Source organism: Camelus bactrianus, chromosome 31 (genome assembly GCF_048773025.1).
Source record: "Camelus bactrianus isolate YW-2024 breed Bactrian camel chromosome 31, ASM4877302v1, whole genome shotgun sequence".
NCBI classification, from domain to species: domain Eukaryota; kingdom Metazoa; phylum Chordata; class Mammalia; order Artiodactyla; family Camelidae; genus Camelus; species Camelus bactrianus.
Genome location: NC_133569.1, coordinates 18,033,248 through 18,165,803, shown reverse-complemented (window position 1 = coordinate 18,165,803; position 132,556 = coordinate 18,033,248). Strand labels below are relative to the sequence as shown.

At 48.1% G+C, this 132,556-nt stretch overlaps 2 protein-coding genes and 2 non-coding genes across 4 annotated transcripts; 1 reads left to right on the top strand and 3 right to left on the bottom strand.

Moving 5' to 3' along the window:
• Nucleotides 1-32,053: 32,053 nt before the first annotated feature.
• Nucleotides 32,054-39,043, bottom strand: PNMA2 (PNMA family member 2). Its single transcript, XM_074355568.1, has 3 exons — nt 38,906-39,043; nt 36,038-36,170; nt 32,054-35,737 (listed from the first exon to the last, which is right to left on the bottom strand). The coding sequence occupies exon 3, from the start codon at nt 35,262-35,264 to the stop codon at nt 34,170-34,172; it is 1,095 nt and encodes a 364-aa protein (XP_074211669.1). The 5' UTR covers nt 35,265-35,737; nt 36,038-36,170; nt 38,906-39,043; the 3' UTR covers nt 32,054-34,169.
• A 5,000-nt stretch (nt 39,044-44,043) lies between these two features.
• TRNAT-AGU (transfer RNA threonine (anticodon AGU)) lies at nt 44,044-44,116 on the bottom strand. Its single transcript has one exon. It is a non-coding gene; the product is annotated as a tRNA-Thr (tRNA).
• A 21,671-nt stretch (nt 44,117-65,787) lies between these two features.
• Nucleotides 65,788-130,173, top strand: DPYSL2 (dihydropyrimidinase like 2). Its single transcript, XM_010948445.3, has 14 exons — nt 65,788-66,108; nt 69,489-69,577; nt 71,316-71,500; nt 102,554-102,718; nt 104,935-104,996; nt 105,515-105,595; nt 106,100-106,168; nt 110,981-111,101; nt 118,613-118,769; nt 119,235-119,376; nt 120,365-120,535; nt 125,086-125,265; nt 126,105-126,270; nt 127,655-130,173. The coding sequence occupies exons 1-14, from the start codon at nt 66,070-66,072 to the stop codon at nt 127,744-127,746; spliced, it is 1,719 nt and encodes a 572-aa protein (XP_010946747.2). The 5' UTR covers nt 65,788-66,069; the 3' UTR covers nt 127,747-130,173.
• Nucleotides 88,049-88,121, bottom strand: TRNAA-CGC (transfer RNA alanine (anticodon CGC)). Its single transcript has one exon. It is a non-coding gene; the product is annotated as a tRNA-Ala (tRNA).
• Nucleotides 130,174-132,556: the final 2,383 nt, after the last annotated feature.

Below are 132,556 nucleotides of genomic sequence, written 5' to 3'. Positions count from 1 at the left end.
GGCTTTGTGCAATGTTGATCTCGCTGAGTCACTGAGGGTTTGAGAATGCCCTGGTAAGGCTTCCATGACTCAGTTTCTCCACCTGTATCTTGGAAGTCTGTTTAGCTTCCCGTAGGGCAGGTGCAGTCTTAAACAGCTCCTCCCACGCCAAGGCAGTGGTGGGTGGGACTGTCATTTTTGTGGGATGGGAGTGGGAGCACCTCCCAGTGAGATCAGCGCCCTGGCATGGCTGAGGCAACACGGAGGAGCCCGGCAGGGAGGGTGGCACCCCCAAAGGGAGGGGAGGAGGAAGGCTGCCCAGGTGTGGTGGCCTCGGCAGGGAAATATGTCATGACACTGGGGTTCCCCAGGATCAGGGCAGGCTCTGCGAATGCCCTGGATACTGGCCAGGGCAGGTGAAGATTCCCTTTGTGGAAGGCTCTGCTGGTGTCAGCTCTTAATGTCACTGAAACCCCCCAGTGAATGCTGAGCGCATGTAATGGCTTGTGAGGTCGCTCTGCATTCTGGCCAAGCTGTTGTCTCCCTGCTCCTTCATCCTTCTTAGCATTACATCCGCCCTCCTCTTCAGCAAGCTCGTTTATATCTTTATACCCTGCCCTCCACACCTAGAACATTCTCTCCCACTTCAGTCAGTCCTTCTCATCCTCAGTCCATCCTCCAGTTGAGGGTTTAGTGAGGTCCCTCCTCCATCTCCAGTCCTTTCCTGACAGCTCAGCCTTGTTCTGTGAACTCAAAAAGCGTTCAGAGTCCTTTCACGTTTATACATGATTGTGAGTGCCTGCCGCTGTTTTATGTTTATGAACCTGTACCCCTCATCTGGAGTGTGTGTGAGCTTCCTGGTGGCAGGGAAGCTGCCAGATAGATCTTCATTTATGTCCTTATGAAATGTCCCCATCAATCTTTGAGCACTTTCTTACTTAAGAACAGCATAAGAATATTCTAGGCACATCATATCCTCTCTGCCATTTGCCCCAGCAGCGCTGATTCTTTTTCAGCAGAGAATGGATTTAGAAACCAAGATGAAGCTGGTAGATGTGCTCGTTACAGCTGGGGTGTTGCCACTCCCACTCCTCAGTGGGCAGAGCCAGGAATACACATGAAAGCACATTCATATGTTTATGTCTGTACACGTATATTTATTTCTACATTGAAATGTACTGGTGGAAAAATTGAGTTCACACTGATACCTTCAATTCCAACCTGGCACTGAAGGATTCATTCTAGTTGCCTCCTTTTCTTTATTTGTGATTCTTTTCTCCAACAGGGAGATATACAGCTTGCCTTATCTGTAATATGGCTACTTACTGATCACCCCCTCTGTATGTAACCGACCTCCCACTGCCACCCATACCCCTCCCCTATATGGATGCCGTCCTCAGCCCCTTGAACTCCAGCACCCCATTCACACACACAGATGCCCTCCTCTGCCATCTCAGGGTCTGATACTCTGTGCTGCATACCCCCTCCTTCCTGCATGGACTCTGTCCTCAATATGCTTGGGTTTTGACACCCTGCACTGAGTCAGCCCCCGAACTGAGCAGCCCTCTACCCTCACACAGGCATCCTCTTCACCTGCTTGGGGTAAAGTGAGGGCCCCCACATCCCAATCTCTATTCTTCCCCCCAACCCCCATGCGGATACCAACTTTTCACCTAGTGGCTTTAGGACCAAGCTATTCAGGAAAGAAAGGGGAAGAGGAAGAGCCACATGTGAAATCTTAAGTCTCAGATTTCTCATCAGTGAAATGAGCATAATGATGGTTCCCACCTAATACCGTTCAGTTGTCGCGAGAGCTACGTGAGACACTCTGGCCTGGTCCATAGGGAGCAGTGTGTCAAGGAGTAATTACCTTACTACTATAAACTACCATTTGCATTTTTATTGCATCATTTGGCAGGAATATGTTAGAGACCTAGAGAAGAGAAGGGGCAGGAGGAGTGGGGTGAATGGCAGATGCATCCAGGTAGGACTGATAACCTCCTCGAGAGAATGAAGACACTCATTAGACCAACTAAGTTACAGTATGTAAGTAAGGAGAGAAAACTGGGCGGAAACATTCTAATAGGTTAAGAATGATTATCTTTCTTGATAGGGTTATCTGACTTAAAAAATGTTAATGGGTCTAACAAAATTTATTCAATAAATATTCCAACTGGAAAAAAGCGACTTTAAAAGGGCTCTACTTACTGTCAGCATAACTCATGGAAAACTGCTCTCAGCCTGCGTGGTTGGTTGGGACTTTTTTGCCTGCCTGATGGGTTCTGGAGCCACGAGTCCCTGGATTCAAACCCTGTCTCTGCCGTTTACCAGCTGGGTGACCATGGGCAGGTTAATGAACTTCTCTGTGCTTTGGTTTTTTGTTTTGTGGAGAGAGGAGTCTTACAGCACCTCATTCAAGGTTATTTGACAATTAAATGAGATACCTGGCCCAGGGTAAGCACATAAGAATGTTGGCTATTAATGTTATTATTATTTCATGGGAAGGAATGTAATAAGTGGCTTCTCAGATGTCTGCAGGGAAAAATTTCTTCTCCCAGGAGCCTCAGCTATGCCCCCGCCCCGAGTTTGTATCTTGTGACTGACCCAGAGACTTCCGGCAGCTGAGCCTTCCCTGGGGTGAAAAGCAGAGGCAAAGGTGACAAATTAGAGCAGGGCAGGTGTTTTCCTCACTTCCTGGTTGCAATCCAAAAAGATCAGTTTCTTAACTGACTCAGCATCCTGGCATTAAGACACCGTGACTGGCACCCACAAGACAATGACACAGCTCTGTCTGAGTGGATGTCCTGTTTGTTTTCTGGGTGGTTTGTTGTTGTTGTTGTTGTTGTTTTGTTTTCATTTTTCTGGTGGGAGGTAATTAGACATTTATTTATTTATTTATTGGAGGTACTGGGGATTGAACCCAGGGCCTTGTGCATGCTAAGCACGCACTGAGCTATACCCTCCCCACTTTCGTCGTCCAATTTGGGATTCACTCATTCATTCATTTGGCTGTCAATTTCATGGTATTTATCCAGTGCTTGCTCTGTGTCAGTCACTGTTGTAGGCAATGGTATACAACCATTAAAATGCAGTTAATTAAAAATATACTTAAAAATTAAAAATGCAGTTAATCAGGGACTCAGATATCTATACACCAATGTTGATAGCAGCATTATTTACAAAAGCCAAAAGGTGGAAGCAACTCAAGGGCTCCCTGATTGCTGGATGAGGGGATAAACAAAATGTGGTATATACACCCAAAAGAATATTCTTTAGCCTTAAAAAGGAGGGAGATGCTGGCACATGTTACGACATGGATGAACTTGAAGACATTCTACTGAATGAAATAAGCCAGTCACAAAAGAACAAATATTGTATGATTCATTTGATGTACGTAAAATAGTCAAGTCCTTAGAAACAGAAAGCAGAATGTTAGTTGCCAGGGGCCAGGAAGAGTGGGGAGAAATGTGGAGTTAGTGTTTGATGGGTATGGGGTTTCAGTCTGGGATAATGATAAAAGTTCTGGTGATGGCTGCACAACAGTGTGAATGTATTTAATGCCACTGAGCTAGACACTTAAAAACAGAATGGTAAATTTTACGTTGTGTATATTTTGCCACAATTTTTTAATGTGGAAAAAGCATAGATAACCCACTTTAGATAGTGGAATAAAGTACAGAAATTAAGTTCATGAAGATTTTTCTAACAGGTTTAGCTTTCACAGTTTGTCTTCTTTGAAAACTTCTTGGACACTTCATCAAACGAGATATATGGATACCAAATAAGCAGGTGAAAATATGGTCAATATCACTAGTCAATAGGAAAACACAACATAAAACCACAATCTGACACCATCACACACCTGTTACAATGGCTAAAATTAGACAGATTGACCATACCAAGCATTGACAAGAAGGTCGATCAAATGGAGAGCTCATACTCCACTGGTGAGAACGTAAAATGGTACAACCACTTTGGAAAACAGTTTGGCAGTTCGTTAAAAAAGTTAGGCGTGTGCTGCCGTATGACCCAGTCATTGCACTCCTACCTATTGACCCTGGAGAAACAAAAGCAAAGGCTCACACAAACAGGAAACAACACAAATGTCCATCAACAGAAAAATGGATAAACAGATTGTGTTACGTGCATACAGTGGAATATCACTCAAAAATAAAGAAAGATGTTACTATTGTTACTACATGGATGAATCTCAAAAATAATTCTGGGTAAAAAAAGCCAGGCAAAAGAGTATATACTGTAGGACTACCTTTATATAAAACTCTAGAAAATGCTAACTAATGTATGGTGACAGAGAGCCAGTCATGGTTGCTTGCAGATAAGACAAAAGTCAGGGAGGGCAGGGGGAAGAGGTGACTAGGGGACAACAAAGAAATTTGGGGCACTGATAGATAAATTTATTATCTTGATTGTGATGGTTCTTTCATGGGTGTATACATGTCAGAACTTATCAAATTGTATATTTAAATACGTACAGTTTCTTGTATGTCAATTGTACATTAATAAAGCTGTTAAAGCCAAAGTTTGTTTTTTTTTAAGTGTAACGCACACACAAAAATTGCAATTAATAAGGGCAGGAAGGTGAAAATCATGGGGTTCTATGGAGGCACAAGGTAGGGCTGTGTATGCAAGTGGTGGAGGTGAGGTGAGGCTTCACAGAGTGACCTGAAGACACATAAGTGTTGTCAGGCCAAGCATGGGACGGGCTACGGTGTTTCTCATTGAGGAAGAAATGGGTGTGAAGACTCAGTGGCTGGAGAGAGCCTGGCCTGGGTGGGATCTCAGGGTATAGGGGGCGCTAGAGAGACATGAGGCCAGAGAAAGGCATGGGACCAACTATGAGTGTTGACTTTATCCTGGAGTCAGTGGAGAATGGCTCGAGACAAGCAGGTGTTATCACCTGTGCGGTTTAGGAAGATGCTCTGGCTGCAACTTGGAAATGGGCTGGGGGGCAAGGAGAGTGCAGGCAGGAATCCAGATCTTAGGTAAGGAGGGGTGAGGGCATCTGACTGGTGGGGAATGACCCATGACAGCTGTTGGGATATGCAACTTCTTCATCCAACATCCTGGAGAGTTAGGAAATTTTTTCCCCAGCTCTACGGAAGAGGAGACAGAGACGGGAGCAGTTAAATAACTTGGTTATGGCCACACAGCGGGTGAGAGGGAGACCTGGGCTTTCCAGTCTGATGGGGTCTGAATTCAAAGTCCTTAATGCTCACAGGCTTCTCTCTAATTTAAACAAAAGGCACCTGAGACGACCCACCCTCTCCCACTGTTGATTTTCTCACCCTCACTGTAGTTTGTTCCATGAGTTCCTCCCTTTGGGAGGAGGCGGGGAGCCATGGGAGCACATAACAGAGGATGTGACATCATCTGGGCAGTCAGGAAAGGAAGGCTTCCTGGAGGAAGGGACATTTCAGTTGAGCCCTGGAGACTCTGAAGGAGGGGGAAGAGTGAGTAAAGGAGCAAGGTGGGAGAGTAGGGCATGAGAAGGAGAAGTTGTTCTAGAATGGAGAGGAGAGCATGTGTGACTGGCTGGGAATAAGCTACAGCGTGGCGTGCTTGAATAACTGAGCCTCAGAGTGGCGGAGCGATGGCGTGAGATGCAGAAACAGGCTCGCTTGACGCTGATTTTTTAGCTGTCTGGGTAGCAACTCAGAGAAGGGAGCCAATAGGAGGGAGACCAGTAAGGTGAACCCTGTTGATTTGATGGTGAGATCTTGCTCGCCAGGCATCAGCTTATTGTGGTTACCATGGAAACGTTAGACCGCAGACCCAGAAGCATCTAGTCAGCCCCTCTTATTAAAGATGATGAGACTCAGGACAAGATGGGGAAGAGGTTTGCTAGCTTTCCTACTGGCAGCATGGGAACTTTTATATTTATATTTATATATAATAGTGGTTTTTAATATATAGTGGTAAATATGTATAGTGGTTAAAAATACATCATATAAAGTGTGTCACTTTAAGCTGTGTTAAGTATATGGTTCAGTGGTGGTACATTCACAGTATTGTGCAGCCATCACCGTCACTGATCTCCAGAAATTTTTCAGCACCCCAGACTGAAACTCTGTACCCATTATTGTAACTCCCATTTTCCCTTTCCCCCAGCTCCTGGCAACTAGCCTTCTATTTCCTGTCTCTGAATTTGACAACTGTAGGTACCTCAGATCAGTGGAGTCATACAGTACTCGTCTTCTTGTGACTGGTTTGTGATTTTAGCATAATGTCTTCAAGGTTCATCCTGTTTTGTAGCACATGCCAGCATTTCCTTCCTTTTCAGGCTGGCGAGTGTTCCACTGTATGTATATACCACATTTTGTTTATCCATTTATCTGTTGATGGACATCCGGGTGGGATCCACCTTTTGGCTATTGTGAATAACGCTGCTGTGAACATGGATGTACTGGAAACCTCCTTTGAGGACACGGATTGTTGGTATTTAGTGTAGAAGACAGACTTTTGCTGATGAGTTATGAGTAAAAGAAAAGGAGAGTAGAGAGAAAAAAATAATGTTTTTCTTAAAAGTCATCCAGAAGCATCTTCCTAATACTTTGAGGACTCATGCTAGGCAGTACCCAGAGTGGTCAGATTCAGAGGCAGAAAGCAGAACGGGAGTTCCCTGGAGTGGGCGGGGGGAGTGAGAAAGGGGGAGTTGTGTAACGGGTGCAGAGTTTGAGATTTATAGCAAAAAAAATTCTGGAGACCTATGTCACAACAATGTGAATATATTTAACAGTACTGAACTGTACCTTTAAAAATGGTTAAGATGATGAATTTTATGTGCTTATCACCACAATTTAAAAGAAACAAACAAACAAACAAATGACTGATGGATCAATCGACTAAATGTATCCTCTGCACCCTGGCTTTCAAGGTCTTCCCACACCTTCTCTGTCTGCTTACCTAACCTGGACGTCCCCTGAGCATCCTTGCCTCTCTCTCTGGCATCCACTGCTGCCTCTGTCCTCTGGCTGGAGCACTGATTTTTCTCTCCTCCCTGCTCTGTTGAAATCCTTCCTGTGCTTAAAAGCCAGCTCCAGGGCTGCGCTGTGCACAGGAAGCCCTGCTGGTACTGTACCTACCGCCCTGGCTTCGAAGTGTTTGAGTCCCTTCCTTGCACTGCTCCCCTAACGGGGCTGAATTCCCGAGGATGGAGAAGATGTGTCTGTTCCCACTCTCAGCACAGTCAGGTCCAGCCAGCAGTCAGTGGTGGCTGGTGTGGGGGGACTCCTTTCTCCCCCGTGAGACCATTTCTGACTCTTTCCCTGCCTGTCCCGGCCTTGTGTGCAGACCTTACCCCCTTTCTGGTCCGTGAGTTCTCGAAGGGCAGAGCCTGGAGTTTATTCTTTGCATGGCCCACAGCACCTTGTCCGTGCTTGCTTGGAGGGGCTGCACGGGTGTTTGATGGTGAATGTTTGATGGTTCTAACAATGGGCGAGGACTCAGAGCCGCGGGCTCTGCTGCCTCTCTCCCTGCTGGGAAGCTGAGAAGGAAATGACCTAGCTCTTCTCTCTCCTGCCCTCTCTGAATGGTAGGCCGGTCATAGCTGGCCTGCTGCTTCAGCATTTCTTTGTGCTGGAGCAAGTGCAGCTGCCAAGACCGCAGAGGAAGGGGATGAGGGAGTTTCTCAGCCATCTCAGAGGACTGGACTTGCTGCCTCTAGTGCCACCAGCCAAGGGCCTTTTCATTAGAGCAGACATGCTGGCTCTGGGCTTGCTGGGCTTCCTGTCGCCGCTGGACTCTCTGTTTAGCGTCGCAGCTGGGTTTGGCTGAATTGGAGATCCCAGGGGACGTGGCTGGTCCACTCGGGTGGATTTGCACATTGGCATCTGGTACGTGTGCCCATCTGCAGGCCTGGCAGCTTCCCTGCACGCCTGCCTCCTCCTCGGAAGGCCATCAGCAGGGGAGCTGGATTGGTCAACTACCTAATGGAAACCAGGCTTTCGTGTCCACGGAGGTGCGGGCTGAGTTACGTCTGGGTTTTTCTGGAATAGTTGACATGGTGGTTATTTTATGCACTGGGGGTGGAGATGAAGTGCTAAATGTACATTTTGTATCTTTGTAAAAGTTTTCATGTAAATTCACTAATTGAAAAAATCCTTTGGATGGCTGTTTGCCCTTATTTTTGGGTTATGTGAGCCATGGGGGAACTGAGACGTAAGATGTTCCAGCTGGAACACAATTTCCTGTTTCTGAGCAACATCAAGAATTGACTTTATAACATGAGACATAAGACAGAAGGCTAGCGCTAGCCTGTTAGCGGGCAGCCTTTTGAAAGCATCCCTAAGGTGCTCTTTAGGGACTGTAGGTTCCCACATAACCGTTCCTTCTCTTCCAGTTTGCCAGCACCTTGATCTTGTTCCTGACTCCTGATCCTCAGTTCTCGTTTTGAGCTGAGAGTTTTGCATTAATCACACCTTTTTGCTTTCTGGGTTTTTCTGATGCTTTGACATCTGGGGCCTTGCTGATCCTGAACAGATTGGCTCTCCTAGGTCTAGGCAGTTCCTAGAGTTAGTAAGGCCCTGCCTGCAGGTGAACCAGTGCACTTTTCGTAAGCAATCCAACCAATCCAGGGCCCGCACCCCTAACTACCTCCTTTATCTGCAAGCGCACTCTGCCCTCGGTCCAGCCCAGGGTCAGGTACCAGACAACTGGGGACGATGCCTGTGCCCCAGAACCTGCTGAAATTATTCAGACTAGCCAATCCTAAGCCTGCTTCCCCTGCCTTGCTTTCTTGTAAAAATTTACAGTAAAGGCTCTTACCCAGCTTTCTGCTCCCTCCCTCCTCCTGACTGGCCTGCCGCTTCCCCAGTGGCCCTGCATGGCGTGCCCCATCCCCTATATATAGGGCTGTCTGAGTGTAAAAACTTCTTTCTTCATGACAGTTGTTTTTGTATCTGCATGTTTATTATACCTGATTAACATAATCTTGGGTTCAATTTACAACAACATGTGGTTTTTCTTTGGCTCAAATCTTGGTAATTCCTGGTGACACTCCAAATGGGACTTGGCTCCTTGCCCCTGGCCTTGATTCTTTAGCCTGAGAGTAAACCTGTCATCTGACTCTTCAGTTTCTCTGTTTTCATTTTTCTCTGGCTAATGTCAAGCCAGACACAACAAGCGACACTGAACTTATTCTTGGAGGAGAAGTTTAGCTTCACAGGGTAATTTGAGTTGCCGTAGAAAAGCTCCAAGCCCCCTAAACTGCACCCAGATGCCTAAAATTTTCCTATCACTAAAGCATCTCTTTTCCTGGAGCAGTATCTTCTGCTTTCTCCTCATCTTTTTGTTTTAAAATAACTTCCTAAATTGCTTTTCCCCTTAAAATAAAAAGAATAGTGATTGGATCAAAATGCATCTATTTCTTCTCCCATCCCAAATCCCATAAAATGACAGAAAATACGTCTTTACTATGGAGGACCTCCAAGCTCAAATTCATTAGTTTCCCTCTGTCCATTCTGAGAGCATGAAGGGGGATGATGTATATCCTGATTGGCACTAGACTTTGATAGAAAAAAAATGAATTTCAAGTTAAAGGATAGCAGTAAAAAAAAAATAGAATCATGTAATAGAATTTCCAAGTTATTAGAAGAAAAATGCAATCCAATAAAATGAAAGAAATAAAGATCAAGAAAGCATGGTAAGTATAAAGCATGAAAGATAATCAGGAACAACTTTAAGACCATCAACCACAATAAACGAAAGTGGATTTAAATATTCTATTAAAAGTATCTCAGATTGGGTTAAGGAAAAAAATAAAACCTCAAATCCAGAAATGTACGGTTTTATAGGAGACTTTTGTCAAACAAAATGTCTCAGTGTTAAAAGCAAAAAAAAGATGTTTTTAAAAAAAGACGTTTTTAAAAAAAGATGTTTTTTTAAAAAGATGTTTTCAGCAAATGTTAATCAAAAGACTGTATCAGACAAAAATAGAATTCAAAGTGAAAATTATTATAATAAAAGAGTTTTGTTTTTTATTATAAAAGCTGCAATTCACCAAGGAGCTATAATGGAGTTATAAATCTTTATGCACTTCTAATAATACATTTCAAAATATATTCAGCATAAACTGATAGAGGTATAAAGAGAAATTAATAAATCCATAATCATTCCTAGAGGGAGATTTAAACCTCTTTCAGATAATGACAAAAATTAAGTGAGGACACAGATTTTAAATAAATGAAGACATTTTACAAATAACTATACATAGAATTTTACACCCAACAAAGAGAAACTACATTATTTTTACACACTTAAGGTATGTGAATGAAAATCTCACACACAAAAAATCAAAAATATTTCAAAAATGCAGGATGATCACCACAAGAAAAATGATTGCAAAATAAAGTGAGAACAATGAAATCTTTTATATGGTAAAAAAGAAATTAAAGTGTCTGAAGTAACTAGTATATAAAATAACAAATGAATAAGATACGTAATGAGCAAAATCGCTCTTCTTACAATTAAAAAACACTGAAAAAATAAGTTATTTAGAAATACAGTCACCAAGATCATTTTTTATCAAAACCTGTGAATACATACAAAGCAGTAGTAAGTGAATGTAGAGACTCAAATGAATATGTTAGAAAATAATCAACAGAACAAAAATGAATTAAGAGTTTAATTGAAAAAGACTTATGTACAGCCCCCCAAAACTAAAAGAAAGGCTAATCCAAATAAAAGTTTCAAATATTGAAGAGACAAGACTATTATTTGCAGGTACTTTAATTAAGTGCTGTAAACATCCTAGAGAACCAGCCGAAATCCCACAATCCAATAAATAAGAATAAAACGATGTGATGTTTTTCTCCTTATTTGGATAAACTTTAGAATTTCCAGGGTTAGTAGGGATGTGGGAAATAGACACACAGTGCTGGTGGGGATGTAAAATTGCCCATTTTAAGGGCAATTCCGCAGAGTTTATCAGTTTCAAAGCACTTATCCGCTGACAGACAATCGCACCTGTAGCCATCCTAGAATGATATTTTCGCACATGCTTGGAGGAACTCATTCAAGGAGTTCGCTGCAGCATTTTTTGAAGTCAGGGGATGTTTAAGAGCAATCCTAATGTTTATCAACTTGAAACAAAAATTGTCGTTTATTTATACTATGGAATATATAAGACAATTTTAAATGGCATAAAATTACTGACGGAATGTCTAACACATACAATATTGTTATTTTAAAATACACACAAATGAAAAAAGTTGACAGACCTAAAAGCACCAGCTGTCAAACTGCTTCCTTGATGCCATCTCCTCTGATGGTTGGAGGAGTTAAACCCTCGCCTTTCTGGTTTCCACTGCATCTGTAAGTGGCCATGGGGTGTATCTGGCAAATGAAATCTATATGGAAGTCTCCTGGTAGGTTTCTAGAAATCTTTGCTTCTCTGATCAAAAAGTCTGACATGGCAGTCCTCTGCTCTTCTTCCTACCTTGAACACAGAGATGTAGCAGGTGCACTGCTGGAAAGATGCAGTCATCTTGCAGCCACGAGGTCACAAACATGAGTGAGAGCTTCAGAGAATCAAGACAGTGGTGCCACCTAATGTCACTGAGCTTCTGGGCTAACTCTAAGACCGACACGTGTCCAGAATTCTTGGATTGTTAGTCAAATAAAACCCCTATTTGAGTCACTTTTAGTAAAAAATTCTAGGTGAACACATTTCCAACTGCTACAACTGCATTTTGCATACGTATATCCAGAGAAGATGCAAAAAGAACATCCCAGGAGTCTCACCAAACTGTTTATGGTTACTTCTCCAGAATGGAATGAGATCGACTCTAAATACTTTTTTGTAGTGTTCGAAATGTTTTCAATAAGGAAGTATTTCTGTATCAATCATGTAATTACCAACTGAAAAAATACATAACAATAGAACCTTCCCAATAAAACCTTATGGGAGTACAGCCAAATATGAAAGGAAAAGATGTCACTCATGGTTTCATCATACAGAAATAAACATTGCTTATTTACTGTCTTTTTAAACTAATATGCTTTATATTTTAGAAGTATTGGATTTTCAGAAAAATTGAGCAGCTTGTACAGAAAGTTCCCATTTGCCACACCCCTCCCCTGCAGTTTCCTCTATTATTAAAATTTTGCATTCGTGTAACATTTATTATAATTTAGTGAAGCAACGTTGATAATACTGTTATTAACTAAAGTCCATAGTTTACATCACGTTTCACTCTGTGCGTTGTACAAAGAATCCTATGGGTTTGGACCAATATATATTGACATGTATCCACCACCACAGTGTCATACAGGTTAGTTTCACTGCCCTAAAAGTTCCCTGTGCTTCACCTTTCCATCACTCTTCTCTCTCCTCCCCCCACCCACCGCCACTCGCCCAGTCCCTAGCAACCACTGATCTTTTTCACTATCTTCATAGTTTTGCATTTTCTAGAATGCCATGTAATTGGAATCATATAGTCTGAAGGCTTTTCAGATTGGCTTCTTTCACTTAGTAATATGCATTTGAGTTTCCTTCAGGTCTTTTCATGACTTGATAGCGCATTTCTTTTTAGCACCAAATACTATTCCTTTGTCTGGATGTACTAGCTTATTTATCCATTTACCCACCAAAGGACATCTTGGTTGTTCCCAAGGTCTGGCAGTTCTGAATAAAGCTGCTCTAAATATCTGTGTGCATGTTTCTGTGTGCACATAGTTTTAAGCTCATTTGGGTATAAACACCAAGAAGCACAATTGCCGGATGGTAGGGTAAGGGTATGTTTAGTTTTGTAAGAAACTGCCAAACTGTCTTCCAAAGTGGCTGTACCATTTTGCATCCCCACCAGCGATGAGTGAGACTTCTCGTTGCTCTGTCAGCATTTGGTACTGTCCGATTTTTGGGTGTTAGCCATTCTAATAGGTGTGTGGTGGTATGCCATTGTAGTTTGCATCTGCAGCTGCCTAATGACATATGACGCTGTGCATCTGCTCACGTGCTTATTTACCATCTGTTGTCCTCTTTTCATAAAATGTGTAACCCAGGTGACTGCCAGGCTCTTCCCATCCCTCAAAGTCAGATAAGATTTATTAACCCCTTTATTCCAAGTGCTGTGGAATGACTAATCCCTCTTTGAGATAAACCTACTCTAGATTAGACTAGGAAAGACTTAGAGAAAGGGAGGAATTTGTAATGCTTACCACCCAATCCTGGCCCTCTTTCATCAGTGCCTGTCTCTGTGTCATACCCTTCTGCTTCCAGAATAGCTAAAACCCTGACAAGTTCCCTGAACCATAGTCCTCACTCCCCACTCTACTCATTGGCATGTGTAGTTTCCTCCAGCTGGAGTCCTATTTCTTTGCCTCGATTCCTAGGAATATCTACTCAGTATTCACAGGTCAGCTCAAGCATCACTTGGCAAAGAAGCTGACTCCCTGAGTGGGACAAACCTCCCTCTTACAGCACAGGCTCTCTCTCCTGTGGAACACCTGCGACAGGTGAAATTTTACACCATCTGTGTAACTTTCATGGTGCCCGTTTCACCATTAGACTGTGAACCCCATGAAGTTGGAGATTTTGCCTGCTGTTGTCCACCATTTTATGCCCTGTGCTTAACATACTGTCACCCTCATAGCAGGCACTCGAAAGATGTTTGTCGAATGACTGAGTGACTAAATAAATCACTTCCCTATGGGATTCTCGGTACAGGACTGACTGATCCTCCTGCCTGCCCTCTTCTGAGGCTGGCATGACAATGCAGGTTAAAAGTCACCCCCAAACGTGAGCGACTCTTTTAAACAGATGAATCTTATTAAACTCAGCTATGGAGAAGGGCTTTTGACTTTCTGGGAAAGGATCCAATATAATAAAATAATGTTCCTTTCTCCCAGCATACAGCTATGCCAGAAATATTTCACAGCGGCTCATATTTTACATCATCACCATTTCCATAGAGCTTGGGGGAAGCTCTCCGAGTTCCAGATGCTAAAATCCGGACACGTCTGTAAGATGTGCGTTTCCGTACCCTACGTTAGACTTGCGGGAAGGAGGTTTCTGAGGTGGGCTTGTCTGCCTCCTTTCCCGTGTGGATGAAGTGGCCTCTCTTTCTCTCAGGAACCCGCAGCCTGTCTTATCCAGGACAGGGTGTGTATTAAGAGAAAGTGTGCACCACAGCCTCCTGCTGAGTTACCTGCCCAAAGATTCTGGGGCAAATCAACTGAAGGGGACTTTGAGGAACCGAAGAACACGCTGGGTGCCCGCTCATTCCTGGCTCCCTTCTCTGAGAACCCCCCCTGCGGAAGGGGGAGGGCTGACCCTAGGCACCGCCTCTGGTCACAGCTGATGGACCGTAGGGGGCACCTGACTGAGGGTGAATGAGATGGATCTTTCTGGAACTGGGGGCTGGCACAGAGACTCTCTGGGGGTCCTACTGAGCATACAAGTAGGAAGGCCACGTGGAGTCACGGCTGATGTGACCATTTCTTCCACGAGCACAGAGAGGCAGGACAAGCTGATGGACAGAGAAGTCCATGGACTGAAGTGCGAGAGACCAGAGGCCATTTGTTCCAGTTCCTGGTTCCCCTCTCTGTGCTCTGCAAGGCACCCCTGCCTCCTGCCATAGATTCTGATTTACGCTTGAGCCTGTTCCGTACGAACAGATAGAGACGGGGTGGAGGAGGGGTAGGCTGGGAGACAGTTTAAAGGAAAAAGTGACAGTTGTCTTGCCAGAATGGACATCGGTGTGCAGGTGGAAAAGGAAGAGGGCTGGATGTTGGCTGAATGCCTATTCATACTCCTTCTTATGCAGCAGATCTTATAACCCTGATTTGACAGACAACGAAACAGAGGCTCGGAGAGGTCAGGAGAGGTCCCAAGGTCACACACCTAGTAGGTGGCACAGAAGCGGATAAGGGGCTGGCATTGGAAACAAAGCTGGCAACTCCAGGGGCTCCTGCCTAACAGACTGGCCCAAGGGCCAGAAGTGGCGGGGGTGGGGTGGGGGTGGCTGGCCTGGCCATCATCTCCCTGTCCAGGGAAGCAGCAGCATTTCCCCTTTGTCCTGGTTACACCCGATCACCATCCATCCCCGCCGCAGGATGCATCAAAAACATTGCCCTGTGCAAATTTCCTCCTCCGCCCCTCCGCCTTGTCTCGCTCCCTCCTCTGACGTGATGGTGCAATGAACGTTCTAGCCTACCAAGGCAGATGCCTGTTTGACCCATCACTCAGGTCAGAGGAGATCTGTGCTTCATGTCATTAAAGGGCTGGAACTTTTCCCATGGTGGGGAGGTCTGGGGAAGCGGCGGTAGAGGGGACAAGAGGAGGGAGGAGAATGGTGTGTGTTCTGGTTGTAGAGCAGCAGATCTTTTGGCTTTTCCCTTCTGATGACTTGTCTGCAGGTTTCTACCTCAGGCATTCCATTCTCCCAGGAACCAGGGCTGATTGTGCTGGAAGTTGCCCTTTTGCAAGCATAGCACAAGCATGGTTTCCATGGGAACACCTCAAAAGAAAGATGCCAGGATTCCAGGCTCTTTGTGGCCTTGGATAAACAATGGGCTGGATGCTTCTGAGAAGCCCAGAACCTTCCCTCGACCTTCTCCGATGCTATGTACAGCCCTTCCCTATGTACAGACAGAAAGCAAGTGAAATGAAAAATTGTCACTTCAGCCTTCAATTTGTTGAAAAAATAAACCTTGTGTTTATTTAATAAACCAAGTGTGTGGGGGTTTTAAAAACTCATATCTGTCCAACCCACTCAGAAGAATAAAGAATCCAAGGAGACAATTCTAACAAGGCACTGCTGAAGTTCCTGCGGGGGTTGGGGACTCCAGCATCTCCGTGGTACCTCGTGCATCTCCGTGGTACCTCGTGCATCTCCGTGGTACCTCGTCTGCTCAGTCACGGCCGGGTTAAGCAGGCCCTGCAGGGCTGCTCCCCAGGTAAGGACTCACTCACTCATTCATCCATTCATATATCCTGCCATTAGTTATGAAGCACCCACCCCATGCCAGGTACTGCACCAAACAGCTGGGGACACAAAGGACACTTAAGGAACTCACAGCTCAGGAAGACACATAGTGGGCAGATTGTAAATTCCAAGTGAGTCCAGATCGGAGGCTGGAGGAATTCAAACAGCTCCATACCCACGTGTTGTAAGTCAACCATTGAGATGTATTGCTAACGATCAGCCCTTTGCTTCCTGCCCTGGGGACGCTTGAGAACTTTGGTCCTAGAGTTAGAGGACCTTTGTCTTTCCAGACTGCCTTCTCAGGACTGGGAGCTGCCATCGGGCCCCTGTGGTCCCCAGGACCCACTGGAGCTGACTTCTCGGATGCTTCAGTATTGCAGGGAAAGACCGTGGGCTTGGAGGCAAGGATCTGGGGTCAAATTCTATCCCTGTCATTTACCAGCTGGGTGACCTCTGAATCTTGGTTTCCTCATTTTTTAAATGGACTAATCTCTAAATGGTTAGACTGAATGATAATCTCATGAGGTTAAATGAAATAATATCTGCGAAGATCCTGGCACCATGGTTGGCACAGGGCAAGAGTTAAATGAGGGTGAGTTCCTTCCTGTTCACTTCGTAGAGTTCCACATCTCCCCCCACTTCACTTACGGCCAGCTCTTTGCCTGGCCTGCCGCCTGGAACAGCTGTTATCTGGAACCCAGAATTACTTGTTAAATGGTACTTTCTTTTTTCCTGGACCCCCAAGCAGAACGGTAACCCCTGGCCCCTGGCTGGTCCCACGGGTAGATTGCTTTCCGCATCTTAGAGCTCACCCCTCCCCTATCCCCCTCTGCTCTGTTTTGCTTTAAGAGGATAGACAATGCACGGGGTTCCTATGAGGGAACTTAAAGTTACAAAGCATGTGGGGAAAAGCATGTTGAGTAGACAGGTCCCCCCACCTCCCAAGCAAAAGCAAGTTGAAGCTCCCCTCCATTGCAAGTTTAATTAGGCTGCTACTCTATTCTCTTTCAATTCCCTGGAGAGCCACACTGCTCCACCTCCCTCCGTATTGAGTCTTAGTCTGTTGGAAAGTCTTTGAGTCAATATTGATGAAGTTATTATTTTAAGAGAAAGCTAAGTCTGCGTTGAGCATCCTTTCTGGTCTCTGGGAGGGCATGGTGTTCGGAACGGGGCTGTCTGTCTGATGAGACAGCCCCGGCAGCCTCCTGGGAGGTGTGATGTGAGCTGCATCTTCTGCCCCCGAATCTCTCCCCTCACCAGCTGTCGTAGCGTCTGAAGTTCCAAAATTAGACAATTTCTTTTTTGCTCCCTTGATTAAAATGTCCTGGTTCCTGGCAAACGCAAGTAAATGAAGTTGTCATGGGATGGCCAGTAGGGCCAGCCTGGGGCCCCTGGGGACGTGTGGGAGCTGGGACAGGTTTGCCGACTTGTCCCTTTCCCTCGGTACCATTCTACTGACCTGAGACGGCCCGCTGAGGGTGTGGGCCTGAGGAACAGGCAGACGGGGGAGGAGGAGGTTGCAGATACGGGACAGAATTGTTTCTGATGCAGAAATTGTTTAAAGAGACTGTGACCATTTGGGGGCCGAGGCCAGGGGAGGGGGCCCTAAATCCATGGAGGTGGCTTATGAGTGTCTTGAGACCAGGAAGTCAGTGTGGGAAAAAATAAAATCAGTGTGAGAGCACTGGGCCAGGATGGAGGTGACAAACTCAGGTACCACACAGAGGGTCCTGCAGCCCAGGTGGGGCTGCGGGTGGGAGGCTGAGCAAAGCAGGAGGTTGGACGGGGAAGGGGAGAGACCACATTCGGTCTGGGGTTTGCAGCGAAGCTCTGTCTTGGGATTCGGGCTGCTGTGACCACTGCTGGGTGGGGTGGGCCTTGGATGGCTGGCCCCAATGGGCCCTGGGAGACAGCTCGGGGCTCTCTTGTGGGCCCCTGGGTGTGCTTGCCTTCATGGGTCCCTAAGGTAGAATAAAACAAACAAACAAACAAACAAACAAAACCATGGTTTTTGTCCCCAGATCCTGGCACAGAGCTTCAAAAATCCTCAGCCTTTCCAGATGACAGGAGCATCTTTTGTTTTTTATATGAGCCCCTCTTAATACTTGAGTTCATGTTAACAAGGGAACTCATGGCGGGGCCCCTAAACAGCTTCAGGATGGAGACTAGTGGCAGAAGAACCAACCACGTGATCAGAGGCGTGGTACTCTCACCCTGCACCCAGCCCCACCACCCACCTCCAGGGAAGGAAGAGGGGCTGGAGACTGAGCTGGACCTCATGGTCAATGATTTAATGAGCCAAGCCTAAGTACTGAAACCTTATCAAAAACTCCGGACAGTGATGCTCAGGGAGATTCCTGGTTGGCGAACATATCGATGGTCCAAGAGAGAGGCACATCCTGACCCCCCAGTGTGGACAGAAAGGTCTGCAACTCCATTCCCTAGACCTTGACCCAAGTGTTGCTTCTGGCTGGCACTTCCTGAGTTTTATCCTTTATAGTAAAATGGTAATTGTGTGTATAAAGCCTTCCTGAATTCTGTGAGTTGCTCTAATCAATTACCAAGGTGGGGAAGCGTTGTGGGAACCCTCAGATTTGCAGCTGGCCAGGTGGAGGCATGGGACGCTTGGGGACACCCAAGACTGTGGCTGGTGTCTGAAGGGAAGGCGGTCTTGTGGGACCGAGCCCTTACCTTGTGAGGTCTGTGCTAACTCCGGTCAGTGTCAGAACCGAACTGAACTGTAGGAAACCCAGTTGGTGTCAGGACATAGCCCTTTCCTCTGACAAAAAAAAAAAAAAAAAATGAAATTATGCCTTACAGCTGGGTTGGTATAAACGGGAACGGGGTCCAGGCTGGATTCACTATTATAAACGCATTATTGCTGGAGCCGTTTCTTCCCCCCATCTGATTCTAAAAGAAATTAACATGAAACCCCTCCCGTCGGCCCCAGGCACCGAGCCCAGTGTGCCTAATGGATAAAGGTGCTTCCTGGAGGAGCTGGGCTCCTGGAAGCGCAGGAGGGTGGGGCGTAGCGAGGTGCCCAGAGGGCCCAGAGAAGGAGGTGGGGAGGAAAGACGTCATTGTTCTGTGCCGAGGCCGCTTCCACATCCCCTGTATTCTTGTTACAGCCACCTGGACCCGTGCCCTGATCGTGGCAGCCTTTTTAGTGCTGGGGCATAAGTTTCAGACTGTTTGGCGCTGTCCTTCCTGGCACAGGAGGAGATGTCTTACCTACCAGGGGAGTGAAGCATTATCCTGGGTGAGCCTAAGAGCGAGGTATCCACAAGGATTTAGGAGGTTCCCACCTGGGGGAGGGGAGAGCTCAGTGGTGGAGCACAGGCTGAGCATGCACGAGGCCCTGGCTTCAACCCCCAGTACCCCCTCTAAAAAAAATCTAATTACTTCTCCCCCCCCAAAATTTAAAAAAAATAAAAGAAGCTCCTACCTTCCTCTTACAAATTCTACCTTCTTCCAAATACAACCATGTGACTTTATATTAAATGCAGGAGGCAAGTTGGAGGGGATGCCATCAAGATATGAATTAACTCACAGCCTGGAGTTTCTGGTCCCTATTTGTCCTGTGCTGTAACTGATATTCCACGTAGGTCAATGTTTGACATTTTGGTTTATAGATGCATCACTCCGACCTCTGCCTTCATCTTCACATGACATTCTCCCAGTGTGCGTGTGTGTGCCCACATTTCTCCCTTATCTAAGGACACCAGCCATGCTGGATAAGGGGCGGACCCAGCATGACCTCCCTTTAATTAATCACATCTCTGATGACCTTAGTTTTGAATAAGGTCTCTTCTTAAGGTACGGGGGCGGTTAGGACTTCAACAGATGAATTTGGAGGGGGGACACAATTCCACCCACAACACCCGCCTTCCCTCTCCCTTGTTCATGGCGGGCCCTGACTGCAGCAAGCGCGGACCCAGCAGCCAGGAGGAAAGGCGGGTGGGGGTTCTGGCTCATCCTGAGCTGAGCTGAGGATGACAGGGCAGAGAAACACATGCACGTCTCTGGTCGTTCACATGCATCCTTCCTCGAAGAGGCTTGGCAGGGATTGGCTTTGAGGGTCTGAGTTATTAGACCTCCTTCTAATTACCAGCTGTGTGTGTGATGTAATAATGTTGCACATTAGCAGTTCTCTTTGGGACTTGCCTAATCTCAGTGGTTTTAATTTTGTTATTTTTTGGATTTGTTTTAAATGTTCTTAAAGTACTTTGTTTAAAGAGTGTTTTTATTTATTATTTTTAAAAGTACCTTTCTTTCTTCCTCCCTCCCTTCCTCCCTCCCTTCCTTCCTTCTTTCCCTCCCTCCCTCCTTCCTTCCTTCCTTCCTTTCCCCTTAACAGAGGTACTGAGGATTGAACCTAGGACCTCATATATGCCAAGCATGCACTCTATTACTGAGCTACATCCTCCATCCACCTCAGCGGCTTTTTAGATTCAAAATTGCCTACGCCCTCATGAGGAAAGTCACTTCCTGTAATTCCACGTCCCCTTGCTCCCAAATTAGGGCAGGCTCTTAGTGACTAGCAACAGAAATAGTCTCTGGGTAATTTAAGAAGAAAAGGAATTGGGGAAGAGCTGTTGGGCAGGTCACTGGCTATCCAGGAAGGATGGAGGACCAGGCCAAGACTGTGCTTCCAGAAACAAATCACACCACAATCAGAAGGACCCAGCACATGCTACCAATGGGCTCAGGCCCCCACGAGGCACGTCCATCATGGACACTAGGCATTGCCTCCACTGCCTCTGGTCACTGTATTTAGAGGCCTTCCCCCCAGATCACAAGGATTCCCTGAGCCCCAGAAGACAAGCATCTCTGCACTAAAGCTTTCCAAAGCTGCCTTTAAGGCCAATATTCTCTGATTAGCTGTAGATTCCAATAGTCAGCTCATGGCCGGTGAAGTTTAGCTCTGCGGGGTCCTGAGGGATGCAGACACTGAGATGACTTAGGAGTGAAAAGGTTTATTAGGGGGTAACACCCGCGAAAGGAAAAGGCAGGCAGCGGGATGGGGCAGGGGAGGGGACTATCAGCCGCAGTGCAGAAGTGTCCCAGCCAGCCTGATGGGAACGCGGAGCAAATGCCTGCAGAGGAATGCTGGGTGGCACTGGCCAGACACTCAAGCTGCGTCATGCTCAGTCACTGTCCTGGCCGCCCCAGGAAGAGGGTGACTTCGACTCCAAAGCTGAGAGGGACTTAAAGGCATCTGTTGGTTAACCACGTGCCTAGTGGCTGGGCTGGCGTTTTGGTCCCAAGCAAAGGGGAACAGCCCTTCGAGGACATGGGTCGTGTGTACCCATGCAGTTCTTAAGAGCCTGCAGACATCCTAGACAGTACTGCACATGTAGACAGAGGCATCGTTACAGGGGCAGCCCGTGTCAACACCATTCATTGACTTCTGTCATTTCTCTTGTTCTATGCATCTTGGTTCCGCTTCCCCCAAGAGACTCCATGCAAAGCGGCAGACTGTGTCTGATTTCCTCAGCATCCCCGACAGACCCTCTCCCGAGGCTGACAGAGTAAAAGCCCTGGGAACACTTGCTGCTCCATCACAGGCGGTGTCTCACTGCTTCCTCATCTCGTCTCCAGCAGTCTCCGCCCCGTCCCTAAGCACTGCAGTTTGAAGGCTCCATTAGACCGGGCCTTACCTTCAGCCCCCGGCTCACTGTCAGGCTGAATTTTTGACAGACAAGTGCATTCCTGCCCATCCCCCTCTCCAATCATTCATTGTTCTTGTCGCAAACTAAAAAGAAAAGCAGGCGGTGCTCAGGAAAAGCTGTGGCCCCTCTCTTGACACCTCCCGCGCTGAAAAGCATTTGACAACCGGTTCCCATGGCAACCGGCTTTCTTTGAAACAATTTCTTCTTCGCTGTGCCAGACCCCCGCCTTTCTCTTCTTGGGGGTAATGGCCAGCATTGAAAATGAGATCAGACAAGACGAGGAGAGAAGACATCCCGGCGAATGGAAGCCGGCGGCGGGAGGGCTCCCGCAGCCCCGGAGGGCGGAACTCAGCGCCTGTCTCCTCAGGGCCACGCTGGTGCTCACCAAAGGGTTAAAAGACGCCAAGGATGAGGTCTGAAAAAAGCTGACAACGGGGCGCTATTTACAGCAGCAGCGTAGGGCTCTAATTTTGGAAAAGGGCCATGTTCGCACATTCTGTGCAACAGTGCCTGCCCCGGAAGCTGCTGGCTTCCTTTTTTAAAAAAAATATTTTTGTGCTTCTTTGGTGCTTTGACACAAGAGCAGTGCTTTCCCCTCAAAGGAGAGCTGCCCCTGCCCTCTGTCCCCGCTGTGCAAAGCCGTGAAACCCAGACCCTGACTTGTGTTATAGGTTGACATATGCCCCCTGGATTCCTGTGTTGGAGTCCTAACCTCCAGGACTCCAGACTGTGACTGTGTGTTTTGGAGACAGGGCCTTTACGGAGGTGACTGAGTTAAAATGAGACCGGTGGGATGGGCTCTAATCCAAGCTAACTGGTGCCCTTTCTTATAGAAGAGGAAATTTGGACACAAAAGAGGCATCGGAGATGCACCAGCATAGAGGGGAGGTCACGTGAGGACACGGGGAGAAGGCGGCCGTCTACAAGCCACGGAGAGAGGACTTGGTCTTGGACCTGCAGCCCCCAGTCTGTGTATGTTGTTGCAGCCCGCGTGCACAAAACTCGACTTCCTCTGGGCTGCAGGGTCTCCATTTGTCAGACTGGAGCTCGGGAAAGTCAGTCTAAAATGCTTTCTGTTCCCTCCAGGGAGGGACGGGCTCCACAAGAGGGCCAGCGAGCCCACTGCCCTCACCACGTGGCCTGTGAGCCCCTTGTGCCTTGATGTGCCTGAAGGCCACTTCTCTCACTGGACACGGCCTTCTGTGAAGTGACTGACGGCGGCCCAGCGTCCACCCTCTACAGCAAAGGAGGCCAAGACAGGCCTGAGTGATTCAGCGCGGGGAGGCTGAACGACATTAAGTGGACGTGTCCTTGCTTCTCCATCCATCCACCTTTATTGTGTTTTACTGTATATGAGAAGCTTTGAGGCTGGGATGCTGTTTTCTTCCATTTGTATCCTGGCCACTGGGACTGAGGCTGTGCTTAGAATGAAGGCACTTAATAAAACGTATTCTGTCCAAGAGGAGGAAGCTTCAGGATTTAAATCCAAAGAGAAAATTCCTGGCCTTTTGTTCCTTCCTTTTTTTTTTTTTTTTTTTTTTTTTGCAGAGGAAGAGACAAGGGCTTAGAGAAGTGAAGTGACACAGAAGCAGAACCAGGACCAAAACCAAGGTCTTCCAAATCCAAGTTCACGGGTCTTTCCTCTCTGCCGTTCAGTAAAGTTAATATACAGCCAACGGTGTGTACACCCATGTCAGGAGAACAAAGACAACACCTACATTGTCAGGTAAGCATATTCTCCTAGGGACAGCAACCAAGTGTGGATTTACTTATTATATCTTAAAGGATCTGCTGTTATCCTTTGCACTTACTGGTATTTGTCTCTTTCGTCTTTTCACACCCTTCATCAACATTCTCAGTGCCTCCCAATGTCACGGTCCCAAGCAAAGAGACTGCACATAGTAAGCACTCCATATATTATTTAAAAATTAAGTAATGAATAAATGAAAGCAGAATTAATTCTGAATTCCTCCCTCTGGCATTCAGAGCTCTCCATAACCTGGTACCCTAATTTCCAGACTTTGTAGACATAACCCTTCGCTCCAGCTGGCTGAGCTTCCTCTCTGCTCCCAGAAGACTGCCCTGTTTGTAACTCTGCTCTGGCTGTTCCCCCAGACTCAGATCGCCTTTCTCTCCCTTCTTGGTCCATCGTGAAGTAGCTCACATCTTCTGGTCTAATTGAAGCCACCCCTCCCTCTGGTCTGGTGCACAGATAAGAGCAATAAGGATTTGGAGTCTGGAAGAAGGGGATGAAGGAAAAAGGAATCTATGAAGCACAAGTTAGGGAGAAAACCTGGAGAGACAGAGGCAGAGGTGCTGTGTTTGGTCTTGCCACTCAAAGAAACTATGACCTTGGGCTGGTCACGAACCCTGCAGCTGAAGTTCCTTCATTTATACAATAGGGCTTTAGACGAGACAGTCTCTGAGACAATCCCAGCCTGAACACTGACTCACAGCAAACAGCTGCTGTCTTTCTTTGTAGAGCTCCCTACTCTTTCTCTCTCCTCCTCCCCAAGGCCATGTGTGCACAGAGTCCTACTCTCCAGAGACCTTGAGCATCCGTCACTCCCTCTTTCTATCGTCACCTTCTTCCTCTCGAATGGTTCTTTCCCACCAGCATTTAATGTGCTGAACGCCTTTTCTGTCTTCCAAACAAGGAGGATTTGTGTTTGACTGAAAGTCTGGGAGAAGGTGTCTGTGTGTCTTACAAAACAGCTGCCGTTTCCCTTCCATGCTCCAGCTCCCATGAGAGAATAGCCCTTGTACTTTACCCTAGCCGGACACATACTAGAAAGGGAATTCTGGGAACTATAGCTCAGCCTAGCCGAGTCGACACATCACAAAGGCGTCACATTCAGCATCCATTGAAAGAACTTGTCAGGGCATGGGCTAAATGAAGATCACTGAACCAAGAACAAAGGCAAGAGACAACCACTTGCATTTAGCAGAGACTCAAAGTCAGGCTGGGGAGTGGAGAAAGGGAAGGCTTAACGTGTGCTCTGTTTGGGGGCTTTTGGTGTAGGACGGCTACAGGTGGGCTAGCCAGAAGCAGTACGGGTAGCATGTTTGCTTTCTCTTTCTGTTCCTAAGTTGGCAGTGAGGGCAAAAATTAGGGAAGTTTTGGAAGTTACTGATCAAGTGTTGACTCTTTTGAGCTGGTTGCCATGGAAGTTGTGGGTCTATCTTTATATATAGTCTGGCCATTGTCAGTTTGTATATTCAAGTCTTTCAGTTTGTGTATTTCAAGTCTTTTATATTCAGTATATTAGAGGAAAGATTTGGGGACAGCTATTTAAAAAATTCCACTTACTACAAGTATCTACAAAAAACCTATCTACAGCTAACGTCAAATTTCATGGTAAAAGTTTGCATACTTTCCCCTTAAGAATAGGAATAAGACAGTGATGTTTGTTCTCAGTTTTATTCAACATGGTACTATGGGTCCTGACAAGTGCCATAAGGTGAGAAAAAGTAATGAATGATATCTAGATTGGAAAGGAAGAAGTCAAACTGTCTTTAATTTCGGACGACATAATCATTTACATAAAAAAAAATCCATGACATCAAAAAAAAGTTACTAGAACTGATAAGCAACTTTAGTAAGGTTACAGGACACATATCAATATGTAAAAATTAATTGTATTTCTGTATACTAGCAACAAACAAATGGAAAGACAAAATGACTTCCAATAGCATTAAAAATTAAATATTTAGGAATATATTTGACAAAATACATGTAAGACCCCAGTCCTTAAAACTACACCATTTTGCTATAAAATTAAACATGATAGAATAAATGGAGAGATGCTACGTTCATGGGTCAGAAAACTGACTTTTGTCAAGATGTCAGTTATCCCCAAACTGATCCATAGATTAAAGGCAATCCTAACAAAATTCCAGAAGGCTTTTCTGGTAGAGATTGAGAAGTTTGTTCTAAAATTTACACTGAAATGCAAAGAACTACAAATGGCTAAAACAAATCTGAGAAAGAAGAACAAAGTTGGAGGACTTACACTACCTCATGTCAAGACTTTTATATTGTTATAGTAAAGAAAGAGAGTCAGAACTGGCGTCCAGATAGACAAACAGATCAGTAGGACAGAATAGAGTCCAGAAACAGACACCCACATACATGGTCAACTGATTTTTGACAAAGATTCAAAAACGATTCAGTAGAGAAATGATAGTCTTTTCAACAAATGGTACTGGAACAGTTGGATATCCATATGCAAAAAAGAAAAAAAGAAGCAAAACCTGGAAGAACAAAGAGAATAAGCAGACAAATCCACAATTATAATTAGATATTGTCACACCCCTATCTCAGAAATTCACAAGACAAGTAGGCAGAAAATGAGCAAGGAAATAAAAAAAAAAATTGTACAACTTTTTAAACCAATTGGTTTAATCGAAACTTACAACCTACGACAGTAGAGTCCACTTATTCTCATGTGCAAGTTGAACATTCACCCAGAGAGATCATATGTTAGGTCACAAGTCTCTAACTTTGAAATCATACGGGGTGTATTTTCCTACCACAGAAGAATTAAGTTAGAAGTCAATAATGAAAAGATGGTAGAGAAACTCCAAATATTGGAAACTGGACAACTTGAATCGGAGAAGAAACCGTAAGAGAAATTAGGAAATATTTTGAAATGACTAAATAAAACTCATCAAAACTTGTGGAATGCAGGCAAAGCAGTTCACAAAGGAAATTTTATAGCTTTCAATGCTTATAGGCTGAGACTACAGGTTGTTCCCTGTACTCCTGAATGACTGACTGTAAATCAGAAGTTTCCGTGACCCCTGCTTTGGGTTCTATTAATTGGCCAGATTGGCTCACAGAATTCAGGAAACTTGTTTACACACTAGATTACTGGTTTATTACAAAGGAAATTAAAGGATGTGGATCAGTAGTCAGATGAAGAGATATGTGGGGCAAGATTCTGAACAAAGGAGCTTCTGTCCTCATGGAGTTTGGGGCCCTAGGGTCCAGCACGGTGGCACATTGAAGTGTTCTGGTTCCTGGGAGCTCTCCAACACCCCCCCTTTTTGGTTGTCTTATGGAGGCCTCATTACAAAGACATGATTGATTAAATAATTGACCATTGGTCACTGATTCAACCTCTCGGCCCTCTCCCCCTACCAGAAATTAAACAGTGCAACTGGAAGTTCTAACTCTCCATTCATAATTGGCCCCCCTGGACACCAGTGCCCCATCTTTAGGGGATTTCCAAAAGTCACTTCATTAACATAAACCCAGTTCTGGCGAAAAGGGGCTTGTTATGAATAATGAGACACCTATTTCAGCTTTATGGCTCTGAAGCCATTTCAGGAACTGAGGACCAGAGACTAAATATTATAACAAAAGGTGCTCCCATTGCTCTTTTCTTCCAGGAAATTTCAAGAATTTTGTAAACCAGGGACTGTAGCTGGAAGACCAAAATATATGTTTATTATAAATCACAATCTGTAACAACTTTGCCCCCCAAAAAACTAATTCGTGGCTTATGAAAATATCATAATAAAATATTTAAAATATTATAACAAAATTATGGGATGCCATTAAAGTGGTATTTAGACGTAAATTGCTATGCTTAAATATTTTTTTAAGTCATGAAACATAGAAAAGAGGGAACAATCCTCAAGAAGCTGGAAATGAAATGGTATATTAATTCTAAACATCATGAAAGGAAAGAAATAATAGAAGTAAGAATGGAAATTAATAAAATAATGATGGAGAGGGTGAACAAATCCAAAAGCTGATTCTTTTAAAAAAAAAATCAATAGAATAGCTAAACTGGGAATATTAATCTAGAAAGAAAGAGAAGAAACACACATAATAAACATCAGAAGTGAATAAGGAGCTTTAACTACAGAAGCATTCGTAACTTAGAACCTCTGAACAGAACACTGACAAGTTTATGCCTATACATGAAAAAAATCTTAGATAAAATGAAAAAAAGTTAGAAAATCCGAGCTGCTAAAATTAACTTCAGAAGATGATAGAAAACCCAAATATTTCGCTAACCATTAAATAAATCCAGTCAGTGGTGGAAATTTCTCCCCAGTTGTTCAGCCCCTCCCCACTGCCAACCACCTCCAAATATTTCTAGGTTCAGATGATGATTTAAAGGCAAATTTGTACTAAACCTTGGCTGAGCAGGGTTTATTTATCCAGCGGTTTAAAGACATCATTGCCCCTTTGGTCTCCGTATTTCCTCATGAGAAGTTAACAGCACAGTTAGCTCTCCAGATCCATGTGTTCTTCATCCACTGATCCAACCAAATGCAGATTGGAAATATTTGGAAAAAAATCCAGAGAGTTCCAGAAGCAAAACTATTTACATAGCATTTACATTATGTTAGGTATTACTGACAATCTAGAGATGATTTAAAGTATATGGGAAGCACGTAGATTATAGGCAATTACGATGCCATTTTATACAAGGGGCTTGAGCATCTGTGGATGGGTCCTGGAACCAATCTCCCTACGATACCGAGGGGAGACTGGAATTCCTTCTCTCTGTGAAATATGCCATTTTCTTCTGGCTGCTTTCAAGATTTTCTTGGTTTACAGCAGTTATCTTTGTTTACAGCAGTTTGACTATGATGTGATTTTATGTGATTTTCTTCATACTTGTTCTGTCTGGGGTTGTCTGTTCCCTTGCTTATGTTTTGTTTCACTCCTTGTCTATTTCCAGGTTTTAATTTCCATTGCTCTAGCCTTTGTTTCTGACATAGGTTGGGAGCGTCAGGAGATGCAGTGGGGGTAGGAGGCACGTATGGCCCCCTTGGACTCTCTCCTTATTCCTCAGTATGTATCCCATCCCTGTGCCCTGAGGACGTTGTCTACTTAGAAGCGATGGCTCAGTTCAGGTTAACCTGCCCCTTCTTGGGAAACACCACGGCCCGACTGGTACCAGAGGAAGTAATGTGCCCAGGCCTTACCCTTTGTAGTACAACTTTGATGGATTCCTAAACCAAAACTATTCTTGTTTTGGGCAGAATACATTTCAGAGCCATGCCACGAATGCTCTGAAGCATCAAAGAACTGTCAGCCAGGCCCTAGTCAAGGAGAAATAGCTCCCATGTAGTTCAGTGCTGATAAAATCTGGCGGTCCCTGGGAGGAATATGACCTAAGGAGTCCATGGCTTTGCCAAGTTGCCCCCTTAGTCATGAACTCAAAGCCCTGAATATGGTCCGGGGAACCTCTGCAGCCTGGGTCCTCACCCCACGTTGCCATTTGTAGGCCATAGACCCATTCCAATGATGGGGCTTGGAGTCCAGAGGATTACGTCCTTAGTATTACACCCATAAATCACAGCAAAATTGGAAACAGCCCTGGCAATTCTGGATTGGTTGGTAGATGTTTATCCCAAGATGGCGACACACCCAGCCCTAGCCATGTAGAGTTGCTTTAGGCTTACATAGAGGCTTTTTCTTTAGAAACTTTAAAATGTTCACTAGCCACTATTTGGAATAGCAGGGTTGCCAAGCTCAGTAAGTGTCCTCAGAGGCTGACTTCTTGCATGGAATGTTACCAGGGAATGAAATAGGACAGCCAGTCAGCAGCCAACCCGGCTTCCATTGTCTTATGTATCTTCACTCGTAATAAAAACTCACTCTCATAGGAGGAAATCCTGCCATGTGTGACAATATGGATGCACCATGAGGACATAATGCTAAATGAAATAAGCCAGACATAGAAAAGCAAATATGGTATGATCTTACTTATATGTGGAATCTTAAAAAGTCAGACTCACAGAAGGGCAGAGCAGCATGGTGGTTATAGGGGCTGGGATGTGGAGGAAGCGGGAACCTGTTGCTCGAAGGGCACGAACGTTCACCTACGCAGGAAGAATAAGTTCTGGAGATGTAAAGTACAGCATGATGACTGTGGTTAACAATGCTGTATTGTGCACTTGAAATTTACCAAGACAATAGATCTTAAGTATTCTCAGCACATACACAATGGTTACTAGGTGAAGTGATGGATGTGTTAATTAGCTTGATTGTGGAGATCGATTCACAATGTACACTTACATCAAAGTATCACACAGTACTCCTTAAATACACAATTTTTATTTGTCATCAGACCTCAATACTTAGAAAAGATAAAGTTTACTTTTGTGACAACTGCTTGTTATTTCAAGAAAGTGTCATTTTAGTGATGGAGTTTGCTGGCAAAGTTGTTATGCCGAGAAGCCAGGAAAGGTCCTCAGTGGGGCTGCCTTTAGGTGGTGGAGAGCAGGCAAGTCTGGGACAGGATGGCGTTGGGGTGAGTTTTTCCCCTGCCTTCCCTGGGGACTTCCTGCAGTGGCTCCTAGCTTGAGCACCACCACATAGTCTGGGTAACTCCTCCCTTTGGGAACTTTTCCCTTCAAGGGTGGGTTGCGGGGTGGGCAGAATGGGAAAAAGTCTCAGCTGCTGCTTAAAACAGCCCAGACAATTAATGGGCCACTCCAGCTGGTGGCCTGAAACAGAGACTGAAATCCTACACTCTTTTTTTTTTTAATGATAGAATTGATTTTGGCACACATTTCTGGAGTTACAGTAGTGTTTAAGAAAATGTCCATTTGGGATGTCAAGGACCACTTAGGCATGGCAGAGAGTTGCATGATGCAGGTTTGGAGCAGGGACAACTCCAGAGCTTGCTACGGCAGGGAGGCTAGCTTCTGAGAAATCCATCTCTGGACACCATCTTCCACCCAAAGAGAGTTTCTGGACGAGTGTTACATCTTCCCTGGGCAAACTCAAGGAATTCCTGGTCCACCCAGCCAGGCAGGGGATAGGAGAGATGTCTGCCCTGATCCTGGACCTTTTGACCATCCAAAGATCACGCTGGTGGTCAAAACAACAACAAGAACAAAACAAACCCCAAGTGAGTTTGACAATCCTTGTCCCAGAGCGTCTTACTTCACTTCTGAGTTTCATCGCAGGCTCCACTCCTTCAAAACGCCAGCTTCAAAACCTTTTGCTTTCCCAGCCTTGCTTGTAGGCCTTCCTTGGACACAGCTTGTATTCATTTTCTTTTTCTTCCTACTTTTTGGTCCTTGGATAACACCCAGCCAGATTCAGTCCTAAATGTGCCCCAGCCCTTCCCTGCCATGTTCCCTTCTTTGCCAATGCTCTGTCCAGGCTTGCCAGGACTGGTCTGCAGAGCGTGGTGGGGCATAGTGGGTAAGCACGTGCCAGGAAGGAGGAAATGTGTTTGCAAATGGGGAGGTGGTGATGGCGAGCGAAAGAAACACTGCCACCACGCGCCAACCTCTCCTGAGGTGGGGAGACTGAGTGGCTTCCTCCAGGGGACTGGTGGGCAACAGACCAGCAGGAGGACCAGAGTTCAATTAAGGAATATGGTGATGGGGTATCCTGCAGGGGCTCTGATGGTACCGGCTAGTTTGTCTAGGACATGGTGGGATATTCAGTAGGTCTGTTGGAGGGTCTTAAAGTTCAGCATTGGGGAGGAAACACAGTGTAGTGTGGACGTGAGAGTAAAGATGGAACAGATGATCAGAGGGTCTTGTGTTTAGAAGGCATAGTAGAAGACAACAGGACTGACTGGTACAGGAGGAGATGTCAGGTGACACCTATGACCTGAAGATGCTGGTGGCCCCTGGTGAAAAGTTAACCTCAGCAGCCAGCTATGCAATCTTGGAGGCCTCGGTCTCCAAGGGTCTGGACTGGAGACATATTTAAGTACAAGGTGAGACCAATCTCCCAGAAGGTTTTGCTCAAGTGATTGGTTTTTTTTTTTCCCCTTTGTTTTACTAGGGGGAGGTAATTAGGTTTATTTATTTATTTCTATTTGGAGGAGGGACTGGGGATTGAACCCAGGACCTTGGGCATGCTAAGCATGCGCTCTACCACTTGAGCTATACCCTCCCCACTGCTCAAGTGACTGGGAGAGTGTTGGGCATCCCTCAGGACACTCATAATGGGTCAATCTGCACGGTGTGCAGTCCCTGAGGAACGCTCCCCCACTGGGCAGGAAGGAGGAAGAGAAGAAATTCCAAGACGGCCAAAGGCAAGAGAAATTGTGTCTCCTCTATACATCTATATAGTGAAAAATGACTTCGTCCAAGACACGCAGTGTTTTACCTCTGTGCCTTTTCACCCTTGGCGGAATGAAGGCTAGTGAGTGTATCTGTGCAAATTCTTGCCCAAGCAAATGAGTTGGAGGTCTCCGAGGGAATGGGCCTCCATCTGTCATTTCTGGCATTTTAAAAGGGGAATCCACTACGGGTGGGCTGAGCGCCCTCTCATCCTCGGAGACGAAGCCAAGTGTTTCCGTTCCAGCATTTTGCTCCCAGATCTTCTCTGGAAGAGTTTGAGACCCTTTTTAGCTTGACTTTCTAATCCTATCTGTCCATTTTTTTTTTTTAGGAATGAAATGCCTTCTTCAAGCAATAGTTAATACAGAACCACAATACACGAAGCAGAAAAAACTCAGACTCTTAACAGCCAATAAACGTGTTTATTTTATAACTTCACATTTATAACGCTTCACTTTGTTTACTGTGGATACTGGAGAACAGTGAGGCCATGTTCATGGATACAAAAAACACATGAAATCAGGGTGTTATCACTTTGGTTAACAGTATTGAAAAGTATAACTTAGAAAGATAAATGATCACAGAGCGTACCAATTTTTTAAAAGCTTTTCTTACAATCTCAGGATATTCTTCAGTTAAAATTATCCACGATCAGAAAGAATAATTTCTTATAATCACTAACACTAGTCAACAACTGCTGGAAAATTTATCACAAAGTTAACAGACAAAAAGCACTGAAACTCACCACAAGCGCTAAAACAGGTTCCAATGAGATGCCACAACTTGAATGATAGGTTACATATGTACTTGTGACTGCAGGACTGTTAGAACAACGAAGAGAGTGTGCATTGACCAGACAATAAGCACCGTGAAAAATAATAAAAAAAGAGCCCCTCAATGTATTGAGGCTTTTCCATGTCCCAGGCATCATGCCAAGTGCTTACAAGGCTTTATGTCCTTGGAGCCTACCAACAACCCTATTCTATCCTCCCATTTTGAGGAGAAAACTAAAGTTTAGAGGAGTTAAGCCACTTGTTTATTGTATATTCAGAGCTACCACGATGCTGGACATCAATTGTGTTGGCGCCTTGCAATGGAACGATGCTCATTTATGCTCGAAGCATCCTTTACGTCACAAGAAATGCACGGGCTTGATTTAAACACCTGTGAGGTACTATGGCTTCCTTAATCTATGAAGAATTAAAAAGAGTTTGGATATGTGCTCAGATATCACAAGAGAACCTTTCTTCCAAGGTCTGCACAAAATGAGTCAGTCTGGAAAGAAAAGCCAGCCGGCCGGTAAATGCCAATGTGTTAAACTTTGGATATCAACGTTCCCGTGTCTACCTGTTATTTATTAGAGATTTAAAGAGTTTAAAATACATTTTAAAGATGGAACTGCTAAAAAATCCTTGCAGAACTGCAAAGCACAATTTGAAAATGGCTATCAGGGTGGAGAGAGGATTAGCAAGAGTCAGAGAGGACTGGACTTCTGTCCGGCCTCTGCCACCTGCTAGCATTTTGATGTTGAGCAGACCAGTAACCCTGAACCTGTTTCTTCCTCTTTCCAAATGAGCCCCATTACTGCACACGGGGGATGTCCACATGACATGAGATGGGCCTGAAACACCGTGCACAGAGCAGGCCCTCAGTAACGGCCAGCTCTTTCCTGCTCCCCTGCCCTTGGTTGCCACTAAAAATCCTTCTCTCTAACCAGACTGAATCCAAACACGGATCCCCTGCGCATCCCCACTCTCCAGCGGGCCCTCCGGTGATGTCTACCTTTGCTGAGGATGCCTCTCCCACGGGACTTCTGTGTCCTCGGGGGCCTAACACAGCGCCTGGAACCGGCTATCCAACACCCAGCAGAGAAGCAATAAGTGCTTCCCAAGTAAGGAAAGAGAGAAACCTGCGATGCAGATGTTAGTACTCATCTGCCATCAGCACTTCTCTTGGCACCGCGAACTCTTTTACGCGGAAGGCTATTTCGCTTTCACGTGCGGAGGCCGCCGCCTCCTTCCTGAGCCTCTGCGGTTCCCCCAGAGCCCGGCCAGGCGCATAAGTTTATCACCCTTAGCTCTTTTGAACACTGTCTCACGCTGCTCCGACCTAGGAGAGAACCTGCTGATTTGACAAAGGACAACAATTGCCAAGTCAAAGAGCTTGGGTTTTTAAATAGATGGCCAAAGTGATAATTTTCTCACATTTATTTCTTTCTTCTGTGGGATGGGTAACTTGGCTCTATTGGGGGGTATTTAGAGGAAACCTGGTCCAGATTTCTTTAGGTTTATTCTCTCGTATTTGGAATTCAATCTTTTGTTTACTAATAATCTATGTAGGGTCCAAGAAACGCTCTGACATTTTCTTTTTTCTTTTTTTTTTTCTTAAAAGAATCAAGACCTGGCTGGAATGCCTTGCTTTCAACTGTGTACGTTAGAGAAAAAAAGACCGCAAGGTCTTAGCCAGGTAAAGTGATGTCCCCCCGTCCGGGACCATGGGTCCCCTTTGGAGTTGGGTTTTAGTCATCTGCTTCGTGATCCCAGTGTCCATAGCCGTCCCCATCCTCCGGCTCCTCAACATTCTCGTTTTCGAAAGAGGCCTCCTCCTCCTCCTCTTGGCGGATGACCTTCATGAGCTCCAGGAAGCTGGGGGGTGGGCCCTGATCCTTCAGCGCCCTCAGCCTGCACCAGAGGATTTCGCTAAGGCTCGCCCCAGCCATGACCTGCTCCAAGCGGACCTGGTCGGCGATGCTCCGCGGGATGGCCCGCTTCTCCACCGCCCTGCGCAGCAGGGTTTCCAGCCGCAACACGTAGGCGGAGACCTTCTCTCCTTCCTCCTGATAGGCCTTCAAGTATTTCACCTGTGAGGTCCTGCGGCTCTCCAGGCTCCCGAACACTTGCTTAAATGCCTCCAGACACGCTTCCGCACTTATGGACGGATTGTCTGCCTGGACTATGTGCATGAGGTCCAGGGCCGGGCCGCGAAGGCTTTCCATCAACCATCGTTTCTTTTCTGCCTCTGCTACCGGCCACTCTGTGACTATCTCAGTGGCCTGTTCCAACCAGATTTCAAAGGGCTCTTCCTCGGGGGCGGGCGCGGCGCTCCCTGAGAACACTCTCAGCTTCCGGTATCTCATTGGGAGCAGCGGCTGAGGGGCGTGGGCGAGTGCCTGTCCCAACAAATGGGCCAGGAACCCCGGTGACGCGCAGGGTGCCGTGGCTGGAGACACGCCCTCGTGCCCAAGCGCTCGGAACATTCCCGAGATTGTCTGCCCCTCTTTTTCTAGAAAGAGGTTCAGCCTTTGAAGAAATTCAATGTCCTGGTTAGGGGTCTTAAAGATCACTTTCCAGATACCCCCCTTTCCCTGAACCTCGCTGGGGATCGCGGAGACATCAGTGTCCTCCAGAAGCTCTAATAACACAGCATTGGCATTCTCCTGCTTCCTGAATATTTTGCCAAGCAGTCGATACCTGCCCAGAGACTTTAAAGCCTCCTGGAGAGTCTTTTGAATCTCGGTCTCATCACAGTCCACTGGTATCCCCATAACCATCAGTGACTTCTGATCATCCACACTCACGATCCTACACCAGTCCTCCAACAGTGCCAGCGCCATTGTCCCAAATATTAACTCGATCTGACTCTACGGGTACCGATTAGTTTGTGGGGCAGAAAGACACTGCCTTAGAACTGAGACTATCCTGGATGAGCTTCTAAACGTTATAACACACCAATGACTGGGTCCTGGGTCAGGTCGCTCCAATAGCAGCTGTCTCAAAATCTTCTGGACCAATCACCCTCACTGCCCGGCCGCAAGGATTCGACACTTTGTGTTAGGTGTCCAGACCTGACCCCAGTTCTGACAGCACCACTGTCTGTGGTTCTGCAGCCTCAAAGCTGCGGTTTCTCTCCCGCAGCCTCGTAGTGGTGCTGCCCACCCCCGCTCCCCGCCAAATGCACGTAGGACAGCTGCTTTCACCGCCCTCCGGGTCTCTGTCACCTCACCTCTCTTTAGACGGTGGGGAGACACCTCCACTCTGGCACCCGGAACTCCTGGAGGGCAATCTCCCAGCAGAGTGGCTTGGACTCCTGAGGAAACAAAGGTCAGTTTTACCACACTGCCCTCTCCTTCCCAGGAAGCACCTCGACCTGGTTAGGGGGTGGGAGGAGGGGCAGACCAAGGATTCTGCCTCACGGAGGATTTGCGTCTGGTCCACTCTGTCAGGTCTCTTCTCTGCTTATAGTGCCTTTCTTGTTCTCTTGGGGACCTCCTGCAATCTGGCTTCCCCATCATCTGCTCATCAGGCATACCAGTTAATGGAGCCCCCGTTGGTGGACAGAGCTTTCCCTTGTGAAGAATGAAATCAGGAGCCGTGGCTAGATAGATACCTGTTTACACGTTCCAGAATGTTCCATGACAGTCCAGCAGCTTATATATTCAGCTTCTAGCACAGGCAGATGTCACCCAACTCCACCCAAGTGTGTGTCCGGGTGTCTCTTAGCTCCAGCCAAGCCAAGCTGCCTGTATAAATATAATAATAGTATATTTTTACGGCTTGATAGTAACCAATGTGAAGACTGTTGATGCACTTGTTCAAAAACATGGCAGTCCATCACAATTTAATTAAATCTACTAAACAATATTAAGTGGCTTCCTCTCTTTGATTATAAAATCCAGTTAGAAATCACTCAAACATTTAAAACCAACTTAATATAGGTTTAACAATATAATTTTTATAATGTACTTTAATATAGGTACAACAATTTAATAGAAGTTTAACAAATTAAACAAAAAAATTGCAGAGCCAGATAAACAAATCTTGTAATTATGAATGAATTCTCTTTTGCAGTGCCTGGTCAGGCTTTAAAAATGCACAACTAGGAATGTCTTTTGCTATTAAGTTAGTGACATGATACTTTCTTCATAGCAGTTGAACTTGAATGGGTCATTTGAGGACAGAGGAAAAGAGAGGAGAGCTGGTGGAGACCAGGTAACATAAAAAGGGAAGAGCGCCTGTCTATCTCCCCGTTGTTGTCATGGAGAGTGTGTTAAGGGGCTGTGACCATTCTCCCCCAGGCCTGAAATTCTCCATCAGTCCAAATGGGGTCCATATGCCACAGATGCCAACCTGCAGCTGTAGCGACAGCTGCTCCCGCTGCAGGCACATATCCCCAGTCCTTCTGGAAGGCACCGAAAGCAGGTTGAATGCCAGAGGGCGGGGAGGGCAAAATGCTGGCTCATGTCTCCGCCCAGCAGCCCCAGGGATCTGAGTCCAGTGACATCTCCATGCCTCATGTTCCTCTTCTAAGATATGGGAGTGACCTTCCTCCCCAGGATAGAATTTAGAGGTGACATGAGATGTAAAAAGGCATCGAATACCCGGGAAGAAACATCTCTAATGTCCACATAATAACTGTCCTGCTGAAATTAGGCTACTTTGGGGTGGCTTCTTCCTCCAAAGGCCATCTCTACCTGCAGTGCAACCTTCAAATAAAAAGATGGCAAGTGAAACATCTCTGATACACAATAAGGCCACAGGTGGAAATATATGGATATTGGGTGCGGTGGGGGGGGGGAGTGAAAAATCTTGTCTTTTCTCACATAAAGATGGGATGAGTTGGAAAAGGAACCAGACTTTCAGGTGGAAGACCCCCCCCCCCCACTGGAATTGTTGGATGGTTTAACTAGATAGTCACCTTGGGCAAAGCACCTTAATCTCTAAATCTGTTTCCTACACTGGAACCTTGGAAAGTGGTGATAACGAAGCACTCATTTCATGGGGCTGCCGGGAGTAGGAAAGGATGTAATTCGTGAGGATGTGCTTTATTCAAATGGCATTAAGTCCTACTGCCTGCCTCTGGTTCTCTCTGCCCTGCACACGCATATCCATCTCTCTCCTCCCTCCTCCTCTCCTCATCCGGAGACGCCTTCTCATCTATCATGGTGGGCTTACTTTCAACCTGACACCGGTTGGCCTCCAAATTTAACTCCATTCACCAAATTATCCCTCACAATTGGGGCGCGGGAGGATGTCCGCATTGAATCCGTCCAGGGGCAAGGGCTGACAAGGGGACCGAATCCTTGGTTACTCTGCCTGGAGCGATGCTCCGTTGGTAGTGTCTCAGTCCAAACCCTCCTTGGTTACTGAGCATGCTCAGAGCTCCTTCTGGAGCCGCCAAAGGATGGACATCATTTCTACAGGATTTTGCCACTATGGAGAGAAGGGCGGGGCTGTCCATCATGGGCAGGGACTGTTACATGGAAAAGACGCGGGGATAGGCGAAAGCAATGAAGGGTCCTCAGCGAACGTGTTACTGGCATACATCAAAATGCCCCCTGGATGCCGAACCACCCGGCTGTGGCTAGTCAACTCGCGCATACACACCAAGTCCTCATAATCTTTCTGCTGCGTGGCCTCACACCATTCAAGGCACTCATCCCAGTCAGCATCGCATCTCCTTACCCTGCACGGGACGCGCGCGCACTAACGTCGCGGGCACGCGGCGTCTGCCAACCTAGGAAACCCCGCGGCTCTGGCGCAGTGCGCAACGGGGGCGGGGGAACGAGGCGGGGCGCCCAGGAAGCCCAGCAGTGCTGGAGATTTGGGGAGTGGGCTTCAATGTGTGTCCTTCCCCCTGCTTTGGGGGTGAGAGGAAGATACCAGATGAAGACATTCCACTGGCCCCTTCCTGGCGCAGTGGCGCCCTTAGGGTACATGACGCCCTTGGGCAATATAACCGGTCTGCACCCTTTCTCACTATGCACCTAAGTTGCGTGTTGATCTGAAATTTGCAGACTTCACTCTGCTACACTCCCATGAGCTGTAGACTGTCTCCTCTACACCACGCCTCTGCGTTTCTCCCCGCCATTCTGCGCGCTCCCCACCACTGTGGGTGCAAGTGAGAACCTTGTTTCAGCCTCTGCTCCTAGTAGCCCAAGGTCCGTGGGTTTGGTGTCCCGCGCCTCGTATGGCCCCACTGTCCGCACGGCCTGCGCCACACCTTCCCCATCCTCGGCGCCGCCCCGTTCCCCTTCCCCCGGGTGTCCTGGCGCCTGCCACTTGGTGCCCCTTTCCGCATCCATCAGCCCTCATCGCAGGTAAGGGGCAGGGAACCCTCTCCACGGTGGGCCCTCGCCGCAGGCCAGACTCCGCAATGCGGTGGGGAAGAGGCGTCTGGCATGTGGGGGAGAGGGGCGCGGGGGCCAGGGGCTGCGCCCTCCGATCTTCGCCCCCGCGTGCCCTGCCCCATACTTACCCCGGCGCGCCAAGAGCGGTCAGCGGGCCCTCAGCTCCGCATCCATTAGCCAGTGGTCTGGCCGCTTCACTTCCGGAGTGCGGGGCTCCCGGCGGCGCGGCCCTCCCCAGCCTCCCCGCCGCTGCGCTCCCCTCCCCGGCGCCGCGCCCCGCCCCCGCCCCGCCCGCTTCTCCCTCCTCCCGCCGCTGCCGGGAACTGGCAGCCTCTCGGCTCCCGCTGCCGCAGCGTCCGCCTTTCCAGATCCAACTTCGCTGCTCGCCCGAGCTCGTGCGGCGGCGGGGGGCGTGGGCAGGGAGGGGAGAAAGCGGGGTCAGGGGGAGGGACCAGGAGGGGTGCGTCTCTCGCTCGCCATCCCTCCTTCCTTTCTGTACACCTTGCGGTAGGCAGAGAGCGGCCGCCGCGGCAGCAGCCGGTGGGTTTTGTGCATAGAGACAGGCAGACTTAGGGACCGGCAGACGGACAGACGGACAGAGAGGACCCTCCCCAAGCCGCCACGCCATGGCCGAGAGGAAGCAATCCGGGAAGGCAGCAGAGGACGAAGAGGTCCCTGCCTTTTTTAAAAACCTGGGCTCAGGCAGCCCCAAACCCCGGCAGAAATTCTGTGGCATGTTCTGCCCAGTGGAAGGGTCCTCGGAAAACAAGACCATCGACTTTGACTCGCTGTCCGTGGGCCGGGGCTCGGGGCAGGTGGTGGCTCAGCAGCGGGACGTCGCCCACTTGGGCCCGGACCCGCAGCCGCCGTACTCCCGGCAGGGCCGGCGCACAGGCGGGGAGCCATCTGTTGAATCGGGCCGGAAGGTGGAGATCCGGCGGGCCTCGGGCAAGGAAGCCCTGCAGAACATCAACGACCAGGTTGGTATGGGGGCGGGGGGCGGTGTTTGAGACAGAGGACGCTGCGTGAGGATCGCCCCTTCCTTGTCCCTCTACCAGCTCGGTGGAGAACCGAGAATCCCGGCGTGCCCACTGTTCTGCCCCGCCTCGAATGTCGTCTCCCTGCATGTGCACACGCACCCCACCCTGCCCGCCCCTTCTCCGTGAAGGGTGCTGAGAGGCTCTGGCTTGGCAGTGGGCGGCTTTGCGCCCACAAAGGCTGCCCGCGCCTTCCAGGGCCTGGGAGGTAAAGGATGGACCTATCCCCGGCTGGGGGAGTATGGTAGGGGGTCTCATGGTTGGAGAGGGGGATGGGCCGCGGCTCCATTCTTCTTAAATCCTCCGGGGCGGCTTCCGATTGCAGCTGTGGCTGGCTGCCCCACCCTTTTTTGATGCAGCTCAGAGCGTAGAGTGGAGGGTTCGCAGGAAGGTCAGCGGGCTCCCCGGGGGTCGGGAGGGGCGGGGGCCTCGACGGCCGCTCCCCGCCGCGCCCTGCGCGCTCTCCCAGAGCATCCCCTCTGGCGCCCTCCGCGCTCGCGTCCGGAGCTCGAAGGCCAGGACCATGGTCAGCGCCTCCCCGCACTGCCTGGGAGAATCTCTCTCATCACCCTGACTCCCGCTCACAGCGTGAGAAGAACCAGGGAGGCGTTGGAGTCACGCGAGGAACCGCGACGCTCCTAAATAACCCGTGTGGAGACCAAAGTTCCGCTAAGTATCTCAGCAAGGGCTTCCCACAGCGCTCCCCCCGCCACTCTCTGGGAAGGGCTTTGGGGATGAGGACTAAGTGGATCATATTCAAAGGGTTAAAAGAAAAGAAAAGAAAAAGGAAAATCCCTCACGTTTTGAATAGACGGCCATAGGTGGACTAGACCCCCTATAATGTGTTAGTGGGGAAACAAAGACCAGTTTGGTAAGCCTGATTTCAGAAGATGTTTGGCATCTTCGGCAGATATGTACAGTGCGCATTTCAAGTGCAATAGTCTTCTCACACCATGTGTTTTTTTTTTTTTTCCTTTATCAGGGTGACCTTCATACTCATGCAGTTTTTTCCCAGTCTTAATTTCTCAACTGATAAATTACAGTGTGAGAGGTTTCAACCCTTGTTTTTGATTTTTTTCCCCATGCCCATTGGTGAAGATGAGAAATCTCCAATGATTGATTATTTATTGACTACCTCTTTTGTGCCTTGTTTTCTGGGTAGGGTGAAGGTTAGCTATAAAAAGTTCAGGGTCATTTCTTCTTAAGGGTCTTCCAGAGTAGCTGGGAGTGGTCTGTACATATTCAATGAGTGATAACAAGCATTTATTGGACATTCAGGTTGTATGCTTACAGTGAACCCATCAGAGAACAGCTAAGGATTGGTGATAATGGTCTGGACATGTTACTATTTCCTGATGTGGCACAGAGTTTTTCACCTTTTGACTTGTATAAGACCAGTTCTAGGAGAGAGAAACCATTTGCTGTCATTTTCAAGTGACAACTAATTACTTACTTGACTCCTCCTCCCCCATCCCTGTCCTCTGATTTATTCACATGTGCATGTGTAAAGGGGGACCTGATATCCATATTTCACTATGAATCAACCAGGAGAACTTAATACAAAAACTCCATTTGTTCCAAGTGATCAGACAATTAAACCAAAAGTTTCTATAATGTAGCTTATCCTGAAAGCTGAGTGAGTGTGAAATACTTCCCTATATAAACATATAGGTGAGAGTCAGACCATGATCATATAACATCATGGGTGTGTGATGTTCATCTTCATCTAGTTGTGATGATAACTCTAATGTCCTAAAGGGAGCAGGAAAATGCCTTGAGATAAGGAAGGGATCGTTTAAAAACTGGCAGATCAGGGCGCAGAGGTTGAGAGTGGCCATCCCTATGATAATGGCAGTGAATTAAAACCCAGGGGGTTTGAGAGGCAAAGTTTCACTGGGTTCAGTAACACATCATTTTTCCTGTCCGTTTAGAAGCTTAGCTGTTTGATCATCAGAGCTACCTATTTGAACACTCTCTGAATTTAACAGAAATTCTAAATTGTAAACCTAGGGCACATGGAGTGGAAGATTTGAAGAGGAAATACCTAACAAATACGCAAGGCAATTTCAGCCCCTGGAAACCCACGTTTGCCTTAGGTGCCCAGTTATTAGTAGCAGAGGGTGATTCTGGCTTGATCTTTTGGCAGCCTTCCCTGAATTTTATTTTCAAAGTTGCCTTATCACATAAGGGCTGTTCATATGGGATTTTTTTCATTTGTGACTAACAGCATTTACCAGGATCAGTACTTAGAGTGTTTGAAGATTTCATGTCCATGCAAGAGAGAAGAGGCATCTGAGGGTGCGTGTGTATGTATATAACAATGCTGATTCCCCAAAGCATGGTTGGGCCCACCACTTTGACTGAATCAAGTAGCCATTACTTAGTTTTCAGCTAATGAGTGGGGTGACTACCAGCATCTCATGCATCTGAAGCCCTGGAACAGAGAGAGGTGGAGGAGAAGTAGAGGGAGTGGATCCCCGGGCCCCTGACTCTCCTCCCTGAATCTGTATAGGTGTCATTAATGTATGGTCAGAAGTGGCTTTGTTCACCTGTCACTCTAGCAGTCCTGCTGTTCTAGCAAGGCTTTGGGAAGGGAGGGTACTGGGCTTCTTAGCGTGGATACCACATGGCTTATGGGAGATGAGGGGAGGTTGAGTGTCTGCATTTGCATTTGCAGGTTTGAGCAAATCGGCACCAGAAAGCAATGGGTGTGGCTTGGACTAGGATGGTAGATTATGGTGAAAGGAAAGAGCCTGTGTAGTGAATGAGAATAAGGAAAGCTACCTCATTACTCTCTTTTTCCTTTGTGTCCTTAGGGACGTTCACCTTGGGCAGCAGGGAGGTTAAGTTGATTACCACCCATGAAGGACTCTGAGTCTCTTGAAATAGAGAGCAGAGGGCGGTCTAGTTGACCTCATTCTCCTTGTCAATGCCCAGGGGTGCCTCAGCCTTTCCCCATCTTCCCAGGAATTCCCTCCATCCTGCCTCACACAGGGTTTAGCCAGAACCAGCAGTTTAGCCAGGGATACTGGATCATAAGCATCCCTTCCAAAGGGGCTTCCAGGCTCTTTTCCCAGCAGCAAAGAACCTATGCAAACTAGAGTGTCGGGGGGTGAGTCTCCATTTCCCTGGGGTAGGTGTCAGTGAGTGAATTATACAAGAGAGCTGCTGAACTTGACCAAATCCCCAGATCTTTAAAATGCTTTCTGATATTCCCTTCCATGCTGCGTCCCCATCCCCTTCCCCCATGCTGATTGTCTCCCAGCCCTGGGTGCCCAGTGACTCTGTTGCCCTCTCACTGTTCAGTGCCACCCCTACACCACCCTGATAGTGATGCTCTTTTTAGATTTTTTTCTCAAAAAGCAATGAGTTCTGAAATCACTCTCTTCCCTCTTGCCCTCCTTTCTCCTGTTCAGAATCTCTTCCTTGTATTAATCTTAGCTAGAGCGAAATCTCAGTGATTGAAGGCGTTCATCTCTTATGTGAATAACTGATACACAAGTTGTCCCCAGAGATACTTGTTTGATAATAGACTAGCCTGTTCAACAAAATGGATGTCTACTTAGTGGAATGTGTGATACAGATTTGGCTGGGAGCCTAGAACAAGGGCATTAATTTGATACTTTAGAGGCCACATTGTTTCAAAGGGGGAGACACAAATATGAACATTTGTGTGTCCAAGATTTCAGAAAACCTCAGACCCACCTGGGTTCCAAGGGAGAAGGGTGCTTGGGGAGGAGAAGGAAGTGGTGATGACCCCTAGTTACTGGTTGCTCTTGATTTCCCAAATGATCATATAATTAGTTAAAATTTAAAGCGTAATTGTGGTAAAATACACAGAACATAAAATTTACCTTCTTGACCATTTCTAAATGTACAGTTCTGTAGTGTTAAATATGTTTATCCTCTTGTGCAACCGATCTCCAGAATTTTTTTGTCTTGCAAAACTGAAACTCTGTGCCCATTAAGCCATTAACTCCCCGTTCCGCCTCCCTCCCACCCTGACAACCACCATTCTGCTTTCTATGTCTACGACTTTGACTGCTCTAGGTGCTTCATGTAAGTGGCATCATATGGCATTTGTCCTTTTGTGACTGGCTTATGTCCCTTAGCATAATGTCCTTGAAGTTCGTCTATGCTATAATATCTGACAAGATTTCTTCATTTTTTTTTTAAAAGGAAAAAAAAAAACTTTTTTCTGGGGGAGAGGTATTTATTTATTTATTTAGTGGAGGTGCTGGGGATTGAACCCAGGACCTCGTGCACACTAAGCATGAACTCTACCACTGAGCTACACCCTCCCTCTGAGATTTCTTTCTTTTTAAAGGCTACATAATATTCCTATAATTAGTTAAGTTTTCACAAGTTATTTATTGATGATTGAAAACTTTATTAATGAAGTAATAGATCTGCAATGAATTAATCATGAGAGGAAGTAAGAATCACATTTTGGATGAGAAAGACTCCCTCAGCTTGGGGACCCAGGCTTGAGTAGGAGAAAACTCTTACCAGCTTGACAGCCTCTACCATCTTCCCCTCTTGTCGCTCAAGGGTGGAGGGGAGAATCGCTGTCATTGAACCTCTAGTGACATCTGACCATGACCTCTTTCTTGAACGTGGCATGGTTCACTTGTGGGCCATGGAAATCAGGCATGGGCTGGGCATTTTCCCACCCTTGGGAGAGACAAGCTAGGTAATCTTGTGGGTCCTTTGGTGCCAGCGTCCTTCTCTACTTCTCTGAGAAAGAAGGGAAAGTCAGAGTTGGTCACGGATTCACATGATGCTAGTACTGAATGTCCGGGCTGGAGAGAGACCTAACGGTTGTTTAACCCCTCACTTTAGAGGTGGAGACAGTGATGCCCAGAAAGTCAGTGCTTCATCCATAGAACTCAGGTGACAGTCCCACCACTAGGATGAAGGCCTCTCATGCTGAGTCCTATGCCAATAAAACCTTGTTACTTACACAGCACTCCCAAGGTCTTGCTATTTACTAAGTGCATGAACCAGGATTTGAACCAAGGTTTCCTGATGCAGTCCCACGTTTCGTGCAAGACACAATTTTGTGGCTCAGTTCCAATGCAGAGATAGCTAGTAAACTTAAAGGTACAATTTAGTTTTGTAGGTGAAATATTTCGTATCCCGTGAAACTTCATATATTCTATGGGGTAGGCCCTATGCTAAACACTTCCTATGCATTATCTTATTAATGCTGAGACAGCTCTGTTAAGTAGGTGATACTGTTATCCTTATTTTGTAAAAGAAATATCTGAAGGTAAAAGAAACTTACAAAGCAACTTGCTAACTAAAAGCCAGAGGCAGAATTTGAACCCAGGTGTACGTGACAAAGGGGCATCTTAATCACTGTGATGTACTGGATTGCTTTTTATATTAATTATGCTTTTCTCATTTTATCTCCAAAGAATTAAGTATTGCAAAAATAGTTCTGAGTAGTTCTGAGTACCTACTTTTTTTGTTTCTGTTTTGCAATGTACTCTTTGAAGCCATTTATAAAAGAGACCATTGATCTGTCTTTATGGATGTGACCTACGCTGCTGATATTCTGTCTTTCATTCTTTTTTTTAAACCCAAGACATGGCTTCAAATATCCCTGGGACAGAGGCCAACTCTGACAGTATGAATGACATGCTTGTCTCAGATTAGAGCAATGTGAGGACAAAGTGATTTTCCCACTTGATATAAATCATGAACTACAAGCAAATAATGAGGAAGTCAATAAAAGCTTTGGCAGGAGGGCTGGTGGACCCTTGAGTGGGGTTGGTTGGCACTCATAGCCACGGCTGGAAGCATAGATCAAGAGCTGGGCACAAACAGTGCCTTGAAGGGAAAGCATCCGGGCTTGAAGGTGGCTTGGGGTTAGTTTTTGAGACATACAAACAGCTTGCCTGGACTCTGATTCCAGGGCAGCTCCCTGGTGGAAAGATCTCTGGGCTAGGAGTCAGGGAGCCCAGCTTGTAGTCCTGGCTTTGTCTTCATGAGCCGTGCCACCTGCATGGCCGTCTACCTGGGGCTGTCATCAGGCTGGTCCTTAATCTCTCAGGCTCCTTCTCTCATTCCCACTAAGGGCTCTGAAAGAAAGCTGCTGTCCCTGGCTGGTTTTCTTGTTTTTCATTTTTTTTTTAGTAGCAGTAAAATTCACATGACAAAATTCTTACTTTAATCATTTTAAAGTCTACAATTCAGTGGCATTTAGTGCATTCACACTGTTGTGCAACCATCACTGCTGTCTAATTCCAGACCATTTTCACCACTCCAAAGAGAAATCCTCTATCTACAAAGCAGTCACTTCTCAACCTCCCCTCACCCCAGCCTGTGGCACCCCTGAATCTACTTTCCTTCTCCATGGATTTGCCTGCTCTGGGCACTTCACATAAATGGAATCACACAATATGTGGCCTTTTGTGTCTGGCTTCTTGTACTTAGTGTAGTATTTTCAAGATTCATCCACATTGTAGCGCGTATCAGCGCTTCATCCTGAGCGACATTCCACCATTGCCGTGGACCACGTTTGTGTATCAGTGCATCAGTTGAGGGACACTTGGGTTATTTCCACTTTTTGGCTATTATGAGTAATACTATTATTAATATTCTTTTGCAAGCTTTTGTTTGAACATATGTTTTTGGTCCTCTTGGGTGTGTACCTAGGGGTGGACTTGTTAGGTCATATGGTAATTCTAGGTTTGGCTTTTGGAGGAACCACCAAACTGTTTTCCACAAGGGCTGCACCATTTTACATCCCCACCAGCAGCATCCAAGGGTTTCAATTTCTGCACATCCTCCACAACACCTGTTATTTTCCCTGTTTTGATTATAACCATCCGAGGGGGTGTGTAAAGTGGTATGCCATTGTGGTTTTGATTTGCATTTCCCTAATGAGTGATGACATTAAGCACTTTCCGTGTGCTTGCTGTCATTTGTATATCTTTGGAGAAATGTCTGTTCAAATCTTTTGCCCATTTGAAAATTGAGTTGTTCGTCTTTATGTTGTTGAGCTGTTCTTTTATATATATATATATATAGTCTGGATACTAGCCCCTTATTAGATAAAAGTTTGCAAATATCCTTTCCCATTCTGTTGGTGTCTATTCACTTTTCGATTGTGTCCTCTGATGCACCAAAGGTTTAATTTCAATGAAGCCCGATTTATCTATCTTTTCTTTTGTTTCTTATGCTTTTGATGTTATATTATCTCTGGCTGTTCTCAAAACTGCTGGATCACTGAAATCTGGCAAAGAAGTCCAGGGTCTCATTTCCTAGAATCAAATTCATATAACTAAATTCTGTTGTTTTAAGGGAGCTTTGAAATTCACTTAGAATTGTATTTGCGATAGCTCAGCATTCTTGAGTGTTTCCTGCACTGCATAGGTCTGGCCTTTCTGTCTCATCATCCTGTTCATATAAAGAAAACACTTGTGTGTGTGTGTGTGTGTGTGTGTTCACACATATATGTGGCTTTATTTATTTATTTATTTATTTAATTAATTAATTTAATTATTTAATTATTTATTTATTTTAATGAAGTTGAAAATTTGTTTTCCAAACCAGTGATTTGGGAGTGGTAGGGATGGTTCTCAGGAGGACAGTGACTAACAAGATGAATTTAGGAAAAATAACTTTGCGAAATGAATTGAATTCAATTTTTATCTTGTTCTATTTTTAAGAAATAACGTGACAGAGTACTATGTTCGTTGTAGTCTACACTGACATGGAACTTTTTTAGAAAAAGAAATCACTGGCAACCTTTTTAGCTAGAAATGACTACTGACAGCATTTTGTGTATTGTTTTCCCCAGTCTTTATATTCCTACCAAAAATGAATGAGAAATACTGTGTTTCAGCCTCCCTGACATCACTGGGTATTATAATTCTTATAAGTATCCCCAAATTTATAGGTGACAAGTAGTATCTAGCTTTTTGCCAATTTTCCTGCTAATGTGTTCATGTTTTAAACACTGATTTATAAAAATTCCATGTAAAATGGATGCATTTTTAAATCTCTTGTTACACGTTTTTCCCTAGTTTAGCATCTGATTTTTTATAGCCTTTATTTTTTGACATCCAAATTTAAATTTTACATAGTTAAGTCAGTTCATCTTTTCTGACTTTTTTTTGTCTTTCAGGATTATTACTTATTTATAAAGAAAATTTAAAACCTTTTTAGGTTTTGTGTTTATTTATATTTAAATCTGGCACTTAATTTTTGTCTATAAATTGAATAAGGTATAACTTAATTTTCCAAATAATTAGCTAGTTGTTCTAATGGAATTTATTGAATAATTGATGTTTTTCCACTTATTTTTTTTTAACATTTTTTATTGAGTAATAGTCATTTTACAATGTTGTGTCAAATTCTAGTGTAGAGCACAATTTTTCAGTTATATATGAACACATATATATTCATTGTAACATTTTTTTTCACTATGAGCTACCACAAGATCTTGTTTATATTTCCCTGTGCTATACAGTATAATCATGTTTATCTATTTTGCATTTTAAAATCTCAGTCTGTCCCTTCCCACCCCCCGCCCCCTTGGCAACCACAAGTTTGTATCTATGTCTATGAGTCTGTTTCTGTTTTGTATTTCTGTTTTGTTTCATTTTGTTTTGTTTTGCTTTTAGATTCCTCATATGAGCGATCTCATATGGTATTTTTCTTTCTCTTTCTGGCTTACTTCACTTAGAATGACATTCTCCAGGAATATCCATGTTGCTGCAAATGGTGTTATGTTGTCGGTTTTTATGGCTGAATAGTATTCCATCGTATAAATATACCACATCTTCTTTACTCAGTCACCTGTTGATGGACATTTAAGCTGTTTCCATGTCTTGGCTATTGTAAATAGTGCTGCTATGAACATTGGGGTGCAGGTGTCTTTTTGAAGTAGGGTTCCTTCTGGATTTATACCCAGGAGCAGGATTCCTGGGTCATATGGTAAGTCTATTCCTAGTCTTTTGAGGAATCTGCATACTGTTTTCCACAATGGCTTTCCTTGCTTCCCTCTCCCACTCTTAATGATTTAGATGTCTTCTTTTACAATTTTGTGTTTATTCTTTTTGTAATTCATGGCAGTTATCTCCTTTCCAGTTATGAGTTTCTCATTTTTGTAGCATCCTGCTTCTTTTCTATTTAGAGTAGACCTGTCAATATTTCTTTTAGCATGGGTTTAGCACGTCTCAGGCTGGGTGTCGTGGGGACCCTTTGTGCCCGTTTAACTCAGTTCTGTCAGTCAAGGGGTGCTCAGGGCAGATCTGAGCCTCGGAGGCTCCCCCTTCATCCCGCCGGCCTCTCCGTTGGAGGGGGGAGACCCAGCGAACGAGCGCCAGTCCTCCTCTGCCGCTCCCTCCCCGCGGGATCGATCCCGCACTGTTTTGCTTTTTCTTTCTTTTTTCCTTTTTTCCTACCAGATTTTTGGCGTCTTTGTCTTTCAAAGAGGGCGATGTTCTGTCGGAGTTCGGCAGGTGCTCTTGTTGGCTGAATGGGTCCGTAGATGTGAGTTTTGGTGTATTTGTGGGAGAGGGTGAGATACAAGCTTCCTTCTACTCTGCCATCTTGTTTCTCTCTCCACTTATTTTTTATATACTCAACTTCTTATATATATATGCATGGGTTTTGGCTTCCTACTCTGTTTCATTGATCTGCCTTACTAATTTCGTAGTGGTTCAATACCGCTTTAATTCCTGTAACTTTTATTTTGAGGTATAGTTGATTTATAATATTACTTTAGTGTCAGGTGTATGACATAGTGATTCAGAATTTTTATAGATTATACTCCAATTATACTTATAAAATATTGGCTATATTTCCTGTTCTGTACAATAGATCCTTACACTGTAACTTCAATATTTTTATTTTTCTTCATTTTTTCCACCATTCAACTGTATTTTCCATGAAAGACATTTTCAGTTACAGAAACCTGATATGATTTTTACCAGAATTATATTAAATTTATATATTGAATTATAAGAAATTTTCCTTTTTAAGGTAGTAAGCCTTTCTACCTCAGTTTACAGTATGTCCTGCCATTTTTTCAGGTATTTTGTTGTATTCCTCTGAAATTTTTTTGTTACAGATTTTGTTGCTATTGTAAATGGGAAATTTCCCCATCATATTTTGTAGTTTACATTCTGGGTGGCTCTTGAGTTTCACATTAATTAATAATATGATTTTATTATTATATTTATATATGATTGCTTTATTGAACTCACTTTAGGTTCTCAGTTGACATTGTTCAGCTGATCCTCTTGGAGCAGTTTAATTATCTAATATTACTTTTATGTCTCTTTCTCGCCAATTCCTTTATTTATTGTTTCTATTCCTGGTCTCATTACATTGCTTGAACCCCTAGAACCATGTTGGATAATGGTGGTTACAGTAGGGTTTCCGGTTTGATCTCCGACTTTAATGAGAAAGCCTCTATGCTTTCTTTATTGTTTGAGAGAGAGATTTTCTAACATGTTAAATAACCACTCAGTTCCTACTTGTGTGTACTGTCAACGTCCTTCTGCCGGTGACCACCAAGAACAAATTGGATGAGATGGATTTATTGCTTGTTGCAGGGAGAGAGACCACACACCACAGGGAACCATGGGGCACCCATACGGTTCTCCCCGTACGGCATTAGGGCATTAGGGAGAGATGTGGGCTTTTGTGGAGTGATTTGGGGACGGCCTAAGGGATCACGCATTTTCTCTGGACTGGGTGCTGTCATAAAGTGGTGATGATTCTATGATTGGGTACCTCAGTAACTCTTTTTTTCTTTTTTTTTTAAAAGGATGAGACAGATTTGTGGAACCGTCTCACGGCATACGTTTTTTGCCTGTATTATTTGTTTTCTGAGGGGAAGGTAATTATTCATTTATTTAGCTTGGAGGAGGTACTGGGGATTGAACCCAGGGCCTCTTGCGTGCTGAGCATGCGCTCTACCACTTGACCTACACCCTCACCCTCTCAATAACTCTTAATCGCACAAGGGCAGATTAGACTGGGGCTAAAGCTGTGGTTTGTAAAGAAACACTGGGCACTCGTATTAATTAGGATAGGGGGATTCTCTGTGGTGGTGTGTGACTTGGACCACATCCATATTTTATTAGATGTGATTCTGGAGGGGCCTCATCTTTGTTTCAATCCATCGTGGTCACTGCGTGGCCTTCTCTGCTGTCGATGCTCTGTGAAGTCTACGTTTACTTGCTGTGAGTGCCAGGCAAGCTCTGGGCAACTGTTTTCTGTTTCTCAATATACTGTTAAAATCAGGGCTTGGTGTATTTAGATTCCATTCTGTAATATTTTATGTCTGTTTCTGTTTTAGAGATGTTTGCTTGTCGTCCCCTGAAGATGCCAAATAGTTTCCTGAACTCCCCCTGCCTCCCTCCAAGAGATGGTATCTCTTACCCTTAGTTCTGTAATTATTTTTCATATGTTTGATATTTTTCCCTTTTTGTTACCTTCAGTGTGGGCGAGATCCAGTCAGAATCCATGTTTTTAGCAGTTGAGTGTGTGAACAGTCTTTGGCCTCATTCCCTGACTGTATGTACCAGTTGAATATTCTTTTTTATGCTTGTAGTTGGAGGATTGATTCAAACACCAGCTCCTTGTCCAATTCCCATTTTCTGGTGCCGAAGTTGCAGGCTTTGGCCTTCATCTCCAGTCAAATTTCAAAAACAAATTTGGGGAACCACTTAAGAGTTGCCAAATTCTTATGCTGCCAACACAGGGACACTAAGGAAAAAACCTCAATGTAACTATGTAGTATCATCTCATAAAATGAAGACCGTTTTATTTTATTGTATTTTAGTAAGGAGGCATTTTTTTCTTTCTATTAAAAAAAATTTTTTTAAACACTTAATTTTTTTTTTTTTTTGGTTGGGGGAGGCAATTAGGGTTATTTATTTATTTATTGTTTTTTTAACGGAGGTACCGGGGATTGAACCCAGGACCTTGTGCGTGCTAAGCACGCATTCTACCGCTGAGCTATACCCTCCACCCATTAAAACCATTTTAGTCCTAAAATTATTAAAGGGGGAAATGACTCAAGAATTTGAATATATACATAAATTGAGCTTTATGAAAAAATTAAATGAATTGTCTTTATTTTTCTCATTTTGACCTTGATTTATAAACACCTTGCTCCGGGCAGCCTGGTATCAGCGGCCAGGCCAGCGTTGGTTGAGGTGGCATCTCTCTTACCTCTCCTTGTCTGACCTTTCCTGCACAGTCTCTTTCCAGAAGTTTTTATCTGTGTTGGGTAAAGAGACATGACCCCCTCACCCCGACCCCCAATCAATATGGGCAACTGCTTTAAAATGCACTGGAGATTTGTTTCAATCAGGCATGGGAAGGCACACAGACATGGAAAAGACTGTCCTGAAGGAAGACGCTTGTGTACTCACAGGTTCCTGGAAGCAGGAGACAGAGCCCACACGCTAGGGCTACGTGGGGGCGCATCAGAGTCAGTCAGGAGGCAGGGGAAGTGGGGGGAGGGCATGGGGAAGAGCCGCTATGTTGCTTTCTGAGAAGGAACAGGCAAGGCAGGGTGAACAGGCCTAGGATTGGCTGGTCTGGATAATTTTAGTGGGCCCTGGGACACAGGTGCTTTCTCCAGTTGTCTGATACCTGATTAGGGAAGGTGTTGTGACCCCAAGTTCAAGAGCTTCACAAAAGAGGCAGTGGGCTTATGCCTTCTGGGTTGACTGGTTTGCATATGAGAGGAACACTCCCTGAGAACCCGGGACGCTGGGGACTGGCTGGCTCTGGGGACTGGCTGGCTCTGGGAGGGGCATCTCTCCAGGGTCAACAGGACCCCAGATGTCCAAGGACCAGAAATACAGAATCTAAAAAGGCATGATTTATATAACAATACGAGCTGGCAATGGTAGTCCTAAGATTACAACAAAATTCTGGCCTTAGGTGTCTGTTGGCCTTAGGTTTTCAGAATTATTGGGCGCTTTTGTTTTTGCATGATCTTCATTTGTATTTCAGCTGGAATGCTCTATTGGGACTTTCTGGCCTCATGCCTTAAGTCTGGAAATCCATAATCTGACTTTCTTTGTTTTTGGCTGGGGCAGGTAATTAGGCTTACTTATTTATTTATTTTTAGAGGTGGTACTGGGGATTGAACCCAGGACCTAGCGTATGCTAAGCATGCGCTCTACCACTTGAGCTATACCCTCCCCCTCTCATAATCTGACTTTTAAAAATTTGATGCATGTTCAGAGTTTTGGTCACAGTCACTAAAGGCAACGGAGCCAAAACCTGTCCATCACACTTTTGGACTTTCTATTTATTTATGTAAATGAACTACATTTCTTACAGGGTATATGATTATGCCAAAGCTGGTAGTGAAGATGACTAGAAAAAATTAACTGCAAAAAGCTGTCATCTACAGGCTTCTCCAATTTCAGTGGCAGAATTAGGAAAAACAGGATTTCCGGGAAGGGTCAGCGTTACCTCCTGACCATGAATTCATCCAGTGACAGTGAGCACCGTAATCACTGCATCGTGGTGGCTTTCTTAGCTTAGCAATGGTACACCAGCAGAAGTATGTTTATCATGTTATTCTTGAAATAACCTTTAACTGATCTGTGGTATTTCTGGTCACATCCTAATTAGGTGTGGACTCTGAAATTGTCATGTAGGATTCAGGAGCTTGGTCCTGCATGGAATTGTCCAAGTTTGGAGCCAGATAAAGCAATGCAGAGACATTCTACAAATTCCTCAGGCCTGACAGGGCTCTGGACTGCTATTAGAACTCTTAGATATTTAACCTTATCACCAGCTGGTTCTTTTCCTTTCCTTTTGGCCACTTAGTTAGAAGACGTATTTCTGTGACAAAACATTATGCAGGAATCCATTATTAAACATAGAGATAAGGCAAAAGCCCACTTTGACCATTCTTCCCATCCTGGTCCCCTCCATAACCAAGGTTTAGCCATTCCTTTGTATCCTTCCAGCCCCTTTCCTGTATTTACAAGTGCACATGTCCTTGGAGAAAATTATTTGTGTGCGTGTGTGTGTGTGTGTGTGTGTGTGTGTGTGTGTGTTCCATAAGTGATGGCACTGTGTCAGCCACCTGTTCCTTTCCTGTCTGCATTTCAGGGGTCTGTGTTACTATATATAAACTGTGTTAGTTCATAGGAGCTCCCAGTCTTTTGACTGCTGATGCTAATAATGGTCACTGATATTTTTGGGATGCTGACCCCATCCCGGGCACTCTTCTAATGTTTTACATGGGGTCACCTCTTCAGGCCTTTCAGTGACCCTGGGGAGTAGGTTTTATTGTCTCCATTTTAATGAGGAAACGGAGGCAGAAAGGGACCAAGTAACTTGCTTAAGGTTATGTGCTCAGTAAGTGATGAAGTCAGGATATTAAATCAGGCATTTGGTTCTAGAATCTGTATCCCTAATCAGAACATTATTCTATGGTATGAATATACCATGGCATATTTAGCCATTTTTCTGTTGTTTCCAGTTTTCATTGATAATAAGCAATGGTTCGGGGGGCATTCTGTGGATACTCACTTGCTCGTGGGAGAATGTGGGTGCTTCTCTGTGGTGGATGCTGGAGAGTGAAACTTCTGGGTCCTGGGTAAGCACATCCAACATTATGATAGATGCTGTCACCCTTGAAAGGGCCTGTCCTTTTCACACTCCCACCAGCCACATAGAAGCATACCTGTTTCCCCATGACTTCACCAACACTTGATGTCAGATTTTAAAAATTTGCCAGTCACATGGGTTAAAAAATGGTATCTCATAATTTTCTCTTGCCTTTGTCTGAGTGCTAGTGGATGGAGCATATTTTCATATGGTTGCGGGTCATTTATAGTGCTTATTTTGTGAACTGCCAGTTTGTAATCCTTACTCATTTTTCTGTGTTAATATTTGTCTTTTTCTTTTTGGTTTCTAAGAGTTATGTATTTTGGGTTCCACAACTCACCCTTCAGCCCACCCCCAAATGGCCTCAGTCTCTACTGAAATTCATCACGGCCAATGCGTTTTCCACGAAGTGGATTCGACAGACCCTGCCCTGTCATCGTCTTGCTCTGTAACCCAGTAGTTTACCACCGCCCCGTTTTAGTGGGTTTGAGGACAGTCCGGCTAGTAGAGGAAAAACATGACCACTAGATGGCAGTAGTACACAGTGAGAGTCATTTGGGTGGCGCTTTGACAAGTTGCTGGAGAGGTGGAAGAAATGATTGAACTGTTCTGCTTTGTTTAAATCAAATATATATATATATTATATAAATCCCCAGCACGTAAATGCCTGAGCCTCAGTAGCTTAACAAGAGAAAAAAAAAGAAAGAAAGAAAATTGTAGAAAATATAAAGATACAAAAGAACATCTTCCATTAGTTATTGGAGCCATGGTACCACACTTCATGTATGCTTTGAAAACCCTACTGTGTACTCACAAGAGAATGAAGTTGAAAAAGGCAAATTGCATCTTAGTATTATTATGATAATAGTTTTTATCTCCCTGCACCTCCCTGTAAGAACCAGTGCTGGAGCGAGCGCCTTAGGACTCAGAGTGGGGCTTATATTTTCTGTCTACTTAGATGAAGGCATCCAATCCCATGGTTTAAGTACGTGTGCTAATGACTTCAAATTTGTATCTCCAACTTATACTTATCTGCTTGCCTACTCAACATTTTCACTTATATATCCAATAAACTTCTCAAAATTGACATGCCCAAAATAGAACTTTTGATTTTCCCTAAGTATGCTCATCTCCAGGTCTTTTCAATGTGTGTACCACCTCCATGGTTGCACAAATCAAAAATCACAGTATACATCCATGATGTCTCCATGTCCCCCATCCCTTACGTCCATCCCATCAACAAGCCTATAGCGTTTACCTCCACGACACACCTCAAATCCATCGACTCCTTTCCACCTGTCTCTGCTCTTCCACTCAGTCCCAGCTACCGTCATGTTGCACCTGGACCACAGTAACAGCCTCCTAATGGTCACCATTGATTAACTCTTGTGCTACTATAATCCAGTTGTCCCAAGCAGCTAGAGTGGTCCTTAAAAATGCAAATTAGATTGTGCCATTCTTCTTCCTAAACAAGTTTTGGCTTTCATTTTAGTTCGCCAAAGACTCTTCATGATGGACCGCTCGCCTTCCTCTCCAGCAGCATTCAGACCACTCATCCTCTTCTTCACTATCCTCTAATCACTCAAGACTCTTTTCTCTTCTGTGGACATGGCAGTCTCCTTCTCATGTCTCAGTCTTAGTGGTGTCTCTTCTCCCTACTTGGTTTGTTCTTTCCATGAATAACTCCTTTGCGCGAATAACTCCTTTGCGCGAATAACTCCTTATTATAATTTCGGCCTTAATTAATTAATTTTATTTTATTTTTATTCTTTTGTCCTTTAACTTTCATTTTTCTTTATTATTATTATTTTTAATGGAGGTACTGAGGATTGAGCCTGGGACCTCGTGCATGCTAAGCACACTCTCTGCCCCTGAGCTATAATCTCCCCTCTAGGAGGCCTTAATTTAAATGTGTTTACAGCAAGCTTTTCCTCTGGAAAGCCCTACAGAAAAGCTTCCTTTTATCTGAAGCAGTGTTGTCCAATAGCAATACGATGGAAGCCACATAAGTAACTCTATGCTTTCTAGTAGCTTCTGTGAAAAAGTAAAAAGAAATATCGGAGAATAATTGTAATAATGTATTTTATTTAAACCCAAATAGATCCAAAATATTGTCATTTCAATATGTGATCAGTATCATTAATGACATCTTTTACATTATTAAAAAAATTTTTTTGTTTGTTTTTTAGGGAGGGTAATTAGATTTATTTCTTTGTTAATTTATTTATTTTTAATGGAGATACTGGGGCTTGAACCCAGGACCTCATGCATGCTAGGTCCACACTCTACCACTGAGTGGTAACCCCTCCCCACATTATTTTTTTTTAATACCGTCTTTTTTCCCCTGGCTTTATTGAGATACATTTGGCATAGCATTGTGTAACTTTAAGGTGTGTACCATGATGACTGACATATACATATGTTGTGAAATGACATCCTTGCTGCGTCCTTGCTTGAAGAAATTTCAGTGGCCTTGACGTACTCTTCCCCACGGCTCTTCTCCATCATCACGTGCATGCCCAGACCTGGCCTCCCCAGCAGATGAGGACTTAGGAAAGGGTCTGCGTGAGGCTCACACTGTGTCTCTCAGCTCTGGCCTTGACCCCAAAGGGGAATAAAAGGGAAGGGCTCAAACCAATGGCTGCCCGGGGCTCATGAGTGTAGGATTCAGACCCCTGCAGTTCTGGTGATAACCTGGATCCTACCAGATCATGACTGCTTCTGGCATTCTGTAGGTGAGATGGCCAAATGACCTGATACAGAAAAAAAAAAAAAAAAAAAAAAAAGGAGGAGAGAGAGTGAGTGGGAGGGGGCAGGATAAGGACCATATGTCCCAATACTGGGTTGAAAGAACATTTCACAAGGTGACCTTGGTCATCCTGCCTTTGCCTATTTGAATTTTCCACACACCAGCCAAGAAGGAGATCTGTTACCCGGGAGGCTGCCCGTGCTTAAGGATGGCCTTTGTTCAAGGGCTCCTACCCCATTCCCATTAAGGAGAAGTGTCCGGAGACACACCCACGGTTCTAGCAGTTTCTGCAACACGGAGAGTGTCTCCCAGAGACAGCCCAATCCACCTATGAGTACAGGGGGTGCTGGTAGCAAGTTAGGGCGCCCAGACCTCAGTGACAATTCCACAGGCTCCTCTACTGGGAGGGAATGGCTGTCATGGGTGCCCCTCAGTCCTCCTGGGAGCTGTTACTGAATCAATGGGGCTTAAGACAGAGCCTGGTTATGAATTTTGTGCCTCAGGAGATCAAGTTCCAGTGTAATTGTATTTTATAACTGGGACTTTTGTTCAGGGAGCTTACTCATGTATTCATTTATCTGTCCTTTTCCCACTAGTCCATCCACCCATCATCTACTCATGTACTTTATCCTTCCATCATCCATCCGTTATCCACCCATCTACCCATCTATCCATCCATCCATCATCCATCCATCCATCAATCCATATTCTATCCATTATCCACCCATCTACCCATCCATCCATCCATTATCCACACATCTGCCCATACACCCATCATCCATCCACCCACCCATCCATCATCCATCCATCCATAATCTATCCATCCATCATCCATCTGTAATCTATCCATCTATCTATCCACCCATTCTTTCAGAATTTGTTGTGTGCTATTGTATGCAAGGCATTATGGTGGCTGCTGAAAAAGGAAAGCGTAGTCTCTGCCCTCAGGAAGCTTGTTGTCTAGGAGAAAGAGACAATGTATAAAGAAATAGGTGCAGGAAACTGTTTCCAGTGCTCTGTTAGAAGTCCGTGCAAGGCCCAGTGGTGCGTAACAGGAGTGGTCAGTGCCCTTGGGGGCTCAGGAATGGCTGCTAAGAGAAGGTGATGGTGTGAAGGATCAGAGAGGGGATGGCATGTTGAGAGGGGTGGGGATACAGCCCGACACATTCAGGGAAAGCGAAGAGTTTGGTGCGGCTGAAGCAGGGGTGTGAAATATGGCTGCAGCGAGTGCTGAGGAAAGCAAGGCAAGAGATGTAGGCAGAGGCTGGGTTATCGTAAAGGTCTGGGTACCACGCTCAGGCTTTGGGACTTTATCACACTGGTAGCCGTTAAAGTATTTTAAAAAATTTTTTTATTGACATGTACTTGACTGACAATGTTAGTTTCAGGGGGTTTAGCAAAGTGATTCAATCTCACATATACATAATACATATTTTCTTTTCAGATTCTTCTCTATTATATGTTATTATAGGAAATGGAATATAATTCCCTGTGCTAGACAGTAGGTCCTTGTTGTTTATCTGTTTTATATACAGCCGTGTGTGTCTGTTACATTACTACACCAACAGATGCCACTAAAGTATTATACGCAGAAGAGACACATGGTCAGATGTGCACTTTTGAAAACGTACTTTGGCTTCAGGACAGAATAAGACCCAGGAGCCGGGTCCCAGTTAATTAGGCAGGGGGGGTTGGTGACCGCTCTAAGGGAGGCTGCGGTCCGGGATGGAGAGGACAGAGGAGGAGACGGGGAGGGCACCGCCTCCCCCTTAGTCTCTCAGGCCTCCTCTTTCAGCCTGATCACCTTGAAGTGGCCATTTACTAGTTGAACTCCATTTCTCAGCTCCTGAGGAACAGAAGGGAACTCCCAGGTGTGTGGACAAGTGCAGGCAGTCGGATTCCTCCCGTAGTGGCCACACGAGGTCAGCGTTGCCCGTGGGTGTGGCGTCTAGCCTAGAGGCCCACAGACTCGCTGAACAGTCTGCTCACAGCACAGCTCCTGTTGGCTACATCCCTTCCTGTTCCCTTATCGGCTCGTGTCCAGTGAGGTCCCATTCTGTTTCTGCAGGGACGCCGGATGTGCTCGGAAGTTGGATGGTACTCAGTCTTTGGATGGGGGACACTGGCAGGCACAGAGCCCCCAGGCCAGGCCTAGGGTAGAGGAACACACTTTTCTGGAGCTGGTGAAGCAGTGGGTGTACAGGTGTCTCATTCGATGACCTCGCTGTGCACAGCGCCTTGTAGTACTTCTGGGGCTGGCACACAGGGGCTCGTAAGCTCTGGCTAACTTGAAAACAAACCGTGGGGGGGCAGGGGAGAGAGGAGGGAGGAAGGCAGGGGGAGGCAGAACAATCTGATTAAGGGAAAATTCAGAGTGTCTTTAAATCTTCACAATATCCAGCTGGACTACTTCCAAGAATTCACAGACTCACCTAACACATCGCCCCGAAGGGGAGTGGTGTCCAGGGAACCTGTCTGAACACCTGAGCCAGCAGCATAGAGTGTTCTTGAATCAGTGAGTCGTCCTCAGGATTTGGACATGGCTGGATGCTTTTAAGAGACTTAAACTCCCCAAATATTGCTTATATTCTCTGGGCACAGAGTTCAGCCCTTTTCTTGGCCCTTTTCGGAAAGGACAACAGCTTCTGAATCAAGGAGGGCCCAGACTGACGGGGATCTGAGTTCTTTTCTGGGTGTGGGGGGACCTACACCTGAAGTCTGATCCTGGAAAAAGGCCCCTCAACAGGGTGAAGAAAGAGGCCACCTACACCTACCTCTTCCTGGTGGGTCCTGGTTTCTGCTAAACAAGTATTTTACACATTTAAAGGACTAGCCCCTTGGGCTTGGGGGTCACCATGCAGACCTGGGTTAGAATCCTGCTCTCGCTCTTGTGTGAACCTGGGCCTGGAACGAGAGGTTTCTTTGAGCTTTACTCTCAGGCCTGGAAAATAAGGAAATGGAGACTTACCTAGTGAGATTTTAAGGAGGAATAACTAAGATGTATTTAGGGGGACAGGTATAGCTCAGTGGTAGAGCACATGCTTAGCATGCATGAGGTCCTGGGTTCAATCCCCAGTACCTCCATTAAGATTAAATAAATAAAAAAACCCAAATTACCTCCCCACCCCAACAAAAACAAAAGAGGTATTTAAAGCACCCAGTGCTGCACCTAGACCATGGCAGGTGCCCAGTGAATGTCAGTGCCCTCCTTACTGACTACATAACGATGTTTTAAGAGAAGACAGACGAGTAGAAAGACAGTGATGATAATATTAACCACTCTTTCACAGGGTGTTCCCACTGGGTAAAGAGCAGGACTCCTGATGCACTTTGGGGAGGGGGAGAGTCCTGGGTAGGGAGTGAGACCTGCATTGTAGCTCATATTCTCCCAGCTTCCTCTTCTGTAAAAGGAGGGTGGGGGTGATGTAGACTAGTTAAAACCATCCCTGGCCTTATCTCTGGAGATTCTAATCAACAGGCCTGAGCTACAGCCCCAGGTGACTCTGATGCAGAGGCAAAATCACTCCGGGTGTTAAGACCCAGAAACACTGAAATAAGAAGTATCTCCAAGGCCCTTAGTCCTGAGTCATCCATCACGCCAGGCAAGACCTCAGGGGACCAGAACCATTCTTATTTTTCGCCACCAGAGGGCAGGCCTGAGGCATGACAGCCAGAGTGATATGCTGTGTTTCCTCTCTGACCCCAAGGAAAACCTGTAGTTCCGCAGAGGGTGCCGTGGGAGACAGGTAAGGCAGAGACCATTTGGGAGGACAGTGTGCTAACTGGGGATAAGAGGAGAAAGCCGGCATCTACTAGACTCTATGAAGTGCATGATTTCCTCTGTGTTCTGAGGTCTGATGAGACCTGGACAATGAATCTCGTTTCTTCTTCACGCAGTAAGGACTTCTCAGGATGCTTTCACAGCCCCAGCTGAGTTGACCAGTAGTTCCTCCAGTTCCAGCAAAATCGGCATCTGGCTCAGAGAGCCAGTCACTGCTGACCCTCATCAGGCCCCACTCTGTCCCCCCAGTAAAGGATGCCCCCGCTGGGGATGGCAGTGGGCAGGCTTGGATCTGTTGGTCCTTGGCTGTCCCTCTGCAGACTCTGCCCCTTCAGGGTCACACGCACAAAGCAAAGGACCGTCATGGCCCGATTCCAGCTGCAGAGAAGCAGGCGTCACTTCCAGCTCAGTGTCCTAGTCAATGCCCTTAGTTTTTTTGGCAAAGAAGAATTCCAGTACTTTCTCTTTACCACCGCATTAATTTTAACCTCCGCAGGCTGCACTGGAGGCCACAGCCCTTGGCGTCAGGACTGCAGCAAAGTGAGGACTTGAAGTTTTCTCTTCTTTGCCAGCAATTTATATTTGGACTTTCCTACGTGATGACATCCTGAATGATGACATCCTGACTTCCACATAGGCCCCGGGAGCCACAGAAGCAGAAATGACTCCCCCTGTCACCCCCACCCCCGCTTGCTGAAGGGGGAAGATGAAACCGAGAGCAGTGGAGGGTCTGGTCCCAGACGGGACACAGCTGTGCTGGGCACCGAGGAACTGAAATTGGCCCAGTCACCCAGTGATGGTACCACACCTCCCTGCCCCCAGTTCCCGGCAGGCTGACCATCTCAGAAGCCCTGCCTGGACGTCATCACTTGTACATCCATCCGTGCACCCCGTCCTCCTTGAGCCCCTACCCTGTTGGGTCCTAAATTAGGGTAAGAGATGAGTGAGACTTTTAAAAGATCCCTATTGCGTTCAAACTTCACCTGGCCTTTACAGTACAGGTGAGGGTAGGGTAGTGTAAATGGACCAACACGATAAATGGTATAATTTAGGTGTGCACAAAGGGAGGGTAGCGAAAAGAACGGTTTAAGAAATTGGAGCTGAGAGAAAGTGACTACAGATGCCTTTTATGATGCTGGCGTCGTTTTCGGATTGCATGCTCTCTCCCTGTGTTTTCTCAGGCTTGGTGGTTCATGGCAGTTATGTTTAGAGGAGGTGTAGCTTAAAATTCAGGCAGCTGCACCCACGCAGAGTCATCAGTTGCACTGTAACAAGGTCCCCTTGCAGTTTCAGGGACTCGGAGGAGAGGAGCTGGGTGGCCAAGGAGGAAGCCCCAGCAAGGCTTAGAGCAAGGCCTGAGTTGGAGACGTCGCTGACGTCCAGACTCACCTCGGGGTGATGGGGAAGAAACTTTTCCTCGTATAATAGCAATGACAGTATTTGTTGATGTACCAAATGTCGAGGGTCCTGCCACGGATCAGGCAGTGTGCGGGTCACTGGAAAAAGAGGACTGCAAGGCTCTTAGCCTCTGGGAGCCTTGCTCTGATAGGAGAAATGGACAAATAGTTACCTTGCGACAGGCTGTATGCTCCAGGAGAGGGGAAAACAGGAGGCTGTGCTGAACGCTTTAGGATGGGGGAAGATGCACCCCTACCTCGAGGAGTGACATTTAAGCTCACTCTTAGAGGAAGTGTTGAGGGGACAGGTAAAGGGAGCAGCATCGGGCAAGCCTGGATCTGAGAAGACATGCTACCTAAAGGGGCAGTGCGTGTGTTGGTGTGTGTCTGCATGGAGCCCCTGAGCGTGGGGATGGGGATGTGGGTACCGAATGATGGGAGATGAGGCTGTGGAGAGGCTGTCGTCAGTCTGGTATGGCACCTGAGCAGAACTCACTCCTGGTGCTCATGGATCAAGAGATGGGTTCTGCCTTCTTCCAGACAGCCAGGATGCCCGAGATAGAGCCATTTCATTAAGCCACTATCTCATTCATTCTTCACTTCTTGCTCTTGCCGGTTGCTGGTGGAGGAGTATGGGAAGGCAGGGGCTCTCGGAGAGGGTATGAATGTGGAATCAGCCAGCTTACAATGCTTTTAACTTTTTAAAAATTCAGAAAAATCATGCCTGAGAATCAGTTTACATACTTGGTTCAGGGACAATGATTTGCAACTTTACCAGAAATTTTCATTGAGCATTTATCTAAAGACAGTGTAAAAAAAAAAAAAAACAACTTTGTATTAGCAAATCAATCAGTGACAAGTGGGTGGAAAATTCTCCCCCACATCCTTTACATTTCTGCATTGACGGTAAGTATGGTAAGAAATGCAGATTGCTGACAGTTATTTTCTTGAGTCAATTAAAACTGTTTGGTATCCTCTATGTGCCAAATACTCTTAGGCTCTACTCAGAACAGACAAATCAATTTTAACCTTCCATCTCTGGATATTATGAGTGGTAATGTCAGTGATCATGGACTGGGATCCTCGTATCAATGGGTAGAGAAATGAGACTTTTACAAATAAGATGGACACAAAAGCTCTTGAGAGCTTTTATTACAAAGCAAAATATTCAAGGGCAAACTGATACATAAGAAGGTACAGTTAAAGCCGTTAAGATCAGGCAATTCAGGAGCAGGAACATAGAACAACCGTCTAAACAAGTAATTAGAGGTTATATTGTTTTAATTTGAGTCTCCTCATTTGCTTGCTTGCCAAGGAGTATTTTCCTTGATTTCATAAGACACTCATCCCTCTGCTGCTCCCCCCCTCCCCTGCCCCAGTTGGAGCCTACAGTGGGCTTTCTCTGTTGGGACACATTCTCTGCTTGTGACTTTAACCATTACCGGCTGACACCAATACTTGCTGACTTCAGCTCACTTGACTCTCAGCACATCACATAGCTGGAGGCGGGGAGCGCTCCTTTTTAATTTTTAAGATGCACAGCTAATTAGAACTCAAATGAATTAAGCAGCTGGGAAGCTCATGCATGCCCCACAGCCCCTTTCGGGGACTTTAGAATTTACAGGAATAGGAGTGAAAGGGTGCATTTTATACCTTCTAGAAAGATGTAACTATCCAAAGTGCCCAGAGTGGCCAGATGCAGAAAGATGGCAACATGGGCCCATAGTAGCCTCAGGATGATTTTGCCTTTATCTGGCTCATCTTTGCTGAGTAGGTGTGAGCCAATTAAAGAGTCTTTTTCACCTTTGCCTGAAGGCCTAGATCATGTCAGGATTCTGTCTATTGTTTGATCTTAAGCAGAGAAGCCCAAAGTCACGGGCCAGCCCAGAGGTCTTAGTCATTGTACCTGGCTGGGCACCTTCCAAAGAGATGACCTTTGTTAGGTGGCTCAGGATTAACTGGTCCAGCATTTTTCTTCCACAAGGATTCTGAAGGAAGAGCATCAGAGCAGGGTTTGGACAGACCCAAGGGGTCCCAGGCCTGGTCAATTGCTAGCCCAAGAGAGGCCCTGAATGCCACTTTCAGTGTGACTAGGATCTCTGGCTGGGGAGTCAAGACTTCTCTGTTTTAACCTCTGATTCTGGGAGGTTTTCTCCATAATGCAGGGTTTCTTTTGGGATATAAGCTCTCCTTTCTTTTATTCCTCCAGTTCTCCAGTTCATCTTCTGGCTTTCTGCCTCACTGCATGATGTGGGGGCCTGCCTACAGCAATGTAAATCCTTGGGGCTCCTTGGGCGCTGCAGTCCCAACACTGTTCCTCAACAGAACTGCAGGCAGCAGCGAAATGACCCCCTCCCCCTCCCCTAAATGGGTGTAGGTGCGCAGGACTGTTGAAGAGGAGAACTGGGGCCTAGTTTCGTTCTTTTTTGTTTTTTCTTTGCTTTTTCGCTTCACCAGGCAGCTGCTGCTCCCCTCGCCCCTGCCCTCAAGTTCCTAGCGACCCGAAAGCACAAAAGGACGTTTCGGGGTGGGTTTCCATCCCCGGCAGCGGACTACAGCCTTCCCCTGCTGCCTCCCTTCCCTCCTCCGAGAAGTGAGGGCTTCGGACTTTCATTTCCAGCTGCCAGGCCAAGGATGCTCGCCCTTCGGCTCCACTTCCTCTCCGCGGCCTCACCCCGGGCCTGCGCCCCCACCCCCCACCCCGAGCCCCGGGAGGCCAGCCGGGCGCCGGCCGCTCGCAGGCACGCGTCCAGCCTCCACTCTTCGGGGCCGGGCGTGGCCGGCGCCGCTCCTCTCAGCCCTGCTCCCCTTCTCTCCGCTCGCTGCCATTTGAATTCCCCCGTCGACTCCTGGGCGGAGGCCGAGCGAGCCTTCGCGAAAGGCGAGGGCGGCGGGAGGAGGGCTCGGGCGCCCCTCCCGGGCGGCGCGGCGCCGGCCGGCAGTGAAGTCGCGCGCTCGCCGCCAGCAAAGCCATTGGCTCGGCACAGTCACCCCACGCGGGGCTGCAGCGGCGGCCTCCGCGGATTGGCGCGCGGGCGGGCATCCACCGGGGCGCGCGCGAGCGGTTGCGTGCCGCCCGGGCTGCACCGAAGCCCACCGTCTTGGGGCTGTAAGGATCATCCCTCCACTGTCCCTAATGACCACCCCTCCGCTGTCCCTGCGTTGCTGATGCTGCATTGCAGGCTGCCGCCAGCCCCGATCGCCGATGCCCTGGCCCAAAGAAAGGGCGCGAAAGGCGCGCTCCCCGCTCGGGCGCACGCACCGACCGCCGCCCTCCGCCGCACACTGCAGCAATTCGCGCTCTCGCGCCGCTCCCCTCCCCGCCTGCGCTCATTTGCATACCCCACGACTGTGACCAATCAGGACTCGCCTCTCTCGAAGCGGATGGCTTTGGCCTGAGAGGAAAGGGAGTGGCTGGCGACGCATGCGCCGCGGTGGCTGACTTGAACCGAGGCTTTTATTGCTGTAGTTTATTTCCACCCCCTTCCCTCCTGTTCTCTCTCTCTCTTTCTTTTTTTCCGCCCTAGCTGGGGCAGTGTTGGAGGAGAGGAAGAGAGACAGGATTGCATTTATCTCTTACGTTCCTGAAATCTGCTATCAGCAAGATCAGCTAAGCGGCTGCACATTTTTCAATCCTGCAAAAAATACCAAGTCTCTTTCCTGGCAATTTTTATTTTAAAGCTGCCCTCTTGAAATTAATTTTTTTCCCAGGAGAGAGATGTCTTATCAGGGGAAGAAAAATATTCCACGCATCACGGTGAGTTTGGTACTTGGGAAATCTGCGATCGGCCAGCAACCTTTTGTGGCAGAGAACGTCTAAGGAAATTTTTTAAAGGAGGGGGAGGAAGAGAGACCCAACATTTTTCCCTCTTTTTTCCCCCTTTTTCCCCCCGTTGCTACCAAAGAAGGCGATAGTGGTGGTGGGAGACGCACTCCTATAGAATTGTAAACCACAGAGTTTCTAAGGCATTAAAATAGGAGCGTGAGTGCGTTAAGGTCGTTTTAGGTAGCGCGCCAGATCCGCTGTACGCTTTTATTGTCAGAGCGAGATGCTGCAGTGCTGGCCTGCGGGGTGTAAGCAAATGGATGCCAGATTGAATATGCATGGTTGAAGCTCAGATATTGTTCTCCGGGCTGCCTGCTGTGGAGCTGGACTCCAGGAGCTGGATGGAGAGACGGGGAAATGGATTCTCCTTGTGTCTCCCGCCCCCCCACCATAAAGGGCTTTCTGGAGCCTTCCTCTGGCTCCTTAGAAAAAGGAGCGGGTTTCAGCCCGGAGGCGTAATGACAGCCGATGGATGCTGAAAAGGGCAGGGTGTACCGGGATCCTGTGGAAACGGGAAAGAAAAACAGGGACGTGGTGATGAGCAGAGGAGCGGGGGAAGCGCGGTGGGGGTGCGGTGCAGGCGTGGGTTTTTTGTTGACCGGGACCGGTTTTTGGTGGCCCTCTCGGCTTTCTCGCCCAATGGTTTGGGGCTGGGATCCTGGCTGGGCTCTGGGCTCGCTTTCTTGTGTCTTTCTGCCCCTTCTGCAGCCAGGAGGCGTCCGTGTTGGCGCATACAAAGCGGGCTGGGAGGGTGGGCGTTGGGGACATAGCCGAGCCGGGCTCGGGGAGGTAATGGCGCTGCGCGACGCGCGGAGCAGATGGCCCGGCCTCGGTCAGACAATGATCGCAGCGGCCGGAGGCGTCGGCGCAGCTCTGAGGCCTGGGGTTGTTAGTTTGCAAATCACGAGAAGCTCTAAGCGATGACTTTGCGATGCTTCGGCGACGAACACAGGTTCTTGTTCCCGTTCCTCCCCCGCCCCCACCTTCTCCCCATATTTTCCTGGAAAAATCTCGCCAATCCTAGTTCTCTCCATCCCCGAATGAAATCCCGGGGAGGGAGGAACGCGAGGGAGATTCATTGTTATATAATGATGTGCAATTGCAATTGGCCAGCTGATTGCTGGGTAGAACCCAGGGCTGAGGCAGTGACCGAAAGAATCTTTGAAAAGTCAAGATGTGTTCAGAGCTGGGATTAAGGGCGCGCTTTCGCTCTGGTTTCCTCGTTAGCCACCGGCACCCCGCCTTCCACTGGATGCACAAGGGCACACCCATCGGCAGGAGAGAGATGTGGGACCAAATGCACAGGGGAGGGGGCGTGTGCTCAGGAGGATTTTAAGGGATGAGCTGTTCTACAGCGAGGGTGGCGGGTACTAGTTTTTTCTTGAAGGCCAAATACCCAAGATCTCAAAGGGCCGAGCGCGAGGGGGACCCCAATGCTATGTATTCCTTGCACCGGAGGAAGGAATCTGGGGAGTAGGGGTGGGGAACAGATTTGCTGCACGCCTACAGTAATCTGCTGTCTCAGTGAATGAAAAAGGCAGTTTCGTTTTGACAGTGTGGGGAGAAAAAAATTTGAAAAGCAAACAATCAACAAGACTGATTTTTTTTTTTTTACAAGAGCGCCCCCCTATACACTTTAAAAAAAATCTGGTTGCGTTAGGGTAGGACGTTTAGCATGGTTTCCCTCCCCCCATCAGCACCGCCAGCCTCTTATGTAAGAAGCCACTTGAGTGAGCAGGGCTGTGATGTTTGATATTTTTCACCACCTGATGTTGGCTCTGGAGTTCGGAGTGATGGCTGGAACAGGTACCACAGTGACTAAGGGAGCAGGTGGTGAAGGGCAGGGTTTCTCCGTGCCTCCCAGGCAATGTTTATCCTGTCAAAGATGGAGTCTGGGGAAGAGAGGGAGATCTCTGTAGAGGGAGATAAGTGCACTGGAATTAGGTGACCTTGGGCCGGTGGATTAACCTCTCTGAGCCTCAGTTTCTGTATATGTTTTGGGAACAAAATTCAGCTCCATCTGCCTCCCAGATTTGATTTGAGGCTTGGGTGACATGGCTTATAGAACAGGATTTTGTAAAGATTTTTACATTTACCTTATGTAAGTGCAGGAAGTGTGCTGACTGTTCCTATTTGACTTTCCAAAGTCTACAGCAGAATGAAGGCCCCCACAGTGCACTCAATTAAAATAAGCTTATTGTTTTTCATTGGTAGAGGAACAGTAATAAATACCTTCGAAACCTAGATGTGTGTGCATTTATGCCTAAAAGCCTCTTTTCCTCTAGGTCTCTAGTAGCTTCTGCATTTTTTAAAAGAGTTGCTATAATTTTCTCTTCTTGGTAGTTGCTAAATATAAATAACACTTCCTGAGAATATTATTTTGTAACTGAATTTTGAGTTAACCATTATCAAAATGAATGCCTTTCTTTGAAGTGCTTTGCATGTTCAAAGGGCAATTGGTTAAACCCAGTCTGGAATAATACGGGTGCATATCCATTGAACAGAGGATTTTAACATGCCATTCCATCAACAGCATTTGAGATAGATATGAATCACAGTGTAACATTTCTGTTACATTCTTGGCCCTTATGCTTGTCACATGTATATATTTTTTGCACCATTTAAAATATAAGTACATTGATTTTAGAACTTGCCCTGTCACCTACTTTACCCTAAAACTTGACCTTTTTCTTAACAGCTTAATAGTTGAAATGGTGCATATTCCAAGTGTTTTTCCCCCTCTTTTCTACAGTGGCTGTGCTTTACCTCAAAGATGAATGCACATATAAAGAACATTCTGAATCGAAACCTTGCTATAGTTGAACGAAGTGTGTTTGTGTAGCGTATCCCATGACAACAGACTTTTGGTTAATTTTCTCCAACACAAACCTCGCCAAGAATTGACTTCCCCTACATGTGGGTGTATTTTTTTTTTAATGAAGTTAAGCCTAAAGCCATTTAAAACTATTGTCTTCTTTATCTGAAATGTTTTCATTGTTCTTTAGAGGGAGATTGTTAGGCTTTTTTCCATTCTTTCTCTGTTTTGCTAATGGAAAGATCTAATGGAAAGAGTTTTTTCTTTTCTTTTTTAAGCTAGGATAAGCTTTGAACTTGGCCAGTATGTCCTGATTCATCAAATGATAAATAGGTAGCCACATACAGGTTCATCTTTGTCATTGAATCTTTCCCAAACTGGCTCATTTTGAGCATCACTTTTGAATGGTGAACATGTAGCCTTAGTTCATTTATCTTAGTACCAGCGTTTTCATGGGTCAGGTGTACATTGTGACCTTACTACTTCTTTGTTTCAGAGTGATCGTCTTCTGATCAAAGGAGGTAAAATTGTTAATGACGACCAGTCATTCTATGCAGACATATACATGGAAGATGGGTTGATCAAGTAAGTGTAACTCATTTTCTAGACAAATGTGTGTACCTGAAAGTGTTCCTAAGCATTACCTACAATTCACACACAAAGTACCAAGCTTTAGTGACTTCAAAGGGAGACTCACTAAGTATCTATTTAAGCCCAGTTTGATTGGAGATAATTAGTGAATTTGAAAACTCAGGTTTACGGAATTCAAAGCCATGATTTACATGCCCAAACTCAGGTTTACGGAATTCAAAGCCATGATTTACATGCCCACGCATTTCCTTCTGTGTTATGTAATTGACTATTTTTAACTGCGGTGACACAACATCTTGTTGCCGGCTCAATTACTTTGTTTATGAGCTATTGAATATACTAAAGGTTTTCCTAGAATGTAGTTGTGTGGGGTGGATTGCCCATTCAAAGGACACAAACGTGAAGTACAGCCTCTTCTTTTGTGACAGTACATCTGCTTTCTTAATCAAGAATCCAAGTCATTGGGGCCAAAGGACACCAAATTAATTACTAAGTAACAGAGACAAATCACTGCCTTGTCCCAAGGGAATTTTAGGTTTCATTCCTTAAGTGGCAACTAACACAAATAGGACTGCCCTTGTGTTTATTGTGTATTGTGTGGCAAAGGAGAAAACAACAGAGCCCTTACTGAATTAGGGTATTTTTGGACCCTGGAGGGTTAAGTGAGCTGAGGCCATCCCAGTATCCTCGTGCCCTTCCGACTGGGACGACTCACAGGGCTCTGGAGAAATAGCACATCTGTTTAAAGACAAACACTACAGCGAATGCCATCTTTTAAATAAGCAGCATTTATCAAGTGCTAGCAGTAATCCAGTCCAGAGGAGGGGAAAATTGTAGTGATGTGTCTGTTGCCTGGAAACTCACACCCTGATTTATGAACCTAAAACAGGTTTTAACATTTCCACATTTAATGTTTTCTCCATGTGTGTTTGCTAGTGACAGTCTCAGCTCCAGGCTCTCAAATACCATGACTTTCATGTTCCATGTTCCCCCAACTGGAAAGCAGCATGATCTGGTCTGGAAGACTCTAGCCTGGAAGTGAACAAGACAGTGTGCTATTTTTAGTCATCACTAATTTGTTTTAGAACTTTACCAGCTCCTCCTTTCCTTTTCAAAAAACTGGCATAAAGATGTAGCAAAGATATTTTTTAAAAATTGGAAATGAATCCATGTCCCCCAACATCATGAATATTATTTTTTCTGCCTTTTTTATCTGAGTTGCTGATCACATGATTCCACATTTTTAAGTAGTTCCAATTCCAGTGTTCACTTACTAGTTTTTGCTCTGTTTTATTCTACCCTCTGCCCTTCTACCCCTATTTTCTCTTTGTTGGAAAGGATATGGTGAAAATCAATGTTTGTAAAGTGCAACCTGATCTGAAGAACATGGCTATAGGATAATTGGCTCAACTGAGTGTGTTACAGAGAAAATGTAGTGGTATTTTATGTAAATATCTTGGGACTTTGTTATCACTTGATCATAGGGGTTTTCTGGTAACTAAATGTCTTTGATCAGAGTCTCTGATGCCTTATTTAAATTTTGTTTTCTGGTATGCTCTGCATTGCCTCTTAGGGGGTAGGGAGTGCACACATTACAAATAATACAATAAATCTGAACAGTCTTTGGAATGTTGTGAAGGATAGTTTAAGGCTTGGTGAAAATGTCTGTCAGATCCCATTTGATTTGGGGACATTTCATTGACAACTGTTCTCGCCTACCCTGTTTATTTAGGCAAATAGGAGAGAATCTGATTGTGCCAGGAGGGGTGAAGACCATCGAAGCCCATTCCAGAATGGTGATCCCTGGAGGAATTGACGTCCACACCCGCTTCCAGATGCCTGACCAGGGGATGACCTCTGCTGATGACTTCTTTCAAGGCACCAAGGCAGCCCTGGCTGGGGGAACCACCATGATCAGTAAGAATCCAAAGAAGCTGGGCACCATTATTGTTTGAGAATGAAGCTGTGTTGTTTGAGTCTTCCCTTCTAAAGGTTGCTGACCTGAGAAGTGGAAGGGGGTGGGGTGGGGTCAGCCAGCCTTAGTCTTTCTTGTTCCCTCACTCTCATTCTCTGTCCAACTCTGAGGTCACCAGTTAACTTGAAAACATGCTTCTAGAGAATTTGGAAGTGCAAAAAAGTGGCTTCTTGCCTTCTCTGCTCCAGAACTTTTGTCTTCCTTAACTCGCAAATGTGATTTGATTGTGGTCATTTGGAAAATACAGCATTTGGAGTAATCTTCCAGGTTTTCAGTTTTGAGCCTTTGCTCATAAGTATTTGATTTGTGGCTTTTAAAGCATTCCTGAGGGGGTCTCTTCTTGGAATGAGGATGGGGTACAGCAGATGAACTGTTGAACCAGGAGCTTCATTTTCACGGATAAGAAAATCAAATGGAGGGCTTACCTCCTGGCCTGGCTTGATATAAATGGAATTGGGCAGTCCTGCTTGGAAAGGGACCCACGGATTGTTGTTTAGGTATGAAAACTGCTGCCACAAACAGCTGGGTGCGCCTTATATACTGCTCTGAACCATTTACGCTTTTCGGTCAGCCAAATCGAAAGTCTGTTTCCTAACCGATGTGGAGAGTGTGTTTGTGAATGGTCAGTTTCTAGCATGCCTGCTGATGGTTGCTTGGACGGATATCATTTTGATTTTGAGGAGCCTGACAAGCTGCACAGTGGCCTGTCACAAACACATTTTTTTTTTTAAGATTTTATCCAACAGTGAAATTCAAGATATACTCTGTCTTAAAAGCTTATAGTTGAGATCACAAGAGGGTCAAAATGGAAAGAACTCAGCTGTTTATGCTTTAGAAAAGCCTATCTTATTGATTTTTTTTCAAAGTGATGCTTTTTCTTTTTTTTACCTGGAATTTCAGGGTCTGTTTCTGAGCTTCGTCTTGTCTGCCCTTCCACCCAGAAGAGCATTGCCATTCCCTTCTGGTCTGAGCTCTTTTACATTTTATTTTATTAAAAAATTTTTTTATAGGGGGAGGGAGGGAATTTTATTTGGTTGTTTGTTTGTTTGTTTATTTATTTATTTATTTATTTTTGGTGGAGGTGCTGGGGTTTGAACCCAGGACCTCGTGCATGCTAAGCACACACTCTACTACCTGAGCTATACCCTCCCCTTCTTCTAGATTTTAAATCCCACACCTACCTTCTTATGTTTTTCCTAGTCTTTGGGAATGTCATCCCTGACCAGGAAGAGCCTCCACGTTGGAGCCTTACTGCCTCTTTCATGATACACGAAACACTTTTTGTGTTACCTTCTAACCCAATGGGTGCCATTCTCGGGGATGGGGGCAGGGCGGCGTCTACACTCACCTTGGGACCCTGGCCTGTGTCCTCCCCTGCTCTTTTGTCAGTGGTGTCTGTCAGGACTCAGCGGCACCAGTGGGCACCCTCCTCCAGGGCCGGCGCGGAGCCACACTGGAGCCTGGAGAAGCACAGACTGCTTGGGTGTCAGCCAGGAAGACCATGTCAGAGTTATCATCTGTCTCAGTTTGGAGTCCCTGCGGGGCTCTTAGGCTTGTGCCTTAGTCATGGAATGTTAATAAGTCACAAATAATATTCCCCAAGGGAGGGGTCAGTGGCATCTGTCACTGGGCTGAGTGACAGCCCCCTGAGGCAGAAATACCCCCAATTACAAGTCTGGGGATCTGATCTCCTTTCCCTTCAGTACCAACTCGCTGTGTGACCTTGGGCAAGTCACCTCGCTTCTCTAGGCTGCTCGTCTGCACAGTGAAAGATTTGCACTGGATGCCCCTAGGGGTCCTTTCCTGCCCCCACATTTGGTGACTCGCTGAGCTCAGAGACAGTTTGCCTCTAATCAAATGTACTTCACTCTGCAGACCCACCAAAGCTTTGCTTTCCCTCCGCCTTACTTGGAAGACCCCATCCTACACTCCTGAATGTACCTCTTCACGCCTCACACGTGACCCATTCGGTGGCCCTCCCTCCTTGTCCCTCTCTGCCTTCCCTCCCCCCAACACTTTCGCCATGTGGTCCCATCCCTTCCTGCGGATGCCCTGACTTTCTTTCCCGCCTTCTTTCTCGGTGGCCGTGGGCTTCTTTCCCTTCCTTCTACATGGTTGCCTTCTGTGCAGGGACGAGTCACATTTTCACGAGTCATGCACTTGGCCCGGGGCCCCGGAATAGGCAGCAGATGGCCCTTATGGCAAATTGGAACGAAGGAGAAGGGAGAACTCAGACCGCCTGCCTTGCTCAGTTGAGCGGAATGCAAGTGTATTTTAATGCAGAGTCTGTGATGCAGTCAAAGAGTAGAGGGATTTCCTGAGCAAACCCCAAAGAACGGAAGTGATCGGAGGTGGTGATGGGGATGTGATCAGGGTTGTCACCCCCAAACTCCACTGCTTCTATATCCTGAGAAGACTATTAACCACTCTTGCAAGTGCCCAGCCATGGTCACCGACCTGTATAATACAATTGCTACCAGCCTGCCCTTCCGTCAGGAGATGGGTGGTAATGATACAAGATGAGGAAACTGGAATTATTTTTTCCTGCTTGCCGGTCATGCAGTCTGCATTACTTCAAACGAATGGGTGACTGGAGCAGGCTTTCCAGAGAGAGCCTTGCAAAGAGGAATAGCCAGCTTACTGGGACTTCGTTGCTACCTACGACCTGCTCTTTCTATGCGATGGTAGCTTCTTTAATGAATATTGAGGCCAGAACGAAATACTTCAGGCACTTTGAAGAGATTCAAGTGAAGACTTGTAGGAACAAGCTGTTGAAGTAAATGGGTACCACACTGCCTGCATCTCCTTCCTTCCATCTTTCAGAGTTTCTCTGTGTCCCCTGAACCTGCTGATAAGTCCTCACCTGCCCCTTGCTGTGGGTTTCCCGGCTCACGGGACGTGGAAACTCTATTTCTGTCTCAAAGGGCACTGCCTGCAGTGGAAAATGCAGTTGAATATTCCCAGTTTAGAAATGGAGGTGCTACGTCAGCAGCAGAAAATAATATTATTGCCATCAGACAGAGCCTCTCATTGAGAGCTGGACAATGAGATCTCTGTACGGGGCCCTCAGTGCGGGGCAGAGGCAACGTCCTTTGCCCTTTCTGACCAGTGAAGTCGGGGCAGTGGCTCTAGACTTGCCCTGTAGACGGCATCCAGACTGGCCTGGGGTCACAGAGGTGGCCAGCGTGCTGCTTGGGGAAAGCACTGCTGGCACCTCACTGCTGGGGCTTTAAGATCATCAGAGCTGCTAAGACCCCACAATCTCCAGGAAGCAGGTGGGAACAGTTACTTCCATTTTATAGCGGGGAAGACTGAGGCCACAGGGAAAGGCAGGTTCCTCAGCGCAGGTGGCAGGTGTGGAATTAACACCTGTGACTGTGGCGCCATCACCTGCCAGCTGTGCGACTTTGCTTTAAGCCTCAGTTGCCTCATTTGCCAAATGTTGTTGCAAAGATGGACCGTGGAGGCTTCAAAACAGTACCTGGTCCGCAGTTGTCACTCGGGCATGGTGGTGATTATCATTCTGTCCCACGTTAGGTGCCCGCAACCTCCCATCTCTGCAGAGACCTGCTCCCCCTGCTCCCCAGAGCTCTGCTCTCTCAACAGAGCCAGAGAAAAGGGGCTGCAGCTTCAGGAGAGTCTGACCTGAACCTTTGCTGGGAGCAGGGGTTCTCCAAGCATGGTCGGCCAGCTGGGTCCCCTGGGGTGACTGGTGGTGCCTCTTCAAACATTCAGCTCCTGGGCCCCACCCAGCCCCTTGAAGTGGAGAGTCTGCTGACGGGACCTGTGAATCTGTGCTTGAGTCTGGTGATTGTCAAATGCGCTTGGCGAGCTGTTGGAAAGCCTGGATCCCCGGGGTCCGTGCCAGAGCTGCAGGCTCTAAGTCTCTCAGGATCGAAGCCCGTACTCAGAGAGGGGAGCCTGAATGTTGTTCTGCTGACCTGAACTCAAGGCTTTCCGTGGGGAGGCGGGGAGCCCCCAGCACCACACACAAGGGGGCTTCTTCGTACAGCAGAGTTCAGGACGGGGCTTGAGCACAGCCAGGTGAGGACAGAAGGTGGCTTCAGAGCTAGAAGGGGCCCTCTCTCCTGAACTCTGAAATTGTCACTTCCCTTCTAGATGTGGTTCCCCAGAGGTGCCTGGCTCCTGCATCCAGCTATCCCCAGCCAGACTCATCCTCTTCTCCTGACCTCCTGTTTCTCCCCCGGCGCCCAACCCTGGAGAGGGTTGCCCTCTTGGTCACGCTGGCTTGAACCCTTGGGGTCACCCTGTGCTGAATCAGGTTAATTCTGTCTCTGCATTCTCTCTGGCGTGTTATCTCTTCCTTTACTGATCCGGACCTTTGTTGTCTCTGCTGGAGCTCTGCCCCAGCTTTCTGAGGGTCTCCCTACCCCAGTCTCCCACGTCTGCAGCCTGCATGTCTCCTTGCGGCCCGGGCTCTTCCTCCAGACTGATGGTGCTACGTTCTTCCTCTGAAGCCCTCAGAGGCTCCCTCTGGCTCAGAGAAGGCACTCCAAGTAGCAGAGCACAGTCCCGCTGCCCCAGCCGGGACTCCCGTTGTCAGGCACCTCAGCCAGGGATACCCGTTCCCCTTTCTCTGCCTCTGGGAAATTTCATGACCCTTTGAGGCCCAGGTTAGGTGTTACTTCCATCCTGAAGCCCCCTGCCCCGCTTCCCAGTTTTAATGTACTGCTTATTCTGTGCGCCTTGGCCAACATTGGTTTTTTAATGCCATGGTCCTTAGAACCTTCATCCTGTGTTACAGTTTGATCAAGGCTCCTCTGCCTCTTCTGTTTTCATGTTCCCCACCCACCCGGCCGCATCTCACTTCAGAGGCACTCCAGTAAGGCCTTACAGTGGAATAAATGAATGAATGAATGAATGAATGAATGAATGAAATGGATGAATGAGTTTGAGCGCTAATAGAACTTGGTTTCCTGCTTCATCTGAGTGAGATGCCAGAGGACTGAGAATCTTGGGGAGGGGAGGAGGATTTACACGTCTGATGTTTAACTGCATTCATTTTCATGGAAGCAGCTGTCTTTCTAAAAAAATTTTTTTTTGATTAAATTTTATTTTTCTTGGGCAGAGGAGATAATTAGGTTTGTTTATTTATTTATTTTAGTGGAGGTACTGGGGATTGAACCCAGGACCTTGTGCATGCTAAGCACGTGCTCTACCCTTGAGCTATACCCTCCCCACAAGCAGCTATCTCTTCAGACAGAACCTCTGTTTTTGCCGCCCCAGCCCCCCGTGGCTGTGGTCCAGTCTGCTGTTGCAGCATTTGGGGGAAGGGGGATAGGCCGGGGGAGCCTGGAGTCTGAGCGTCAGCCTGAGATCATGGATGGGGGTGGCGCCCTCTGTCTTCTGGAAGGAGGTGGGGAGAGTGGCCCTGGTGCTGGTCCTCCTGGGCGGGAGTTTGTTTGCTCTCTGAGCACACAGGGTGGTCCCCGAGTACCATGGCGGGCTCAGTAGTCATTCTCGAAACCTCTTGGGCTGGTCCAACTCTTCCTGGAGAGCCATGTGCGTGGGAGACAGGAGGCCTGAGATCCAGGCGGGGTGGCTTCCCACGGCCCTGCTGGCCCGGCCTTCCTGGGGGACGTGGCTCGGCGTGTCCCTGTGGCACATCCACTGCTTGTCATTTCTTCATCCATGTGGCATTTGGGTTTGCGCCCTGCCTCTGATGGGTCCACACGTGTGAACACACACTCACACTGTAGTGGGAATGTGTCTGTAATCGATACTTTGATGATTCCCTTCGCATCAGTCATTTGGCTCAGCTTAGAAAGTGTTTACAGAAGAGCCCGACCACATCAGACAAACGCCTCCAAGTCCAGGACCGAAGTGGCCGCCACAGAATCTGCCTGTGGCTTGGCGATTAGAAGGCCACATTATCCGATGGGCTGGCGCTGTGGGCGCTGTCTGTCTGCGCCTCCTGGCGTCTCCCCAGCCCCACGTGGGCGAGGGCGCACATTTCGCTTGTGGACACGAGGTGGGGGTGCTTCCTGCAAGCGGACAGCACAGGACGGCCTGCTCAGGTGTTGCCCTGTGAATCTCAGCCACGAATGGCTGGACTGGAAGAATCTGTCCACTCCCTGGGATATTTCAGGCCTGTCACCTCCTACCTGGTGTTGAGCAGAAGGCAGGAAGGGAGTGAGGCAGATGAGGCGTCCTGAGGGGTCGCACAGCTCCTCCTGCAGGGCCAGCACACACTTCACTAGGTGCTTTTCTCACGAGGGAGGCTATTGGGTTGGATCGACCAGTCAGCCTCATAGCCCTGTGGAGTTTAGGGTCTGCTAGAACCTTCTGGAAGCAGGTCCCTAGTTCCTTTATAATGTTCACTGTGGCAGTTATCCTAATCTACTCAGGGTTTCTTGCCTGGCTCCTGGCCCTGAGAACTGGCTTTGGGCATCAATCCCACCCACAGAGGGAGTGGCCTCCATCTCTTAAGAAGGTGCCTGCATCCTCTGTGATCCCGTTCTGACTCTGCCTGTGGGTGCTGTACCCAGAACATGGAGAGTCTCTGTGGTGGATGTTCCCGGAGCCTCTTCTCTGACTTTCCATGGAGCGGGATGCTCAGACTGTTGGGAATGTCCTATCAGTCCTATGGCCCAAGGTGACAGCGAGAGCCTGGAGTGGTGGTGGGGGACATGGACATGTGGGGCCTCAGCAAGGTCTTTCTAGCCTCTGGATGTGAGGGCCAGGCTCCACGTGCTCAGCTTCGCTCATGGCTCGATAGGAGCCCACATGACACACACGGGTCCGGGGATGCCCGTGTGCCCTGTGCCGGCTGAGTGAGCTGGGCAGAGAAGTGCCAAGCATGTGGGCTCGCCCCATCCATTATTCTATGGCCCCCAGCACACATGGAAGCTGCCTGGGGAACAGCTGAATGAGTCTGGACCAAAACCTTGACCCCACTGCTCCTTCTACTCTTGGGATCTTTAGCATCGTTGTCCTGGGGCCACTCTCTTATGTGGAATCTGACCTGGGGACCCCCCCCCCCCCACCTGGCAGGTAAGACTGATGAGAGCAGGGCTGCTCTGGCTGAAATGGGCTGTGGGAGAGCCCAGATCCTCGCCCCTGGCTCCCTGTCCTCCCCTTCTTGGCAGCCCCCCTGCCTCTGGGGGACCCGAGGGCTTGGGGAAGCCCAGTTGGAAACCCCCTCTTCCATCACCACCTCCCCTCATTGTTCACCTTCCCTCCGAAGCCTGGCAACGGGGCTGGTCCCTGCACAGCTTCTGAGCGGAGTTGCAGGGGGAAAGGGTGTTTAGGAAGAAGGCACATACCCATTTAGTCACTTGGGAAAACTCCTGACCGCACTGTAAGTTTGCAGTGGTTTTGTTTAAGATCCTTCCTTCTGTTCTAGACGGGAACTGGGACGGAGCACCCGTTTCATTTCCCCGCCTAGACTGGCGTCGGTTTGCTGTGCGTTTCATGAGAGTGTCTTTTCCTAATAGGTGAAGGCTCTGCCCTTCTTTAAACAATGAGTGGTACACAGTGTTTTAAAGGGTCAGTGGCTGTCTTAGGGAGCGGTTGGCCAAGGGAACCAGAGTTTCCACCTACTTACTGTCCGTAGCTCTGGTCCCGGATCACCAGCTGGGGCCCTTCCCCTGCTTTGCCCCACTTTTTCCTCTTTGAGAAGACCTTTCTGTTTCTTCTCGGGAAATGATTATTGATTTCCCTCGGCTTTGAGGGCTCCGCTTCCGACCGGGCTGCTGTTTTTAGGTGAAGCCATTTACCCGCATGGCTTGCCTTCGTCTGTCTTAACTGCCGTGGTAATGACCGAGGGGAACGGCAGTGAGGAGAAATTAGAGTTCTTTCTGGTTAACCCATATGGGAGCCAGCTCTCTTTGAATGTGACTAAATTGTTCCCCTAATGATAGGGAGGATGCGGCCGGGGCGGGGCGGGGTCTCTGTGGCCAAGGCTGACTGTCCTGTGAAGGGAATTTTGCAAATGAGCCAGGGCTGTAGTTACAAACCTCCACTGCACACTAGAATCCCCTGGGGAGTTTTCACTAAGTACAGAGACCAGAACTTCTGATTTGTGCTCTAGGGGGCCTGGGCATTGGTAGTTGTAAAGCTTCCAGTGGGTGGCCAGGGTTAAGAGCCATTAGGTACCTATTCCAGCGGTTGGACTTCTGTGGAAACTGAATGAATGTCTGCTGAGGTTTCTCAAAGCTAGAGGTGCCTGCTGCTCTCAGGTGCCTGCTATATCCTGACCTCTTTGCAAAGGGAGGGAGATAACACTGTTACGACCTGGGGTGGGTGGGTTCCTTACCTAGGTACTCTCCAGAAGCTTAGGAAACAGGATGGGGCTGAGCTCACATCACTGCAAAGGGCCTCCTCCTTGGGTTGCTGTCCTTGGTGTCCTGGAAGGGCACTGGTTAAGACTTGGAGTCAGTGGGGTGAGAGGTGATGAGCAGGATGGGGCTGGGGGTGGGACGAGAGAGGGTGCTGAAGGCAGAGTGGGGCTGGGATGTGGACTGCCGTGCCCAGCCCTGTGGGCCACCTGCTGTGCTGGTTTCCCTGAGAAAACCCTACTGTCTTTAGGTTGAATCAATAGTGTTTATGACCTAATCTCCCTCTAATCATAGGTCAGAACTGGAATCCCTCCTTGTGGGGAGCCCATGAGGGAAAAATCAAAAGAGCCTGGTAATAACATAGAATCATAGACTTTTAAGGCAACCATTCAGATCTTCGGTCCCAGCCTCTCTCTCTCTCTCTTCCTCTCTTTCCCTCCCCACCAACAGCTGGGTGAAATTAACTGGAGCTTGTTTCAGAGGATGAGATTGCAAGGAACAGGATAGGACAGGGATGGGAGAGCTCCGACCATCAGAAGATCTAAGTTTAATTTCCCTTGCCAGCACTTTCTGTTTGGACGTGATCATCTAAGATATTCCTAGATGGTAATTTCTATGTCTATGAGGCGGAGACAGTAGATTGCTGTTTCTTAGTGTTATTGGCAAAGTGGGTGAGATTGCTATACTGTTTAAAAATGATGATTGTGACACGTTTGGCACATGGGTGAATCAGTTGATCAGTTGATCTGTCTACCTGTCTAATCTATAATCTATCCATCTAATCTGTATCTCAATTACCTCTCTAATCTATCATCTATATCTAAAAAAATCTATCATCTATCTTATATGTCTAGTCTGTATACCTAGCTGTTATTTATATAAATCTGTATCATCTATCTAATCCATCTGTCTGTCTGTCTATCTATCTATCTATGTATCTCCTGTTCATCTCTTCTGATCTAAGGATGCTGTCAGATGCCAGCTGATTCCAGCTGGGTTATCTCTCTTTACTGCCACTTGTGGGGAATCAGGAAGAAAGCTGAAGCTTCCTTTCATTTTCAAGCTCATGTAATAGAGTTCCTGTTTTGAACACAGCAGGAAACACAACCGTCTATGAGAAGCCCTTTAAGGTGGCTTCTTATACCAAAAACAAAAAATAAAAATTTTCCTTTTTACTCTTTTTCCTCCTCCAAATAACCCCTGGAGCATTTGGAGCTTAAATTTTTCGACAACACACTTGACTGCACAGATGCAAAGCCACGCCACCAGGAAGCAGCTCATCCAGTCAGCACCTCTTGCTAGATTCGCGTTTTCAGCCAAAAAAGGCATCAAAGGGGGCAAACGTTATAATAGGTCGTTACTGTGCTGTTGAATGCCTGGACCCCTCGTTTCTGGTGGTGGATTCATCAGCGTCCTTGCGAGGAGGTTTGCACTCCTGCACAAACATCTCCCTTCCCTCAGCCCTGTGGCTCACCGAGCATCCCGTGCACGGCCTGGGGTCACTCCTTTGGCAGCCTGGGTGACAAATTCTTCCCCAGGGGGTGTTTGAGCTGAGGAAGTATTTAGCCATCCAGGGCCTCACGCTCAGAGACGCGTGGCAGGCGAGTTCTGTGGGACACAGCTCGCTTCTCTCTGGGTGGGCGCGGCCAGGGACGCGTTCCTCTTTTGTCAAACGAAAAGGACCGCGTCGGACCCCTCAGAGATGCCAGCGCTGGTCCCTGACCCATCGGTGGTCAGTTCTGGCAGGGACAGGCGGCTGCTTTTCCTTCAGTGTACGTATCTCATGCTTATTCTGTTTAACCAGGACTCTATTATAGTTGTTTATTTTATTTTTTGCCGTAGTTCATTAGCTCCACAAATTATGGAGATAAAAAAGCAAGCAGAACAGATCCATAATTAAGGCAAGAAGAGAGTTTAGTTGAATAACTGTGCCCTGAGGGGCTGACAGATAATTTGAGGGCAACGTTGAGCCCAGTGGAGGGGGGCCGGACTTAGTGTTTTGGACGAAATGCAATTTTTGCTTCAGAGTTTTGAATGCAAACTTGACAGAGTATCTCAGCCTGGCTCAGAATTGGTGGTGTGTGTTTTTTTCTTTTTGTTTTTTTTTTTTAATTTTTTGTGATGGAGGTACTGGGGATTGAACCCAGGACCTCATGCATGCTAAGCACAGTCTACCACTGAGCTATATTCTCCTGTGGTTGTGGGTTTTTTTTTTCTTTTTTCTTTTTTCTTTTTTTTAGTAAAATCGGTAGATTTATAGCTTTTGCTCTTAATTTTTTAAAATAGTGCATGCTCTTTACCAAACATTTGAAATGAAGAAATGCAGAGTCCAGCAAAAATCCTCCATAATTACAATTTCCATAGCTGACAAGTGGGTAGAGATACTCTAAGGGAGTTCACGACAACTGTATATGATCCATGTATATGTGTATGTGTACATGTGGGGTGGTGTGTTTCAAGTGTCATTTTTGCACAGTTAGGTGGGGCTTCAGCCCGATGTGTAGGATGGGCATTTAAGTTATTGCTCAAATTGGATGCACTTTTGAGAGTGACACGGATGCTGCTGATTGTAGTCCCAGGACAACAGCGAAAACCAGGGCTGCCCAGGTAAACCCAGAGACATGTCACTGTTCCTTTAAGGGGCTTGTAAGTTGAGTTCTCGTGTCCTCTGATGAGCTCTGAAAGGGAATGAGCTAGGAGCTGCTGTCTGGACCCCTCCACCGACCTACAAGGAACCACAGCGGGTTGCTGTGGTTGCTGCATGATTCTGTCCTTGCACGAGAGATGGCAGAAGAAAGTGGGGTGATTTGGAGGGAGCAGATGATGGATGCCATTTATTGAGGACTGTGCCACACAAGCCCCGTACACACCATTTCTAAACCTTCTGTCAACCCTCAAGGTAGGTGGGTGTGTCCTCATGCAACCTGTGAGACATGGGGAGCCGGGAGAAGCCACGTGATACGCCGGAAGCCACGGAGCGTGCACATGTTAGGTCTAGGGTGCTGAGCCCAGGCTCTGGGCTGATGACCCTCTCAGACCACAGCATAACGAGCACTGTTTGCTTTTGAACAACTACAGAGTGTGCTCACGAACGCTGCTGTGTGGCTGGCATCATGCTAGGTGCTTCCCAAACGTCCGAGAGCCAGTGCCCGCCTGCAGTTTGCGATGGGGCATGGCGCTAATATCTAATAACCCCTCTCCAAGAAACAGACAGATTTTTAGTGTTCAAGCTTTATCTTGACTTTCAATCCTTTATTTAAAAGTAATTTTTCCATAATGTGAAGGAAGAAAGTGATCAGATACTGGCCCTCTGTCCCCAAGCAGGAGGCTGTGCCCAGCAGTGGGGGAGGATGCTCACCAAGACTGTGGTGTGCCGAGTGTCCCCAGTCTCCCGACAGAAGCCCCGGGTTGATGACCTAGATTTCCCTCTACATCCCAGGGGGGATTTGGAGAGCAGTCAGGAAGAGTAACTAATGCCAGGAGTTCATCAACTGAACTTAATCTCTCTTCTGGGAGGCCCAGGAGCCCTTTTCCACGCACGGCCAGATTGTGCTGGGTTCCGCCACACAGGCTGCTTCAGAGGTCTCCGTGCCCTTGCCTGGGTGTCGTCCTTCCCTGCTTCTCTGGCTGGCTTTAGAGGTTAGTCAGGCTCTGTTCTTCCCGAGCCTGGCTGGGGAAACACCTCGGGCAGAGGGCATTTTTTTTGAGGAGGAGCAGAGACGGGGAAGAAGATCAAACAGTGTCTCAGAGCTGGGGTTGCTGCTCCACGCATTGTTTTTTTCCTTCATGGAGATCATCCAAGGAGAAGCATGAGGTGTAACGGAAAGAATTTGAGGCCTCAGCTTCTCGACAACACATCTTCTTCGAGCTGGGAATCAGGAGACCTTCGTTCTGGTTTTGACCCTGCTCGTATTAGCTCAGGCAAGTTGCCCCACGTCTCTGTCTTGGTTTTATCAATTGTCAGAAAGGCCTGGATGACTCTTTCTTGCCCAGGAGGGTTGCTGTACGGATTTGGTGATGGATGTGGCTGGGCTTGATCAGGGTGTACAGAGGCAAGGTGGACCTTGACCGGCAAAGCTTTTTATCATGACGCCTGGATCCTGAGATGTTTGCAGGGCCAACTTCGTTTTGTGCTGATTGACTTCCGTCATCACCTCTCATTTCATGATTCACCTCTTCTCTTATTCTTCTCTCGCTGAGAGTCAATTAAAATGCTCAGCATGGTTCTGAAGTGCGTTTTCTTTGTCATTACAGAGGTACATCCTCACCATCACCTGGATTTCCTTTCTTGCTGAAAACATTCAGCTCTGTTTATTGGAGCGGTCCCCTCCGCCCCATCCCAGCCCAGGAAAACATATTTTCTATCTTATTTTGGAAAAGGAAGATTCACTTTGCTGAATTTGACATCTGCTTAGTGGGAGTTTCAGAATATCTGCTCATTTTCTCTCTTTATGTTGCAGAAAAGGGTGCTTTTAATTAATGGTTGGCTCAAAGGGCAGGTAAAGCTTCCATGCCAAAATCTTTGCTCCTGGAGAGTGGATGGTAGTCTGACACCTGATGCCAAGCTCTAGGTTGGGCTGTGTCTGGGACTCAGAGGTTGATTATTGAGTCTCCTCATTTTGCAGCAGGGAAACCAGGCCCCAGGAGCTTCTCCGCCTCCGTGCCCTTTCCCCCACGGAGCATACTTCTGTCTGTACAATGCTTACGATGCTTACGTGCGTTTTAGCTCACTACCACCGGCAAGTGCTGCTCATGGCGGGAGAAGCCTCCCCACTGCGCAAAAACTCACCTCCAAGAAAGCTTGCTTTCCGGAAAATAACCCAAGAAGGTGTTCTCTTCCCTCTTTGTGTGGAAATGTGAATTTTCATCAAATGGCAAAGGCTTCTTAAAGACGAACTGGAAGAGCTGATCAACAAAAAAGAAATGGGTTCTGTTATGCCCGGGGATGGAAAGTAATCACTCAGCCGCTGTATTTTCTGGGTCCCTTGGCTTGTGCGACTGGGCATTTGACCTTTTAGGTCTCAGTTCTAAGGGTGTCAGGGGGTCCAGAAACCACGTGCTGCACAGCATTTCTGCCTCTGACACAGATCCTCCGTTTCCACTGTCTCCTTGCCAGTGGAAGATGGCCTCTAGCGACTGATGGCTTTTTCATCTGCACCAGAAAATATTATTTTTCCTGATTATTCTCTCTCTTCATGCGTTGGCTCGGCCCCTGGTTTTCCTCATTCTCTTTGTCCTTAAGGCAATTTGCAAAAGACAGTCTGTTCTTCTTGCTTGTTCTTAGGATTTCCAGCAAGAAAACATGCTGTGTAACAAAAGTCTTATCAGTTTAGGTTCCATTCATTCATTCTTTCATGATTTATTTATTTATGCAGGTGTGTGTTGACTTACACAAACCACACTTGCTCATTAAAATTTTTTTAAAAAATTGTGTACAATTTATTTACCATAAAAGTCACTCTTTTAGTGTACCTTCAGTGTTTTTTCGGGTATTTGCAGAATTGTGTGACCATCGCTACTATCTAATTTCATTATCTATTTTTCTAGGCAGGGGAGGAGGTAATTCGATTATTTATTTATTTAACCTTTTTTTTCTTTTTTTTAATATAGAGGCTCTGGGGATTGAACCCAGGACCTTGTGCATGCTAAGCATATGCTCTACCACTGAGCTATACCCTCCCCTCGGCTACCATCTCATTTCAGAACATTTTTTACTATGCCCCAAAAAGCTCCATATCAATTAGCTACTTACCCGCCTTTTCCCAGTCTGTGGCAAATACTAGTCTACTTTTTGTCTCTATGAATTTGCCTATTTTGGACATTTCATATAAATGGAATCATACAATATATGGCCTTTTGTGATGGACTTCTTTCTCTTAGCATGATGTCTTCAAGGCGCATGCATGTTGTAATGTGTATCTCTACTTTATTCCTTTTTATGGCCAAATATTATGTTGTAGGATATACTGCATCTTGCTTATCCACTGATCAGTTGATGGCATGAAGGTTATTTCTACTTTGGGGCTTTTGTGACAAGGTTTTGTGTGGGCGTATGTTTTTATTTCTCTTGGGTATGTATCCAGGAGAGGAATTGCTGGGTCATCTGGTAACTCTGCCTTTAACTTTTTGAGGAACTGCCCAGCTGTTTCCCAAAGTGGCCACACCATTTTACATTTCTGCCGGCAGTGTCTGAGGAGCCTGGTTTCTCCACATCTTCGTCAACACTTGTTCTCTTCCATCGTTTTGGTTACAGCCATCTCTGGGGGGTGTGAGGTGATATCTCACTGTGGTTTTGACTCCAAGGCTTTACTTTAAGGTCAGTCCACTCATTCACTGACCCTCAGTCACAGTTGGCTTGATCTGTGACGTGAGAACTTGTAGCCTCTTTGCTCCAGTGTCCTTCGTCTGGCACCCTCTCTAGCCTACCAGGCCCGGGCCCTCTAGGGCGAGGACTGGCTCTCTCCTGGGCCCCTCTCCCTCTCTCTGCAAGATCGATAGGGCGGGACGTGTCCCCCACTTCCTACGAGGAAACTGCAGAACAGAGAGGTTAAGTGACTTGCCCAAGGCCACCCAGCTAATAGGAGGCTGGCAGAGGACTCAGACCCTGGTCACCTGGCTCCTGGGCCTGCACGTGTCCTGCTTGGCATGTTGCTGGGGGCATCAGGTGTGACACGTGGTTTCAGTCCGTGCACTCGATTTCAGGGGACTCCATCCTTGCTTTCCGGATGCTTCTGACGTAACAGTGATAAGCACCTGATAAAACTGAGAACTGAGAATGGTGCTGGGTGGCTGAGGCTGCCTTGATGTGGGCGGAGTGGGGGAGGTAACAGCACAAAGGATGCGGTCCTTTCCCGGCGCCATCACAGCTATTGCTCTGTGTAAGCAAATTTAATTAGCTCTGTGGTTTCCACTGCTGCGAAAAACTTCATTCATCCCTCCTGTCACTCAGCCGTTCAGCTGACCTTTATGGGGCCGCATGGTAGGTACTGTTCTAGCCATTAGAACTGCAGGTACGGTCTCTGTTACCTGTTCCCTGTGGTTGGAGGTGAGCCCTTGCTTCCTGTTTTTTCAGCGCCTCTCCAGTCTCTAGCCCCTTCAATTTACTGTCAAAATTCAGCGAGACCTCTCACAGTCACCAGGACACCGACTGTGACGGGGTGTGGCCCGGCAGGCAAGGGGGGGGTGTTTAGGGCAGAGGACTCCTCTTTGCTGGAGAGTCAGTCCCTGAGGGGGGGCCGGAGGAGGGCGTGACGAGGCCTTTGTTGTGCTGGGGCAGGTCTTCCAGGGTGTGAGCAGCAGCGGCAGGAAGTTCTAGGGAGGTCCGGGCAGGGAGGGGGTCCCGGCCTCTGGATTTGGCCTGTGGTGTTTGAGTTCTGCCCTCACTGCACACCATCTGGGCAGTGATTTCCATTTTCAGAGGAGCTGCAGTTTTTTTTTCCCTCTTTCCTTCTTTCCTTTTTAAAAAATTGTGGTAACATATACGTAACATCAAGTTTACCCTTTTAACCATTTTTAAGTGTACAGCTTAGGGGCATTAAGTACATTCACATGGTTGTGCAACTGTCACCCCCATCCAGCTCCAGAGGTTTTTCTTCTTCTCAAATGGAAACTCTGTCCTGCCCTCAACACTAACCTCCTTGCCTCCCTCCAGCCCTCGGCAACCCCCGTTTTACTTCTTGTCTCTGAATCTGGCTGCTCTAGGAACCTCAGTGTAAGTGGGTCTTACATACAGTAGGTGTCTTTTTGTGGCTGGCTTCTTCCCCTTACAGAACGTCTTCAAGGTCCATCCATGTTGTTGCAAGGAATTTCATTCCTCTTTAAGGCTGAATGATACCGCATTGTGTGTCTAGACCACATTTTAAAATCTACTCCTTGGACACGGGTTGTTTCCACCTTTTGGCGATTGTGACTAGTGCTGCTGTGAACCTGGGTGCACAAATGTCTGTTTGAATCCTTGCTTTGCATTCTTTGGGGCATATACCCAGAGCGGGAATTGCTGAGTCATGGTAATTCTAAGCCGGTTTTCTGATCAGTAATATGATGTTTCAAGATGACTGAGGTGGCTTAAATTTTTAAAAATTATTATTTAAGTTTTTATTAATTGTTTTAAGTATATGACTTTCTCTCTTTTTTTTTTTTGGAGGTGGGAGAGGTAATTAATTATGTTGTATTTATTTGTTTATTTTTTTATGGAGGTGCTGGGGATTGAACCCAGGACCTCGTGCATGCGAAGCATGTGCTCTACCACTGAGCTGTACCCTCCCCATTGAGGTGGCTTAAATCTGAGAGAGGGTACAAGGTCTGGACCGTGTATCTGGCACATAATAAATGTTAAGTCCTTTTCTTCCTGAAAGACCCTTTTGATTTTTCTCCTGAAAAGTATCTTCTTTAAAACAAAAGCACTTTAACCTATTTTGATGAAAAATTCCTCTTCAGAGGTAGCGCGTGGTTTCTCCTGAGTGGAGAGACCAGCACCTGGTGTAACCCCTTCCTGCCGGCCCAGGGTTATTGTCCTGAGTCCGTGTTATCGCACTGTGCTCACCTTGAAAGGGCTGGGCGGCGGGCGACCCCCTCGCGTGGTCTCTGGCTGTTGGGAATCTTTGTCTCTGGCTCATCGTTGTCCCGCCTCCTGCCTTCCTGTCCTTGCTCACGTCTTGGTGCTTTAGTGTACCTGACTGGTGCTGTCGCCCTCCCTCACTGAAGTTCACATTTCAAGTCTTCCTTCTGCTGGGGGACCGGATGATTGAGATTCTCATAATTGTGTGAAAGTAGGAAGATACAGGACCTGAATGAGCATCTATAACCACTTCTCCCGAAGGGCAATTTTTTGGACCGACTGGAGGTCCTTTCTGGCCATTTCATGGAGTCTGAGTGAGGACTCAGTGGCCAGATTTGAATAATGAAGTGTCACTGCCTCCAGGAAAGTCATGCGAGGGAGGCGGTTTTAGAAAGCCAGGTGAGTACTCTGCTGGGTCTGAGGGGCAGGTGGCTAGCTTCCACCTTGATGGTCTCTGAAGGCTTCCTGGAGGAGGGGGCAATGGACCTCATTGGGGAAAGAAGAGGTGAAGAAATGTGTGAGAGAACAATTGTTAGTCTGTTGTAGCTAAGTTTTTGTCTACTAAATTTTCAAATATTAAAAGGAGTTCTAATACCCAGTATTGCAGTGAAATGGGCACTCACGGACTGCCGAAAGGTGTTTCCACTGGCATGGCCTTTCTGGAGGGCAGTAAGACAAAAATCTGACAAGAGCTTTAAAAATTTATGAAGAAAAAATACTCATACCTCTTGACCCAGAATAATCTATGTGCAAACATTTAGTTCTAAAGATGTCCACTGTAATGTTACTTATGATGAGAAAAAACTAGAAACATCCTAAATGACCAAAATAGGTGATTGGTTAAGTGCCTTTTGGCACCTCTAGGACAAAATAGTATGTAGCCATTAAAAACCATTGTGGGAAATATTTATTAATATGAATATGTTTATAGTACTTTGGTGGAAAAAAAGGTAGGGCTCGATCACTGTGTCCGATTTGATTCCACTTTTCTTTTTTAAAAGGGCTTTAAAATTGAAGTATAATTTACATACTGTGATATTATGGCACTGCTTTCATAAAGAATGTATGTGTGTGCAAATAAGTGGGTAGGAAAAAAAGATTGCAGGGGCAGACCCCAGCATATGAGTAGTGATTTTCTTTGGATGCTGGGTGAACAGAAAGTTTTGTTTCTTTCCTCAATTCTTTCTGGTTTCCCAAGTATTTGGTGTTTAAGTGCTCTTGCATTAAAAGGGATCTTATAAAAAGCACGTTCCCTTGGAGCTATCCTTGTCATCTGGGCTATTATCTCTTGCCCCTGTCATTCCTGGGAAGGAAGAGAACATAATGCGAGGAAGTGTTTGAATTTGTGTTCGGCTGTGCGGGTGGTATTCGTGTAGAACCTGAACGCCCCCCTGCCCCCACTGTTGCAAAGTGTAATGAAGGCTCCCTGAACAACGGAGTCCCTAATCGGGCTTAAACCTTGTTGTCCAGATACACTGGCTGTTAGTCAGTCTTATTAATCAGCTGTCGGGTAAAAGGGCCCATTGAACAGCCAGCCCTCAGCCCGCGATGGGGAGCGCATCGTGGTACAAGGGCCGTGCTTCAGGCTCCAGAGATGTTATGCTGTGTTTTTGAATCCAGTCCAGGTTTCTAGGAGGAAAACACCCGTCAATTATGTCGGCTCTCGAAAGGTCCCGGTCAACATATGACATCACCAACTCTTCCTTCCCTGCCCGCCTTTATTTGGAGGGGACGCAAGGAGAATTGTGCAACGTTGGAATAAACAGATTAGAGGCCAGATTCCTCGTGCTTTTGTTTCTGGGCTGAGCTCCGGTCTGAGCGCCGGCTGTTCTTTGCCAGGCGCAGTGAGACCGGGCCACAGCAGCTGTGTACACGGGGGGAAGAGTTGCTCGGTTTGCTAATTAGAGCCCCGGGTTCCCGCCGGTTCTCGCTTGCCCTGGGCGCTTTTGTCTCTGTCGTGTCATTAGGTGTGCGTCCGCAGATGGCGTCCTGGCTTGTAGAGGGTGTGAGCGTCCCGCTGTTTCAGTCCGTGTTTTCAGAGAAAGCTCATTGCCATCAGGTCACAGGGTTGGTCTGATTATCGACTTCAGCAGGAATGTAAACACTACCCTGTTGGATGAAGTTGCTCCTTGTTCTTTCCTATTCTTGGCAATGACCTTGGGGCTTGGGCTGGAGCATTTTAACATCATTCTTCACATTATGTACATAAGTATGCATGTTTCTATCGTTGTCTAATTAGGGAGGTGCAAGTCCTTGAGTTTCTAGTCGGATTCCCTTCCCAGCAAGGAGCCAGCAGGAAGGAAAACAGACAGACCTAGTCTTTGCACGTGAAAGCCTTGTGGTGTGACTTTTATTTTTTCGTGATGTTCCGCACAGCCCTGTCATCTCTTATTTTTGGCAGGCCAGCCCTAAATCTGTGGTCTGGTAGTCCCGGGCAACCGAAAGCTGAGACAAACAGAGGAAGTGTCATTACTCACATGTTTCCCCAGCCACCTCATCTTGGCCCGACCGGCCAGCTGCCACCCCTTTTCGAGGTGGGGCTCCTCCAAGCCGAGTCTGAGCCAGCCCCAGTCGGGGTCCCTTTAGGTTGTCCCTGCTCCGGGCCCTCCCCTCCGCCCAGGCCCCTGGGGTCCCCATCAATCATTACTTTTCCTACACGCTTTCTGTCATTTGTTTGCGGTCTGGAATTTATTTATGGCAGACTTTGTGGTGAAAACTGGGAAGTTGCCCCAAGTTTTTAAAAGCAGCCTGGAGGCCACGGGAGTAGAGTAGCCCACCTCCTAACCCTTTCACCCCCATCACACGCACGCAGGTGCACATGCAGGTGTGCACACACACACAGACACACACACGTACGCATCCTCTCTGGTCATCGTCCTTGTGCCCGGGGCTTTGTGCTGATGGAAGGGGGTCTTCACAGGAAATCTGCAGATCCTCTGGTTGCCCTGGCTTCCAGCTCTTAGGAAACTCACCTCCTGTAGGTCCTCCCCTCCCTACGTGGAAAGGGGAAGTGGGAGGGGAGAGCCAGGTCATCCATCCCAGCCTGTAGTTACCAGATCCCTTAGGGGGTTTTGCAAACATACATAATTTCACTATTCTAAAAGCCTGCTGGAGATCGCACTGAAGTGATGTTTCCAGGACAAGATCAGGTTTCTTTGCTTGTGATTGGAAATCCGTGGACTCCGTTAATGCCGGTTAGTTTGTGTTTTCCGCTTTGGACGTTTTTCTTGCATTTGATTCATGATACAAGGAATGCATTTATGTGTTCCTAATATATTCCATTTGATAGGAAGATGGTTTCCAGGAGCCAGGAGGGGCGTTGGGGGGAGGTTCCCCGGGAGGTGAAAAGTCTCTCTCTCTGTTGACAGAGGGTCTCTGTGAGTCTTCCTGCTCCGGCGTTTACTGCCTTTTATTTTATGACTCGTGCCTACTTGCTGGGTAAACAGGACAGTTTGTTGTGTTTGTTTTCGCCTTATTCAGTTTTATGCAGAAGACTGCTCTGCTGGATGAATAATTCAAAGCTCCATGCCTTTCTTGTGGCGCCGGGAGCCTTGACCTCCTCTCAGTACCGCCTTTGTCTGGCCCCTTTCCGCACACTCTTAGTCCTCCGGGGTCCCTGCCTGAGCTCTGCCCCTGCCACCTGGCCCACCAGCAGCACAGGAGGGCACCCTTGACCTCCTAGATCCTGTGCCCCCACGATGCCCAAGCCGGGACCCCCTTCACACATTATACCACAGAGTACAATTGAGCCTTTGGAGAAGACTGACTTTGTGCCAGGAATTAGGTCAAGCTGCCTTATGTGCTCAGGACAAATCCTATTTTACTTCCAATTTATGTAACATGCATATAGAAGACCTCCTCTGGCGGGCACTGCCCTTTACAAATGCCGTCTCATAGCAACTCCCTGAGTGGGTACTGGTATCTCCATTGGACAGATGAGAAAACTGAGGCCCGGGGAGGGCAGAGGATCCTGGTTGTACAGCCCGTGGGCGCCAACTCGGGCAGCCCGACTCCAGAGTTTTTGCTTTTGACTCCTGTACCATGAAGTAGCCTGGTTGCTATTCCGATTTTGCAGATGGGCAAACTAAGGCCTTGGGAGGGGGGATCAAGCCCAAGACCCTGGAGCGCCAGTGGCAGCACCCAGATTCAACCCCAGATGGGTGAGCTTGCAGTGAGAGCCCTGAACCTGGCAGTGGGGCCTCGTGGGGTTTTATCCCACTCTATTTCCAGCATATTCTGCGTGGACAGTTACAGCACTGGAGGCCATTCCTACGCCATGACACTTACTGGTTCTCAAAACTTACTGGTCCTCTAATTTTTTTTGGGGGGGTGGTTCTTTAACAGTTTTTTCCATGAACACGAGCGTGTTTAGCTGGTGGAGCTGAGGCCCAGCTGTCTGATCAGGACATTTGAGAGGCAGCCAGCTCCATGGCCTGCAAATCCCTGTACGTGAGAATCCCCAGGACCTCAGAAGCCTTAGAGGAATTCCCCGATCCAAACACTAGCCTGAAGCAACCTTTGTGCTTCTCCCACCGGTGTCTGGAGATGAGATGCCATAAAGCGGGCTTGTGTCCAGCCCGAGACTCAGGATGCCTGTCTCATTACAGGAAACAGCCCTCTTCCACAGTTTGCCTGTGATTTCAACATTTCTTGGAGAAATTCTCCATGGGCCTGGAGTTGGAAGCTCTGCTTTTTAATGAGTTGGGCTAGAATTTTCACCTTTGGCTTTCCTTGCCTTCTCCCTGGGCCACAATGTCATCCCGCTTTGGGGCTGGCACTTCCTATGAGATGTCTGTCCGTCTGGGAAGGTACCTGGCACCAAGAGAAAGCACAGCCTAGCACTGTGCACCCTGAGGCCTGCTGCCTGGCCTCCGGCTTGTGTGCTGAACGTGGTGGGAGTCATCTTAGGGCTCAGATGGACAAAGCAAAGAGCTGGGGTTGGGGGACAGAACGTGATGGTGGCCGTAGCCACTTCATCCTGTTTTAGTTAGTAACCTCTCCGTACAGCTGGTGGATCTGCTCTCTCATCTACGACTTAGTCCCCTACTTGGGTTTTGGAAGTGGGCCATTTATTTGAAACAGAGATGGCCTAGAATAGTGAAAAGAGCTTTGTTTTTTTTTTTTTCATTTTTTTACTCCCTTAAATAGCAAGGCAATAAAGTGACAATGCCAGCATTGGCTGGGGTGACATCCTGATGCATTGCCACGGGCAGTGCGAAGCAATGATGATTTGGAATGCAACGTGGTCATCTGTGTTGTGAACCGCAGCTCACCCGGTAATCCCCACCATAGGATCCTCTCCAGAGACAACCGTTTAAAGTCAGGGGAAAGTTATTTGCGTGATTACGTTCATAGGAACAGTATGCATAAAAGAGGAAAATTGGAAGCAGCCTATCCGTTCGACCAGGGGAATGGTGAAGCAGTTGTAGTAGGTTCCCCCAAGAATAACTCTCAAAAGAAATGGAGTTATGAAGAGTCTCAGATGACATGATACTACGAAAGAAGCCACAATTAAAAGTGAACGTGCCCTGTGGTTACACCCACAGAAAACATACGCGCATGACAGATCTGGAAGATGATATGGGAAAAGGTTAATAGCTGTTATTGGGATGGTGGGATTATCAGTAATATCTCCTCCTGTTATTAAAAAAAAAAAAGTAAAGGAAACAGTGCAGAGTTTGCATTCAGACCTAGGACTAATCCTGCTACATCTTATTATGTGTCTTTTAGCGACTCTTGAAACTTCCCTGGGACTCAGATTCCTCCTCAGTAAAAAGAATCATTTCTAAGGGTCCCTGGATCTGAAGCTGATTGTAGCCACTAACAGACAGTCTCTCCAAGGGAGTTTGCCAGACTTGCTTATATCAATAAGCAATTAGTAAAAGAACCCGGGGGCTGTTCGTAGCATCACTGTGCACAAACCGTGAAGTCCTGTAGGGCCGCTCAGTGCTACTGACTTGCTGTCACCATCCATGGCTGGTGATGCCTTCCCTATGGGCAAGACTCCGCCCGAGCGCTTCCATTTTAAGTGAACAAAGAGCAAACTGTCAAGTCCATGGAGGCTGGTTTTGAAGTTAAAGCTCTTTTGGGCAAAGGGGGTCACTTCCCTCCCTTCCCACGCCCACCGGTCGACTCTGGGGGCCCCTTCCTGGCAGGTTGACCCCATGCTGCCTCCAGATGGGTTCTCAGTCTCCCCATGTCTGCTTTTGATGAGTCAAGGAGAGGATTTCCACTTATCACCACCTCTGAAAGGACTTATGCGTTAGAGATGGCCCTTCATTGCCACACAAAGAGTTCATGAGCCTGGCCTTTGATCTGATGTGCAAAGAGGCCATGTGCAAGCCATCCCAAGCTTCAAAGGGAAAGATTTTATAAGGTGCTGACTTTTGGACAAGCTCTTACCTGGCGCCCCAAATTGAATCTCCCTGACTCACAGTGACTGTATCCTCCCGTGTCCCCCAGGTCAAGTTCATTAGCTGCCCACTTAAGTGAAACCTGCGTATGTTTTCGATGAGAGAAGAGGGTTTAGGTTTGGGAGGTTGAGGGGCGCGCTAGTCATAGCTATGCCGAGAAGGTGGTGGTTGGCGAAGGCTGTAAAACGAGGCTGGTTGGGGGTCGGGCTCTGTGTCAGTGTCTGCGCGACTCCATGCAAGTCCCGTGGCTCCCAGTTTCCTCGTCTGTGACGCGAGCCTGGTGAACCTGCCCTGCCTGCCTAGTTTGAGCATCAGACGAGACAGGGTGTGGGTAGCACTTGGCAAACCACTGAAGCGCTGTACCCATGTGAGCTTGATATTGTTGCTGTCAAATACGTATGTGCAGTGGTATGAAATTGTAAAATGATTCAATTGTCCCATTCCTATTTTTAAAAAAATCTCTGGAGGAGCAGGTATGCTTCCCTAAAGTGGAGAGCTTTGGTTATGCCTTGTGTTAAATTGTGAACATGGAATGAAAAGCCGAGAGGCCTTTCCAAGGTCGTGGGTTTGGAATCTGGGCCCTCTCTCTGCCCTGTTCCCCACTCTCCTTTCCCACCCTCTGTCTCTGGCTCTCACTCCTGGACTCCAGAGTCACCTTCCAGCAGTCTGGAAGGAACGGGCAACCTCATTCCAGCAGGCCCAGGCTAAGGGAAGAGAAATCTGGTGGGCGGGGGGCAGTGGCTGCAGGTGCGGGGAGCTCTAGGTGCTTCTGGTGGGCAGCTGCCTTTGTGCAGCAGGAGCCAGCCCTGACGGTGGCTGCAGCCTGTGGGTCCCACCTGCTTCCAGCTGCTGATCATGGGGATTTGTGTGAGATTGAAGAGGGCATGGGTCCCCAGATCCATCAAGCAGTGAGGGCTGAGCCCAAGACACAGGAAGACTGTGGGAGGCAGAGGACCGGGGAGGGAGGAGATCGGGAGGGAGGAAAGAGAGGAAATGGTGGGAGGAAGGGGAGAGGAAAAGATAGATGAGAGCAAGAAAAAAAGGAGCCAGACAGAGAAAGGCCCGCTGTTCTGTTCAGATCCCCAGCTCGGACCTTTGGAATAGGAGTCAGATGTGTGAGTGGGATCTGATGAAGCAGGACCGTACTCCTGGGCACCCAGCACTGAAAATGGCGGGGAGAGAGAGGAGCCAGGAGGAAATTGTTCCCAGAGGTGGAGGCTAAGTTGCAGAGGATCATCTGGAGGCGGGGGGAGGGGGTGCTGCTGCGGGCAGTCACCCCAGGTGATGGGAGCGTGTTCAGGCCAGGGGAGGCTGGGGTGCAGCAGGCCCAGAATGAAGGGGAGGCAGGAACTTGGGGCGTCAACAAGATTCAGCCCTTTACCGAGCTCGGTGGGAAGGGCAGGGCAGGAAGAGGGCAGCAGCCCGAGGATGGAGCAGGGTCATTCCTACATGTACCTCTTAGTGTGTTGTTTTTCCCCAAATAGATTTTAAGTATTTCAGGGGCACAGTTTGTTTCCTCCAAAGCTTGGTGATCATCAGATCCCTAAAGAGGCTGTTTGTTTGTTTCACAGATACGTTTTACAGGCTCTGGCCTCCACCCTTGTTCCCACCGATCTGGCGTAATGATTCTAGCAGTGATCGCTGGATACCGAACAGTTCCTCACAGCTCGACTTGGTTTATACAAATATACTCGTTTCGTTTTCAAAGCAACATTACGTTAAAGAAAGTTTGGGAAAGAGACAAACCCAGGTGCCTCAGGGTTCGAGCCGTTACCATGCCTGCGATGGTTAGGCTGAGTACACAGGTGTCCTGTTTACTGAATTACTGAACTGCTTGCTGTAGTTATAAAAAATAAAGGGATAGGACTGAATTTCACTTCTCCATTAACCACCCCTCCCCGCTCGCTTTTGGACAGGGGTGGTTAGGAGTAGGGGTACTGGAGTCCCACGTTGGGGGTCCCAGCTCGCCCCTGCCAGACAGCAGTTGCCCCGGCTGAGGCCACGTCACGGCCACCTGCCCGAGTTCTGGCCAGGGCCTCGCGTGGCTGTGGCAGGGCCGGTGTGGACGTCACGTGCCTTCTGTGGGCCAGGCCCGCTGCCTGGTGCGCTTTAAGTTACACGAGCAGGTTATTCAGTCTCCCTGCCCCTCAGCTCCTTTAACTGAAAACTGGGGCCCGCCCTGGCTCCTACCTCGGGGGCTGGTGTAAGGATTAAAGGGCTCATCCAGGGAAGATGCGTGGATTAGTCCTAGACACATAGGAGGTCCTTGGTGAATATGAATTATTTTTGCTATTACTCCCATCTTCAAAGTGTATGAATTACACTCGAGTGAACCATCCTTTCTTTGGCCAGCGCCAGCCCCCGGCAGTGGGGCCCCTTGCCAGCATTCAGGAGGGCTGGATGAGAACATTGCCTCGCAGAGCTGTGTGCTCCGAGGGCTCTGATGGAAGGCGAGGGGTCCTCAGATGGGCGTGTTCACTCATAGAGTCCCATGGCTGGGCCCCTGGAGGAAGGGTGGTCTGGTACTGGAGCTGCCTGGGGCCTTGCTTGACAGAGGCACGTGTGATGCTTGGTCCCTCTTGTGCTTATTAAGCGCCTTCTGTATGCCAGTCCTCCCGCTTCGTGTCTGGGGGGGACACAGAGAGGAGAATGTGATTGATAACTGGTCCTATTTGGTGCCTTGTGGCCTTATAGGGAACACTCACAAAAATGCTCTGTGGTTAGGTTATTGTCACCTGCTTGTAGATGAGAAAAATCAGGCACGAACATTTTCTAGATAATTCCAGCTGTTAGGGAAAATGCTTCCTTGCATTGTGGGAGAAGAGGTATGTTTGCACGAGGCAAGTCGTTAGCCCCGGAAGCACAGGCTTTAGAGGCAGCTTAATACTTCACAAGGGGATCTGTGTGGGAGTTTTCTCTGTGCCCCTTTGTCTTCCTGCTGGTCTCATTGAGAACTTCTCTGTAGCAGGCACCCTCCGGAACAGTTCCCATCCACCCTCATTCATTTTCACCCATTAGTTCCCATCCTAACTCATTTGCGTCTCTCTGGAGCCCTGTGGGTTAAGGGCTAGTATCCACCCCCTTTTCCAGATGAGGAATCTGAAGCCCGCGGACGTTGAATATCTTGCCCACAGTCATGTGATGAGGCGGTGGCAGAACTGGCCAGGAACCCAGGCATCCAACCCCCGTGTCTCCTCCACACCCTCTCCTGTGGGTACCTCTTACCTTCCTAGGCACAGGTGCTTTCTCTTCCCTTTCTGCCTTTTTTCAGAGCAAGGCCATGTTATCCTAACTGGCAGGCCGGTCTCCCGAAGGCTCTTATCTCTCCACCACACAAAAGCTATTCCCGGTTGATTAGGTCACCCGGCGTTTTGCTGAGTGGACGCCAGCCCGGGAGCTCCATAGATAAGCCAGCGGTGGTTTGTGTTGTCATCTCCCTGATGGTTGGCTTTTAATTCAAGTCCATGAATTGATCTAAGATGACAAAGGGAGAGGCGAATGCGCGCACAGTTAAGTGCAGGGCAGAGAAGGGGGCAGCGCTGATTCCAGAGGGGGAGGCTGGGTGGCCAGTTCTGATAGGGTGGGTGCCCCAGGGCGTGTGTGTTGACTGAGAGGAGGGTCTACACCTGCCCCTACGTGGGTCTGTGTGTGAGGCTTTGGAGACACAAGGGAAGGGTCCGAGGGGGGACCCGGCAGGGCTGATCCCCCATCTTCCTCCTGCTCCGCCTGCTTATGCCCCCAGCAGGCCTGGAACATGGTTCTTGCTCAGCCGCCTCAATTCCAGATGACTTTTCTAGCGTCTCTATGTTAAACACGAAGGGCCCCTGGCGAATTGATCAGAAACACCGACTGCTGGCCTTTTACAAGCTTGGGGTCTTGGATGATGTCAGGGCTGACTTCCCGGTTGGGGACTTGTACTCAACTTAGGCAAGATGTTACCTCTGGAGGGGGGTGGTCACTGGGTAGAGGGTCTGAGAATCTCTCTGTACCATTTCTTATAAGTGCATGAGAATCGACAGTTACTGCAAAAAAACCTTTTTTTTAAAGGGTCCTTTAAATACTACAAACTCCAAAGAGGTCCTAGATTTGAATTTTCCAGAAGCAGTTTATTTATTTGGTGTCTGACATTTTGCCAATGTCCAGTAAACATACAATAGGGTACCACAGCCACTCAAGGTCATAAAAAGGAATGAGGGGCTAATAGATGCTACAGTGGGTGGACCTCAAACGCTACGCAAAGTGAAAGAAGCCAGACACAAAAGACTACGTATTGTATGACTCCTTTTATGTGAAACCTCCAGAATAGACGCACGTATAGAGACAGAAAGCAGATTCGTGGTTGCTTAGGGCTGGGAGAAGCAGGGACGGGACGAAGCCGGGAGGGTGCTGATGGATGCAGGGTTTCCTCGGGTGATGTTCTGCAGTTAGACTGTGGGGATGGTGGCTCAACTCTGTGACTAGACTACAAGCCATTGAGCTGTACAGTGTAAACAGGTGAATTGGCTGGTATGGGGATTCTATCTCAGTAAAGCTGTTTTAAAAACGTAGAGTCCTTTGAAAGTTTTAGGAGAAGTGGTAACAGTCCTTTGGAAAGAGCAGGTGTCTTCTGGATGCAAGCCCTTCTTGGACCCTGGCTGTAACTCCGTTCAGGCTGCTGTCCTGGGCATGTACACAGCAGGGTGGGTGGTGGTCGGGATGGGGGTGATGCAGCAGGAGCCAGAATCAGACTTCGTGCCCGCTGGTCCCACCGATCCCGAAGTCCATCTTCTTTTCCCCGCCTGGGCCAAGGCTGGGTTGATGAGCTGTCCCTCCCCTCTCACGCGAGTGGGGAAAAGTCAGCTGCAAGGCAGAAGCCAGGCTCTTGCAGGGCCAGATGGCTTAGGAAAATCACCAGGGAAAAGACCAGTGAGTTCTGTGGAAGTCATTTCCAGGCTCTGTCCTCAGTGGAGAACCTCTGCTCCCTCCGGAAATGAGTATGACACTCTGCCCTGTGCCCCAGAGCGGCTCTTCCCAGGAGAGCTTCTGTGGGGAGAGAACTGTGGGAAAACATGTGGAGGCTTTTTGTGGACACGTTTCTGAGTGTCATTAGCTCTTGGACAAAATGTGTTTATTTCCCTGAAGCCCTCAGCATTGCCTGTGTCCTGAGCTTTCAGGGGTACATAACTCTGGGAGCTCTGTTTCTGAATATGGAGGGAACCCGATATTTTTGGTAAGTGATCATGCTGTTGTAAACAGGACCGTGCTGGTAACTGGGTGTGAGCTAATGGAGGTGGCAGTGGGAAAAGATTTGCACTCAGTTAGTGATGCTCAAAGTGGTCCCAGGAAGTTGCATCAGCTCCCTTGGAGATTGTTAAAAGTGCAGTCTGAGGTCGCAGCCCAGATCTACAGAATCTAACTCTGCGGGATGATATCCAGGAACTTGTGTCTTAAGAAGCTCTCAAGATAATTCTCAGACATGTTGAAGTCTGAGGAACGCAGCACCCAAGATCTTACCTCTGCTTGGGGTTGATCAGAAAAGTCGGGTTGTGTTCCCAGGAGGGCACGGCCTCCTCTGCTCGAGCTGGTCTCGCAGGGTGGAGTACGAGCTGGAAGGGAGCGGTCCTTCATTTGGTGAAAACATGTATGAACACTTCCTGTCTCCAGGCACCCATTCCCTGCTTGGACATCCTAGTGAGGGCGGCAGGGGGATCAGACAGTAAATTAGGAAAACTTGATACAGAGGCCACTGCAAATGCGGATGCGACCCTGGGATGGCGACGTTTAGCCCAATCAGAAGGAGGAGAACGAGGTGCCCAAGTAAAGAGGGAGGCGAATGGATTTCCAAAGAGAGAGCACTGCTTGCTGTGCAGAGGCCTGGATGTGGGGGAGCTGGACGAGTCAAAGGGTGGGGCATGGCCTGGGTGGCCCGAAGGTGTGAGCTGGCAGAAAGGGGCAGAGGTCACGTTGGAGAGAAGAGACAGGATCGACAGCGCAGGATTCCATCAGGGAGTGGCAGGATCTGATGAGAGATTTCAGATCCATCTGGTTGCTGCTGAAGGCTGGTTTGGGGGAGGGCAAATGATGAAGCCAGGGGCGGGACTCGGGAGATTCTACCCAACCTGTGATTGCTACAGAGTCAGGCTTTTGTCTCTTTTTGGCACAAGGAGGGGCGGGGCACGGGGGTGGGGGCCACAACTTAAGAAGAGAAGTTGGAATTGCTGTGTCAGGGTCTCTGCGTTAGCCCTTTACAGCTAGTGCACATCCTCCCTGCTTTCATTAGGTAACATTTGACGTTCTCTGTATCACAATACCAGCTATGTATTTATCCATTTAATTACTTATACGGCTACTACTCATAAAAAGTAAATTTTGTCAAAAGAAAATACAGCTTACATGTCCGTATCTTTGAGGCATATAAAGCCAAACTCAGTGACAATTGAGCAGCATCTGCAAGATTTGATCCAGTTCAGAAATCTGAGCTCACGAGCAGTACCTGGGCTGGCGTTTTCTTAGCTGAGAACTGCTTACTGGGCTGTAGAAAATCTAATATTTAGGAGAATGATTCACTGCTTTAGGCGTCGAGAGTCTTGGGTGTTGTCTTCGTGGTTGCATAAGTTTGATTTGACCTTGGACACGTCATTTCAGTTTGTATTTCAGTGTCTCTGTGCAGAAGATAAGTAATAATTCTCGTGGTAATGGAGTGAGCGCTCTTCAAGACGTAGGAGCGACAAGAGCATGTGCAAAGGCCCTGTGGTGGAAGGGACTAGGCTGGTATTGTAGGAACTGAAAGGCAGCCTGAGTGGCTGGAGAGAAGAGTGCAAGGGGGAGATGGTCCAGGGTGATTTGTAGAGGTGGGCAAGGGCCAGGCTGGGCAGGATCTTTAGACCCTGTTGGGAACTTTAATTTTTATCTGAAGAGTGAGGGAAAGCTGTTGGAGAATTTAAGTCAGGGAGTGACTTAAGGTTGATAGAAATGCTGTCTTATTTAATCCTCAGAACAGATGTATGTGGTAGGTAATATCCCTGTTTTAAACCAGCACAGAAACTCAGGGTAGGGGAGATTAAGTGGCTTACCCAGGAGCAGCTTGCTGGGGTGGTGGAGCCAGGAAAAAAACTCAGGTGAGCCTGACTCCAGAGTCCTCTGTCCTCTCTATCAGCCTACCTCAATAATAATATAACAATAAGCACAGTTTTAAAATGCTTTGAACTCTTAGTTGAAAGATCTCCCTTAAATGACAAAGTGGCATTATACTGCAGAAATCCGAGTGGTGATGAGAGAGGGGATATGCCGCAGAACTTTTAAAAGGCCCAGTCTGCATGGCTTTGCTCCAGCATCCTCAGGTTCCTTGTCGTCGGGCGGGGGGGCGTCTCAGAAGCAGCTATCAGCACAGCGAAGGGCTTGGCGGCTCGGGCCCGCCATTTGACATTGCCACCGTCCATAAGGACTCATTGTCCGTGAAATGTGCCCGAGGTCTGTGCTTTCAGGGGTTCTGAGCGGGGAAATCAGATCCGGGCAGGTTACGCATGGTTTCACTGGAGCAAGCGGGCCATGCCAAGTTTCTGCTTTCTGCTTTCTCCCTCTTGGGTAGTCAGCTGGCTTAAGTGGGTTCTTAGAAACTGATTGGGGAGGTCACCATCTCAAGTTTGAATCCAAGATGCCTTGTTCAGGATTGGAATGGGGAAACGTCTGCCGGCCTGCAAGCCTTGAAGCTCCTGTTGGTGACGACACATGTCTGTTCCTTTCTAGTTGACCACGTGGTTCCCGAGCCTGGGACAAGCCTGCTAGCCGCCTTCGACCAGTGGCGGGAATGGGCCGACAGCAAGTCCTGCTGCGACTACTCTCTGCACGTGGACATCACCGAGTGGCACAAGGGCGTCCAAGAGGAGATGGAGGCCCTGGTGAAGGACCACGGTAGGTTGGGCGGACCCAGCACCCAGTTCCTTCTCAGCCCACGAGCTGACATGGTGAGCTCGTGCCTCGTGAACGGTGACTGATCGATGCTTTCACGCCCCCTGTGCTGCCAGGAGAGAGGGCCTGGGCTGCAGCCCATCCTGATTGGAGGTGGCCGAAGAGCTAATTGCGGCTTACTGGTCTGCGGGAACTGTGCACCCTAACCAGGTTGGGGCGCTGAGGCAGCGGGAGGGATTCACCCTTAAAGGGTAACTGCGTATCTCGGTGAGGACTCTGGGCCGTCTTAGGAGACTGCCTGGGACCCTGAGGACACGATCTGGGCAACCCCTTCCTGAAAATTCAGAAGAACCAGGGTAGATTTGAAGGTGATGAGACTCTGGGACCAACTGAAGGATCTTTTTTTGTTCCATAGGACTATTTGGGGGAGCATATTTCTAAGGACTGGGTTCTGAAGGATGCCCAGGGAGGCTGGGGGAGTCCTAACTACTCAAGGCGCCTCTGGGACCCTCTCGTCCACTCAGGGAACCTTGGGGCTTTGGGTGGTGTTATGAAAGCACGTCTTTGGGGGTCTTCTTGACCTTGGCTGTAGACTAGAGGTCACATGGGATCACATGTTGACCTCTTTGGATCCTAACCCTCAGGGAAGCATCTACACTTTAGGGTTCTGGAATGCCTAGGCTCGGAAATACCATGAGCTGGGAATAAAATGGCAGGAGGGAAATCTAGGCATGAACATGGTGGGTATTCATAGATTTGGCAGAAAAAGCCTAGAATGGTAATCTGGAGTCTTGGATTTGTTTCTTTGCTCTTCCACAAACTAGCTGTACGACCTTGGGCAAATTGCTTCAGTTTTATGAGTCTCAGTTAAAAAAAAAACTCACATGAGGGTATTGGGTTAGATATCCTAAGATTATTCTAGCATGAAGGTCCCACGTGAAAGACATGAAGTAGCCCTTGACCTTCTCACTTTGGCAACACCAAGGCTCAGATGGATTCGATACTTGGATTGAATTTACTGCACCTCAGCCTGGAGGGTTCCCACAGCAACTGTTGCCTAGGAGGAGAGAAGGGCCGGGATGTGCTAAGGCGTTGAACTCAGGCAGCTTCCAGCACCCCCGGGGGCTTGAATTAAGGTTCAAGGCTAGAGGCTGTCAGTACAGTTGTTTACCACCGTGATGGATGTTGGGCAGGGATGTTTGGTCTGGCGCCTCTGGAAGCAGGAATTCTAAAATGCCAGGGTGAGGACTGTGACATCTGCTTGTCCTGCTGACGGACCTTTTCATATTTAAAAACATTCCTTAAAAGTCAGCATGGAGGGCAGGGCAGTCTGTTTACCAGAGAAAAGACATTTATTTTAGTTCCTCATCTCCAGAATCTTCTGATTCATTTTCTTGTTAAATTCACAAAAGCTCGAGGCAACTTTTATTTTTTGACTTTCAACTTTTAGTCATGGTAAAATACAACATAATGTAAAAATTACCATCTTAATCATTTCTAAGTGTGCTGTTCAGTGACATTAAGTGACATTAAGCCTTTCACAGTTATGTGCAGCCATCACCTCCATCCATCTCCGAACTCTTCATCTTTCCAAATTGAAACTTAGTACCCACTGAGCAGTAAGCCCCTATTCTGTCCTCCCCCCAGCCCCTGGCCACCTCCATTCTACTTTTCTGTCTCTGTAAATGTGACATATAAGTGGAATTCTATAGTATTTGTCCTTTTGTGACTGGCTTACTTCACTGAGCATAATGTCCTCAAGGTTCATCCATGTTGCAACATGTGACAACATCTCCCTCCTTTTTAAGGCTGAATAATATACCTTTGCATAGACTACATTTTGTTTATCCGTTCATCCGTGGACACTTGGGTTACTTCAACCTTTTGGCTAATTGTGAATAAATGCTGCTGTGAACAAGGGTGTACAGATACAGGCAGCTTTAGTTTTGGTATAGTTTTAAACTTAGAGAAAATTGTAAGAACCCTAAGAAGAACTCTTTTGCACCCTATTGCCAGACTCACCAGTGGTTTATATTTTACCATGTTTGCTTTGTCATTGTCTCTCGGTCTCCATCTCTGTCTCTCTTTGTCTCTCTTCCACTTTCTTCCTCTCTCTGTCTCTCCACGCGTGCATAGTATTGGAACTTACCGATTCTCTCCCGGATTATTTGATTTACTTGTTAGTCACATTCTCACCTCTCTGTCTTGTCTGTCACTAGGGGTAAACTCCTTCCTCGTGTACATGGCTTTCAAAGATCGCTTCCAGCTAACGGATTCCCAGGTAGGAAGAGTCATCTTTTCTGAACAGGCTCACTGGCATTTGGGACGTTCGGGGCACTGCTGTTGTCTTGAACGCTGCCTCTGGTATATGCTCATGGGAAGTGGCTGATGGATGAAGTCCCCGATGTAACTCCCTTCAGGGAGGTATGAGCCCAGTGTCCTGGCCCCCAGGACTGGGGTCCCACCCGGCTCTGGAATCAGCCTTGAGCTGCCTGCTGTGGGTCAATGTGGCTCAGACGCGTGCTCAGACCCTTCTCCACAAACCTGGTGCAGAGCAGGTGCCATCCATGAGCTTCTCCTAAGCCATGCCCTTTTAGGTTATGCCACCTCTGTTAATTCCGAGGTCCTGCCCTGCCACCTGTGTCCAGAAACATTGCCCTCGGGTGTATCAGAGATGCCACCCTTAATAGAAGCAGTGAGGGGTGCTGGGGCTGGTCCCTGTGGCTCCCAGGGAGCTGGTCATACTTGGGATCAGGGAGAGGGAAGTCCCGGCTCTGATCCCACCCCTCCCTCTCTCAGATCTATGAAGTCCTGAGCGTGATCCGGGACATTGGTGCCATTGCCCAGGTCCATGCAGAGAACGGCGACATCATTGCAGAGGTACGTGATTCCTCTTTGTCACCTCACCACATGGACCCATGGGACGAGAGGCAGTCTCGAGAGAATGGAGCTGCTTCCATAGGGGGAAGCAGAGTGACCGGTGTGCCTGTGCAGAGTCTCACCGACAGTGTGAATGTTGGGGACACACGCTCTCCTCCGTGTGTTCTGCAGGACATGCAGCCTTTCTCGCGTGCTGTGACGTGGCTGCCTGGGGGTGGAGGGTGGGACGGGGACTCCCACACAGACATATTTTACACATATTTTAGCCCTGGGCTGGGGGCACATCAACTTTTGGGATCCCTGGGTGGGGGGACAGCTGTTCATATTTGGCAGGACTGAGAACGGAGTATTAAGCCCTCTCTTCCTGGGGTCTTAGGATGCGGGCCGAATGGTCAGCAGTGCCATTTTTACGTCTTGCCCGAGTAATTTTTACCCAGGTCTCAGCAGTCAGAGCCAGCTGAGATCCACTGTCCCTGACAGCCTGGCTTCCTCTACACATTGTAGGAACAGCAGAGGATCCTGGATCTGGGCATCACTGGCCCCGAGGGACATGTGCTGAGCCGGCCTGAGGAGGTGAGTACCTGCTGATTGGGCTGCATGAATCCAGGTCCCTGGGGGGCTGCCAGAGCCACGCAGGACCCACTGCCTGCCTGTTGAGAATGGGGCTTCTCGGATTGGTCCCTCCGAGAAGTCACAGTTACCCGCATGTGTGTCTGCACAGGCCAAGTGAATAGTTAGACTGTGCTGTGGGGTAAAGCATGTGGCTTGTTTAGTCTTGAGACTCCTCTTTCTGCCTCTAATTCTCCAAGCCCTTTCTTGGGTGGATGGACACAAACAGCTTTTTAGGAGCATCCTGCAATCTGGGCTTTGTGATTCATAACCCAGGGCTCCCCCAGATCTTACCATAAAAATTCTTGTAAATATCTAAAAAGCTGAAGGGGGACTAAGTTTCCCATGGCAAGTCCACGCAGGGGTGCAGGGCACAATCAGCAGAGTGTGGGAGACATAACCTTTCAAAGTTGAGGAGGGAAAATTCAGAGCAGGGTTCTTGCTGGTGAAGGTTGAGAATCGCCGTCTCGGGTGGAGGAGCGAGGCTGGCATGAGGGTCAGAGGGGCTGAAGTGACCCCCGGGGCCCCAGGCTGTGACTGTGCCTGGCGGCTGTGATTCCGGGAGGCAGCTCGTAGGAGACGGAGACAGTCCCAGTGGCCAGCACTGAAAGCATCTGAGGCTGGATTTGTACACAAGTGTGCACACACGTGCACGCATGCATGCACACGTGTGCACACAACCCCCCCCCATAGTGCACGGGCACATTTGCACACTTACACACTCACATGTGTACAGACACCCTGGAGGTTCCTTTCTGTGCCTTTGTTGCCCCTCCAGGGCTGGCCTTGGTGATCCTTTTAACCACATCTACCTGGATAAAGCTGTGACGGTGGGATGGATGCCGGAGGCATCTGGCCCCAGATCCATCCCCTTGAGAGCTGCTTGGTCCTGTGTTCAGTCTTGAAACCAGTTTAGGATCCAGCTGGGAGCTGCGGGGACTCCGGGAGAGCAGAGGGATGCCTGGCTCTCTTGGACGCCCCATTCAGAGCTAGCATTTTCGGAGCACCCAGAGGGGCAGACACCGTGTGTACCAGTTCCCCTTTCAGTTGTAGGACAGTCCTGTAAGGGGCATACGCTGGAGCCTTTTTGCACAACTCGGGGGGGCACCATTCAGTCAACCGCACGCCTGTGTCCAGGGGACCCGTTGCATCCTGCTGCCTGCGTGTGTTGCGGCCTGGAGTTGTCCTCCGGTGGTGCCTTTGTCATCTCTGTGTCTGTGGTGTAAAGAAATCACAGGGGTGTGAAGTTCAGCATCAGCTAGAAAGTGCAGGGTCCTGCCTGCCCCCCCGACCACCCTCAGTGTATACACCACCCCCCCCGCCCCCCAGAGCCCAAGCTCTGTGTGATGCCAGTGAGCCTGTGTAACCAGGTGGTGACTCCTGGGGTCGGGCTTCGTTAGAAAGTTTACTCACATCACCCAGCGGCTTGGCTGGGAGCCCCTCCCATCCGTTTGCAACCGTGCAGGTGAGAAGGGGAAGAAGATGGTGTCCTGAGAAAAGCAAGCGCCCCTCATCCGGTTACACATGAGGCTCCTTGTGAGAGCCGAGGGCTTATTTCCATTTCAGAGCCTTCCTGGGGCCTTGCTTCCGTCTCTCGTGCTGCCTGCGCTGTGTCCCCAGGTCCCTGCGAACTTCAGACAGAAAGCCAGCCCGCCCTGGGTTTACTGAAGTGGCCAAAGCTATCCGAGGAGAGTGGCCCTGGTTGCTATTTTGAGCGCAGACATCAAACCTGCTTTTCCATGATCAGACACAGGAGACTTCTCTCGTGGCTGTTGTTGTGTTGGGAGTCTCAGAATCCCCAGCAGTGGGTTGGGAAGGCTCCTTTGGGGGCTGGCGGAGCTGGTGAGTCTCCGATATGGGGAGCTCTCGGTGCCTTGGGGGTGGCCTCTGCGCTCAGGAGGGGCTGCTTTGGGGACTTTCTCTTCTGTCTGCTTTCCAGGGTCACCTGCCCCTCAGCTGATTCAGAGGCACTGACTCTTGGCTGGGGACAGTGTGTGATGCTTCCCCTGAGCAGATGCACCCTTAGGACAGCCCCGTGAGCCCCCGAGCACCAGCTGGCACCTTCTCCATCGGCTACTGGAGTTGATGTTTCAGTTGGTCTCCAGAGATCTGTTAACAGTGTCTTAAACCCTATGTAAGCAATAAAAACGATAAACTATGGCAGCATTCTGAGGGCTCTGAGCTCTCCAGTGCCGCCAGGGAGATGTTGCCAATCCAAAAGAAACAGAAGTTACTAACATATGAAAGTGTAATTTTTCCCTGGTCTCATCACCAGCCTCACTTGAACCTGCCCCTCTCTGCTGCTCTTCCCAACCCACCACGTGAGAGTGCCACTGGGATTTCCCCCAGTTTTTGGCTGAGAAGGTTGAAAGGGAGACTAGAGAATGCAGAAATCCAGACACCCCCTCTCCATCAGTGGTCCCCGAGCACGTGTTGTGATTGAGGCAGTGGGGGACATCGAGGTGGATGACAAAGTGGTCCCTTCTGAAAGGGACTCCAGACAAACTGAGGAGAAAGATACAAAGGAAGCAGGTGGGCTGGCACGTGCTCGGGCTCTGAGCAGTTACAGCCATAGACTGGTATCGGGGAGGAGAGGGGGACCTGGAGGTGAGGGTGACAGAACCCTTGATGGAGGAGGGAACTTCCTAACTGGGCCCCATGGATTGGGATGACTGGCGAACCCAGACAGCTGGGGGCTGGGCTGCAAAGGGAGCATCATGTACTGACCCCTCTGGACCTTGGGTGCCTATTCTCTAAAATCAGAAAGCAGAGTTTAGGTGGCTCCCTAAATCCCTTGATCGCTCTGTAAGAAGACAATTAAAACTTTTTAGTTTTAAACTCTTAATGCTGTTTTCACATATTTAAATCCAAATTCACTGTGGGAAACAGTTTATGTTTAATATTGGAGGCAGGCTTACGCATGTACACACACAGCGGCAAACGTGGATCCTTCCGTGCTTCCGGGTGAAATGTGGAAAGGTGGGGTTTAAATGACCTTCTCTTTCCACGAGGTGACCTTATAGCCTCTGCCCTCCCAGCTCGGGCAGGAGAGGGGTCAGAACTCAGTTCTCAGCAGATGAGTGAATCCAGACGGGGCCTTGGGACCCAGATTCTCCCACCAAACCAGTCTTCACAGAAGCCGGTCCTCCCGGGTTGGGCCCCTGGAACTGGCACTTCCGCTCCATTTAGTGCCTAATGAGTCTGACTGTGTGTTCTGGTTCACCCAGCACTCCCTGGTCCACACCCCTTGCTTCATGCAGTCATGAATAGTGCCTCTGTTTGCTTTCAGAAGAGTCTGGGTTGGGACAGTGGGTTCGGGCAGTCACCTGCACCCCTGGAAGCCGTGTGGATTCCAGTGGCGTCCTTTTTGCTCTTAGCTCTGTGAACTTTTCGAGGTGACCGCAGGGATGCAAGACGTCCCTCCTCTGTGCTGCCCGGGCAACAGGCACTTCTGTTGTAACCGGAGCCAAGCAGAGGGAAGGCTGATCGTTCAGCTATTCCAGGAATTAAAAACACTTGGGTGTTTAATGAGCTTTTTTTCAAGAGCCATTTGGTTTGCCTTTGGGTTTCGAGACGCCTCTCTTCAAGTAGTAGAAGCCCGAGAGGCCAAATATGAATGAAGTTGTCCTCGTATATGAAATTAGATCACCCGTTAATGCAGTTACAGGACTTCAGCTCTTGGCTGAGCTCCTGTAGAGACTGGTTAGCTAAGATGATTCAGTCTGGAGCCTGGTCATTTAAATAGCAGCTCTTTACAGCCTCGCTTTAACCATTAACCTGAAATGAAGTCACTTATTTGCTCAGTAAATGTTTTCGAGCACCTGCCATGTACCAGGCGCTACACTGGGAACCAGGGAGGATGCAAAAAAAAACCCAGGGAAGACCCAACCCCTCTCCTTGAAGTGTAGAAGCTCGCTTTTTGCCAGGATTTGGGAGGGAGCAAAAGGCTTTCTGATTTCTGAGGTCCTCTGTTCCATCATTTCACTTGCTCCTTCAGCTGCCCGGCCTAAACACGCACTGCTGATTCCTCTGTACAATAGACCTTGATCTAAGAGCCAGTCCTACCTGACTGGGTATTTAGCAGTGATCACTTGGGGTCTTTGGAATATCATTCATCATAGCATCAGGCTTAACGAATCAGATTATTGGTTAGAGAAGCCGAAGGTCTCATGCCGAAGGTCGTGCCAGTCTGTGGCTGGCCCTGGTTGGGTTGCCCATACAGAGGGCCTTTGGTTTGCGCAAATCTGCCTGCTCCATTCCCAGAACCCTGTGAGGTCGCATTGTTCCTTGGGCAATGCTGGCTTCATTTGCCTTCATGGGACAGAAGGCCAGCTCAAAAATCTCATCACTGGGTGTCTTGACTCCAGACCACGCCCCTGGAGTGAGTGCACCAAACTGCGAGGTACCAATGTCCCTGTGTGGTGGCTCTCACACATTAGCAAGCATAACAATCACCTAGAGTTGACAAGACTTACATTTCTGGGTCCACCCCCAGACTTACTGATCCCGTGGGTCTAAGAAAGGGCCTTAGAATCTGCATTTCTTACAGACTCTTGGGTGAATGCTGATCAGGAAGGAATTGTCCCATCGTTTTACCCAGTCAGCATTGTGTCGCTAGACAAGTCCCATCCCCCACCGCGGTGCCACTCCGGGTAGAGCCCCGAGGACTCAGTGGTCTCTGGTTCATCGTTGCCTCTCCCGGTGGGGGAGGGTGGAGACGGACTCAGGGTGCGGGCAGAGCAGGGGCACAGTTCTCACGCTCTGACTCTTCTGCAGGTAGAGGCCGAAGCCGTGAACCGTTCCATCACCATCGCGAACCAGACCAACTGTCCCCTGTACATCACCAAAGTGATGAGCAAGAGCGCGGCGGAAGTCATCGCGCAGGCCCGGAAAAAGGGTGAGCGCCCCCTGCGGTCTGACTGCGCGCAGGTTCGGAGCGGGGAGGGGAGGGGGCAGCTTTTCCAGCCCCTCCTGCCAAGTGGGGCGCTCTCATCACGTTCCAGCATTAACCTAATTACAGCTGGGCACGGCGGGGAGCTCCAGTTTCGCCCTCTGTTCCGCGCGGCGGCCGCCCTGGTGTCTATTTAAAGCCTCGCGCAGCGCAGAGCGGGTGGGCGGGCGGACGCACTGGTCTCCTGCCCCCACTTCAGGAGAAAAGTTGGACTGAATTCGATGCAGTCTAAATAAACCAGGCACATACACAGACGACGTCAGTGCCACAGGCTCCATCTGGGGGACGTTCTGTTGCAAAATGCGGTTCCCCTCCGCCGTGGGTAGTGATTTCCCGCAGGGCGAGGTAAGAGCCTTGTGCGGGCGTGGGGCGCGGGATCTCGCCCAGGATCCCCTCCTGTCCTGTTTACCTGGCCCTCGAGTCATTCCCTGTAGATTATAGCGACATATTCTGGGCTGAGGCTGGCTCTCTGTTCCATTGGGAAGGTTCTTGGAAACTAATTTATTAAGTGCTGCTTGCAGGGGATGGTGGGTGGAGCACCCTTATACATTATGAATGCGCCACAGCCCTGTGGGACTTGCCTGTGACTGTAAGTTTGGATAATCACACCACATGTTCCGGAGTGTAGCTCCCGGTACTGAAAGCCTGATCCCGTGTAGCGGACTTGGGGGTGGATCTTGGCCAGATGTGACCATGAATGCCATGGAAGGGTCCTCCCTCCCTCCCTCTTTCCTTCCTCCCTCCCTCCTCATTATATTCCCCGACCCTACTGACTCTGTATCTCTCCATCTTGCTTCCTCCGTTTCCCTTTATTTCTTGTTCTTTCTCCCTCCATCTCCGTGTCTCCAGTTCCCTCATGACTTTCTTCAAGCTTTCTTGTGGTCTCTGTACCTCTTTCTTGGTCTCTCTCTCTCTCATTCTGTTTCGATTCCTTTATCTCTCTCTACATGCCTTTCGCTGTCAACAAGGGAGCAGTTTGACCACTCTGGTTTGTTTCTGGTTCTCTGCGGGATGTGATCCACGTGGATCAGGAGAACTTTTTTCCCTGGTGGGTGAGTTGGTGCAGGACCTAGAACAGATTGCTCAATGACCACTGAGTCAGCTTGTCCTAAGGGATGATGGCTTCTAGCAGGACCCAGCAATTAATTCCTGGCCCCTGTTCTTTGGCCCTCCCCCTGGGGCATCTGTCCTTAGAGTCTGCACGAAATAGTTGTTGCATTACCAGCTGCTTGAAAACCTGCCCTCTCCTGGCAGCTAGAGAGAACTGCCTTTTTGAAATGGACCGTTCACTGCTCAGCATCAGCTTTGACTTGTGTTTCTCTGAGACCCCTCCCTCCCCCGGGCCCTTTATCGCCCAGGCGTATGTGCGGGAATCAGCGCTCATCACAGAATTGTTGCTTCCATGAAGTGGGGAAACAGTTGACGTTTGATGTCTGAAAAGGAGAAGTTGGGGGGCAGCTAATTTTATTATAGTAACCGTGTCATACCCAGATGAAGATAAGAACCAAAAAGTTAAGGCACCATTTTGACATTTTAATATTAAACATTTGCTTTAGCAGCATTTAAACACTGAGGCGTTGTTTTCCTATTCAGACTCTCATGCATCCGAGTTGCAGGATGGAGGAGTCTGGCATCTCACAGCCCTGGGTCTGGGGCAGGTGGCCCGGGTCCGGGGCTGCAGAGAGGGCGCTGGGCTCCGGGCCAGCCCTGCCAGCAGTGCCGCGGCTCCGTCTCCTTTCCGTGTCTGTTTTCTCGTTTGAGGACACGGAGCTGGAGTATGTTATTGGAGAGTCCCTCCTGCTCTAAGACCCTACGACGCAGTGCCCCGGTGCCTCTCTGTTGTCTTTCTGACTTGCGCCCTGTGTGTATATTGGGGGCTGAGCACCAGTAAGGGACCACTCCAGTCTGTTCATTCGGAACCTTCAGGGTGTGAGTCCAACTGTGCATGCATTGTGGTTCCCAGGGTGGCCCTGTAGCCCTTGAAAGCCTTTGCTTTAGATGAACTTGAGCTGCCAGAAAGGAATTTCCGGTGCATTCGGGTGCTAATGAGCAAGAGGGAGAAATCCTATCTTGCTCTGAAGGCTTTTAGGCTCTTTCCATCTTGTTGGAACTTCGTAACAACTTTGGGAGGCGGCCCGGGCAGGAATTTCTGTACTGTGTTTTACTTTGCAGCTGAGTAAACTGGAGCTCAGAGCTGGTGAATGCTGGGACTGGGCTTTGATCATCGGCATCTGACTTCAGGCCAGGAAGGTCCGCATTCATGTCTGACCTACCTCATGCTTGGGGATTGTTTTAGTATGGGAAGTGGTGTGAGCACCTCCTTTTTGGTATCTCTTGGGGTTTAGTTCCTTAACAAACCTGGTAGAAACTGGAGCCTGACCCCCCTCAGAGTCATGGGTAATATGGAAGCAAAGATTCCCCAGTGACCAAGGAGAAAACCAGTATAAAGCTGTATTGAGCGTCGACAGCTTGTCCTGGATCCAGTCCCAGCTCCACTAGACACTAGCATGCGACGCTGGGCAGGTAACTTACCATCTCCAGGTCTCATTTTCCCATCTGCAAGGGGAAGATCGTCGTAGTCACTCATCTCCTAAGGCGATGGTGATGCTTAAATGAAATAATGCATGGGAGAATGTATGTATTAACTCTGCCTGCTACTGCGTCGATCAGAGAGTGGAGGGCTGGTTTAACTCCGGGATTGTTAGAAAAGCAGAGCTCATGCCTCTGACCTGGGGCAAGGATTTCCTGCTGAGGGTTGTTTTTCAACTTCAAGTGGCTTCATCTGGTCCCTGGAGGCAGATGTGAGACACTGCCAACATTCCACTGCCCCATTTTTTCATCTGTAAAATGGAGAGCGTCCTCATTCATTCAACAAACTTTTACTATGTGATACTTCAGGCCTTTGTGCTGGAGACGAGAAATGGTCCCAGCCCTCAGGTGGCTCTGTCACTTAGCAGTGGGAGGGACTCAGGAGAAGACAGTCCCAATGGGAAATGGTCAATTTATCAACAAGCTGCAAACCAAAGATGGTTAGAGTAAGGAAGAAGACACCAGTGTTTACAGACATGCACCGCAGCCCCCGACCTGGGCTCAGAGGGGTTGGGCTGTGTAAGATGACTCAACATCTCTGCAAAGATGAGCTGTTGGAAAATCATCATCCTGTCAATGGTGAGAGCCGTTGCATCTCTGTGTGGTGGTCTGCATGTGGCTCCCCACCCACGGACCTGCAGGTCCCAAGTCTGTAAGTCAGGAGGTATTTGGGTAAGCAGAGGTGTGAGGTAGAATGTAAATGACCATTTGCACGGGGCTCTTGACCCAAAACGCTGCGTGCAGGTGTCCCCAGAGCCAGCGTTGCCCATGCCGCCTCCTTCATTCAGTGTCATTGAGCAGGACAGCGTGTCACCAACCCCGTTCTGCAGATAAGGAAGTGAAGATGCAGCCAGCGCCAGAATACCTTGGGCCATTTTCACTTTTCAAAGAAATTTAGACATTGGTCGATTTAATAGGAATCGTCATGGAAGAGAAACGGAAATGTGGAAATTGACTATCTTGCCCCAGGTCACCCAGCCGTGGGAAATACAACCCTTAGTCCCAGACTCGTGGCCAACTCTCTTTCCATTGATCATCCAGTGTGGGGATTTCTCTCGAACAGCCTTCCTTTGACTGTGTCTTGTCCACATATAGAGTCCGATGCCTTCTGTGTGTGAGTGGTCACGTGTAGGCAGTGCCCGGTGAGCGGGTGCACACCCTCCCTCCACACCCCTGTAACCCACATGCAGAAACGTTCACGACCCAAACTCGAGACAAGACCCCCTATGCCCTGTGGGTCAGTAGGAATGGCGGGGGTGTAATGAGGCCCTAGAGGACCATCCCAACTTGGGGATGAATCCTTTGCTTTGGGTTAACACACAACCTAGTAATCGTGATTACAGTTCATGCATTTCTCTTTCCCCATCACGCCCTGCACCGTCAGCACTCTCTTAACTACTGGAAGTGGAGTCATTAGTGCCTTAGATCAGATCAGATTAGAGAGCTAATTCCAGAAATCCCAGAACCAGTTCAGAAAACTTCAAGATTCTGCTCCTTTAGAAACACTCGGTGGTACCCAAATCTGACAGGTTTATCCATGGATAGGTGCTGGGCTGTTGAGGTCTGGCCTGGAGGTCTCCGAGAAGAGAGAGAGAGAGAGAGTGTGTGTGTGTGCGTGTGTGTGTGTGTGTGTGTGTGTGTGTGTGTGTGTGTGTGTGTGTCCCCTGGTCGGCGTCTTACTGTGCTTTTGTGATTGTGTTTTGAAATACATATGTGTACATGATTTTCCATTGTTTCTGCTCTAGATTTGTCTTGCTGCTTCTCGTTCGTGGGAAATGACTAACTGTCAGGGCGGGAGCTGTCAGGCCTCTCTAACCCCCGGCCTGCCTTTATGCTTCATGAATGCACTCAGGCCTCTTGTGAATAAACACCAGCCCCAGCGCTGCTGTTCCCGGCCACTCGAGATTGCCTGCCAAAGGCTGGCCCGGGGTCACATCCTTCAGTTTAGACTTTCCCCCGGAGAAGAAAAGCATGAAGATCTGATTGCCGCCAAGAAAATGTCGGCAGTGTGTTCAGAGGAGTGCAGAAAGGCCAACCAAGCCGGTTTTGTGGTTTATTATTATTAGCGGTAATTCTTTCTGGCATCCATTCCGGTGGTGTCTGCGGCCTGACTGATGTCCAGAAGCCCATCCGTGGCTCTCTCAGGTACAGTGTTTATCAAATCGGCAGAAGTGGAGGCCTCCTGCAGGAATGTGTAACTCCTGCCCTGCCTTTGGGGGTGCTGAACACCAGAAAACCTTGCTGAAAGACAGCAGGTCCTCTGAATCTCTTGGAATTTGAGCAGTACGAAGCAGAAATGAGCTGCAGAAATGGCTTCCTCCTTCTCAGGTGCCCCCATCTTCTCTTGAGCCCAGCCCCGGAGATCTGGCTCAGACTCGGGCTAAAGGGGCAGGTCTGGTCAGCAGTGGCCTTGAAGCTCCCTCCCAGTTCTGGGTTTTGCAGAGGCTGAAGGCCGAGTTCATCCCCTTGTGGCGAGGTTCGTGTGCCCATGCACAGAGAGGGCAGGACCCAGCCCCCACTGGAATCTGAGTCGTATTTTGCAGAGGGAGATGAAGGCCAAGGTCACGGGCACTCACACTTGCAGGATTCAGGACACATCCCAGGAACCAGCCCTTCTTTGTACTCAAGTTTCCAAAGGCAGAAGCACAGATGCAGGGAGAGCATGAGCAATAGTGAGTTACGGGAGGACCAGGAAACCGCTGATGCGCGTCCAAGGATTTCCAAAGACCGGCAGCCACTGTCGTTCTCCAGGCGGTTCTGCTCTCTTGAACAGTTTCAGGTCGACAAAGCCAGGAAACCGTGAGGGTGACGGATCCTTTGTTCTCCTAATGACTTGCCCAGCCATCACCTTTGCGCTCAGACCACAGCCAGTGGGACCTCCAGACCTGGCAGAGTCGGAAGAGCTACCCGCAGCCCAGCCATTTCCGCTGATGCTCGAACCAGAAACTCTGGGCCATGGGCGGGCGCTGGGGCTGCTCAGCCGTCTGCAGTTCATCCCCATCCCTGACAGCAGCCAAGGCCTGATGTGGTGTTTTTCTACTTTGGGGTGAGCTGGAGCGCTTCGCGCAGCTGCCCAGCTGGCTTCTCAGACCAAATCCTGCCTGGGAGGCTTGGAGTAGGTCAGCAACCCTGGGACCTTCCAGGTGACTGTGAGCCTTGGCCTTTGTCTCCCCGGGGGCTTCTTCCTTCAGGGTGAGGCTTCCCCCGCGTTCCGGAGCTCCCCCTCCTGCCTGGGGTTTGTGACTGATTTCCTCCAGTGAGCTCCCTGCCCTGGCCCCTGCCACTCGCTGGCGGAACAGAGAGTCCTTTGTGAGATTCCTGAGGCTGGAGAGGGGGTGGCTCACGGAACCGGCTCTCAGAGCAGCCACTATCCCAAAGTGGGTGTCGTTCTGTGTTATCAAGAGATAAGGCCCTGGAAAAGGCCGTGGAGAGGAAAGGAGACACATTCCAGACTGAGTAGTGTTTGGCCTTGAAGGCCCTGTGTTTGGAGCAAAGGGCGCGCTTGGTAGGACTGCCGTGAGGGTCTGGGGAGCCCTGTGTGGGGGGAGGTAGGAGCAGAGGTGAATTCCTGGTGACAGTAAGGCTGGCCCGAGATCAACTTCCAGCTCTGGTGCCTTTACTTAATGAAAAATCACCCCTTTTAATCAGTTCTACACGCATTTATTGAGTGCCTCCTGTGTGCAGGCTGAGTCATTTGCTTCAAAATATCTCCATCAAGTGGAGACTCAAGACTTAAAACTGGGCGATTATTGGCTTATTGGAGTGGAGGACAGGGTTGAGTTTTGGATGATGTTAAACAGGAAGCCAGCTTTGATGTGAAGCCGGATACGAAAGGCATGAGCTGCTTCAGTGAGAAGTTTGCTTCTTGCCTGGAAGGCAGAAGGGCCCCTGGGGAGGATTTTATGCAAGAGAACGGTCAGGGAAGATTCTGTTTTCGGAAGATCGCTCTGGAGATGCCACGGAGAACGAACGAAGAGGTGGGGAAGGAGTTTGGTAAAGCAAAAATCAATCTGAACTCTGAGCTGGGGCGACACGATGAAGGCCTGATTGCAGGGAAGGTGCGTGGAGTGGAAAGAAAGAATGGATTTAAGGCATTAAAGCATCGGCATTCAATGACTGTAAATGAGTCCCGGCTTCCTGGCTTGTACGTGAGTGGGTAGAGGGTGTGATTTAAGCCTCGGGAAATCGGCATTCTTTCTTGACACCGCATTGAGTTCCGCTAGGCTTCTGCAGACTCAGATCTCGGTAACAGAATTGCGCAAAGTCCTGTACTTCTCCCTCTTACAAAGTCTGCTGTGAGTCTCTGGCCCTCAAGGTGGCGACTCAGGGCTCCAGAGGGTCTTTTGGGCAGATCTGGGGGGCAGGGTACTGGCTCTCACGTGCTTCCTCCCCCTGATGTCACATCTAATTGCCTCTCTCTGGGGAACACTGGGAGACACTGAGAGATGGACTGGGAGATGTCGGGAGAGCAGGGGGAGTGTTGGGTGAACCGTAAGGCAAAGTGTGAGATGCCCTGGATCACCTGAAAATAAGAGTCTAGACGGCGCTTGGGATTGAGTGCTTGGATGCATTCTGAGCTGGGGATTGTTAATGGGTTTGGGACTCATTAGAATAAGAGGCAGGATGTTTGGGATCACCCAGGGCGCGTGTGCTGAGTTAGAAGAACAGGGGTCCAGGGAGCCCTCGCTGGATGGGTGACCAGATGGCTGGGGTGGTTGCCCTCCTCGAGCATGAGTTTCTCAGCTGTGAGAACAGGCTGGCACCTTCTTCGTGGGGATGGTGAGAGCCCTCGGCTTGCTGACTCCCAGCCACGGTGGTTTCCTGCCTCCCTCTTTGTGTTGTACTCAGCTCTGCGTTCTGTTTGGCAGGAACCGTGGTGTATGGTGAGCCCATCACCGCCAGCTTGGGGACCGATGGCTCCCACTACTGGAGCAAGAACTGGGCCAAGGCAGCTGCTTTTGTCACCTCCCCACCCCTGAGCCCCGACCCGACCACTCCGGACTTTCTGAACTCCTTGCTGTCCTGGTGAGTGTCGGTGACTCGTTCCCACCCTCCGTTTTTAGTCTTCCCTCAGACCAAGCTGCCGCGGGGGGTTGACAGCCTGGTGGGCAAGAGCCAGCTCGCAAACAGAGACCTTGTTGCCCAAACTCGGGTTACCAGATGGCGTCAGGGTATTACCATGCTGGTGCTTTCGGGGGAATTCTGGATAAAAACCAGGGCCATCTTGAAAGTCAACCACAGGGGACGAGTGAGGTAGTGAAAGGATTCCACTGTGGTACGGCGTCACTCATAAGATGCCCCACGGAGTAGACGTGGACACTCAGCATTAGAATGGAGCTTCGGCATCATGTCACGTCTTCCTGGATTGCCTGTCTCCTGAGAGGAGGATAGGTGATTTCAAAAGCTTTCCGTGGCCCGGCACATGAGAAAAGATGTTCGAGGGTGATTGGAGGTCAGAGATTAAAGGCCAGTCATATGCTTCCCTTTCAGTGGAGACCTCCAGGTCACTGGCAGTGCCCACTGTACTTTCAACACTGCCCAGAAGGCCGTGGGAAAGGACAACTTCACCCTGATCCCTGAAGGTACCAACGGCACGGAGGAGCGGATGTCCGTCATCTGGGATAAGGCTGTGGTAAGGAGCGGTGGTCTCATGCCTGGGGTGGGCTCAGCCTTCTCCTGCCTCCTCAACTGAGGACCCGGCTCTCATGTGGGCCTCGACATGGCAGTTAAGAAAATTCTAGAAACTGATACTTGTGTGATAATCTTTCTTAGGTTTGCATATCTAAGGCCGCTCCCCAGAGGTCGTTCCTTCCTAAGCATCTCATGTGTATTGCTCACCATTGTCATCCTTGGGCCAGTAGAGATGGAAAAAAAGCAGTCTTAAAAATAGTACTCTTTTGATCAGTCAAGAAAAGGTTTCCTTAGCCCCCTGGTGACTTACTCAGTCAATCTGCTCTTGGAAATGGACTCACCTTCCTTAAAGCTGCCTTTTGGACTCTTGGGGCTTAGCCCTGGTCCCCACTCCAGGCTTCTGCAGGCCTGCTTTGAACAGGCTCTGACCTTTGAAGGATCTTAGGGCTCTTTCCTTTTTAATGTCTTAAAACGTAATGATGACAGACTTTCTGTTTCTTTTTCTTTTTTTAATTGACGTATAATCAGTTTACACTACTGTGTCAGTTTCTGGTGTACAGCATGATAGTTCAGTCATACACACACACACGTTCCTTTTCATATTCTTCTTCACTATAGGTTACTACAAGATAGTGAATTTAGTTCCCTGTGCTGTATAGTAGAAACTTGTTTATTTTGTATTTAGTAGTTAGTATCTGCAAATCTCTTAACTCCCAATTTATCCCTTCCCACCTCTCACCCCTGGAGAAATCTGCCTCACTCCTGATCTGTCCATCTCCATAACTTGGTTATTTTGAGAATGTTCTAGAAATGAAATCACACAGAATGTGACCTTTAGAGATTGTTTTCACTCAGCATAATGCCCTTGACATCCAAGTTGTTATGTGTATCAAAAATGTGTTCCTTTTCATTGCTAAGCGGCATTCCACCTTTCAACTACTTAACCTGATTTTGTGTGTGTGTGTGTGTGTGTGTATTGTCCTCCTCAGGTCACTGGAAAGATGGACGAGAACCAGTTTGTGGCCGTGACCAGCACCAATGCAGCCAAAGTCTTCAACCTGTACCCCCGGAAAGGCCGCATTGCTGTGGGGTCCGATGCTGACCTGGTCATCTGGGACCCCGACAGCGTGAAAACCATCTCTGCCAAGACCCACAACAGCGTAAGCCTGTTCACCACGTGGACCGGATCCAAGCGAATTACGGTCTTAGAAAGAGACAGAGGCAGGGAGAGAGAGTCCCTGGGATTCATGAAAAGAACATACTGTGATCGGAGTCAGCTTTTCCACAGGATGTGTTATAACTTGCAATTTGCTGAGAAAAAAATAGCTATTTCCTTTTCTTTAGTGACAGCAGTAAGACGGTTACATTAATCTTATCATCTGGAGTGTGACGGCTTCTCTCTGGATAGAGGCCTCTTTCTCTGGACCTTCAGAGCCTCCAGTGACATATGCCTGGTCCTCAGAAGTTTCTAGAAGCCAGGCAGTGTTCCATTTTAATAGTTTGGTGCAGCACAACTCATGGCAGCTCTTGGGGCAAGGAATCCAAATGAAACATTAAGATGGCCGCTCCCGAGGTGCCCACCGGGCGCTTTTATTCTTTGAAGCCACTGTTTTCTCATGTTAGTGTTGCCGTGCGGACGCCTAAAAGGCAGGTGCCCTTATGTCCTTCCGGCGGGAGTGAATTGACCTTGACTTCTCCCCAGATGGAGGAAATGCCTGGCAGCCGCTGCAGTGAGGAGTTTAGGATACGCAGTTTTGGGGGATCTCTTGTCTCTCAGTCTAGACTGCAGAGCCTGGGGATGCCCTGTCCTGTTACTGGGACCCTGGGCAGGTGACTCCGTGTCCTGTCTCAGCTCCTCAGCTGAGAATGAAGGGTTAGGTGAAGCCCCTGAGTGTCCTGTGATTCTGTGAGGTCCGTGGGCATTAGGTAGGGATGTTAGATGCTGTTGGTTCTTCATAGAAAAGATTGTGTGTGTGTGTATGTGTGTGTGTGTGTTTGTGTGTGTGTAATACTGAAGGATGCGGATAAAGGGAGAGCTTCAGAAGAGAAGTGGGTACAGGACAGAGAGTTTTATGTCAGAAACCCAAATGGCTCTCGAAGTGAATTCTTAGGGAAAGAAGAGGGTATTCTAGATCAAGTTCTAGACTGAAAGCTGGCTCAGTAGGCAGTCTGATTCCAGGTTGGCCGGCAAGTACTGACCCCTCGTCCAAGTGCCATGACAGCTCAGGGGTGGGCTTCTGGCATTTCTCCAGGACAGCGCTGGACCCTGGGCCAAGTCCCAGTTCTTTTCCCACTTGGACAGAGGTCCCTGGGCTGTGCTGGCCCCTGTGGGTGCCGAGATGGAAGGTGCCTTCAGGGAAGGCTGCTCAGCTCTCAGTATTTTTAGCTGACTTTTCCCTGCTTCCCCACTGGCTGGCGTAGCTTCGCAACAGAGCCCCACAGCCACAGCGACATGTGACTTAGATCACAACCTTTCTCGGTTCCAGAATGGCTCCTTTATGGGCAGGGGTCCTAGGGTCCTGCCCGGTGAACCTACCTCTTCATGCGCATTTAACATCACAGCCCTTTCATTTGGGCTTCTCAATAAAGGGATGTTATTATTATCCCAATCGGGAAGATAAATAAACGGAGGCTTAGAGAGCCTGAGGGACCAGTCTAACGTTACATAGCTATTTTGCGGTGGAGCCAGAATTAGAACCCAAAATTGTCCAGGGCTCTTCCCTGCCAGACTGTGTGCACAGCCTCTTGGTCAGGGTTAGAGGAGGAAGATGCTTTTCCCCTCCCTTGCAGAGTCCCATCCCCAGGGATAATGGAAAGGGCAAACCGGACTTATCATTTAAGCCACAGATGACCTAACTAGGGAGCTTGCATTTGGAGCTCGTGACCCGGCAGAGGAGAGGATGCAAACGAGTGATGATGTGAGAAGACAGCATCTGCCCCCCAGACGTTCCACCCAGACCTTTCCAGAGCAGCAACACTGCCCCACCTTCACCTCCAGGCAAACCCGGCTAGGAAATCATGACTTCTGAAATCAAGACTTCTTTCCTGTCCTCACCTGTTTTAAAGAGTACACGCTCAGCATGCTTGTGCAGCATGAATTATCTGGGAGGACACAAACAGGAGGCTTCCCGTGTAATACAGTATTTCCTACCACGGGGCTAATTAGCTTTAATTTGGAGTATTTAGCTAACTCTGGTTGACAGCCCTGTTGCTAAGCCTCTGCTTGGATTTGCCAGGCATCCAGCCAGATGAGTAATTTTAGGAAGTCTGTGTGGATGTAGGTTAAAAATGTCTGTACCTGGTAAGAGGTGAAGTCTCACTGCCTCATGGTTTGACAGTGAGTAGGCTCTGAATACCCTGGGTTGCGATCTCACCATTGGACTTGTTAATTTTAAGTCACTTAAAACCATGAGACTGGTTCCTCCATCTGTTAAAAATGGGAGATAGTTCAAAGCTCTTCTGGGCACTGGGATCTGTCATTTATAGGCAACTAAATTCCAATAAATGCATCTTAGGATGTCTTTGGCACTAAATGGCTTGCCATCTTGTTGGGAAAGGGCAATAAAAAAAAGCCAGACAGTGAATGAGTGACTTTCTAAAAGCCTACTGCGTGCCGAGCAGTGGGTGAGGTGCTTTGGTCCCTGTTCTTTCTTGTGACAGCATCATTCCTGCAAAGGTGAGCCGTGTCCCCTTACAGAGGAGGAAGCTGAGTCTCAGAGTGAGTGTGAGGGATTTGTCCAAAGTCAGACAGCTGGCAAGTGGCAGACCTGGGATGTGGACCCTGGGCAGATGGCACCATGGCCAGGGTTGTTTCCATTGCTCTGGTTGGGCACAGGAGGGGTTTGCCAGCGTACAGACAGTTAGTGGTGGAGTAACGTGGAAGAAATGGGGCTGGTTCCAGCCCCTAAAGGATGGCCTTTTCAGAGGTCATTTCCGAGCTGGCGGAATTCTCTCCTGGTGATCTACACCCAGAGGATGCTTTTCCTGTGGTCATCCTCACGTGAGCCTTGCAAGGGAGGCAGGGGAAGAAATGGAAGTTCTGAGACAGGTTTAAAGTGATCTGCCTGGAGTCACACAGCTGGATCTCACCAGATCTAAGATGCCACCGATTTTAAGATATTCCATTAGTTTGGGTACCGCTATGAAAGAAAACATATCTAAAAGGCGGAGCCTAACAGGAGACTCCTTTAAAAATACATCGTGCTGCCAAGGGCCAGCTGTGCTTAGTATGGGATGTGCCACTTAGAAAGGGGCAGCAAGGATTCTTGCCTGCCTCGACTTTGGCTTTGGGTGCCGAGAGGACAAAAGTGGCTCCTCTGGGAATGTGAACTAACGGCTGGGGCTCACGCAAGTTGGTGGTCTGACTCCTGAGTCTAGCATGGTCCAGAAAAACTGCAGGGTTTAATGTCAAATGGCCTCAATGCGGTAATCCCCAGGTTAGTAGGAAAAGCTGACCCCAGTCCCCTGGAAGGACTGGGTTCAGTCTAGGCTGACGTCGGTGGTGCAGCTCCGTGTACCGGAGGACACATTCTCATTTCAGGGAGGAGTGCCTCAGAACCAATGGAAGGCCTGGGGACACACACTTGGGTCCTGGGAATCCACATGTCGAGTCCCCTCCCCTCCCCCAGGTGCCTCGCCGCCTCTTCCTCCAGTAGCTTCCATGTCACTCCTTGGAGGCCCAGAGCCATGCTGCCAGCCCCCTGTTGCTGTTTGCAGTCAACACTGCTGCATTTTGACATTGAACGTGGCCAATGAGCCATACTCCACCCTCACCAGCCCCTGATTGGCAGTGCAACAGCTCTCTGTTTGCAGACTGACTCTTCAGCACTGATACCTGGTCTGGTAATCACCCCCAGAAGCCCATCTGCTTCTTATGGACGCAGCTGCCTTTTAATTCTCCCCGGACAGCCATTTGTGCCGGCGAGCAGGGCAGGCAGGAGGGAGCGCCAGGCATCTGGCATCTGGGGAAGGAGCAGCGGGTGGACCGAGGCTGTGGGGCGGGGCTGTGATACGTGGAGGTTTCAGTGTCAAGTACAGTGCCCCCCATTTTCTGTTGCCTCGTCTCCAACAAACTCCCTCGTGTGGATACCCCGCCTGCTTTCCAAGAGGGCGCGCGATACATCATGCTCTCACCCTGAAAAGCTTAAAAACTAAAAGGAGGGCTGCCTTGGTGGGAAATTAAACCTCCAGCAGTTTATCAAAGGCATGTCTCTTGCGTTCCCACAGTCCTTTCATTTAGGAATTTTAACTTAACCACATCGCTAACAGATTGGAAAACCAGGCAGGCCAGTGGGAAAACCGACTCATGGATGGCTCATTTCAAGATTAAATTTAGACCTTGGTCAGAGAAGGCCTGTGGATTTTAACCTGATTGGAGCTTGAGTTCGTGAGAACAAAGTCACTGCTAATACGAGGAATCATTTTCATGTATCTTTGTGGTGTGTACAGACCCTCGCGCTTTTCCATGTGATTTTTTTGGATCAATTATTTCTCCCCACAAATTTTTGAGAGGTGGGAAAGATTATTCCATGTTCTAGATGGAATTAAGACAGACAGATTAAGGGCCTGCTGGGTGGCCAATCGGGACAGGGACTCCATCTCTGGGCCTTTGTTTTGTCCGCAAGAGATTGGGCATGGGGTGCCGCCAGACCGCCCAGATCCCGCCAGGACGGGGGCGGATTCTGAGGTTCACTGTGCTATTTCCCTCCAGTCTCTAGAGTACAACATCTTTGAAGGCATGGAGTGCCGGGGCTCTCCGCTTGTGGTCATCAGCCAGGGGAAGATCGTCCTGGAGGACGGCACCCTTCATGTCACTGAAGGCTCTGGGCGCTACATCCCCCGGAAGCCCTTCCCTGACTTCGTTTACAAGCGTATCAAGGCACGGAGCAGGGTGAGTGCCTCTGATCTCATGGGTTGTTTCTATCATGGGTTAAGTTCAATTCCACAAACACGAAGTTCTTGGAGTCAGAATATCAAGGTGAGTCTGGAGGATTCAGGGATAAGAGAGTCTTTTTATTCTTGGAGTTCAGAATGTCACTGGAGGAGTCAGGCATGTCCCCAGCCAGCCAGATGGAAATGCGACTGCAGTATGTGCTGTCCTGAGGAGCGGGCACTGAGGTTCGGAGGAGGGAACCACTGCTGCGGAGTCGTGGTGCAAAGTATCATGGGGAGAGGGCATTTTGAGTTGGGTATTGAAGGTTAAGTAGAAGTTTGGCAAGTCAAAGAAGGGAGACAAGGGAATCAGGTAGAGAGACTGTGAGGAGTATAGAAACTGTACAGTGTATTCAGGACATGGTGAACGCGACAGCACTGGTGCTTGGGGACTGTGAGGCAGGGAATGGGTGGAGCTATTAGGGAATTAAAGGGAAAGTAAGATTGGAAAGTTAGGGGCCAGATCTTGGAACATGAGACCAGATCCTCTTCGCAGTGTACTTGGGAGTTCCTACAGGGTTTAAGGTGAAGTGCCTTGGGGGAATAAATGAGAAGCACTGTTAGTTTTTTGTAGAGTAACCAGTCACCCAAGACACACCTTGGGGGAGCTTTGCCCCAGAGCCAGGGGGCTGGCCCCATGTGACATCTGTCCCTGCCGAGCCCCCACATACGGAGCGCTCTCCATTCTCAAAGCTCACAGGCCCATGCTGAGCCCTGTTCCTCCCCCATCAGGAGAGTTGCCAGGGAGATGTCCTCTGTGAATGTGGCCTGAGTTCAGGGGGCTTTTGTGTTTTGCAGCTGGCGGAGCTGAGAGGGGTTCCTCGCGGCCTGTATGATGGACCTGTGTGTGAGGTGTCCGTGACACCCAAGACAGTCACCCCAGCCTCCTCGGCTAAGACGTCTCCAGCCAAGCAGCAGGCCCCGCCTGTCCGGAACCTGCACCAGTCTGGATTCAGCTTGTCCGGTATGGTTATGGTTTGGTCGGGACCCAGCCCTGCGGCGCCCTGCCCGGTGGAGCTGGCGGGGCTGGAGTCACCTTTGTGGGTGGAGAAGAAGCAGAAAGGAAAGATACTCTCATTCTTCCTAAAGATGTAATTCACGGTGAATGGTGGGTTGGGTTTCAGGATCTTGACACGAGTCTATAGCACGTAGGATGGCATGATGTATTCACTGTGTGTCAGACCCAGGAGATTAGAGGACATTTTTTAATGCATTTATGTCCATCGACAAAAAGGATATTGTGGTATTTTAGGATTCTCTTCTCCCTCACATGTACAGTGTATTGGAGTGGCTCATCTTGTGGAGTCTAGAGTTTCTACAGCTTAACTTCATAGCCCAGAAGCTGAGAGTGCCTCAGTCTCTTCATCTATAGAATGGGTATAACGGTAGTAGTTATCTCATGGGGTTGTTATGAGGAGTTAAGTGAGTTAATATACACGCAAAGTGCTCAGAATACAGCCGTTTGATAATTGTTAGCTATTTGTCTGTATAAAATACCAGGGAAGGTGAGAGGAAAAGGGATCAAATATTAGAGCTTCCTTATTTCGAATTCCTTCCACTCTTTCATCTGACCCATGACTAGAAACCTTCCGCTTTCCTAGCTCCCCGAGCCACAGCTGTGCATCCGAGCTTCTGTGGCGTGTTAAAGAAACAGCGAATCAGATACATTTTTTTTTCTTGTCATATATACTGGTTTTTAGAAAGTTGCCATATATAGATTACCCGTTTGCAAAAAATTTGAAAACAAGGAACAGTAGCTTTTTCATCAGGTGACATGGGCATGGTGATAGCTGTGCTGTCTTATCTCACCGGGCCATCCAGGTGGAAGGGAGCATCATCACTCCTCCTGAGTACCCCGTAGACGTGTGCTCTTAGGGAACAGAATGCTGCACCTTCACAGAAGCCACGGGCAGTGTGACCAATGAGAGCAGGGGCAGGATGTAGTCTGAGTCAGTCAAAAGCCTGAGACATGGTGCTAGTTTATAGATAGCTTTACTTCCCCAGGCGGTGGATCCAGCAAGCTTCTGCTGTGGTTCTTCGGCCACCTGAGGCTCATCCTTTTTTTTTTTTTTTTAAATAGTTTAAAACTTTTGGTGAGGTTTTAGGAGGACAAAGAATGGGTCAGACACTTTTCTCCCAAGCTGTGTTCTTTCTTTCTTTGACACTCATTTATTATCTCTGTGTATCAGGAATTGAGGTTTTGGCAGGGCTCTAGTCTTCTCTGGAGACACCAGGGGAATCTGTTTTCTTGCTCATTCAGGTTGCTGGCAGCACCAAGCTGTGTTATTTGGACTTAAAGCAGCGATTTGTGTAGCTCTGCCTCTGACCCACCCCTCTCTCCTCTCCAGGCGCCCAGATTGATGACAACATCCCCCGCCGCACCACCCAGCGCATCGTGGCTCCCCCTGGCGGCCGTGCCAACATCACCAGCCTGGGCTAGAGTCCCAGGGCAGTCTTCTGCTTGGGGATGGGGGAATGGGACACCCAAGGACATTCTGAGACTTTCTTCCTTCCTTCTTTCCTTCTTTTTTTTTTTTTTTTTAAGAGCCTGTGATAGTTACTGTGGGGCAGCCAGTTCCTGGGGCTCCCTCTCGGGCCCCGCACTCCATCCCTCACCCGGAGTCACCGATTTTGCTCACCCACGTTCATACATAGCTACGAATGTCACACCCAAGCCTATCCACCAACCCCGCACACGGGATCGCCTCCAACACTCAGACATGCGAAACAGCGCAAATCACAGTGAGGGTGTTTCTCATCTCCAACCTCTGTTGTAACCTGTCATCATCTTCCTTTTCATTGGGGGAGGGGAAGATAAAGTGAATTGCCCAGAGCTGCCTTTTTCTTTTTAAATGTTTAGAAAAGTTTTCTTCGTGGGGCTGGGGAGGGTTGGGTTTTTTTGTTTTAACTACTAAATTGGAAAGCCTAATTCAATGTTAATACAAGGGGTTTGAACTGGACATCCTGATGATGCAATTGTGCAACCATCAAGCTGATTCAGGGTGGCGGGCAGACTCGTGTCCCTCCTGAGAGGCTGTAATGTCCACCCTGCCATCCTGTCATCTTCTGGGTCAACTGTTAACAAAGGGCAGGCTTTCTTTCTGGCCTAGATTTTGCTGTAGATGAAACCTTTTTAGGATTCTCTTCTCTCTTCACCTCTTTTCTGCTCTCTCTCTCTCTTGCTTTTTCATTCGTTGATATTGTCACACGTCTGGCTCTTTGTGTTTCCTCCAGCCCTTGTCTCTGAGATGCTGATTTTTCCTCCTCTCTCCCCACCCTGCCCCGCACCCCATGGTCTTCTCCAGTGACCAGGTCTCCCATTTCACTGTGGTCCTAAAAACCCGCCTGGAAGGATGTGTGAGCTTTGTCATCACAACCATCATAACACGCTGTCCTAGTCCACAGGAGACGGGTGCTCCCCACCCGCATCACCGGGATGTGCGTTTGAGTTTGAGTTGCTTCCCGGGTGTCAGGAAGGGCCGAGTTACTCACCCACGCTCTCACAAGTGGGCCCGGAATAGACCTCAGACAGTGCCGAGATGCTGAGGAAGCATGAGGCTCCAGGACATGAGAGGTTTTCCTCTGTGCAGTTCTAACTGGCTAAGGACACGATGGAATCTATAATTCGAGCCCCGTAACCCGAGTGAGCCAACCAGCTGTAAGCCAGCCACCTGCTCCAAGTCCCACCTGAGTATCTTCTGGGATTCCAGAACACACGGGGCTTCTCACTTCGTGGGGGGAGGGTGGAAAAAAAATTTTTTTCCCCAATTCTTTAGAAAGACATCCTGCAATGTAGGGAATTCTCCTAAACTCAGAAAGCCCTTGGGAAATTTGACCTAAAGTCCATTCTGGTTTGCAAGAGGGAAAATCTGTCGTGAGTCAGAACTGTTAGGAGGAGAAACCCTGGCAGATTGGATGCGTGGCCCCTTAGAGACCGCAGGTGATCGGATCTTGTGTCCACAGCCCACCCTCGATTCGAGTCTCAGAGACGCTTTCCACTAGCTGCCTTGTGCCCGTCCCTGTCTCTGCTGATCTGTGTCGCACCTCCTTCCAAACGTGTTTACAGATTCTCCTAAGCAGTGCTATGTTTGCCAGCTTTTATAAAACCAAATCTGCTTTTGTAAATCGTAACAGAAAAAAAGTAGGTTACGCCCATCCAGCATTTCACTCGACTCTCCACACATTTTGCCTTTGGGGTTATGGTTGGGGTTGATTTTTTTATTGTTGTTGCTGTTGTTGTTTATTTGTTATTTTAAAAGTAAATCGCACTTTTAAAGAATAATTGGTTAACTTAATATATTTGCTTTTTTTTTTTTTCTCACCTGCGCTTGGAGGAAATTTGAACCAGTTGGAAAAAAAAAAATTTGTTTCAATTCTAAGAAACGCTCGCAGCTCTCTCGTATTCACTTGAGTCTTCCTGTTTTTCCTGTCCCAGGTCATGGTCACTTTGGTTATTCTGATCGTTTCCTTAAAACCCGAAGATTTCCGCAGGCTGTGTAAGCATGTTTACCTGTTGGCCTGCTCTGTGTGTCTGTTAAATGAATGTCATGTGTAAATGCTAAAATAAATCCACAGTGTCTCAGAACTGAGTAACTGCAGTGACTTGATGCTCTAAACCCGTGTAGGCTTTACTCATAGCTGGTTTCTAACCCTTGGAATTGTGATTGTGACCACGAGTGGACGAACCTTCAGTGCTAAAGCTGATTATGTGTGTAGCCAGAAGAGTACCTTTTTTTTTTTTTTGGTAACCACTGTCTTAATGGCAAAATAATTATGGTTAAAAAAAAAGTCTCGTGTTTATTATTCCTTAAGAACTCTGTGTTATATTCCCATGAAACGCCTAATAAAGCAAAACGTGGTGGTTTCAGGGTGTGTCTGTGTTGAGATGTTCAAGGAGGCCGCTGCTTGGCCCGGGTCTCCATCACAACTTCCCTCCCTGAAATGTTCTGGATGTCTCCGGCCTCGTGTTTTGTTGACTGTGCCAATGTAGGGGTCTTTTCACTGCATGTCGCAGGTGGTTTGGTCCAGGCCCCTGAGGTGTGATTCTGAGCAGAGCTCTGCGTGGCGGAGCTGAGTCTCAGAAGTTCACAGACTCCACCCTGAGAGGCCGTGGGGGCCTCCGCAATCAAGCTGCAAATGCAAGTCGGAAGTGGGGATCAGTGGACCAGATAGGTAGTGTAGTGACCCCCGGGCTCTCTGCATCCTGAGAGTTTGTTCACGCTGGGAAATCCTCAAGCCCCAGGGGGGTGTGGAAGGAAAGAGGCTGAGGCTTGTGGGCTGGCATCCAGAGCTCAGTCAGGGGGTGTGCAGCACACGTTCCTCTGCCCCCAGCAAGTGCCAAGGATGCATGTTGCAGGCGGGGATGGAGGCAGCCATGCCGACCCCTGCGTATCAGATACTTGGTTCCCACAGTTACCCTGCTACCTGCTGCTTGTATCATTGGTTCGGAAAACCCTGAATGAAGAGGATGAGTGCTCGGGCCGCCCCCACCCCCTCCCCCAGGCCTGTTACACGGTTGATGAGGTCTTTTTCTCTCCTCTTGTGAATTTCCATCCAACCCTGTCCCGACAGGACGGGAGGTGATTTACAAAATATGTATACCAGACCAGACTCGTATAAACAGAGCATTTGAACAAAGAGGAAAGTCAGAGCAGGAAAAAGATTAGGTCTGAGTTTCGTTGGTACCTCACGGCTGTGAGGTGGTAAATTGGCGAGGGAGCTCTGGAGTTCCAGCAAGAAATACCAAGAAGAGGGAAACATGGCTAGAAGACCGGATAACATTTATGGTGATCGGAAGAGAAATTAGTCCTTCAAAAGGAAAACAGAGATTCCTGGTCCTCAGCGCTGAGGGCGAGTCCTGCCCGCCCCTGCATTCCAACCAAGGAGCCACATCCTTGCACGCCTAGGGTGGCTGTTACCCTGTCTTCCTTGGATGCTGTTGGCAGCGCCCATGATTCGGAATTGAATCTGTTGAGGAAAGAAGGGTTACAAGGGCTCCCCTGACATCTATGGGACCCGTGACAAGAGTTAACATGGAGATCCCAGACCCTCAGCCCACCCTCCTGTCCCACCCGAGCTCAGCCCACCCCAAGACAGTCCTCATGCTCAAGTCTGCAGACGCCCCAGCCTGTGTGTCTGAGTTCCGCCCACCCCCTAGCAACCAGCCACGCCAAGAGCTTCGCACACCTGCCATGAGGTCCTTGCTCTGACAGGCAGGCCTAGCAGAGGCCTGGGGAGCCGCTGGGAGCAGGCTTGTGTGCACATGAGTAGGGAATTGTGGGGCAGTGGCCAGAGAGCGGGCACGCCAAAGAGGGGAGGCCCATGGTGCCCTGTGGCTAAACCACGGGGCTGGGTATAGAGCTCTGGTGGTTATGATTTAATCCAAAGACAGATTTTAGAGCATCTGGAAAAAGTAAGTGGAAAACATATCCTTCAGGGGGTGGTTTTGTGTTGTGCTGGCATTGAGTTGAAGGTTATCTCCTCTGGCAAGTTTCTGGAGCACACATAATCCCTGAGAAAAGGCAGATCTGTTCCTTTCCCATCACAGAGATGGGGTTACATTTTGACGGTGCTACTGATGAGGTATGAATGTTTGGGAAAGCTGTTTAATTTCGACAGGCCTTAATTAATGTCTGCAAGATAGAGGTGATGTTATCCACCCAGCCTAACTCCTGTGATAGACAAGCCATCGATCAGACACGGTGCAGAGGAGAAAACTGCGAAAGAACAATAGGAAACTGTGGAAAACTCCTAAGTGTCTCTCTTGATGTAGAAATGGATTAGCAGGTGAAGACATGACCACCAAGGTCTTTAAGTTGTCCGCAGAGATGGCAGAATTACGAGACATCAGAGATGGTGTCGACTGGGAGGACAATCTATTGATTGAGGTCACACTGATAATACCTGACATTATTATGTGCCAGGCTCTGCTCTAAGGGCATTTCACATGTTGACTCAATCTTTGCAGCAACCTAGTAGAAGGTACCACGATTTTTGCCAACTTAGAGATGGAAGCACAGTTAAGTGACTTGCTCAGAACAAGGCTTTGACTCCGTTCAGTCTGGGGCCAGCGTCCAGGTTTATACTGCCTTGATTCCACTCTCTTATGAGGCATCGTCTGCTTACATAGGGTGGGAAAACAGATGGAAAGTGCCACAGAGTGAGTGCACAGCTGGTGGAGGAGACTCGTGGAGGAAAATCACGGACAAACAAGAGTTTTACAGAAATAGGGGCCTATAAAATGCTCAGGA

What these genes read in the sequence shown, in the direction of transcription:
- PNMA2 (XM_074355568.1), bottom strand. Translation starts at nt 35,264, where the DNA reads ATGGCGCTGGCACTGTTGGAGGACTGGTGTAGGATCGTGAGTGTGGAT.
- DPYSL2 (XM_010948445.3), top strand. Translation starts at nt 66,070, where the DNA reads ATGTCTTATCAGGGGAAGAAAAATATTCCACGCATCACG. An exon ending in CGCGCAGGCCCGGAAAAAGG is followed by an intron (nt 111,102 to 118,612) that starts GTGAGCGCCCCC and finishes TCTGTTTGGCAG; the next exon opens with GAACCGTGGTGTATGGTGAG. An exon ending in TCATCTGGGATAAGGCTGTG is followed by an intron (nt 119,377 to 120,364) that starts GTAAGGAGCGGT and finishes TGTCCTCCTCAG; the next exon opens with GTCACTGGAAAGATGGACGA.